At 37.9% G+C, this 144,179-nt stretch overlaps 1 long non-coding RNA gene across 1 annotated transcript; it reads left to right on the top strand.

Moving 5' to 3' along the window:
- The first annotated feature begins 44,021 nt into the window (after window positions 1-44,021).
- On the top strand, window positions 44,022-89,810 carry LOC123284563 (uncharacterized). Its single transcript, XR_011502431.1, has 3 exons — window positions 44,022-44,236; window positions 88,176-88,372; window positions 88,497-89,810. It is a non-coding gene; the product is annotated as an uncharacterized lncRNA (long non-coding RNA).
- Window positions 89,811-144,179: the final 54,369 nt, after the last annotated feature.

Genomic DNA, 144,179 nt, shown 5'->3' with positions numbered 1-144,179 from the left:
TTGAGTGGAAATTTAGATTTTTCACTTGAATAGCATTCTGATAGTAGGTTCACTGATTCAAGAAATATTTGCTGAACACTGTCCATGTCTGGGGTGTACCAGGTGAGACAGACACTGTGCTAAGTGATATGGACACAAAGATGAATCAGAGGTGCCTGTTATCTGTTACTTGACTGGCCTGGAGACAAGGCAAGTATAAAAGTAAGTCCTGTAAATGTATTAAGGGGGCTATGACAAATGTGCGTACGGTAGAGTGTAGGCATGGGAGGAAGAATTGTGTATTCTAACAGAGTAAGAGGAGAAATGTGGGAGTTAGAAAAAAGCTGCAGAAAACCCAGCGGAGTCTTCAAATTAAATAGAATGTTTACCAAGTGGCTAGGAGTGGGGGATGCACGCAATGAAGAGGGGTCACTTGACATTAAATAGCATAATGAGTTTGGGGAGATGAAAGTGCCCACATAGATTTGGGACATAAAGTGTACTTGCTGGAAGGAGCGTGTGGCAAGAAATGAGGCTGGAGACCACGGGCTTTCATGGTGCTTGAATCCTGGGACCTGTTCTAGCATCATCTCTTGCTCTCTCACGCTGTTCTTTTAGTCCCTTCTCCTCGTACCTAACAATGGTCTGGATGCCTTTTTTATATTAGCTGTAGAAGTTGATGAAATTCTCTTTTATAATATTGCATACCAAAAGTGTCATTCTTCAAATTTATTTTTAATGTTAGAGTTAACGGGTAACGTATGATAGATAATCTGAAAGTGATTGTCAATGTCATTATAATACCTACAGCTACTTAAATTATTAATCTATGGATTTTTGAATTAGTTTCAAAATTAGCAGGCAGTGAAAATTGCCTCTGCTTTTACATTAATTTTTATGCCATCCAACTTTTCTATTTTCTTGACTATTATTATTAAGGCTTTTGGTAGATGAATTATTTCACAATCACTGATTTTAATTGTTGGCTAGGTTTAATTTCACTGCTACAGATGTCCCAGGTTATTTGGGTAATGTTATGAGAAATCTTTAAAGTAACATCTATTGTTTTTCATCTATGAGTGATCATTATATCACCTTAGATTAGAAAATTGGTTTAGGTTATTTAAAGGTAGTGTTATTTTTATAAATTTTAGTGAAATATAAAACACATACAGGAAAATACTTACATTTTAAGTTTACACATCATTGAATTTTCAAGAGAAGAACACATTGGTGGAACCAGCTCTCAGATCAAGAAAAAGAACGTAATCAGCACCCCTGAAATTTCCCTCACACCCTTCCAGACACTGTCCCCCGCCCCATGGGTAGCCATCATCCTAACTTCTAATATAAATTAGTTCTGTCTATATCTGAACTTTATATAAATGGAACTGTTACAATATATATTCTTTCGGGTCTGGCTTCTTTGCTCAGCATTTTGTTTGTGAAATTCATCCATATTGTGGAATATACATGTAGCTTGTTTGTTTTCATTACTTTATAGTTTTCCATTGCATAAATCTGCTATTTATTCATGCATTCTACCATAGATGGACAGTGCAATATTTTCATTTTTTTTGTCAATTAAAAATGGTACCAAACTATTTGTAGTTTGATTTTAACAGTAGTCCACCTTCAAGGATGTGCTGTCTTTCATGCGAAAGCATGAATTACGATGTCCTTTGTCATAACATCAAATGAGAGGAAGTGGGGGTTTCTATTACCTGATAGTATCCTTGGTGGGAAAGCAGCAAGGATTAGATATCTTGCAAAATTCTCCCTTCCCGCACCTCAAATCTCATTCCTACTTTAAGCACTGACAACCCTAACTATATGAAGATAGAGAGATGACCAAATCATGGGGATTACTCCCATTCTGTAGATTAGGGACAGACTGATTGCCTTGTCTGTGTAGTGAAATTTGACCATCTAAATCTGGAATCTCCACTTGGACCACCTTGAAAGCCACCACAAAATAATTAGGCGGCCATAGGGATAGTCGGCTTACAATGGCTAAACAGAAACACCTCCTGAGACAAATGGATGCTGGGGGAGGAGAGATATGTGATAGTGTGAATACAAAGTGTTGTGGCATGCATGGTTTGCTCAATGAAGAAATCCATTTTCAGCATAGGTTATGAACCTCCAGACCCTTGCTAAAAGGAGTTTAAAGCCAGTCGCCTTTTCACAGTGACAGGGATTATGCAGGGGGGAATTTAGTTGGGAGGGAGAGTGCAGATGCAGGACAGGTTTGGGAAAGATTCTGACAGCAGCAATAATGTGGGGTGCAGGAAGGGTCTATTTTTCAGGACGTGTTGGATGAAAGGTAGGCCTGTCTGTTTTGCTCACTGCCTAGAACAGGCATATAGTAGGTAATAAATACCTTTGAATATGGAATGAATGGAAGCAAAGCCTTCTGCAGAAAATCAATGGATAAGTGCTGGCTACCCAAATACTTTGCATATGGGTATAAGCAAAGAAAGAGATGCCGTGAAGCAAGAAATAGATGCCCTCGTGCAGAGAGCAGAGTCCACAGAATGAGGCTTAGTGTTCACCTAATTATGCTGATTAAGTATCATTACCAGTTCAGAGTGAAGAGAAACTGCACCTTCACATGTGTCTCTTTTCTAGTTCACTACTCTTCACTGCTGGCGAGGCCTGGAGTCAGCACATCCAGCAGGACCACAGCTGTGTCCGGAATTAAAGGCAAGCACTGTCTTACATTTTTTTTTTTTTTTAAAGATTTTATTTTTTTCCTTTTTCTCCCCAAAGCCCCCCAGTACATAGTTGTATATTCTTCGCTGTGGGTCCTTCTAGTTGTGGCATGTGGGACGCTGCCTCAGCGTGGTTTGATGAGCAGTGCCATGTCCGCGCCCAGGATTCGAACCAACGAAACACTGGGCCGCCTGCAGCGGAGCGCGCAAACTTAACGATTCGGCCACGGGGCCAGCCCCTACACTGTCTTACATTTTTGCTTGTGCTTGAGGTGACTAGGCTTTCTAAGGCTGTGATGGTCCCGGAAATGTCTGTGATCATAAATAAGTGACACAGTATTTGAAATATATAATCTGGCGTTTTCTGATAATTAAACCATGGAGAGAGAATATTTCTCTGATACTCTCAGGCATGTAGGGACAATGACAGTAGAAAATGAGGAGAGTTTTAAACATAGATATCTGTAAATTGGCCCAGCGTGAAAGGTAAAATAACCAAGAACTTAATTAGTTGTGTGTTGGGGGACTTGTTTTTGTGTTGCTGGGCAAAGTGATGGAATTAAGGGCCCCTGGTTCTTGCATCTATGAGTGGGGCAGATTGTGGGGGAGCCAGGCTTCAAGAGATGCACATGATAACTCCAGAGAAGGAGAGGAGGAAGCTGAAAACAGCGTTTCTTCGCATGTGATTTCACAAATATGTTGCTCATAATACTGCAGGCCTAGGAGATAGAATGTCAGAACAATCTGCAAAAGTGAATCCTGAACTTGTTTTCCTTCCCTTAAGAAAGTTCTACTTCACTTGAATCAGGAGGATTTTAATGAAATAGCAGAGTGTAAGCACTCAGAGTCAAATCTGGCCTGGACACTGTGGAAAATGTGCTGAAGTCTCACTGGTATGCCAAAACACTTTGTATACAGAAGACCGAGAATAAATATTTTCTCTTGGGATGAATTTTGGGGGACTATTATCCCTTTGAAGATACTCCATAATGAGCAATGATTTTAGGTTGGTAAAGTATAATTCAGAGGCCACAGAAATGATTGATACAACAGTGTTCCAAAGTATAGGAAACTAATTTCATTTCAGAAGAAGCAAGCATTTGGAGGCTCAGAATAAATATCTGCTGAAATTTCAGTAGCAGGACAAATAGATCATTAGAAATGATTTCTCAACCAACTTTCACGGGACAGAATTATCCTAATTTCAAAAATCCATCTTCTGGTGCCTTTCAGTAACTCCTTTTCTCCCCGTCTTCCCTGGTTTTTGATGCAGTGCAGTCAGAGTGGCCGACAGTGAGCATGAGCTAATTATCTGTGTGGGGCCATACTCCTGCGCATGCATTCCCGGTTGAGATTCATGTGCAGACCGAAAAGCTGAGTTTTTTTCCCTTCAGTCCTCTAATATTGGATTGGGACAAGGTGAGTTTTTAAAGAATTAATTTTGGGAATAAGGGTATAATTTGTGAATTTCTCAAGCCTATTTTTTTCATCCATTATTTATTTCTCCCTTTGGGCCTTCGCCTCTCATTTTTAAAACTTCTCCAAGAGGCGGGCTGGGGAAGGGAAAGAGTGTAAAATTTGGTTCAGTTTTGTTATCTGCCCAAATTGAGTATTTGGGGATGAGATCAGGTCGGGAGAAGGCAGCTTGTTTATTATTTAAATGATTTTATATTTTATAAATGATAGTACATTTTGATTATTTATAGTCTGTGGTTATTCATAATATCTTTGTTCATATGATATTATACAAGAACAAATTCACTGATTTGTTTGTTATCCCATCACAATCAGGGAAAGACCTGGATTGGCGCTGTAATGATTTGGCTTTGAGACTCTGTTTTCCATTATTATTAATTATTATTTTTACTTTGATGGATGCTCAGCATATGTTCTAGTTTTAAAAAAAATTAATAGGCTTTATTTCTTAGAGCAACTTAAGGTTTACAGAAAAATTGAACAGAAAGTATGGAGAGTTTTCATATTGTTTCCCCTGCTATTAACATCTTGCACTGGTGTGGGGCATTTGTTAGAATTGATGAACCAAGATTAATACATTGTTATTAACTGAAGCCCAGAGTTTAGATCAGGATTCACTGTTTTGTTGTACAGTTCAATGAGTTTGGATAAATGTATAATGTCATGTACCCATCATTACCATGTCATCCAGAAGAGTTTCACTGTCCCAAAAATCCTCTGTGCTTTACCTAATTCATCTCTCCAACTCACACCCTCCTCCCGCTGAGCCACTGACCACTGATCTTTTTACTCTTTATAGTCTTGCTTTTTCCAGAATGTCATAGGGTTGGAATCATATGGTACTGACTTCTTTCACTTAGAAATACGCACTTAGGTTTCTCCATGTCTTTTCGTGGCTTGGTCGCTCATTTCTTTTTACTGCTGAATAACGTTCCATTGCAAGGATGTACCACAGTTTATCCGTTTTCCTGGTGAAGGACATCTTGACTGCTTTCAACTTTTGGCTATTCTATTCTCGTGATGCCAGCATCTAGACTCTTTCCCCACCTGCAGTAGGCTAAAAAATGTTCCCCAAGAGATACCCTGGTCCTATCACTGGATCCAGTGAATATTACCTTATGGGGCAAAAAAGGACTTTTCAGATGGGAGTAAATTAAGGATTTTGAGATGGCAGATTATCCTAAATGCCAGCACAGGTGACCTTACAAGAGAAAGTGAGTACGAGATTTGACCGTGGAGGCAGAGGTTGGAGTGCTGTGAGTACAAGGTAATGGCTGCTGGCAGCCACCAGGGGCAGGGACCCACTCTCTCCTAGAGCCTCCAGAGGGAGTGTGGCTCTTCCTGGACCTGATCTCAGCCCAGGGAACTATGTTGGACTCCTGGCCTCCAGAACTGTGAGAGAATAAATGTACACTGTTTTAAGCTGACCAGTTTGTGGTGATTTGTTCCACCAGCTGCAGGAAACAAATATACTGCCCACACCCTGTTGGAATCAGTCTGGTGAATGTTACTCAAAGTACTCAGCTGGAGCAGTTGGATGTTCCCAACCACCAACCTCTAGCCGGAACATGATTGTGAGCAGAGGAGAAAAGCTCTGTGGAGAACTGGAGTTATGCTAGCAGGGGCTCTCAGCTCTTTCCTGCACTGTGATTCTCTCCAGCTGCCTAGTTCCTGTTTTTTCTGAGACTGGTTCTTCAACATTTGCCTCAATCCTATGAGTATTTCCCTATCCTTATAATAAATTCATTTATTACTTAATATAGGCAGAGTTGTTCTCTGTTTTTTGTACCCAAGGAATTCTATATAGTTACCTAGAAGTATTGCTCTTTATTTCCTTATTTGCATGAGTTACTGTCTAACGTTACTTTTGGTTCAATTTTCAAAATGAGGGTTTAGCTATTGTTGCTGAGTTGCTTTTATAAGGCAGATGAGAAGCCCTGGAACAATGCTATCACATGTGAATATGTTAGGGCCTCTAGAATGAAAGATCTTGGTAAAATGACTTCTTTCTTTGTGATATAAGAAATATCAGTAGGATTTTTCTCTTGGACAATAATAGATGATTAATTTAAAAAATAGCTGGGAATACGAAATGATGAAAGGTAGAATAAGTATTACAAAATTCTAGAATTCATTTTTATTTATCAATTTTAGTATAGACCATAAGAATATCTCTGTGGGGAAGCAAGAATAGTGCACAAAACTAAGCCGGTATTATTTTTTCTAAAGTTCATTTTAATATCGGGCCATGTCAGTTGCCTAAGCATTGAAGGAATAGAGACTCAGGACGTGCCCCTAGCATAGAGCATGACACATGGCAGATACTCACTTATGATCGATTGAATGAACAAACATGAATCTAATGAGTAGGTGAAGCACGACGATGAAAGTCTACTTGTTTAGAATGAGGTCATTCCTAAGATATCCCCTGATGAAAACTCTTGTAGGAAAGCTGGGAGCCATCATCATCCTATTTTATTAATCCGAAAATTGGTCGAAAAGATCAGGGAGAGAAAATAAGTAGAAAATTATTTCCAGCCTTATCTCAAAAAAGGCAAAGCAGTGGGATGAAGATTTCCCCCTTTGTAGCACCATAAAGCAATGATGACCTGCTTATGGAATTTACAAAGGGAATGTTTATTTGTGTAGCTCCTTAGCTATGCCTTTAATGCTAAGAAGGGCACAAAATACAGCGCATTATAAGAAAAATCTCACTATTAAGTAATCAGGCACAGCCAAGAGAAGCAGGGAGTGGTGCAAGATGGTTCTTGGTTTCTTTCCTACGGTTGCACAGCATCCCCAGCACGCCAACCACAGGAAGGTTGTGCTCCCTCTTCTCTGCCTCCAATGCCCGCCCTGGTGTTTCCATCCCCCTGCCCGACCCCTGCCCTGTGTACACACATTCATACAGTCCTGCCTCTTTATCCTCTCAGGCTTTGGTTTGAGCCGTCAGTTGCTCAGTTCATTTTGGTGTTTTCTCTGGAAGCACCTGGGAGTGAGGTGTTTCAGATGTGGCAGGTAGAAGGGCAAACAAAGAAAGAGACAGCTTCCTGGCCCGAGTGCAGGTGACAGACAAGGGAAACAAGCCGTTTCCCTTCTAAGACAAACTGTCTTTTAGAGCACAACCTCAGTGCCTATGTTGACAGTCTTTGTCTTCCTTCTTTGATTTACCAAGGTCTGCTAAGATTGCTCAATTCTTAGCATAATACATTACAATAATAAAAAATCCTGTCAGTGTTGCATCCTTGAGATATGCTAAAAAGAGCCTCTGTTGCTTCCCTCTGCCTTCTGTCTATCATCCTAGCAGACAGGTTTTTGAAGAAGAGAGAGTAGACAGCTATACACGTGATGTGATTTGGGACATGGCACAAGGCCCACCTACTCACAATATTTCTTGGTTCCTACGCTTTCTGTTATTTTTCTATTAGTCTTTTCCCTGAGTGTTGTTTTAAAGGAGACGTGCCTGTGGGCGATCAGGAACTGACTTACGTGATTACCCCCTGTCAGAGAGAAGAGTCTCGTAAGTTTGAGACACAGAGGGGTTGGTTTTAATAGGGAAGAGTGAGAATATGGAGGGCGGGTTCAAGAGCCCGGAGAGAAGTGTCCAGGAAAGCCACGTCCAGGAGGGGTGCCACAGTTCGTTCTGTGCCATCCAGGGGACCGCCTGAGGGGACGCAGAAGGCAAGGAGGACCAGTCCTGCTTATAATTAGAGAGACTGACAAGTTCTGGGGGGCTGACAATTCCTTGCAAACAATGCCCTTCATTACTAAAGTTGACTATTATTTTTAACTTTTTATTTAGAAATAATTTCAAAATTACAAATTGATAGTATTTTAAGAAAGCATGTATTTTGGTAAAATTAGTGAAGGACTTAGGGAATAGGGGGTTGTGGAGGCATTAGGATGAATTCCTGTGCCTTGTGCTGTGGGTGGTGGGTACAGAGCTGGGAGCAGCCCCTGGGTTACAGGGAACCTACCCTCTGCTTCCCTCTGCCTCTTTGCTTCCTGTGACCCGCTCCTCTTTTTCCCTTTCCTGCCTTCCCTCATCTCTTGCTTTTTCCTACCTTCACTCCTTTTGTGCTGCCCTTACTCTGCTATTTTAAGATCCTAGTGAAAATTTGCTTAACCATACAAGCCTGTTTCCTCAACTATAAAATTTTCCCTGAACACTGAGGAAGGTTGGCACGTGTACGATGAGATAACGTGTATAGTTCCTAGTACAATGCCTAGAATGGAATCAGGGCCCAATAATTTTTATTTCCCTTTCCTCTCAGATTCTCATCCTTTTTATTCATCAAATGCTGATTAATCATAATTATCTCTTTGTGTTGTGGTTATATACTTAATGGAAACACATGAGATATTACAAATAAAAACTGTGGCATAATACAAACAACGAGTAGTTAGAAATGAAAAGGATATAAACTATCACTTAAAATAGCAACAAAAATATACGCGCTGTCTAGCAATAACTCCAACAGAAAATGTGCATGGATTCCATAGAGAAATTGTGAACCTTTATTGACAGGTGGTAAAGAGGATTCTAGAAGACTCAAATAAGTGGAGAGACATGCACATTTATATCTAAGAAGACTCAATATTTCACAATTTCAGGATTGCGTATTTCCTTAATCTTTTTTAAAGACTATTTTAAAAAGCAATATGGTAAGTTTTCCCATCAAAAATATTCAACTATAGTACAAAAGGAAAAAACAAAAGCCCTCAGTATCCCAAAGTTACATGAACAAGTGCTTCTGGATTGTATAACGTTTCTGGAGATATCCTACAGAAACACAAAGAAAATGCTGTCCTTGAAATAACTGAGAAGGAACTAAACACGAAACTGGAAATAAAAATGGAAACTATGTTTCAAGATGACTTGAAAATGTTCTGGTGATGATAAAGACGGTGACGTCAAGATCAAATTGATCTTTAAAGTCAATACAGTTCTAATCCTAATCCTAAAAGGAATTCCAAAATTTATGCAGAATAGCCAAGGTCCAAGATCAGCAAGACAACTCTACAGAACCAAGGCAGGGTTACTTTCTCTACCAGGTACCATGCCTCAAGGAAAGTTTGACTGTGAAGATAGTGTGGTACAGACAGAAGGATAGACAAATAAACCAGTGAATGGGGGGAGCGGAGAGGAGGGCAGGGTGTTTAGAGAGGCCAGAGGCAGACCTGTGCATATATGGAAACTTGATATTTGTAGAACACTGGGAAAATTATCCATAATTTTTGGAAAATTAGATATCTCTATGGAAAGTTTTGATTGATTCTCTACATCTCACAATATACAATAATGACTTCCAGGTGGAGCAAAATTAAAGTATGAAAGGCAGAACAGTACAACTTTTGGAAGGAAATACAAGGAGAATATCTTTAGGACTTCAGGATAAGAATAAATTTCTTAACAAAGCATACAGAAGTGCAGACTAAAAAGGAAACTGATAAATTTAGCTGCATTAAAATTAGGAATATCTCTTTATTAAAATTTACCATAGACAGAATATAAAACAATTCATACAATGTATACAATGGGAAAAGATGTGTAATGCATAAATCATCAAAAGGTATTCAGAATATGTATTTGCAAAATACACTTGCAAGAGACTTGTACAGACATTTCATAGAGGAGGAAACACAAATGAATAATAATCATATGAAAAGATGTTTAATTTTGTTAATAACTAAAGATATGCAAAGTAATGAAATTAATGTACCATTTCATCCTTATCAAATTGGCTAAGAGTCTAACAATTCTAAGTATGGGAGACATAAATCAGAGTGTCCATAGTAGCATCGTATATAATAGTGAAAAACTGGAAACAACCCATGTGGTCATCATAGCAACATAGATGAATCTCAAAGATGATATTGATTGAAGTAGACAAAAAAAATTATACAGTATTTTGTTTATCAATAGATAGACATGTAGTATATACAGAAAAGCAAGGATATGATTAACACACGACTGCACCTAACTGTTATCTCTGGCAGAGAGGGATGGAGAGGGATGTATGGGAGGTTTCTGGGATGTTTATAATGTCATCATTCTTATTTAGGTAGTGCGTCCATGAGTGTCGTTTAATTATTGTTCTTTACTTGTATATATACTTTGTATGCTGATATATACATATACAAATGCATGAATATGCACATATATTTCATATATACAGAGCGTGAAACAGGGCTTAGTACAGAAAAGTTACTGAATATGCATTAATTTTCCTTTTCTCTCCATCTATCTTCTGTCACATGACTCTGGCTGGATTAAATCCTTTGAGATTAGGCAGGTGATGGTAAAATAACCAGACTAGAACACTATCAGTTATGCATTAGACTGTTCTAAGGAGGCAACATCTCAATGCCAGTAGTCAGACAAATACAACAGGCAGAGCCAGTCTCACTGAGTCCAGGATTGCTGATGAAAGACAGAACTTGGTAAAGTCATGGTGAGGATAGCTAGAGCCAGCTACCTTGTGCCAATTTCTGGCTACTGAGCCAAGAATAGGAGCAGATCCTTCTGTGAAACGACTGCCAAGCATGTGTGTACAGATTATTTTATCTGAATGTATTGCAGTTGCAAAGCAATTAACAAATTTAAAATTTGGATCTAGATACATGTTCCATATTTTATAGCACCATTGATATTATCATTTAATGGTATTTTGATTGGTGAACCTACTTTTCTTGACTTTCTGAATCCCTTCTCTTTGTCTTAGAGACGATCTCTAATTTGTTAATTATTTGTCTAATTTGTTAACAATTCTTGAAAATTTAGCAAGCAAGCCACTGTAACACATCCTCTTTGAAAACAGAAGTGTTCCCATTACTTAATCAAACAAATCTTGCTCTTTAATATTTTTTCCAAAAATGGATTACTCAAATAATCATATTTGCCTTTTACCTTTGTATGCTAAACGTTGCTGCCTTCCTCTCTCCTTGGATAGCTCTGCCTTTGTGAGTCATTAAAGAGGTTGCTGTTTTGTCTTGAGCAGGTAGCCACCACCACATGTCAAGGTAGTACTTAGTGGTTTTTCTCAACTTTAAATATAGTACATATAGTAATATATAATAATATTCTGTTATTCTCCCACTTATCTCAGAAGTGAACAGAGATAGGGCAGAGGAAAGAATTATGGGCTTGGCTGCTGTAACATTGACTGTAAACTATAGCAGCTTAAACAATCCAGAAGTTTATTTCTTGGTCTGAGTTAATAAGGCTGCCCAGCTTTTGAAGCAGTGAAGATCCCTTCTCCTTCCATCTTGTTGCTCCCACTATCTCTAGGGAATGGTTCAAGATGATTCATCACCACGTCTCCATTTCCACCAAAGGGAAGAGGAAAAAGAAAAGGGAGACAAGAGCACACTCCTTTATTTTAAGGGCATACCATGGAAGTTGGTATTTCTTCTCACACACCATTGGCCAAAACTTAAGTCATGTGGCCACATCTAGGCAAAGGTTCCTGGGATATGCGGCCATGTGTCTAGCTAAACAACAGAATTCTATGACTGTTGGAGGACGACAAAATGGCCACTGAAGGTAGCTTAATCTCTCTGCCAGGAGTAAGTGCCAGGATTTAAAATTTAAAAGTGCCATTTTAGTCCCCGAAAATCACTGTATCTCCTTTAATATTTTCCTGTCTTAGAGGAAGCTCCAGTAGAGCAATCTTTTATGCTTTCCACCTGCAAAGTCCCAAGTCCTGAGCAACTCAGGATCGTGAAGTCTTCACTCCTATTCCCTCAACCTTCCTGTCCAAGATAGTCGGGGATTAGATTAACCGGGAATATCAATTTAATTTTTAGTGATTTCTTTGACATTTATCAGATGTTTCAATTTATGTTTTTGTTTTTTGGTAATGTCCCCTACCTGTAAGAGCAATAGCTAAGACATTAAAAAAAATTTGGTTCATCCTTTGCAAGTATTTTAAACAAAAGTTTTAATAAACTCCTTCTTAGAAAATATCTTAGCTTGACATTTTCTGTACTACAGTACTCAGAATTGAACAATTTTCAGAAGTGATTTTTCAGACTTAAAATAATGTTATAGGTGCAAGAGGTTAAATGTTTTTCACCGTTTTGTAAAATAACCACCTTCTTTCAATGTCATCTGAATATTAATGATATTGTGTAGGATGATACATCAGTTGGAGTCAGAATCTAGAGATTGTCTGTCCTGGTTTCTATTCCCTACTATCCTCCTTAAAAAGTTACTTCAAGTTTTCTGGATTCAGATTTCTCATTTTAACTGGAGATTTAATCAGCCAGTAGTTAACCAACATATATTTATCAATACAAAGGCATCATGGTGATTCCTGCCAGGTAGAGAAAAAATGTGGGTTGACCATTGACCTTGTAATTATTTTTGTTTGTATAATGTTTTTTAGTTTACGAAATATTTTTTACCTGCTTTATCTTTATGAGTCCTTATTAAAAGGTATTTAAGGAGTACCTTAGTGATTAGCAGAATGCCTTAGACACTACCTTTTTAAAAAAAGACTAAATGCTATATTTTGTATTTTAAAGGTGAGGAAATTGAGAATCAAAGAGGTTAAATGACTTGCTCAAAGGCATTTGGACAAGGGGTAGGTCAAGGCTTACTGCCCTGTGCTTCCAACTCTAGGTCTGGTGTTCTTGCCGTTCATCTTGCTGCAGTTCAAAATGTGAGAGATTAGGGTATAGACAATCAGACAGATTACAGAGTCAGCAGGTTTTCAGGGTTGGTATGTTCAAAGATCGAGACTGAATTTGTTGAACCAAATAACTTAAGGTCACTATGGTGCTGGGATCCAATCAGAACCCTCACTCTTGATCCCAGCCCTACCACCTGCTGGGCGGCCTTGGAAAAGCCTCTTACACTATTTGGAGTTCAGTTTTTCTCATCTATGAAATAGATGATATTGAATAGTTAACTTATATGATCCCTTTTGGATGACAGCTGGGCTTCATCAATCCCCTGTTGATGTATTTTTTCCCCCAGTGCACATGTTTTGTGATTTAGATTTTGAGTGCAGCAAAAACGTGCTCATGGTTTCCCTTCTTTTGCAGATCTCAGGGAAAACTGGGCTGCTGGGTCAGGAAACTTACCTTTCCTGTGTGCTTTCTTCACATTCATGCATCTATGTTTATTTTCCCCTGCTAAATTTACACACACACGCACACAAACATGTTTGTGCTTATTTTTTTAACCATATATTTCAAACAAGATGTTATTTAGTTTGACTTGTTCTTGAAATTTTAAAAAGTAGAATTATGTGTCATTAGGGAATTACAAATTAAAGCAACAATGTGATACCTCTACCTACTTATTAGAATGACAAAAATCCCAAACACTGACAGCACCAAGTGCTGGCAACGGTGTGGAGCAAGAGGAAGTCTCATTCACTGCTGGTGAGAATGCCAATAGTACAGCCACTTTGGAAGACAGTTTGGCAGTTTCCTACAAAACTAAACTTATTCTTACCATGCAATTCAGCAATCATGCTCCTTGGTTTTACCCAAAGGAGTTGAAACCTCATGTCCACACAAAAATCTGAATGTGGATGTTTCTAGCAGCTTTAGTCATAACTGCCAAACCTTAGAAGCAATCAAGATGTCCTTTGGTAGGTGAGTGGATAAATAGACTGTGGTTCATCCAGACAATAGAATATTATTCAGTGCTAAAAAGAAATGAGCTTTCAAGACATGGAGAAATTTTAAACGCATAATATTAACTGAAAGAAGCCAATCTGAAAAGGCTACATACTGTATGATTTCAACTATATGACATTCTGGAAAAGGCAAAACTATGGAGACAGTAAAAAGATTGGTGGTTGTCAGAAGTTAGGTAGGAGGGAGGGATGAATAGGCAGAGGACAGAAGATTTTTAGGGCAATGAAATTATTCTGTATGATACTATAATGGTGGATGTATTTCATTATACAGTTGTCAAAACCCATAGAATATACATCGAGTGAACTCTAATGTAAAGTTCGGACTTTGGGTAATAATGATGTGTCAGTGTAGGTTTATTGATTGTAACAAAGGCACCACTGTGGTGCAGAATGTTGACAGTGAGGAAGGCTGTGCACATTTGGGGACGGGGGCATATCGGTAATCTATACTTTCTGCTCAGTTTTGCTGTGAAGAACCTAACAATGCTCTAAAAAATAAAATCTGTTTAAGAAGAAAAGTAGAATTTATATTCTGTGATTTGCTTTTTTACTCAACATATTTTGAAGATTTACCTGTGTTAATGCTTATAAATTTAGTTTATTTATATTTATTCCTATATAATATTCAATTGTGTGATATGCCATGATTTATTTGTTCGCTAATGAATGTTTTTTGCTAATACATGCAATGGTACTGCAAACATTCTTGGATAAGTTTCCTTATGCGCACCTACAAGGGTTTTCCTAGAGTATCTATCTAAGAATTGTCATTAGGGTCAGTAGGCTAAGTACCCCTTCAACTTAAAGATAATGCTAAATAGTTTTCCAAATTGTTATACCAATTCTACACTCACCATCTGCTTATGAGAATTACTATTGCTTCATCTTGTAGCTAATACTTCATTTCTGCTAACCTGGTCTGCTAACCTTGGTGCTTTCCTGATTGCTAATGAAGGTGAGTGTGTTTTCATATGTTCATGGGCCGTTTGTGTTTCCTCTTCTGTGAAATACTTGTTCATTTATTTCATCCATTTTTATTAGGTTTCCTGATAATACTCTTTTGTAGATAATACATGCTTCAAAAGCTGTCTCTTTGTGGCTTATTTTTAATATCCTTTTATGTTGTCTTTTGATAAAAAATTGATTTTAATATCGCAATTGCTGCCACCCTTAACTTAGACTTATTCTTTGAGAGTGTCTTATCTAGTCCTGACATTTTGTATCTCAGTATAAATTTTGTAATCAATTTATGTCTCATGAAAAACTCTTGTGCAATTTTGATTGAAATTTTTAAAAATTTATGTCAGTTTATGGAGAACTAACATTTTTACAATACTGAGTCTCCTATCAATAAACATGATATTTCTTTCCAATTGTTTAGGCCTTTTTTAATGTCTTTCACTAAAGATTTATAATTTTCTCATACATTTCTTGCATATGTTTTAAAATGTATTATTTCATTCTTATTCTAAACCATATTTCTTTGTAAATTACATGGCCTCTGTCTTTGTTATTGGTATATAGAATGCAGTTAATTTTTGAAATTGATCTCATTGCTAAGCTCTTTTATTTATTCTAAAAACTTATCTGTATATTTTTAAATTCCAGGTGGTTAAATTAATTATATCTCTCAATCTGTGACACTTCATTCTTCTCTGGCTGTATTATTTATTCATTACTTTCAGTCTCCATATGCTACTCTCATTCTTCAATTCCTCTCAATTGACGACAGTTTGATGTCTGCATGAATTTTCTGTGTAGACAATCATATCTTTACAAATAATCACAGTTTAGTTTACTCTTTTTAAATCCTTATACCTTTTATTTCTTTTTCTTGTCATATTCTGCTGGCTAGGACTTCTATAGTAATATTGAATAGAAGAGGTGATGGAGTGCCTCTTACACTTCTTCCTTAGTTTTAGATGATAATTCTAATGTTCATCACTGAGTGTGAGGTTTGTCATTGGTTTTCGTTAGATATACTCATCAAGTTGAAGAAATTCTCTTCTCTAATGCTAAGATGCTTCTTAGTGTCTTCTCTTAGATGCTAAGAGTTTTTATCAGGAATAAAATGTTGAATTCATTGAATTCTTTTTTGTGCCTGCAGAAATGATTATATGATTTATCTCCTTAATTTTGCTAATATGGTGAATAACACTAACAGATGTTCTGATGTTAAACTTCTATTGCAATCCTAAGGTATTCTTGACTTGATCATATTTTGTAGGCTATTGATTTGATTTGGTTTTCCAATGTTTTGTTTAGGATTTCTACACCTATGTTCATGAATTTGATGAGTTTTCATATATTCTATTGTCCTTGTCTTGCTTTTGGTATAAGGTTTAGACTAACCTGATAGAAATCAAGAGTTTATATCAGATTAGAATTATCTGTTTATAGATTGTCTATAAAATCCTCTGGGTCTATTTATTTTCTTTGTGGGAAGATTTAAAATTACTGTTTCAATTCCTTTGATGGCTCTATGCTATTCATATGTTTTATTTATTTTAAAGTTGATTTTGGTAAATTATATTTTTCTAGGAATTGTTAATTTCATCTAAGTTTTCAGATTTAATGATGACATTGCACAAGTTTTCTTATTAAGAATCAAAATACTAAGACAGATGGTTATGATATTAAATAGACTGTAAATTTCTCTAAGACTACAATTTAAAGTGTGACATCTTGCTAAAATTAAATTAAGTGCAATATATTAAAAATATTGAAAAATTCTTTTTCCTTCCATTTGGAGGCTTGCGAAATTATTTCTCAGGAAAAGAAATACTGAGTCATAGCCTTTACCAGGATAAATAGTTTTTTTTCTCATTTCTTTTCTCTTAAGCCATAATAAATGGAGCCTCAAAAAATAATATGTTATAAGACTATAATTTAATTCTTTCAAAATTACTTATTCACTTTCTAGCATAGGCCAGATACTGTCTTACACCAAGAAACATATTAATCGTGATAATGTCTTACATTTCCTTTCTTATACATTATCTCATTTGATCATTTAGCAGCTGTATTTTGCTCTTCTGTTTAAAATTCGCAAAGGTTAGTTGTGAAATATAAACTTATTTTGAGAAAGAACTTTGGAGAATCTCCTGAGATTAGTCTGCTGAAAAATACATGAGTGCATTCTTAGCAGAATCAAACTCTAAGTCCCTGTCTGACTTTTCAGGTCTAATTCTTTAGACTCTGGAATGGCTTGTGCCAAGGCCTTCTGATGCTTGACTGTGTCCGTGGTCCAGGGTCATTCAAGGAGAAGGGTGGTGATGAAACATTTGTGTGCCCTGCTCAGATTTTATTTGTGTGATCTTGAGAAAATAACTCTATGCTCCTTTATTCCTCTTCTGTAAAACAAAGAGATTAAACAACATTACTGATTTTTAAGACTTCCTCCGTCTGTTTTTATGACAGCGCTGTCATCTCTAACTCTCTATTCCTAAGCACATGTTTGGATACTCCCTTCCCTAGCCCTGTGTCCACATGATATTCTTATTCAACTTCACTCATTCATTCATTCTCCATTTATTTTTTAAAATCTCATTGTATGTTAGGCATTGCGGAAAGTACTCGGGTTATAAAGGTAGATGGAGTGTAATCCTTGCCTCAGTTATAGTGTCATGTGGAAGTCTGGAAAATAGGGCACTGATGGTTCTGTGAAATGAGTGCTATAAATCAATATGTATAGGTTCCCTACCTTGAAGATGGATGTGAACAGCATTCTATGAGATGTTTTTTTAAAAACCTTCTTTGCAGTTTGAGAGATGGTTACTTATTACCACACAAATAACACTTGTTATTTTTTGAGACATTTTATGTCAGAAGGACTATTTATAATAGGTGTAATTCACACACTAGGATTTGAAAGAGTATTTCGTATAGTGGTAGATTTCTTTGTTTTATAGTAAGGAAATAAAAGCAATTAATTATATAAGCAATTTTCCTACTGTCTCTCTTTTAGGATTCTTAGCTGTCAAAAAGGACCTCCTTTAACTCATTTAAACCAAATATAAATTTACTAACAGGAATTGTGTGGCCATAGATGTCTCTGGCAGATTTGAAGGCTGAACAGCCAGGAGCACTGCTCAGATCCTGCCCTGCTGCTGGTGGGCTCAGGTGTGGCAGCTCATGTCACCCAAGAGTGGCTTCCGATGCTCCTCTAGGGCCCTCGGAAAATAGATGAATGTCTGTCTTTTGACATTTCCCTTAAATGAATGTATTTCATCCAGCTCCTCCCTCTTTCTGTTAGTCTTGCCCTGAGCAGTTGATTGGCAGGACCCTTAGTCACTTCCTGAGTCCTGCTTGCAAGGGTGGCAATTTGCTGGCTTTTACCTAGGGGACGTGGGGCAGTACATCAGGAAATTCCCATACACTGCAAGGATGTGCACAGATTATGCAGCCTCAACACATGACAAACATCTGCTGTACTGTATCCTCTGACAGAGCAAGCAGTCAGTTACAGACAAGGGAATATATTCTCTCTGAATCTCTGGTCTAATTTCATTTGGTCCTCTCCTACTTAAAGCATTTTTTTTAAATTGAAGTATAGTTGACATTCAATATTATGTTAGTTTCAGGTGTACAACATAGTGACTTGACATTTATATAAATTGTGAAATTATCCCCACAATATCTAGTAACCATCTGTCACATACAACATCATCCAACACATATCCATACAACATCATTACAGTATTATGACTATATTCCCTCTGTTGTATATAACATCCCTGGGACTTATTTATTTTATAACTGGAAGTTTGTACCTCTTGATACTCTTCACGTATTTTGCCCAACCTCACACCCCCCTCCCTCTAAAGCATTTTTAAAGCAGCTCAGGAGTGAGAAACTATTGTAATAGTGGCAATGGCCCCTGGGTGTTGTGATACCAATTGATTTTATCTTCTTGATTATGAATTTGTATGTCAAGTATAGATGTGTCTAAATGTGCAATAGTCAAGATATGGAATAGTTGGTAAAACAATGGAATGTTGAAGGACGTTCTTAAAAAATTATTTCCAGATACTAATATGTTTGTAAATCTCACTTTTTACAAAACCTCAAGGGAGTCTAGTAAATAAAGGCTGACTGTTACTCTTTAAATTGATTTCCTAAAGAGAATGAGGGACCCTAAAGGGAAAGGATCAATTAAATAGACCTGGCATATGTGGAATCTGTCTGGGAGTGATGGAAATCAATTATCCCAGAGAAGTTTTAGGTGATGTGGTATGATGCGAATGACTGGAATTTACTTCCTTCAGAGATGTAGATTTAAGAATAGGTAATGTTAGTTTTCTTCAGGTTTCACCTGGAGAGAAAAAAGTAAAAAGGTAGTGGGAGGGAGATTAGTGTTCCTATTTGCAAACTACAGAAGCCAAATCTGGATAGCTTTGAGAGAAAAGATATTTATTAGAAACATGTTGGCTAGCTTACGGAAGAATCAGGCCTGGAAAATAGTCACGAGTCAAGGCAGTCTACGTATCTGAGAACATGGTCAAATTCACATCTTAGAAGGTCTGATAGAATGCCACTGGTGCTGCCACTGGGCTACGCTTGCCACCATCCATGGACACTCACCTCTGTAGTCACTCTTATGAATAATTGGATGCCTCTGCACCTTACATCACCCCCTCAGGATTCCAATTCTTGTGTGGAAGCTCTTACTGGAAGAGTTGAGGCTATATGCCCATAGCTGCCAAGGATGTATTTAGCTTTCATGGTGGCAGGTGAAACCTTGTCTCCTACCCAGATCTGCAAAGGGAGAGTCCTCCCTCAGATAGGAAGGATAATCAGACACCACGTAATTAAAACTAATAGCATCATCTTTGACAAATATTCACCACTTGGGGATCAACAGCCCTCTGTTGTGGGGAAAAATATCATGTATTTAGGCTGCCCACAATCTGCATGGATTTAGCTTGGCCTGGGGTGGAGAAGGGATTTCCGTATTAGGACCTATCTAGTGGGGAGAGGCATCCTGTCAGAGCAATGTGGGTGGCCAAAGGACCTGGAGAAGACAGTCAGAATTACAGCTGTTGGGGAGGTGACTGGGAGAAGTGTAATGATGTTAGCAATAGAGGAAGAGTAGCCGAGAGGTGGGTGTTGATCCTAGGCATGGACTCATGGTGCAGAGACTCCCCTGAGATGAGCTGCAGAGCATCTCAGTGGTATCCTCAGCCATTAACTGCAGTGCTGCTGGTGAAAAGAGAGGGACAAAAAAGATGCAGGGATTTCAGAATGATGTTGGCTATAGGTTTGGTTGCCAATACCGAATTACCCAAACCCTATTGATTATCCTTCCCGGGGCCAGTGGTCAGGCATGTTACTTGTGGGGGATCAGAATTGGCCACCCCAAAATGTGTCTCTTTAGCTTGATTATTTTTAAGAACAAAAGACTCTGAAAGAAACTTTGACATCCCCCCCCCCCACCACCAGTTACCTAAAAGAATTTAAAATGGAAAGGCCTGTTCCAGGAAGGAGCTAATACCATACGATAACTGTAATGTAATGTAAAATGTGTCTCTCACATGACATTGTCTGTAGTTGGCCCATTTACATTTCCATATCCAGGTAAATTTCCTTCTACCCCATGGAAGTCCCAAACCACTACCCCCAACATCCTCCTTTTTCTTTAGCTGAAGATGGTATTTAAGATGAGAGCCTCCACCATTTTGTTGAGTAGCTCAGTTTTCCTGAGCATCTCCCATATATACATGTTATAAAGCTTTGTTTGATTTTCTCCTGTTCTTCTCTCTCATGTGAATTTAATTCATAGTCCAGCCAGGAGGACCCAGAGAGTAGAGGATGTGTCTTCATCCCCTACATACCAATATAGCTTTATTTATTCATTTTTCTTAAAGACTAATGGCTCTATGATTTTTGATAAAATGATGTATTCCATTATAAAAAACTCAAACAATATAGAAAACTCCACAACAAAAGTAAGCTATCCTCTCAATTCCACCCTCTGGAAAAAAACATAAACATTTGGTGAATATTTTGTGAACATTACCTAGACATCTCTTTATAGAAATATAAATATAAACATATTTTTATATATATATAGCTGAAACAATAGCTATATAAATCAAAATAATTTTGGGAAAATGGGATCATACTAAACGTGATCTAAAAATAAAAAATTTAACTTTACTTGAATAAAACCAAAGAAATAATAACTGAAAGAATTATTGAACTTCAGATATATCTTTCTTCACTCACAAAAATTTAGGGGTAAATTCTTTTGACATATCAAATAACATAGTAAAATGATAAACTTTTACAAATAAAACTTTTTTATTGACAGTAGATATAGTAAAGCTTGATGCATTTTTATTAATGAATACACCCATATAACTACAACTCAGATCAAAATTTAGAACATTCCCAGCCTCCCAGTCAGTATTCTCCCAAAGGTAACTACTATTCTAATTTCTATTACCAGGGATTAGTTTTACTTGTTTTTGAATTTCATAAAGACGAAATTATACAATGTATATTCTTTTGTGTCTGACTTCTTTTGCGTACTGTTGGGCACATAAGTAAAAGTGGAATTGCTGGACCATGCATAGTTTCAGCTTTAGCAGATACTGCCGAACAGTTTTACAAAGAGGCTGTACCACTTTACATTCCTATTAGCAGTAGTTCCAATTGCTCTATATCTTTGCCAATACTTGGTAATTTAAAAAAAGTCATCCTAGTGGGTTGTAGTATTTATCACATTGCAGTTTCAATTTGCGTTCCTTATGACCAAAGGTGAGCATCTTTTCATATGCTTATGAGATATTTGAATGTCCTTTTTTTAATGCAGTGCCTTTTCAAATCTTTTGTCTACTGTTAAAAAATTGGATTGTTTCTCCTTTTTATTGCTTTTTAGTAGAGTTAAGTATTCTGAATATGTCTTTTGACAGATAATTGAATTCAAATGTCTTTTTCATGTAACTTTTTAAAATGTCATCTTCATAGAATTTTACAGGACACTGGAATTTAGCTATTTTATCTTATAGTTAAAAAAATAAATGTAAGTTTAAATGATTTGCTCTAGGTACCAGAATCGGCTAGAGGTGAGAGTTGAGATTATTTTGTTTCGTGATTTGTTTTTACTCTCACGCTCTGCCTGCCCTGAAAACCAAAAGTGAGTAATTCCATCACAACACAGTCTGAAGTGTACACGTATTTTGTTCTGTTTGCTTTTCACTCATTAGTCCAAATCTTGAGGCAGTCATCAAACTTACTTTTAATTTTCTTGAAGAGAAAGCAAGAGAGATCGTATGTTTTCTCAGGGAAGAAAAATACCATTCAAGAAATAGTTCTTGGATCTCATTTACTTGATAAGCTGCATGAAGCAAAGGTTTTCTTCAATGGGAAAATTCGCTTTACGTAGTGACTTTGTAGTTTGTGGTCGTCCTTGATAGTGCTTTATATATTTACATAACCTTTGAGGAGAAAAGTGGTTTGGAAACTAGACCTGTGCCCTGACAGATCCTTGCAAGAAAATGTTTTCAGGTCAAAAAAAAAAAAAATAGACTGACGCTCACCTTCTTTGTTAGTATTGGGATTACGGGATTACACAAGTGTGTGCAACTGGATCTTTAGTAGGGCTCACCAAGAAATGAAGATCTAAAAACCTAGAAAAATAATCGTCAATGAAGGTGAACTCACGTAGAGACAACCAAATTCAGAGAAGGCCAAATGTGAATTGCCTGCTCCTTCCTAAAGGCACAGCCAGAGGCTCTGGAGGCATGAAACCAGCTTTGAACAACTAATGTCTGAGAAGAGAATCTAACCATCTTCTGCAGATCTGCCAATCCAAGGTCTAGGCACAGCCCTGGTTATTCTGGCACCCGGAGCACAATCACAGGGCTGTCATATAAGTGGATGGACAGTGTCATGTTGTGTTGGTGGTTGGTGGTCATGTCGGTTAATGGTTTTATTGGTGTGTAAGGGTCATCACTTTTGCAATACCATCTCTTCAGGGGGTTGAATTTCATTTTGGAGCTTTGTCATTGCATGGTTAAGGCACAGATGCACTACTCTGCAGCCAAAGAATATAGGGCTGCCCTGACGCTGAGTGTCAGCGTTCTGCATGGCACTAGTGTCACTCCTTCCTTCTCAGTGCCCAGCTGGAGACTGAGTTATTTGACATATATTCCCAAAAATGAGGTGAGGTCACTTACAGATTGGATTAAAAAGGAGGCAATGAGATTCACGGATTTAGTAATTTTTCCTGGGGATCTAATCTCACAATTTCAAGGTTGGATGTTGTCTAAAATAAGCCTTTCAAAGATCACTTTAAAAAAGCAATACAGTAAAATTTTCCGTTAAAAATACTCAAGTACAGTACAAATTTTAAAAATAAAACAAAAACAAAAGCTGTCCAAAAACTTATGGGAATGACTAATTCAGTTTTGTACAAAATTTCTGGAGATAGCATCCTACAGAGATTCAAAGAAAATTTGGTACCTCAAGTAATTTAGAAGTAAATGGAGATGATATGCTCTAGAAACTGTGTTCAGTGGTTCTGGTGATGAAGAAGACAATGATATCAAGATTGCATGTGAGGAACTTGAAGAAATAGTTTCCTGCTATGTAAGGGTGAGGGGAAAAAATCAATATTTAAAATTGTCATGTTAATTTTCATTTTATGTGATTTTTACATAATATACCATACACAATTTTAAATATGTATGCAATGAACAAATTCTGTATTTATGAAGTGGTTTAACTATTCCACCTACCTCCTTAAAAGACTGTATAACCAAGGTGGCCAAAACTTTTTATTTGGAAGATCTTCTCATTGGGAAAATGGAGATCATTTTATATTTAGTATAATTTTCTGCTTGGGTATATTTGCTTCTTTCATCCCTTTTGAGCTTCTAAGAGCCCAGAAAAGAGTATTCTACCACTGACACTGTTTCAAATTGCCACCCCAGGTGCAGGCAATCAGGTAATGTGTTGTTTTGAATTGAAAAACAGTAATAAAACTGACCAAAATATAGTCTTGTTTCTATCATTACCACATGCTGACAATTCTAAACTATATCAGTGGTAAGTAGTTCTTCTCCAGGGCTGATCCTGCTCACCAATCCCCCCCCCCCCCCCCCCCACTGCTCGCTTGCCTCCATGTCACTGATCCCTTTTTAGTTTTTGAGGGAACAGCATAAGAAATTTCTGGAAGAAAAAGGAGAAGAAGATGGCAAAAACCATAGTTTTCATACAATCAAGTTTTGTCAAACTGGAACCCAGAGTAAGTATTTAATTGCAGAAAAAACACTGGCATGGGAGTGAGGAGACCTGAGAAGCCTGTTTCTGTCACTAATCAGGGCTCGGGGAAGCCATGTCACCTTTTGTACCTTACTGGTTTCTATATTTTTTTTATTATTATTTTTTAATTTTTATTTTTTATTTTCGGGTGTACATCGTATTTTGAATTCTATGTACGTTACATCATGCTCACTGCCAGAAAACTAATTGCAGTCCATCCCCTCACATGTGAGCCTAATCACCCCTTTCTCCCTCCCCGCTCCCCCATGGTAACCACCAATCCAATCTCCAATGCTATGTGGTTGTGTTTTTTTTGTCATTGTTTTTATCTTCTGCTTACAATTGAGATCATATGGTATCTGACTTTCTCCCTCTGACTTATTTCACTCGGCATAATACCCTCAAGGTCCATCCATGTTGTCACAAATGGCCGGATTTTGTCATTTCTTATGGCTGAGTAGTATTCCATCGTGTATAAAGACCACATCTTCATTATCCATTCGTCCCTTCATGGGCACCTAGGTTGCTTCCAAGTCTTGGCTATTGTGAATAATGCCGCAATGAACATAGGGGTGCAAGTATCTTTATGCCTTTGTGTTTTCAAGTTCTTTGGATAAATACCCAGCAGTGGAATTGCCGGATCATTTTTTTAAAGAGAAAAGAGAATGAAGAGTGTTGAACTTGATGATTGCTCAAATTACTTCCGGTTCCTAGCTCCTGCACTCTGATGCAGGATTCATAGTAGACAAAACGCTGGACTTAGTATAAGAAGACTGAGCTTATAGTCCTGCTCTGTCTCTAACTGATGTGAGCTTAGAGAAGTCACTGAACTGGCCTTCATTTTGTAAGTTATTATTGTGCAGGCTGTTCAGCAGACCTTAGAAGATACTCTTTCCGTTTCATCTCTCATGCCACATGTTTTGTACTTGACCCTCCAGTACAATCTAATTTTAAAAATAGTTTCTGCAACTGTACTCCTTTCTTTTAGCTCTGGCCACTTGCATTCTTTTGGATAAAAAGAGAAAATCAACCGACTTTGTGCAGAGAATTTTAGAATATTTTTTTGAAGTTAGGACATTTGCTGATGCCACTGAAGTGGGTACATTTGAATGAATGGTTATATAATTTTTTAAAAACAGCCCTTGCCACATTTTATGATTTTGCAGTTTCCTCAAAATTGCCTCCTTTCATCACTATAACAACCCACAATCCCTGACAAATATCAGATCATTATCGGGAACAATAGGGCAAGCCTGCCAGTCCTTGCATATATTTTGTAGTTATTTTTTTATTTAGATCATCTTTATTTGGATCATATTTGGTTAGATCACTTGGATATGTTACATATAGAATCTTCTCATGAACCCTTAAAATTTCCAATTAGGGCCAGAAGTTTTTGATATATTGGCACAAAGGATATCTCGGCACAAAGGATGTCTCTTCGGTCTTTTTCCATATTCACATCATGTGACGAAACAAATACCAAAATTACGCAAATCCTACAAGAGTGAAGGTGAAGGCAAAATATTTTAAGCCAAAATGGAGGTGATAGAGTATAATGAATAAGAGGACTGACTCCCAACTAGAGAGCTTGGGTTCACGTCTGTCCGTTAGCTGTGTCTTGGGCAAATTACTAAACCTCTCTGGGCCTCAGTCTTCTCTACTATAAAGAGAGGATGATAATAATTTCTATCTCACAGGGTTGTCCTAAAAATTAATTAAGTTTAAAAGAAGAAAAGCACTTAGAGCTGTGCTTGGCACATGGTACATACTCAACATCTGTTAGCTATTGTTATTATTACAGATTCTCTGTGGATAGCCTTGTATAATAGATATAAACGTGTGATTATAGAGGGGTATGGATGTCCTTCATCAGAGAACAACAGGACAAGATACATTAGCTGTGGCAGATTTGATTACAAATTCTGGCCTGTTAGGCAGGATTCCTATATAGCTCACCTATTCTGATGGAAGTCCTTGTCACACACGATGCTAAATTATCCTCTCTCTATACCAATCATTTGCCTACCTAATTAGTACCCCTCCTTCAAGACTCAGATCAGAGATTAGATCCTCTGGGAAACTTCCAACGACTCCTCAAGACTACTTCCCTACCTCCATCATATGGGTCTGTGAGCTTCTCCCATGTGCTCTGATAGCCTCAAGGGCACACCTCCATCATTGCCATCTTCATCTTACATTGAAATGCGTTTGTCTTTGGGTCTACCTGAATAGACTACAAAATCCTTGGAAGGCAGGCAGGCACCAAATCACTGCCATATTTGCATTTTCAGTGCCTATTATAGTGCCAGGTTTATGGTTTGCACAGATGTGAGCGATAGGAAAAAGAGAACCATTACCCACTATTGCCTGGGTAAATGGCGATAGCAGGAGTGGAGGAAGGGAATACAGGGGACCAGTAGACTTGGATAGGGGGAGATAATAACTTTAGGTGTGGGGAATTTCAATCGAAGGATTCTGCAGAACATCTGTGGAAATAATGACTTGAAATTAAGGAAAAGTTAGGCTCAGAGAGGCTAAATTTGATAGCCATCTGAATATACGTGAGATTTGAAATCTTGGGAATGATGATTGTGTGGTCAGAGAATGTGGATAAGAAAAAAAGCCAAGAAAAGAATCCCATGGGATGTCCACATTTAATGCATAGGAATCAGATAAGGAAAATGAGAAGAACCAGAAATAGAGAAAGGAAGAAAAAACCCAGAGATATATGATGTCCCAGAAGGCAGGAGAGTGGTGAAATCAAAGGAGCGATTAATAGTGTCAAATAGTTATTTATTAATTGAACAAATATTAACTGAGCATTGAATGTGTACTAGGTATTTATGAAGTGCTAGGATAAAATGGTCTCAAGGTCTCTGTCATCATGAGAGTCAAAGAGAATGAAGAGTGGGACGAGGAGTAGAATGAAGAGACACAATAGATTTGTGGGAGCTGGCTACAATAAGGAGGAGGAAACTGAAGGTGAGAAGTGGTCAAGAGCAAAGGGAGACGCTGTATTAAGCAGTCTGGCAATTACAGGAAAAGAGAAAATGAAGGCTTGAAGAAAAAATAATATCTGAGGAAAGGTTTCTTTTTGTACTTATTGAATTGTTTACTTTTTTTTTTACAATGGAGAGTCTTGAGCATATTTCTAGGCTGAGGGAAAGAGTCAGGGGTAAGGCAGGGAAGGAAGAGAGACAGAAGAAGTGGGGAGGATGAGATAAGAACCAACAAGAGTCATCAGCATTGAACCAGAGGGATGCTTCTGAGGCAGAAAGGAGAGAGGACACTGGGAGAGTGTGAAATTTTAAGATGAAGGAAAGAGAAATTGAGAGTTTGTATTGGATGAATGGAAAGCAGAGAGTTGGGTTGTTTGCTGAGAGTGTGAGGACCAGGTGTGGGTTTGAAGAGAAGTAACAAGCATTGCAGTATCAACCTTTGGTTGGGACCCTTCACTAGGGATGGTCACGGAGCAATGCTGAGATGGGAGAGGTCAGATTGTAAAGTGGACCAAGTGGGCACTGTTAGTCACAGAAATTCTAGTTTGAAAGTTAAAAAATAAAAGAGGGGGTAAGAAACCAAAAGTGTATTAAGAAATGTGCATTTCATAGATACATTTGACATAGTTTTAGTCTAGATTCCAAACAGTGAGAAAATGCAGATCTGCCTGTTTACTTATGGAAATAGAAATGCCATTCCCGAAACTAATGAGCAAAATCAAAACAAGATTAGATGGTGGGATGTGGCTGTAGGCAGTGACCACAGAGTGCTGGCTCCAGATGGCAAATTACTTCTTTGAAGGCTGGGTTATAATGAAGTGGGAAGTGAACCATGGTGGGATCCAGCCCCAGGATAAACAGGGTTCCCTTGGTGGGGAGCCTTTCTGGGAGGGACCCCTTCCAGCATGGATGGTTCCAATTCTGATCTGCAGGAAGGGAATTCCTTCTGCTCCTTTTCTTGCTGGGTAGCCTCAAGCAGTTCAAACTTGGCTATCTCATTTCCATGTTAAAATGATGCTGAGCCCTGGAAGAGGTGCATAAATGTTTGGGGGGGTGCTCTGCTATGCCCTCTTCGCATGCTTTCTCAGTTCTGCTCACCTCCTCCCAGCAAGGTGATGGGATTGTTCCTCGGGCCACACTTTGTAACTGGTGGGGTCACTGTGCACAGTACGTCCTTATTTGAGGTAGGCCCAAATTTTCTCTTCTCCCTCTTCTGTCTCTGAAAATGACAGGGGCAATAGGCTAGGGTTCATTTTTCAGAACATCATCTTCGACTGGAGGAGAGAAAGCAGAAAACCTTACTAAGGTCTCCAGGACTAAGCTGTAACCCCCAATTCAGGTTTTTCTAGAGGGCTTTATCTTAGTTTATTGTGGGGAGAGGGACACTGGCATTCCCCGCTCTCCCCATTTGCCTATTGTTTCCTGCATCTACCCCCCTTAGTTGGGAATTGTGTAGAAAGGAGTGGAGTAAGGATGTTTGTTCTTTGGTCTGAGGAGAACATGGAGAAGTGGCTCTGTCCTTTTGGGGTCAGGAGTTGTAAGAAAAGCACATTTCAGAGAGGGACATTAACACAGAGGGAAGCAGAACGAGGGATAGAAAGAGAGAAAGATCTTTAAGGATACTGTTTTGAACATCTCCTCCTATTGTACCTGAATGTTTACCAACTCCTGGAGTTTTCATTACATACGACAACATTTTGCTATTTTTTTTCTTGCAGTGATTTGAGTTGGCTTTCTATCACTTGCCTTGAAAGAGTTTTGAATAAGACAAGAGGTGATTGACAAGGACGTGTTCAGGACTCCTACTGTAATATCACTATCTAAAATCATTGGAACCCGTCTCCTATGAACACACAAAACTTTTTTCTTTACATAAATGTAGACATTAATTTCAAAATAAAATAGTGCTTTCTGAAAAGGATGGCTATAGTGCATGGGGATGGTTGCCTGAAGAAATGGATGGAATCTTTTCCCCTGGGGAGCCCTGAGAATAGACACAGGCACTCTGGGGGTGGTTTAAATGCTATCCTATCCAGAAGCAGGAGGGAGAATGGAGGCGATGATTTTGTCCCAGAAGTGCCAGCCATCTCACATTGCTTTGTTACAAACAAGGAGAGCTAGCTTAGATCATGTTGAGAGGAATTTGCTACTGACCACCTCCTATGCTCCCATCATTTTTTTTGTTTTTCCTGGCTATTTGATCAGGAATTTAGGCACTCCACTCAAGTGGTTTATAACACTTCAGATAATGCATCTAACATTGTTCTCTCACTTAAATTCAGATAAAATAATAACCCAAGCCAAAACATTTATTGTTTTCTTACTACATGCCAGATACTATACATGCATCATTTCACTCAATCCTCCTCATCTCCATTTAAATAGGAAGGAACAGAGGCTTCCAGATGTTCAGTAATTTGTTCAAGGTCACTTGGCACAGTTTAGATTTGAACTTACATCTATCTCCACATCTATTGTTCTTAATTGTTAAGCCTGCCTATGTTTTCAATACCCATTGTGTGCCAAGGCACAGGAAACACCAAGGTAGTCCTGAGTATTATTAAGTTTTCCCATCTTTCCAGGATTAGCCTTTGCTTCAAAGTTCAAATAAAGTAACTTAGCCTGTATCCCACACTCTGCAGTGAACCAAGTGTTTCTGACAACTTTTGCGGAATGTTGACATTTGTTTGATTGTCACTTCTTACCTTGAAAAACAGTTTGCTTACCTCTTGCCTTCTCTTCTCAGTGACAATGCTTCAGGAGAAAACTTGGGGCCCATCTCCATTCCCCAAAGCACAAATGACTATGGATTTCAAAATTTAGAATTCTGTAAAGATGTCAGAGTGGAAGTACAATCCAGGACAGGAAGTTTTAAGCTCAGTGTCAGACACTGCTGTACTTAAGACCCATGGCCAGTCCTGTCCCTGGGACCTACACTGAGTGACTCTCTGAACCCTGACCACCCCTGGGGCTCTCTTCTTCCCACCTGCCCTCATCATGGTGTCTGCTCTAAACCACGTCTCCAGATTTGTCAGAGAAAACCAGAAATCCCTTAAATTGATTGGAGTGGTGTCACATTCTCCCCATGGGGCAGCCCTTTCCATTATTAATGTTTTAGCCTAGATTATCTGCATTTGAATTGCTCCACAAAATCCAAAGTTACATCAAGGAGAAGGAAGAGAGACTGCAGTTGGCTTACCTCTCTAGCCAGAGTTCACCAAACCAATCCTCATTCTACTCAAAACAAAGAGTCTGCCTTTCAGATAAATTTTTAGTGCAATATTCAGAGCATAGGAAACCTAACTTAAAAGTTTTGAATCACCATTTTGTTCTCGCTTCTGGCCAGCAGGTATTCCAAAGTACTGTGGTTCCGTCTCTGATGGTCCTGCCCTCAGAGAGCGTACAGTTCTGGTGGATATCTTATATTGGAATCTTGTGATATTTTCCAGCCATCAAGTTTGATTTTTGTTTTTTGACTTGATTCTGTCTCTATTGTGGTCTTGGCTCTGTCCTTCCCTGGAAGGTAAGCTGTCTCTCGAACTTCCCTTAGTCTTAACGATTGCCCTGGAAAAGGCAGCTCCTCTTGGAAGATTCCTTCTCAATTCTGAGCCCCCCGGTCTATGGGGCTTTACAACACTCTCCTGGCCCCTGCTTTCCCAGTGCAGTAGTTCCTAACCAGGGAAGCACATCAGAAAAACCTGTTTAGTTTTTATAAGATCTAGATGCTCTGGTTCTCTTCCCCTGAAAGATCTGACACAGTACGTCTGGGGTAGAACCCAGCATCTGCTTGTACCCAAAGAGCCTCAGGGGGGTAAGCAGGTTGGTCCTGGGGTACTAGAAGCACGTTTTCTGGGCCAACAGAGATGTTGCCACATATTTAGAATTAGAGTGGATTTGAGAGTTTCTCTGTCAATGTTCTTCATTTATAGTTGAGAAATCCAAAGTTCGGAAGAGCTAATGGACTAGCCCAAGGAGGTCTAGTTAGTAAATAGCAAAGCCAGGATTCGCACCCGGGCTTTCTGACCCCAAATTCACAGACTTTTACATAAGGATATGTTCTCTTTCAAAGAACTGTTTTAAGACATTAGATCCTTTCAGATTTCATTTGGTTATTGATGGTGGTGTATAAAATATAAAGTAAAATGGCAGTGTTTTGCTCTTTCCATGACCAGGTCTGAGAGCCCTTGCCAATGTAGCTTTTTACAATTAAGTCTGGTACCCAAAACATAGAAAAACTCAAACACAAATATTGCTTAAGCATGCCTCATCAGAAATGCGCATCCTGAAATTTTGATTAGAAAAAGCGAGACATGTTTTAAAAATTAAATCACATTTTTGATTTGCTCTGAAGCAAAGTCTTACGTATATATCCTCTTTAATAATGCCACATAATAAAACAGCGTATGTGTCCCTTTGTAGTGATATAACTTTCTTTTTTTCCATAAGAGAACCTTATTAAGACATGAAATAGAAGGATATAAGGGGAAATTCAGTATTCAAACATCTTAAGATGCAGCCAGATAACTTAGCTACCTAAGATAAAGCAAGGGGATCTTTATAATCAAGTGAAACTCCTGAGACTCTTTTTAAAATTATTATGTGCCTGTGTAAATTAGATTTCTCTGACCCTCAAAACATGAGAACTGCTGAACTGCACTGTGGCAGTTTGCATCTGGAAAATGAGAGGGGAGACACCAGGTAGTATTGATACCGGCCCTGATATTAGTTCCCCTACGTTAAACCCAGCATACACAGGGTTAAAACCAAAAGCATGTTCCCTGCTTACTCCCTGGCTTCCTGGCACCAGATTCCACTAGCCCTCCAGAGGCAGACATCCAAGGACAGCCACCTGGAGCTCCCCTCCTCCTGCCTGCAAGCAGCCTCCCAAGGCCAAACGCAGGCTGGTGGGAAACATCTGACCAGCGAGGCCACAGTCTCTCCACCCTCCCCCGCCACAAGCAGACACATTCCTTGCAACCTTTTAAAACCCCTTGCCTCCCATCTTTCAGGGAGATGGGAGGAGACGAATTGAAGGGCTCACTCTTGTCTCCCAGGTGACATCACCCAAAATAAAAACACTTTCCCTGCCATAAGCCTGGCATTCTAGTTTTTATTTGACTCCTCTTGTGTGGTGGGTAAAGAGCCTATGATTGTAGCCAGTAACAGTATCTTCTGTTTAGATATCATCTGGTGTGCCCCTTTCATTTTTCAGATGGATAGCTTTGAAGTCAAGAGGTGTTGTTCCTTTCTCAAAGTCACAATAGCTGTTCAGTGGCAGAGCCATGAGCTGTGACTCTGAGGTCCTTTGACTCCCAGCCGTATCTTCTAGCCACTTCTCAGGACCCCATGCTAGCGTTTTGTTCTCAAGCAGTGACTAAGTGACTTCCGTTCTTCTTCTCCTTGATTTTTGCTCTTCAAATTCTTCAAACACATGAAACAATCCCCTGACGCAGATTCTGGTCTTCTGTGAAAGGTTGTGTACTTATTTGTCAATACTGTACTTATCCTATGAATAATTATTCCTGACTACCACGTTCCAGGCCCTGAGCTAGCTATTGTCCACACCATGGTGAATAAGTCATACTTAGTTCTGCTGTCCTGTGGTTTATAATTTAGTGGGGCCCACAGATGTTAAGCAAATAAATATTTGATTATAAATCGTGGTATGTTCTATGACGTGTAAAGATAAGATGTTTTGAGAGAGAGATAGGGAAACATAAATCAGTTGGGGAATGAAGGAAAAGTCTTTGAGGAAATAGCATTTAAGGTGAGATCTGAAAGCTGTGTAGGAGCCAGCTAAAGGAACAAATAGGGCAAAGAGTTGCCATCAGAGGGAGCAACATGGGCGAGAAGCTCATGAGGTGGGGAAGAGCGTGGAGTATTGAAAAATAGTAGGGTGGCCATGTCCTTGAGCTTCACTTGGGGCTATGAAAAATGTTTGAAGTGGGATAAAAAAGATTGGTGGAATTCAGAAGAGTCGGTGTTTTTTTGGTTTAGTTTTTTAGAGATGAATCATTTGCCAACCAACTTCTTTGATTAGGTTTATTCTTTTATTCAAACCCTACTAGATATAAGGTTCCTTCTTTGTTAGGACATCAAAGTCTTCATTGTATTTTTAATCTTTCTGTGGTGATTGTTGCATGAAAGAGAGATATGACTGTTTTATTGACTTTTTGCCATGTGGTCTATGCATTGGTCTAGTCTGACTTCTGAGTTTTCTTCTAGTTGGTTTATTTTACTTCATTTTGTCTTCAACTCAAATTCTACTCAATTGCTATGAAGTTTTGGATTTATATGAAAGTCACAATATGGAAAATGAGGTCAGACAGCCATAGAAATTGAGGTGAAAGAACAAGAAATTATTATTTGATTTGTGGGCCTCTTTCTTCAAAATTCTCTAAGAAACTTATTTTCAATTCAGTCTGATGTTAAATAATAAATTTCTACCTATTGTTATAGCTTTAACTTATCTTTCCTGGGTTGTGCTTTCCATTTCTTGGACTATTACGTACCTAACAAGGCTTATGTACTCCTGTCCTAGGATCTGGGTCAGATGTGCAGCCCAGGAGTCCATTTGTCTTCTCTGAGCACAGAATCTCCAGTGATAGACCTACTGGTTGGAGAGGGTTTAGTTGGAAATCGAGGCAGAAGCATAGGCTTCTTTCTTAAATTGTATTGGATTCAGGCAGAATGAAAATGGCTGGAGAAAACTAAATTAACAGGTCTCTTTTTAATCCCTAATCTTGAGTGGCTCTAGGGGGTTCAGAAATCCCACCGCATTTCCATCACTAATTCACTCTCCCTCTCTCCAAGACAAATATTTCACACAGTTTCTTCTTTCCTTAAGGCTTTACTATTTCTATTCCCTCTTTATTCTCATATAAAGACGTGGCTTTTTATTCCACTGCGAAAATAATAGCAATCAGGAGAGAACTTGTTTTTCTACCACCAACCTACCAGTCCCCGCGCCTATGTAGTCTACTTTGCGGTTAAAATGGATGAACTGTTTGTGCTTCTGTCTAAAACCAACCCTCCACTTATGTACTGGATTCCATCCCCTTTTGCCTTTGCAAGGATGTTATAGTTGTAAATACCTCCTCCTTCTCTAACACCCATTTATTCCTCTCTTCAAGATCATTCTCATCATCACACAAACAGGCTGTAATTTTTCCCACTTTAAAAATGTCCTCCCTTGACCATAAATGTCTCCTTTAACTACCACCCATGTTCTTTGCAATTTCTCAGAGCAGTAAGGCAGTCCTTGCTTTGCACAGTTCCCATGGGCACAGATTTCAGTTACCACAGTTCAGTTAAATAATACCAGTCCCTCAATAACACAGTTCAAGTTCCAGTTACCATGATATATTAAGTGACTAACTGCATAAAGTACAAATTTGGCTGCTAGCTCTTCAGTTCACGAATCACTATGCAAATAACAGATGTGCATCGTGATCAGTGACCAATCACTTCACTTATTTGAAAATCTGTTTGTGATTGGTCACTGTGCATCTGTTATTCAGTTCACACACAGATGGCAAGTGTGTAGTTGTGTTGCCTTCCAGTAATAAACTCATATGGCATTTTACAACAATGGATAATCTAAAGTGGAAATTCTACAATGAAGATGAAATTGCATCAAGGAAAGAAAAATGATAATGCTGAAATGTCTCTAAGGAGAAGTTGACATTCCTCCTGTTTGAAAAGCTTTCTCCACTTGACTTCAGAAGCCTCAGTTTCTTTCCACTATCTCTCACCTTATTTGCTCTTGGTCAATCTTCTGCTGGTTCCTTTTGATTTCTCATCTGCTTAACATTCGTGTGTCCCAAGGCTCAATCCTTGGATTTATTTTCTCTTTATCCTTATTACTTTGATGGTCTTATCTACTCTCACAGGTTATCTATCTGCTTCACAGTATTATCTATCTGCTGACGACTCCGAAATTTATAGTTCTAATTTGTAGTTGACCTCTCCTGGGAACAATGGACTCATCAACCTAATTGTCTATTTTATATCTTCAGTTGGATATTTGGGATAAAAAATATTAATAGTGCTCCATTAGCAATCTTACCTCTATCTTCAACTGTGACTTAAAAAAGTCACTTTCACTGCTACCACCTTAGTCCAAGCCAACATTTCTCACTTCATTATTGCAATAACCTCTTAACTGTTTCTACTCTTGCCCTCTTGAAGTCTATTTCAACATGGTAGACAAAGTGGCACTTCGAAAATTCTGAATTGGAACCTGCAGCAGCTTCCTCACCTCAGTTATTTGTTTTTAAAGTCCAAGTCTTTCCCATGGTTTCTAAAAGAGGCTTACATATCTGTCTTTGAAGACCTCTCTGACATCATCTCCCACATTTTCGCCTTGAATAACTGAACTACAGCTACTCTGACTTGCTTATTGTATGAATATGTTAAGTATCTGCAGCCTTAAGGTCTGTATAGAGGGTGTGTTAGCAAACAGCTCCAAAATGGCAGTGTCAATGGCATTTAAACGCAAATTTGAATGCAGTTGATAGTCTAATGTGGTTTGGTGACGGTGAGGAGCAGGGAGCATTGGCTTTGTTCCACACTGCCATTTGGGACAGAGTCTCCTTCCATCCTGTTGCTTTCTCTCCACAGCCACCCCCAGATCCTTAGCATCTTCCCCTCAGCTGATGGATGGAGAAAGAAAAAGAGCATAGAAGATTGTGACTGAGGTTTATGGAGACATTCTATAGGTTAAAACTTGGTTTCATGGTCCCACCTAACTGCAGGGGAGGCTAGAAATGTAAATCAAATTTGTGCCAGGAGAAAAGTGTCAATTTCAATCACTACTGTATCCTTAGTGCTTAGAATAGTGCTGAGCACATAGTAGACACCAAATAAATATTGACTGAGGAGATGAATGAATGAATTTGGGAACCGTGGCAAGAGTGAACATTTAGTTAGAAACTGAATAAGCGCTTATGCTAGGAGTCAATTGAATTGGAGGCCAGTATTAGGAACATTTTGTCTTGCCTTCAACTTTGTTCTACCTTAATATGTTTAAGAAGAGGACATTGTTTCTTTCTTTATATTACCTGTTAGATGAAATTGATGTTTTTAATCTAAAGGATCTTCTGTTTTCACAGAATAAAAATCTCCTATTACAAAGTATTTTTCACTCTTACATCTCTGCAGTGAGTGGACTCACTCTGTAGTTGAGAAGCTGACTTTGAAGAAAGGCAGAGGACCTCATATTTCTTCTCCACCCCAATCTTTCTACCTATCCTGTTCCTTCTTATGTTTTGTTTGCATTAGATAGAAAAAAAAAGAATGTAATTTTTATTGATGCAAAACTTTAGAGGGAAACATGGTAAAAAGCATCATTGGACACATTTATGAATCACAACGTTTTACATGTATATATCATGATATACTAATACACACATATCATCTCACACACACCGACTTCAGAACTACTGTAATCCATTTGGAACAATTAGCTCTGTTCATAGAGAAAATGTGGTGAAAGTAAACAGGGAATACACTCATGTATTTTTCAAGGCTACTTAAATAAATTCCAAGATGTTTTCACAAGTTTCTCTGCTTACTTATTCCTGAATAACCCATTTAAGTAATTGGCTTCCTGCCGGTGCCATGGTGTTTTGTGTTGGTGGGACTACTCTTAGTGGGCCTCACACATTCTTTCTTAAAAATTTGATTTAAAAATTTGGTTTCTCAGCAATCTTGTAAATCTTTGTTCCTTTCATGCTCTTTCTCATCCTCTCCTCTCCATCCCTGCCATCACTGCCTTGGCTTAGGGCCTTATCTTCTCTCTCTTGGATTTCTTCAATAGCCTTGTAACTTGCTGGTCTACATGCCTCCAGTCTGTTCTACTTCCAATTCATTTTCCTTCCAGCTACTAGAGTTATTTTTCAAAAGTGCAAGTAAAGGTTGAATGGAGTCCAAGACCTAAAATATTGATGGCATAAACAGAAATAGAGATGCTAGATAAGAAATGCAGAGAAACAAGAAATAGAAATGCTAGATAAGAAATCCAGAGACACAAGCATATCCATTTTATCTTCTGTCCCTAGTAACAGAACCCTAAGTTTTGGTTGGACACTTTTTCTGTCCAAAATGAACACATATCTCCTCCTCTTTTGTAGCTAGGGATGGTTACTGACCAGGTTTGGACCCAAAAATTGTAAATGGAGAAATTCTATGGTACTTCAGGAAAGCCTGCTTCAGAGGAGTTCACTCAGCTGAGGGATGTTTTGTTTGTTCTCTCCTTTCTCCTGCTCTTGCTGATCTGGAATGTGTGCAGCTGTCTTGGGCCTTAATGTGACTTTAAGGATGGAAGTTAAGGCTAAGGATGGCAGAACAGAAAACTAGGAGCCTGGTTGCCTGATGTCACTGTAAAATCACCATGCCAGCTCTGGACTTCTTATATATGATAGAGAAGTAACATTTTTTTTTTATAGTTTTAGGGTGTTTTTTTTCCTGCTATATGCGGACAAACAATATTAACAAATTAATCCTGAGGTGAATAACATGAGCTTTCCCTTGTTTGGGTTTCATTTAGGAAGTTAGGGAGGAGTCTTATACGGTCATCAACCACCTCCTGATGTAAATGCATTTGGACATTTTAAAGTTTCCATCTTACTTGACTTCTCAGCAGCCTTTAAGGTAGTTGATGGGGGAAGAATGTGTTCTCCGAAGTTGGCTGTAATAATATCTCCCCTGCCACATGCTCTGCCGTGACCTTGCATTCCCCTGTGAAGTGGTAGAGTCTACTTCCACTCCCCTTGAATCTGAGTGTGCTTGGGAGTTGCCTGTAAGCAATAGAATGTAGCTGAAATGATGCTGCCTGACTTTCCAGCTACGTCACAAAAGGCAATGCAGCTTCTACCTTAGTTGGGACATCTGGTGTAGTGTTCTAAGCTTCCATTAAGAAGATGGTCTAATTGAGCCCGTCAGGCTGGGAGAAAGCCGTGCCCCCGGATGCCTACATGGATGCTCCTGTCATCAGGTCTTATCTTTGAGTCCTCTCAGTCCAGGCACTAGACACGTGAGTGAAGAGCTTCAGATGATTCCAACTGACCAAACACTCAGCCATCGAGTTACTCCAGCCTTCAAGTCTTTCTAGCTGAAGTGCAGACAATATGAAGATACAGGCCGTCTTGCTGCGCTCTTTCTGAATTCCTGCCCTACAGAATCCATGAGCATAATAAAAAAGCTCTTGTTTAAGGCTACTAGGTTTGCAGTGATGTGTGATATAGTAACTGGAATAGCAGATTATTCTTGACTTTTCTTCTATCTTATTAGTACCTCCCTTTTGGTCATCTTTGCTGACCCCTCCTCCTTTTCAAATTCTCTCAAAACCTCAGTCCTCAATGCTCTTCCCTATCGCACTTACTCCTCAGGAGGACTTTTCCATTCTCTTTGCTATGAATCCTCTTCATATGCTGAGAAACCCCAAATGCATATCTTCAGGCCAGACCTATACTTTTAGCTCCAGGCTATTTTTTAAAGTTACGATTGTTTACTTGATATTCTGGTATATCTTGGATATCTTATGTGTATCTCAAACATGATGTGTCCAAAACTGACACACTGAATTTTTGTCTCAAAATTACCCTAATTTCCCCCATCTTAGTAAATGGTACTTTTACCTCCACTTGTTCAATCCAGAAACAAAATCCTTCTAGAGTCTTCCTTCTTTTTATTCCTTATATTTAATCCAATTCAAATTCTATCGATTATATCCCCAAATTATTCTCAAATCTGTCCACTGTTCTCCAGTGATACTGTCACCACCCTGGTTTAAGCCACCGAAGTTTCACTGGTTTGATAGTATTCCTTTTGTTCTTTAATTTTATTCCTGAGCTCACTGAATTATCTTTCTGGGTTTTCTTGTAGTTCATTGAGTTTCTTCATGACAGTTATTTTGAATTCTCCAGAAGTTAGATTACAAATTCTCATGACTTCAAGTTTGGTTTCTGGGGAATTATTGTTTTCCTTTTGTGATACCATGTTACTATAGCTTTTCAAGGTACTTGAATTTTTCCTCTGCCGGTGCGTAAGAAAGCAAGCACCTTTCTTATTTGTGTAAGGCTTTGTTTGCTTTGATTCTGAGCTGCTTCTGGTTGTATTTGAGAGCCTTCACTTTCTACCCTCCACTGCCACCACCAGGGATATCATCAGTGCCCTTGTTGTGCTGCTTGTGCCTCCAAGATTGCTGGTCCCTTGCTGCTTGTGGTGTCACTGCAGTCACAGGCGTCACCACTGGGGTCATTGGGCTGGTGAGCACCTCTGCTGCTTGTGAAGTAATCTAGGTCACAGGTTCCCCCACTGTGGTGGAGGGGGTGGGTCAGGAGCCGGGGTCATAGGCACCTCCATCACGTCTAGGTTTGTTGTGCCTGTAAGTGATGCTGCCATGGGTGGGGGCGCTGGGGTTGTGGGCACTGCTGCAGCTGGGGAGATTGGGATTGTCGGCTCCATTGTCAGTGTTACTGGGTTCTCCACTGCCTCTAGCACTGCTGCTGTATGCACCCCCTGTTCTGCTGCTCCTGGGTTTTCTGAGGGTGCTGGCTGCTGGGAACACTGTGTTCATGGGTGTCACCATTGCTGTCAGGTGGGCTGGGTTGTGGGTGCCACCACCACTGCTTGGGGAAGCAACAGGGCTGAGTTGCAGGTACCACTGTGGTTCCTGGAGCCTCTGGTCTCAGGCGCTGGTGCGATTCCTGGAACCTCAGGTCATGGGCATACCACTGCTGCCAGGGGTACTGAGGTTTTGGATGCAGCCCCTGTGGCTGGGAGGGCCAACGGTAAAAGCATTGCTGCCTGGGGAAGAGGAGGGGGCTGGGTGATAGGTACCACCATGGTTCCTGGAGCCTCCAGTTGTGGGTTGCCACGGTGGCTCCTGGAGTTTCTGGAAGCATGGGCTCCCTTGGATACTGGGGCCTCTGTTCCTGGGAATTACCTCAGTTCCTGGAGCCTCTGGTAGCAGGCATGGCCACAGCTCCTGAAGCCTCTGGTCTTGGGAGCTCTTGTCACTGCTCCCCTGGTTCCACTGCCTCTGTGAAGCCCAGTCCACCCACCTTCAGATGTATATGTGTATGGATCTCTCAGGTGTTTTGGTGTGCTGTTCAGAAAATTCTTTGTTGGTCTATGGTTGTCCTACTGACTGTAACTTAGAGGGCCGAGAAAAAGGGAGTAACTCCCTCCACCATGCTGCTGACATTACTCCTGCGTGCAACTTTTTAAAGTGGTCTATGAGGTGGACTCCAGTTTATTTTATAAAAGCGCAGAACACTCAAGCTAGAAGGCCTTGTGATCATTTCAACTCTTTTACTGAAGTAAATACCTTACTAACAGAGTTAATTTTGCTTCCCAGGCATAGCTTGTTGGAGAACCCAAGTCTCTTCAGTTTAATGTGACACTATTTCAACCAGTTCACTGGAATGATAAGAACATTCTGTTTCTCCTGCAATATTTCAGCGTGTATTATGGTTTCCAGTTCAAGGCCATCTTCAAGATGGGGGTTGCTCTTTCAATACGCTGAAACCATGACTGTACTTGCTTTAATTGCTCCCAATATCAGTGGAATACTGGTTTATAAAAACTCTTAAGCCATAGCCTGGCCACTGGATATCTTTACGTTTCAACTACTGGTGAATTGTTTACACTCATGTTGGGAATAGGATGATGGCACCCTCACAGGGAAGATTACTTCTAGTACATTTTGGCCTGGGCCACCCCCATGAGTCCAACTTAGTGTTGGAGTGAGGGAAGTGTGTGTCCTTTCGGTCATCCTTAGAAATGGCCCAGGGAAAATATACGAGCAGCGGCTTGGGTGGAATTAAGTCATATGGCATGCCTTTGCTCGCCCAGGTCCACAGCTGGAGGCATAAGTTCCAGTATAATTTGGGCTGCTAACTAAGCATCCAGCATGTGTGTAATTACCATTTCCCTCTTATCCACCAGCTCTCTCTTCATTGTGGTGATTAACAATCAACCTCTGGAAAATGCGTTGCCCTGGGCAGTGGGCTTCCTACCTGGGCTATTCATGCTGCAGACACACCTGGTGTGCTAAGCCAGAGCAACTCCAAAGTGGGGCTGTTACGCTGGGGACCACGTTGCCTCTTGCCACATTGCACGCTGCTGCCTGTTTGATTTCTCGGACACTCATCTGTAACTTCAATGGTGGTCATGGGTGTGGAATGGCTAAAAGAGTACTAGAAATTATGGATTTTTTTCATGACAGAAAAAGCAGTGTGATTAGTTTGTGTTTTCCAGAATGACTTTTTAACAGTGGTTCCCTAACTTGATCAATACACAGAATTGTAAGAGGAGTTTAAATACAAGATTCAGATTCGGTGCTTCTTGGCCGGGCCCTGTGAATCTTTGAGCAGCCTATCTGGGGAACCACTGTTTTACGGAGATGGACATAGTTTAGTGTAAATAAAATGACTTGCGGAAGAGGGAGCAGGGTTTTGGACATGGTGATGGTAGGTCTCTCCCAGAGATAGTATACATAGTCTCTGCTTTATTACATATCTTTAAAAATAGTGAGATATTTACACAATCCTGGAATAGACATAGCACTCCTTATGTCTCACAGTTTTCATGGCTCATTTTATGTAACTTTGACAGTTCCAGATGGCTCTAACACTTCAAACTTCCCTTTAAGACCTCAGCAAATTATTTGGAACATTGTGTGTATGTGTGGGAGGCGGGTGCATCTTCCTCCTGAGATTCTGCCATCACTAAGCTTGGGGGGGCATGGATGGGGGATGAGCAAGACTAAAGCATACAGCTGAGATCCAGGCAAGACAAATGAGTGGTAAGAGACTGAGAAGAGAGATTAAAGAAAGCGAGGTAGCAGGGCTGGTGGAGAAAGAGCAAAGAAATGGATATGATTTGGAAGAAAAGGGGAATAGGCAGAAGAGAGACAAGTTTCTCTCTCCGCTGTTGTTACCGCATGATATCCATTTCTTATCAACACGATTACCATAAAGAAACTCGTGAGCACACGAAAGGAATGTCATGCTTGAGGGGTTTGAAGGAACATCTTCGTGTCCTGGTGGGAATGTAATAGAAAAGTTGACAAAGTGGCAGCAGTGGCTGCTGCTGTGGGATCAGTCTCTGGCCTTTCAGGGAAGATGCCGTTTCTTGCTTTCTGCCTCTGAGAAGCCTGTATAACAGGAACAACCATCTTGGCTGAAGGTGGCTCCTGCAGGGGCCTTCCTAACCCCTATCCTGGCTTGGGTCCTCTCCTTATTTTATGCTCCTGCAGCTACACTTCTAATCACAGCATTTGTCAGTTTGCTGTAATTTTTTGAATACTGGGATAATATTTTAAGGTTTAATTCATTTTTTTCTCCATTACTCTATCTTTTTATTTCTTGTGTTCAAAGTCCAGCTGGCCCTGTGCTTAGGCTAGGGGAGGGTCGTGCGAGGGAGAAAAGCAAGGGTAGGGCAGAAGTTTCCGTGAACGTTCCCTGAAGCTTAAAGCCCAGTGTGGGGGAAGAATCTCAGGCACGGACAAAATCTCTTGTCCAGAAACACGCGAGGAAGATTTCCCAGAGTTTGGAAACCACTCCCTTCCAGCAGGGATGTGGAAGATGAGCGGAACAGTAGGACCTGTGGGTCTGGAGTGGAGAGAACGTGTGCCCTGCTCCCATGGAAGAGCCCGGGAGGGGAAAGACCTGGAGGAGGAATGACCGATTGTGAGTCCAGGGGCTGATGGATGAAAGGAGCTTTGGAGTAAAGAATTCAGAGCTGGTACCAGCCTTCTAAGAAAGCAAAGGAGCCCTCTGCAGCTGGTATGAAGGCTCCTCTCATAACCCAAGGAGACTTTAAAGATTCATTGGCAAGACCAGGCTAACAAACAGGTCAGACTGAGGTCGGACTGTGCTGCCTCCAAGAAAGAATGAACATTCTCTTTGGCAGGTATATTAGTTTGCGTGGCTGCTGCAGCAAAGAAGCACAGACCGGATGGCTTAAACAACAGAAGTTTATTGTCTCACAGCTCTGGAGGCTCAAAGTCTGAGATCAAAGAATCACCAGGGTTGGTTCCTTCTGAGAGGAGCAAGGAAATCTGTTCTGTGCCTCTCCCTCAGCTTCTGGTGGTTTGCTGGTAATTTTTGACATTCCTTGTCTTGTAGATACATCACCTTGATTGCTGTCTCCATCTTCACATGGTGTTCTCCCTGTGTACGTGTCTCTGTGTCCCGATTTCCCCTTTTTACAAACACAGCAGTCAAATTGGATTAGGGACACCTTCATGACTCCATCTTAAGTTGATTACTTCTGTGAAGACCCTATCTCCAAATATGGTCTAAATAATTCTCCAAATAATTCAACCCATAGCAGCAGGGGAACTGGTAGCGAGGAAATCAGCTGGTTCTTGCAGTTGAAGAACCATTTTCACCTTCAGCTAAGGGGACAGGTCATCAAGAGAAACAGGGGAACTGCGCTAGCATCTGACCACCTGAGAGAATGATGTATTCAAGGTCCAGGGAGGAAGCTAAGTAAACAGTGAGAACGGAACTTTTTCTGCCTGTGGTGAGGTGAGGGTTTCCCCAGGATAGAAAGAAAGGATTGGTCAAAGGACTTGAAAAAGCAGGCTGTGTGGAAAGGAGAGGAAATTAAAGAGAGGAAGTGAGAGAGGTTGGAGACAGAGGGAACAGCTACATGGATACCTCCTCCGACTCGGTGCAGGCTATAAAGGAAATAATAAGTTAGGTTCAATTTCTAGCCTCTCTTCACCCTAGCCCTGTAGGGTTTTGTTTCTCTGAGATGCACTGGTCCTTTGGGAAGGACTTTCTGTGCCTCCTTCGGTCTTGTTTGCTGCTCTGGGGAAGACTAAGGCTGGAGGACTGCAGGGAATTCTTCAGTCATCTTGCAGGGACTCCCTAGGATGCAGGCTTCCTCCCCGACTTCCTGTTCCTAGATGGAATCCCAGCGCTGTCGGCAGAGTGGAGGGAGCCACAGGCCACAAGCGCAAAGCAAAAACAATAAGTCTGAGCCTCCCGTGGAAATCACAGACCACCTTTCAAGACAGAAAAGGAGGCGTCCTGCTCAGTGTGATGTCTTGAGAACTATTCAGAGGTGAATGTTCAAACGTTCTGTCAATTCCACTGAGGAACGAAGAATAACTTTCCACAAGGTAAGAGAACTTCTGAACCTTGATTTTTTGACTTCAAATGAAATTTGAACCTTTTGAAGTTTGTCATTCCTTCTCTTGGGAAACAAAATGAGGTGAAGTTTTTAAAACATTTATAACAAAAAAATTCTAGACATCAAAAAGCTTTCATAGAACAATATTTTGATGACTGAAATGTAAGTGAATTGCAAGCTTTTGGTTTGGAAACATTCAATTTTAAAAACTAAATAGAAGAGAAAATTCGGAATGTGAGAGAGAAGATAATACAGGTCAGAGGAGATGGAAAATGGTTTAGAAATACTTTGAATTTGTATATTTGGTATTTTTCCCCATAGCGTCAATATATTTTTCAGGACTCACTATTTGTTTTACTCATTTTTTTCTTCAATTTAAAATACAAACGCTGTGCGTGGTGTGTGTAATACATGTGTGTATGTGTTTATATAATTATATACTGTATGTGTTTGTATATTTTTAACCTGGAACTCATCAACAACTTTAAAAATAGTCATTTACTTTCTGCATTTCACCACCGTGTGGATATTACAGAGTAAGTTTATGATCAGCACCTTTACTTTCAAGATTCAAAATATCTACAATTTGCAAAACACACAGAAACAGTACTACATAAAAAATAAAGCAAAAAAAGGAAATTTTATACATGTTCCATCCCCTTCTCTGGCCTGTAGGTCAAAGACTACTCAGCAGAGAAGACTTTCTTGAGGGCAGGGGCAAGGTTACTCATTTTTGCATCTCTGGTGCCTAGGACAGTCCTGAGAATGAGAAGGACCCTAGAAGATATTGGTTGAATGAGTCAAAACCCTTGGTAGCCTCTCCCAAGCTGGGTATCAAAGAGAGTTTGTGTTTAGCTGCTCTTCTCCCTGATCAGAGCTTGAGCTGGGACACCTAGCTCCGTTAATGGTGGCTTCAGAGCCTGGAATGAAGAGTAAAGAAAAGTCTCCTCCCTCTTTTCCTTTGGAGACAGTCTTTCCTTTGAACAGAGCAGGAGAAATGAGCACATTCATATTAAGAAGAAGAAGTGCAACCCCCAGGCAAGGTACCATGGTAATGAGTGAGTAACGCGAGAAGAGAGCCTTCAACAGGAGTAGTAGAAGAGGAGACTTTTGTACCTTTGTAACATTAACTACTATTTAATAATAGTGGCAGACACTCCTCGTAGTGGCAGACAAATGAATTTAATAAGTATGAACTAATTTTATTAATCAAACACTTCACACCATATAATCTTTGCTACTCCGTCTTATGATAATATAACTCCTTCTGTATTTTAAAAATTTTGCATCTTAGCAGGATTCATGGAGACGCCATCTTTTATCTCTGTTTTAAAAAGTGTTATGATGTGCTATAGAAATACTGTTTTAAAATAAACTTGAATGAATTAAACCTGCAAATTCTTACACTAAGGCAGAATAGGGGAGTGATTAAGATTAAGAGCTTCAGAGACAGATCTGGGTCTCAGTTCTATTGTTAACTAGCTGTGTGACCTTGAGCAAATTACTTTACCTCTCTGATCATCAGTTTTCTCACTTATTAAATGGAAATGATAATAATAGCACTTCACAAGATTACAGATTAAGAGTTTATGCATGTGCAAACACTTATCACTTCCATGGCATAGTAAATGATCAATAAATTGCTATTCCTATTATTATGAAGACAAATTGAGTAATGAAAAAGTTGAAAGATTAGTACTACATTTAAATTTTTAACTATTGAACAAAAATAAGTGAGGTTGAGTGAGTAAAATCAAGAGCTTAGCCCAAAATCATTGTACTGTGTTAGGTGCTATGAGGGATAAAAAAACATAAAAGAAGCATAAGGAATGGTCTCGGATAATAACTCTGATGATTATGAATATAACCTACGGAGGGTCTCTGTTTGAAATGGCCAAGAAAACAGAATGAATATGTACTAAATAATTTGAGATAAAAAATATGTTCACTTTGTGATTTAATGAGAATTGGAATTAGTGAAAGCCCACGTGGGCTATGGTAACTTTGGAGTTTCAAGGAGGAAATGGCCTTGAGAGTAATGAGTCTTTTGAGTTAAAACAAAAAAAATGGAAAGAGAATCCAGGCAGTTGGCGGCTATCAGTGGCCATCAGGGAAGGGTTAAAAAAGCAAAGCCATGGAGATTGGAGTATGAGGGATCAGTAATTCAAAAAGTAGGATGAATTCTTTAATATTTTTTTTAAAGAAACATTTGTTGAGAAAGTCTTGATGAAAGTTGCTTTATTTAATCTTCACAGAACCCTGTAAGGCAGGTATTATTTGCGTATTTTACAGACCACAGAAGGCCTCAAGGAGGGTTTGAGATCGATGTTGGGGAAAATAGGGACATAGCACTTGTCTTGAGCAAGAGGGCAACAGGTTTAAAGTGGTGTTTTAAGAAGGAAGAAAGGAGCTTTTTAGTTTGATATAGTCCTACTTGATTTTTGCTTTTGTTGTTTGAACTTTTGGTGTCATATCCAAAAAATCATTACCAAGACCCATGTCAAAAAGCTTCTTCCCTATGTTTTCTTCTAAGAATTTTATGGTATCAAGTCTTATGTTTAAGTCTTTAATCTATTTTAGGTTAACTTTTGTGAATGGTGTAAGATAGGGGTCCAATTTCATTTTTCTGTAGGGGGTTATCCAGTTTTCCCAACACCATTTATGGAAGAGACCATTTTCTCCCCATTGAGTGTTCTTGGCTCCCCTGTCAAGTATTACTTGACTTTGTGTGTGGGGATTCATTTCTGGGCCCTCAATTCTGTTCCATTGGTCTATGTGTCTATATTTATGCCAGTATCATACTGTTTTAATTACTTTGTACTATAGTTTGAAATCAGGAAGCATAATGCCTCTGGCTTTGTTCTTCTTTCTTAGGATTGCTTTGGTTATTAAGGGTCTTTTGTGGTTTAATACAAATTTTAGGGTTGTTTTTTCCATTTCTATGAAAAATGTCTTTGGAATTTTGATAAGGATTCTTTAAATTTATACATGACTTTGAGTGGTATGGACATTTTAACAATATTAATTCTTTCAATCCGTGAACATGGGCTATCTTTCCATTTGTTTGTATTTTCTTCAATTTCTTTCATCAAAGCTTTGTAGTTTTCATTTTACAGATCTTTCACTTCCTTGGTTAAATTTATTCCTAAATATTTTATTGTTTTTGATACTATTGTGAATGGGATTGTTTATTTCTTTTTCAGATATTTTATTGTTAGTATATAGAAAAGCAACTGATTTCTGTATGTTGATTGTATATCCTACAACTTTACTGATTTGTTGATTAGTTCCAACACCTTTTGGTTGAGTCTTTAGGATTTTCTCTATGTAAGATCTTATTATCTGCAAAAAATGGCAATTTTACTTTTTCCCTTCTGATTTGGATGCCTCTGTTTCTTTGTCTTGTCTGATTGCTCTGGCTACTACTTCCAGTACTGTGTTGAATAGGAGTGGTGAGAGTGGGCATCCTTGTCTTGTTCCTGATTTTAGAGGAAAACTTTCAATCTTTCATTAAGTATAATGTTAGCTGTGGGTTTGTTGTGCAAGGTTTTTATTATGTTGAGGTATGTTCCTTCTATACCCAATTTGTTGAGGGTTTTTATCATGATATGGAGTTGTATTTTGTCAAATGCTTTTTCTGCATCTATTGAGAATATTATGTGATTTTTATCTTTTGTTCTCTTAATGTGGTGTCTCATTATTGATTTGCATATATTGAAGCATCTTTGCATCCCAGGGATAATCAACTTAGTTATGGTGTATGATCATTTTAACGTGCTGTTGAATTTGGTTTGCTAATATTTTGTTGACTAAAAAGCTTCACAGCAAAGGAAACAATCAACATAATGAAAAGGCAACGTACAGAATGGGAGAAAATATTTGCAAACCATTTCAGATAAGAAGTTAATATCCAAAATATATAAAGAACTCATACAATTCCAACAATCTGATTAAAAAATGGGTAGAAGATCTGAATAGCCATTTTCCCAAAGAAGACATACAGATGGCTGATAGGTACATGTAAAGGTGCTCAACATCACTAATCATCAGGGAAATGCAAATCTAAAACCACAATGAGATATCATCTCACACCTGTTAGAATGGCTATCATCAAAAAGTCAAGAAATAACAAGTGATAGCAAGGATATGGAGAAAAGGGAGCCTTTGTTTACTCTTAGTGGGAGTGTAACTTGGTGAAGCCACTATGGAAAGCAGTATGGAGATTCCTCAAAAAATTAAAAAAAGACTACTATGTGATCCAGCAATCTTATTTCTGGATATATATTCGAAGGAAATAAAAACAGGATATCAAAAAGATATCTGCATTCCCATGGTTATTTCAGCATTGTTTACAATGGCCAAGACATGGAAATAACCTAAGTGTCCATCAGTGGATGAATGAATAAAGAAAATGTGTATATATACACAATGGAAAAGAGAAAGAAGGAAATGGATTTTGAGGGCATTATGCCAAGAGAAATAAGTCAGACAGAGAAAGACAAATACTGTACAATATCACTTACATGTGGAATCTAAAAAGGCTGAACTTGTAAAAATAGAGAGTAGAATGGAGGTTACCAGGGGCTGGGGGCAATGGAGGAATTGGGGAGGTGCTGTTTAAGGGCACAAACTTGCAACTAGTAGATAAATAAGTTCCAGAGAGCTAATGCACAGCATAGTGATTATAGTCAATCATACGATATTATAAACTTCAAAGTTGCTAAGAGACCAGATCTTAATTGTTCTCACCACAAAAAAGAAATGGTAATTATGTAACCTGAAAGAGGTGTTACCTAACACTATGGTTGTAATCATATTGCAGTATGTAAATATATCAAATCAATACATTGTACACCTTAAACTTACACAATGTTATATGTCAATTATATTTCAATAAAATAAGTAAATTAAGCTTTTTTTCTAAAAAAAAAAGGAAGGAAGAGGAGGAGGAGGAAAGACAGACAGCCCAGGCTGTGCAGTGAAGGCTTCACTGGGCTGGTAACTTGAGAGGATAAAGGAAGTGAGGAATCTGAGAGCCATGCTCAAAGAATAAGAGCCAGGCCTTGCGTAAGGCTGGTCATAATAGATGACGAAGAATGAGTAATTTAAGATAATACTAATGTTTCTATTCTTGGATAAAAAAAGAACAATGTTGCCAATAATAAAAATACCAAAGACAGTTGTAAAAGTAAGTCCATATTGAATGTTTTGAGTTTGAGAAACTGGGGGGACATCCACCCACCAATAGCTTTAAGAATTTGGAAGTATAATTCTACGGCATGGGGGGAGATTAGAGCTAGAGGTAAGGACTTAGAAAATATTCACCATAGGAATAGAGGGACTCACAACAGTGAGGCTAGAATGGGCTTAAGATTTATTCAGTTAAGGGATAAGAGGATAAAGCAAAGCAAGAAAGAAGAGAAAAACAGATCAGACAGAAAGTTCAGAGTCACCAAAATACAGAGGGAGAATTTCAATGAGTTAGGCCTGTTGTAGGAAGTACAGCTATTGAAGACAAGGGAATTTTCATTATCGTAGACAGTAAAGTAGTCTATGTAGAAAACCCAAGAGATGCACCTGAAAAATCTCATAGAACTAATAAAGGCATCAGTGAAATAATTATACATAAAGTGAATATATAAAAATCAACTGTTTTCATTGAAACTTGCTAAAACCAATTAGAAGGCAAAATGAAAAACTGATCCTACTCAAAAAACAATATGAAATATAAATGCTAAGAAATAACTTCAGTAAGAATTTTGAAAAAAGCAGCAACACTTCAATGAAAGACATTAAATAAGATTTGAATTAAAGGAAAGATAGTGTGAACATGTCAATTTTCCCTGAGTTAACTGGTAAGTTGAATACTATTCCAAACAAAATCCCAGTAGAATTTTTTGGGAAACTTAACTCAAATTCCCATTTCTAATGGGAGAGTGATCTTTAAAAGTCTTATGAAGGAGTCACTCTCTAGCTTTCATTTATTCTAAATGTCATTAAAAAGATAAATGAGAATGTGTAAGACATTTAAGAAATAGAAGTGTAATGAGGGAAGACTATTAATAATAGGATGTCCCATAAGACTGCCATAACCAAATAGCTTGGTGCTGGCATTAATATTGACAGATGAATCAATCTGTTTATATAAAATTTGCCCTGATGTTGAATTCTTTGAGCACATCCATCTTCTCATCACAGGGACCCTGAAAATCAAGTCAAGGCCAACAACTTGTCAAAATCACAGGTCCTGCAAATTGTCAAGCAAGTCTTGCAGTTTCTTGAAGTCAGTGTTATTTTCAGAGTTTTCCTGCTGTTAAGCCCACAGGGCCTCTGGCCACTGCTCTTGGCATTTTGTTTTTTGTTTTTTCTTCTTTCCAGTCTCTACTTACCCCACCTGCTCCCTCTGGTGACTAGCTGATCTTTACTGCCTAATCTTAGCCATGTGTCTGACACCCCCTCTCCTCAGCAAACCAGGTCTTTTAGAACAACCCTTGTGCCGGGCCCTGCCTAACCCTCCTGACTCTTGGATCACAGAGCAAACCTCTCACACACACCCCGGGCCCCGGGCATACTCCTCTGACCCACTCCCAGGCTGTGATCCAGTTCCATCCAGGCCAGTTGCAAAGGGGACATAATTCGGACTAATCCATGGAATAAATTCTTCGAGAATAAGAAATTACTCTATCCGTTTTCCACCTATCTCCTCCAGACAAAACAGTTTGGCTGATAAGAATTGTCATAGAGATAGTGAAAAATACATTATTATTTATACAAACTGAAGAGAACCAGAAGCACGTGTTTCTGTACACAACCACCTGTGGCCTGTTTTCTGAGGGCATCCACCGGGACTCTAGGCAGCTTTAATTGCTCTCTCTTCATGTAATGGTTTTATATTTTGAATTTCAATTATTCTTTTGCCACAGGAAGCTTTTAAATAATTTGGGTTGATCTTTTCTTTACTTTTTGTTTTTTTTTCTTTATAAATTGAAAGGCAATTCTAGTTTTGACCTTTATTAAGCATTTCAGTTTGGGGAACTTGATAAACAGAGAGTGTTTTTAGTGAAATGTCATTTCTAATGGAAGAGTGACCTTGAAAAGTCTTATAAAGGCAGTCACTTCCTGGCCTTTATTTAGTCCGTCAACAGACCGCTGAAAGTAATAGTTGGGAAGGCCTAGAGTTGGTAAATTAGGAAGGACTTAGGTCAAGAATGGCACATAAAAATGAGCCTTTCTCAAAACATCTGAGAAGCTGGCTTTGAAAATCCATATTCGCTCCTTCTTATGATTCACTCGTTACCTTATCACTGTGCTCTTCTCTGAAGAAATGCAAATTTCAAAGATGCCCACAAAGCAATATAAACAATTCAGTGCAAATAAGTTGAGATTCCTGGGCTCACGTCCCAGTGAAAGTCATTTCTAATGAACTCAGTTGTGAAACCCTCTAGCAGCCACACTTGTTATGAAAGGATTTTGAGATCCTGATTCCCGATTCCCAAGGTTGTTCTCTCAGGAACAGATTAGTCACAGGACAATTTGCAAGGGACCTTTTCTTCCACAAAACTTTATTTAAAAAACAGTAAGTGAAGAGGAAAATCCATTCATTGATGGTGCACATTTGTGGAGAGCAGTGTTACAACACAGAGAATCTGAAATTGGCAAAACCAATTCTCTTCAGTTCCAGAAAAAATCATATGCCTTTCTGGAACTAAAACTGGAGGTGTTAATTTTTATATCTGAAGATTTCTCTTTCTCTTAATTTTTGGCCTGAGCCTTTTGTTCTGTGCTTCCACTTTCTCCAGGGGAAAATGAAATGATGAGGAAAAGGATGAATCAAGTAAAGTGCATGTAAATCGTAAGCGAGACTTTTCCTGTGGGTGTCTGTGAGCTAATGCTATGACGTGAAGGGCATTTCAGAGTTACCCATATTTCTTATTGAACTTATTTTCAAAACGATGCAATAAATACCACAAGGGCATTTAGGTTATGAAAACGGCAAAGGTACTGTCTGTGCCCTTTCTTTTGCCTCAAGGTGTTGAATAGTTGCTACAAGAAGTGAGAGATGAAGGCTAAAGGTCACATCCTCTGGGATTATAGATGGGCCCTCAGACAGTTTCATTAATGAAAATCCCAATGAATCTCCTGGACAACAACACTAAGAATTTATTTATCTTAATGCACACACTCAGGCTTGCATTTTCTTCATAAGTATTATTTGAAAATATGAATAATAGTTTGGAATAAAAACTTCTTTAAAAATATTTGGGACACATTTACCATCTTCATTTCTATGGCAGTTTGTGGGCTGGAGACCTCAGGCAGATAATATAAATAAGCAAAATAATCTAGAGAAAGAGGTAACAGCGTGCTGGGGCCCATGGTGAATAGGAGAGAACAAGTGTTACTCGAGGGAGTGTCACTGCTAGGAGGCTGGCAGCTGTGGACACATAGAAATGAGGGCCCATTTCTTTGCAATTATTTTACTGAGATCATAACGGGTTATAACATTGTGTAATTTCAGGTGTACATTATTATTTACTTATTTCGGTATAGACTGCATTGTGTTCACCACCAGTAGTCTAATTTTTGTCCGTCACCATACATATGTGCCCCTTTACCCCTTTTGCCCACGCCCAGCCCCCTTCCCTTCAGCTAACCACTAATATGTTCTCTTTATCCATGTATTTTTTTAATCTTCCACGTATGAGTGAAATCATGCAGTATTTGTCTTTCTCTGTCTGGCTTATTTCACTTAACATCATACCCTCAAGAACCATCCATGTTGTTGCAGCTGTGACAATTTTGTCTCTTTTTACAGCTGAGTAGTATTCCATTCTATAGACCACATCTTCTTTATCCACTCATGCGTAGAAGGCCACTTGGGTTGCTTCCACATCTTGGCTATTGTGAATAATCCTGCAGTGAACATAGGTCTGCATACATCTCTTTGTAGTTTGATTTGAAGTTCTTTGGGTAAATACCCAGTAATGGGATAGCTGGATCGTATGGTATTTCTATTTTTAATTTTTTTTTGAGCATAATTTGCCCTGAGCTAACATCTGCCGCCAATTCTCCTCTTTTTGCTGAGGAAGATTGTCCCTGAGCTAACAACCAAGCCCATATTCCTCTACTTTATATGTGGGACACCTGCAACAGCATGGCTTGATATGCAGTGTGTAGGTCCGCACCCAGGATCCAAACCATCAGACCCCAGGCCACCAACGCGGAATGTGTGAACATAACTGCTGTGCCACGGGGCTGGCCCCATATTTTTAATTTTTTGAGAAATCTCCATACTGTTTTCCATAGTGGCTGCACCAGTTTGCATTCCCACCAGGAGTGAATGAGAGTTCCCTTTTTTCCACATGCTCTTTATCATTTGTTATTTTTTGTCTTGGTAATTACAGCCATTCTGACCAGTATAAGGTGATAGCTCATTGTAGTTTTCATTTGTGTTCCCCTAATAAGTAGCGATGTTGAACATCTTTTCATGTGTCTGTTGGCCATCTGTACATCTTCTTTGGAAAAATGTCTGTTCATATCCTCTGGCCATTTTTTGATCAGGTTCTTTGTTTTTTTGTTGTTGAGTTGTATGAGTTCTTTATATATTATGGAAATTAACCTGTTGTCAGATATATGATTTGCAAATATTTTCTCCTAGTTGGTAGATTGACTTTTCATTTTGTTTATGGTTTCCTTTGCCTTGCAAAAGCTTTTTAAAGCCATCCCTCTGAAAACAGGAACAAGGCAAGGGTGCCCACTCTCACTGATGAGGATTTTAGGATGGTTAATTTTAAAACTGCAGATGAGAAGCAGGCTCCGAGGAGTGGAATTTGCTTGCCCTTTGATCAGAGACAGTTGCATTTGTGAAGGAAATCTCCATGCCTCCCTCTCTGCACCAGGAGGAAGGGGGGATGGCCTTATCTCTGGAAACTCTTAATGGGGAAGGCAAGAACTTAAGTTGTTTACTGTCTGGCAACCTCATGTAACTGACCCCCCACCCCAAAATCCTCCTTTGTCTTTAGCTGAAGATAATATTTGAGCGGTGACTTCTGCCATTTACTCAATCCGGTTTGATTCTTATCTAAAAGTTGTGGGACCGCCCAATGGCCGGACCCTACTGGCACTGGTACCATTTTAACTTTTTTTTTTGTCTTGTAAAGAGATAACTCACATACCTATGCCTTAAATTTAGCCTTACTCTCCACCCAACTTTGCTGCAGAAGCAGCAGCAGCAGCGGCTCCTCCTGTCCATGGGCCCTGTCCCCACGCAGCAGCCTGACTGCCCATGGGTCCTGTCCCCATGCTGTTCCACACTATTCTCTAAATAAAAGAGCACTACTGCCAGATCTTAAGCGTCTAAGAAATCTTTCTTTCGACTCCTCGGCTCACCGACCCCGCATCATCACCACTCCTATTCGGCATAGTACTGGAGATTTTAGCCAAAGCAGTTAGGCAAGAGAAAGAAATAAAATGGATCCAAACTGGAAAGGAAGAAGTGAAACACTCTCTGTTTGCAGATGACATGATTCCATGTATAGAAAACCCCAAATAATCCATTAAAAAACTATTAGAAATAATCAATAACTACAGCAAAGTTGCAGGGTACAAAATCAACTTACAAAAATCTGTTGCATATCTATACACTAACAACAAACTAGCAGAAAGTGAAGTCAAGAATACAATCCCAATTACAACTGCAACAAAAAGAATAAAATATCTAGGAGTAAATGTAACCAAAGAGGTGAAAGACCTATATGCTGAAAACTATAAGACATTATTGAAAGAAATTGAAGAAGACATAAAGAAATGGAAAGATGTTCCATGCTCATGGATTGGAAGAATAAACATAGTTAAAATGTCCATATAACCTAAAGCAATCTACAGATTCAATGCAATCCCAATCAGAATTCCAATGACATTCTTCACGGAAATAGAACAAAGAATCCTAAAATTTATTTGGAACAAAAAAAGGCCTCAAATAGCCAAAGCAATCCTGAGAAAGAAGAACAAAGCAGGGCCGGCCCCGTGGCCGAGTGGTTAAGTTCGCGCGCTCCACTATGGCACCCCAGGGTTTTGCTGGTTCGGATCCTGGGCGGGACATGGCACCGATCTTCAGGCCACATTGAGGCGGTGTCCCATGTGTCACAACTAGAAGGATCCACAAGTAGAATACACAACAATGTACTGGGGGACTTTGGGGAGAAAAAGCAGAAGAAAACAAACAAACAAAAAGAAGATTGGCAACAGTTGTTAGCTCAGGTGCCAGTCTTTTAAAAAAAAAAAAGAACAAAGCTGGATGCATCAGAATCCCTGACTTCAAAATAGTCTACAAAGCTATAGTAATCAAGACAGCATGGTACTGGCACAAAAACAGGCACACAGAACAATGGAACAGAACTGAAAGTCCAGAAATAAAACCATGTATCTATGGACAGTTAATCTTTGACAAAGGAGCCAAGAATATATGATGGAGAAAGCAAAGTCTCTTCAATAAATGGTGTGGGGAAAACTGGACAGCCTCATGCAAAAGAATGAAAGCAGACCATTATCTTGCACCACACACAAAAATGAACTCAAAATGGATTAAAGACTTCAATGTAAGACCTGAAACCATAAAACTCCTAGAAGAACATATAGGCAGTACGCTCTTTGACATAGGTCTTAGTAGCGTCTTTTCAGATACCATGTCTACTCAGGCATGGGAAACAAAAGAAAAAATTAACAAAAGAGGGGCCATTTTTTGCTAGTTATCTTTTGTTAGAGAGACCCCTACTTTTGATTTTATGTATGATTTTAAAGGCTAGCAACGATTGAAAATTTTTTTAAACATTTGGTATGACAAATACTCATCATCAATATAGACAAACCATACATATCCTCAGCAAGCAGAGGCCTTAAAATTGGAAGATTTCCTGAGAAAAACATATAATGACAATATCAGAAAGCATTTAACGGAATGTTAGGATATGCCAGTTTCTTCAATGCATAAGAATGATATTGTCTGTCAGCCTCCCTTCCAACCTCCCTCTTTTTTCTTTTATTCTGTATTTTTGGGTACCTTCCAGTTGCCAGGAACTGTGCACTGTGAGCTGGAAGGAGAAGGGTTGGGAACAGGGGTGAGGTACCAAGACAAACGAAGTACCAGCCTTGCTGTGCAGGACTTTGCTGTCTAGTGGGAGAGACAGGTATAAAGCGGAGAAGTGTGACATAGTGTGAAGAGGACTAAGGTTGGTCAAGTGTTAGTTTCCTAGGGCTGCTGTAACAAAGTACCACAAATTAGTGGCTTAAAACAACAGAAATTTATTTTCTCATAGTTCTGGAGGCCAGAAGTGCAAATCAAGGCATTGGCTGAGTTAGTTCCTTCTGGACGGTTTGAGAGAGATTCTGTTTCATGCCTTTCTCCTAGCTTCTGGTTGTTGCCAGCAATCTTTTGTGTTCCTTGGGTTAGGGTTTCATCCCTTCAATCTACGTCTCCGTCTTCACACAATGTTCACCCCTGCATGTGTCTGTCTGTGTCCAAATTTCCCTTTTCTCGTTAAGACATTAGTAATTGGATTAGGACTCATCCTAATCAGTATGACCTCATCTCCACTTGATTACATCTGAAAAGACCCTAGTTCCAAACAGGGTCACAGTCACCGGTACTAGGGGTTTAGGACTGGAACATATATTTTTTGGGGACACAATTCAGCCCACAAGAGGCAGGTAGAGGGCATGATGGTGGTACAGAGAAAGTAGCAACTAGTAGCCTGGGGGAGGAGGGAAGATTTTTCTGGGAAAGTGATGCAGGAGCCAGATCTTGAAAGATAAGTAGGTATTTGCCACATGAAGAACAAGAGAAGATGGTTTGAGACACATATCACAGTGGACACTAAAACATAGGCATATGAGGGGAATAACAGGTTTTGGGCAGTGAAGCATAAGGCATGTAGTGTCAGAGCTCTGGGGAAAGAGACTGGAAATGCAGGTTGATACCAGCTTGTAAGTGGCTCTACAGACTTCCCCAGGAGTTGGACTTCATCCTGAGCAAAATGGGAATCTGCCACGGCTTCGCTGCAGGGGAGGGGTGCATTCAGATTTGTGTTTTAGGAAGATGTTTTGTGCAGCTGTGAGAAGCGATGGCAGGAGCAGAAAGCAGCTTAGGCAGCTCACTTGGTTTCATGGCCTTAGTAAGAGTCCAGGTGAGAAGGAATGAGGGCACAGGCTAAAGATGTGAACAAGCAGAAAAGAGGGAGACTTCGGAGGCCGAGCTGATGGGGCTTAATGAGGAAGGAATGATTTGCTGAACCTTCTAGATTAGGAATCTGGGTAGACAGTGAGGTCACTATCTATGACAGAGGCAGAGAAAGTAAGGAGTTTAGTGAGAAGATAGATGATGGATCAATTTTGTTCGTGTTGAATTTGAGGTGCTGATGGACATCCAGGTGGAGATACTCTGGTATGAAGTTGTTCAAAGGGTTTGGAGCTCTTAGTCTGGAAATGATTGTGGATTGTCCCGAGGGCATTAAATTGGTGATGAAGGCCTTGGGCCTGTCTGCTAGAGTCTAGAGGAATTGCACGATGTTTATAGGATTCCTTCTGGCTCTCGAGTCTGATCTCTTGCATAGGTGCAAATTGTCCTAGTGGGTGAGAAGGTGATACATAGTCAGTTTGCAGGACTGACACGTGTTTCTCAAGAATCCTCTGTGGAGCCAAATGCAGCTTTAAAATGTGGGTCACCAACAGCCCTAGATCACTAAGTGGAGGATCTTACTTTGGCCTCTGTGGCTCATGAAGAACGTCTTGTCAAAAAAAAGAACCCCAAAACAAAAAAACAGCAGAAATAAAACATGGGCCTGTGTTACACTCCCTGGAATACAAAAATGCAATTTTATGTGTGTGGTCCTTTAGGGAACTGCCCTGTAGTGCTGTGGGAGTGATGAGGCAAGCGGCCTGCATAAATTTTTTCCTACATAACATACAATAGTACAACAAGATTTTTCATGAGAGAGTCGATCACACACTTTTCTAAAAGTATCATCACAATGAATATTCAATACATAACAAAGCTTCATAACTCTGGCACTTAAAGGATTGTTCTCTACTCTTGAAGTCACACGTGTGAGGGGGCCTTGAGAGCTCAGCTAGGTCCCAGGTTTGCAAACTGTGCTCTGCAGAGGCTAAAATTCCACAGGGGAGTGTGTGATGGGTAAGCCTGAGATTTAGAAAATCTACTTGACTTCTCTTCTACCATGAGTTATTTAGTGATCCTCTCTTCTTTCTCTAAGTGATTTCCCCTAGTCACAGGAAACTCTTTAAATGCATGGCTCCATAGCCTTGTTTACTCCCTCCCTCCCATCCCATGGGTGTCCTGCAGCCTTTCTTGCCTCTAGCTTGCAGCTCTGCAACTGCCTGCAGTTTGCCCTGGGCCTAAGGCATAGTGTTCTCACTAAAATAGATTATTAAATGCTAACGATAGCTGTTAAAGGCAATTAACAGATGCCTGACGCTTTCCTTCTAATGTAATGAGAGCAATTTAAGCAGAGCTGTGACGTGTCAGCACAGAATCTTTAAAGGTTGGTTTTTAGGCTGTGCCTTAAAACATCCAAAAACTGCTTCTGTTTGTACCCAAAGATTGTATTAGTGCTACATTCTCGAAAGGAAATGTTCATTTCTCGATGGAACTCAAGGACCTTCCTTTCCTCTACTCTTACAATTTTCACAAAAAGTCAGAAGCAAAGAAAGGAAAGAAGCTTTATTTCACAAGTAGGAGAGGACTTACTCAAGTTCAGAAACTCTGATGAGGCCACGTTTTCTAAGATAGAGACTTCGAAGGGGCTGGAAGTCATGCGTGCTTATGATGCCTCTCTCTTCCTGCCTTTCAGTCTGGAAAAAGAAGGGACAAAGGGGAGGACGTTTCTTCTCTCCGCTTAAATTGCTCTGCTTAAATTGCTCAACCTCTTACTTTGGCCTGAGAAGGCCTGGAGCAGGTGGGTTATGAACTTATCAATTACCTTCTCTTTTAGTCTTGGTTCCCATAGGCTATTTTCTGGTATGAGAGTAGAATTTCCACATGACACCACATCATGTGTAAGATCACAGGCTTAGTTGGAGTCAGCACGGGAAACTGACAAAGCATGCTTTACATTCTGTTAATTTTCATTCGTGTCAGCCCTCCTTGCTTGGGTAACAAAGGTCTCCATGTGGTCCAGTCTAGTTTATTGGACTTGTGCACAGGGCTTTGGGACCAAAGCCCCTAGCTGTGTAATTGTGACTTTCTTTGCTTCATTTGTACATCTTTCTACCATAGGACTTTGTAAGTTGGTCATATCCTTCTCCTCCAACAATCTCTGCTTATGTAGTTTACCATGCTTTCCCAGCAATAGGTTGGCAATAATCAGCTGCAGTCTCTTTTTACTTATCCTTATTTATTGCCTGAAGCTCATATTTACTAGATTTGAAGTGAATTCTGTAGAACAGAATGGAGCTAATACACCCATGTGAGGCTGGAAGCCAGAACTGGGACTGCATTAATATCATTTTCTGAGTGAGTTAACTAGCTATAGATGATCTAGACGCATTTAACCATATGTAAGGTGGGTGTCCTGGGGGGAGAGAGAATCAATGAGCCATCAACTTGTCATATCAGGTTATTTTGGCTGTTAAGAAAACTAAAATGGTTTTCATTCAAGGTCCTTATGAGAACACAATACCATAGGTCAGCCTATCCTCTGAAGGTACACTGTCACGTCTGCTAAACCTTTACCTAACTCATATGCACACACAGATTCTCAGGCCTTTAGGTTTGGCTGGTAAAGTGTCCTCACTGTTTGAGAAAATTCACCTGGGCTGGGTCCCTGCTCTCTGCCTGCCTGTCTCTGGAGTGCATTTGTAACAGCCTTTCTCCAAATGTCTGCTCTCCCAATTGACAAACAGCTACCTTCACCAAAAAGAAATCCTCAGTTCCTTAAATCCCTGTATAAAATTTTAGCGATATGTAATGCAGTATGTTGAGCGTATCTGGCTACCTTAAGACTCAGAAACATGAAAACGTGACCTCAAATCCCTTAGACATAAGACTTGTGCTTTGAGAGATATGGAGATATGGAAGGCTAGTGCCGCAGACTGTCTGAAGGAGAGAGAATAAATCTACTTCCCCTTTAACACAATAGCCCTGCCAATGCTGTCCCCTGGTCCAGCTATTCTCTTCTCTAGGGATCAATACTCATTTAATGCCTCTTTTGTGGACCCACCAAATCCAAGTTGTATTCCTCTAAAGCAGTAGTTTGCAACCTGGCACACAAATGTAATCACCTAGAGAGCTTTATGAAATCCTGATACTCAGGCTGCAGAACCACTAAATCATCATCTCCAGTGGTAGGAAGCTGACATTATTATTTTTTAAAGCTCCTGGATGATCCCAATGTGCAGTCAAGGTTGGGAAACACTGCTCTAAAGACCCCCATAGCTTGACAATATCCTCTTTAAACTTTGTCACCTGACGTGACAGCATAGATGCTGACCAGTACATAAAGCAGAAAAGCTTTTATTTTATTTTCTCTTATTTAAACCACATGCTCCTTTTAATGCGACCTAAGCTTGCATAATCTTTAAAAATTATAGCATGTAACTATATGACACATAAATATGGAATGTAACATGTTTTGAAGCATAATAATAAAATGAACACCCACAGCCAACCTGACAACTAGACTATTACCAGTTCCATTGAAGCTAAATATGTGTCTTCTTAATTCTAATCTCTTTCTTCCTTCATGAATTTGATGGTTATCATTCCTTTGCTTTTTCAAGTATAGTTGTACCACATATGTGTTTATCCTTAAACAATATACTTTGTTATCCTGAGTTTTATGAAGATTGTATTATACTGTACATGGTAGTTTTGACTTGCTTTACTCTCTCAATATTATGTTGCTAGAAATAATTCATATTTGCATGTAGCTATAATTTACTCATTTTCTACTGTATGAGTTCCCAACCTTTTCCTGTCTGTGTACATAACTGGACATAGACCTAGACACAATTTTCCATTTGCCTCCAAATTTTTTGATATTACAAACAATAATGCTATGAACATTTTTGGACATATATCCTAGTGCCATTTGCTCCCCTAAAGTATTGGGGCAGATATGATGAATTGGTTTGCTTAACTTCATTCCATCCTCCTTTTAGGGTGTCTTCTTATTTGGCAGAGATTGAAAAGCAAACAATTATATTCCTTAGATTTCCTCATAGTCAAGAGTTCTTGGATGGGTTTCTCAATCAGATGTACTCACAGGAGACTTCAATTCAGAACTAAGGTCAGGAGAGAGATCTGTTTTACAGCTTTTACTCTGAGTAAATTGGGAAAAGGCTTTTAGCAGAGCCTGCACAGTTTGGGAGGTGGCAACTTTTCAATTTGGCATGTAGTTTTCTTGCAGTACAGAGGTGGCATGGTTCTTGAGCTGGTGGCTCTCGTGGAAGCCTCCTGATGTGCTTGAGAAGTGGCTTCCTGCTGTAGTTCAGTTTCGTGTTATAATTTTCCATTCCTGGAAGCTGAGCCTACAGTCTGTTTCTTAATAAATTATGTTAGCCATTTATTAGCCGTGTGAATGTAGAACTGGTTTTCTGACATGATTGTTTGAAGGCAGTAAAGATACCACTAGAACCAGAAGGTGGGACACCCTATAGAAACTATAGGATACATGGTAAAACATGTGAACCCCTGGAATGAAGTGTCTATGGAAAAAAAATTGGCTTTGTCAGACTAAATGATTTCTGAGATGAATCACTATGACAAGAAGGAGGAATACAAGACCGTAGGTGGGCTGCATATTTCTAACTGTACTAGAGAAGTTAAAAAAATGACACGGCTAAGGTTTACCATTCAACGCATGGTCTCCAGGACTAGAGCCTCCACTGTTGACTGAGAGGATCTCTTATCCCTTTTGGCTCCAGAGCCAACATATCCATAAGTCAAATGCAGAATCTAATCTTGCAGTTTGCTGAACTCATGTGTAGGTTGAATTCATAATTTTCCAGGTCTCTTATATGAAAGTTAAGACATCAATTGGGAAAGAGTGAGATTCCAAGAACTGAAAGATGGACATTTTGGAAATTCAGATGAACCTGAGTTCCCCAAACTTCTCAGCCCCACCAAGTCTCCCTTACGAGCACAGGCAAATTGTCCTACCTGTTGGCTAAGTTGTTCTATTTCCTGAAGAACTTCAAGAACCTCCCCTGAGGTAGCTGCCACAATGAGATGCAGTTCCATGTCATAGCCCACCTCTGCCACTCATCATTGTCAACTGACCGCAACTGGAGTACAAATCTAGTATGCCTCATAGGACAGTACAGAGCATACCCCATGAGTGCAGGCAGAAACCTAGAGGGAACGCATGAGACTGTATTTTAAAAGCACTAAACCCACTTTGGTGAGGAGAAGTCAGCTTGAGTCACCAGTATATACAAGTCACGGCCCCTCACTGAGTGATTCACTACCCAAGGATCCTTGAATAAAGGGAAAGTGGCATAAAGAGGTCGTGTGATAATACCTCAAGTATATGAGGTAAATCTCCCTGACCTGAGGTCACTGACTGATGTAACTATACCCTGGGGGAAGGAAAACAACTACAACCTTTTGGGGATTTTTGGGGACCCAGAATACCACTGTGGTCCATCAGTGGTGGGAATTTGTGTGGATTGGGTAAATAAAATGTTTTGACTTGATTATTTTTCATAAAGGAATGAATAGATCTGTCATGCTGTCATTATTTCCCAATTTCCAGGATGCATGGCTGGGTTAGATATATGCAGCAACCACAGAATTCCTGTCGTTTTCATCCTGACCCATGGAGTAAGGGTTATTTTGATAGCGAGAACGCAGTGAAAGCCTCTGAAATGACCCTTACCTACCAGAATAGTAAATCAAAACAAGTTAGAAATATTTACAGTAATTTGATAGAGAAGTTGTATATCTGCTGAATCTAATAGTAAAAATTTTGGTCTTATATGTCTTTATATTTTCTTTCTCTAGAAATTCATTTCTCTTGTATTTTACGAAGATAACAGTCTGTGACAGGAAAAAAAGTTGATCCTTACCATGAATAGTTTGAGAAGTGCTAAAGTGTAGATAATGTTGTCAGCAAATTGTGAGTTTTGTTCTTTCTTTTCTTAGTCAGTTTCGGCTGCTGTAATAAAGTAGACTGGGTGGCTTATAAACAAAAGACACATTTCTCACAGTTCTGGAGGCTAGAAGTCTGAGATCAGGGGTCAGCATAGTCAGATTCTGGTGAGAACCCTTTACTGGGTTGAAGACTGCCAACTTCTTGTTACATTCTCATGTGGTGGAAAGAGCTAACTAACTCTCAATCCCATCCATAAGGGCCCACCCTCATTACCTGATTACCTCCCAAAGATTCTACCTCCAAATACCGTCACATTGGGATTGAGGTTTAAAACGTATGAACTTTTAGGGGACACAAATATTCAGTTCACTGTACATGGATTGTGAACATATTGTAAATATATGTATTATTTATATATTGTTATATATTATATATAATATATATTACAGTGTAACAAAGAAAATTCTCTTAGAAAATGGGTTTATGTATGTGTATATATATATATGTGTGTGTGTGTGTCTCTCCTAGTTTTCTAAGAGGATCCTTTTTTTGGTGTATTATTGCTTGTTGAATTTGACCCAATGCTTGTCTATTTCTATTTAGACAATCATATAATTTCTTTTTTTTTTTTCTGTTAGTGTGGTGACTTGTTTTTCTAAGGATAAAGCTCCCTGACATAGCAAGAATAAACCCAAGTTTTACACAGTACCAATTTTTTTTTTAACTGAAGTTTTGTTTAGAATTATGGTTTTTTTTTTCAGGAGAGGGGTTGGTCTGAAATTTTATTTTCAATGCTTTCTTTTTTATACGTTCGTCAATAATTATTGAGCACCTCTCCATACTGGGCAATTTTCTACTTGCTATGGATACAGCAAAGAACAAAACAGAAAGCTCATGAAATCCCTGCCTTCATGGGGCATAAAGTCTAGTGGTAGGAGACAAACAATAAACAGGATAATATAATGATAGAGCCTAGTAAGTGTTGAGAGGAAAAGTAAAGCAGTGAAATACGATATGGAATATGGGGATGAGTCTGTAAGTTTAAATAAGGATGTCCTCACTGAGAAGAGAATTAAGTAAAAATCTAAAAAGAGTGAAATAAAGGAGTCAGATATATCTAGTGGATTGGTCAGCAAATTTAAAGACTTGAGGCAAGGTGTATTGGAGGAAGAGTAGGTTGGTAGAGGGTAATGTGTGAGGCGTAAAGTAGTTTAAGGCAAGCTAGTTCAGAGTGATAATGGGAGAAGTGGAGGTGGTGTTGGGGGCAGATATGCTGTGCCTGGTAAGCCATAGTAATGACTATAGCTTTTACTCTGAGTAAATTGGGAAAATACTGGGGACTTTTGGGCACAGAACCAAATGTCTCATATATTTTAATAGGATAATTCTACCTGCTCTGTTTAGAATAGAAGGAAGGAGTCAAGGTTGGAAGTAGAGAGAAAATTAGGAGACTACTGCAATAATCCAGGTAAAATATTATGGTTTCTTAGCCCAGGGTCGTAACAGTGGTGGTGGTGACAAATCAGATTCTGTTGTACTTTGAAGGTAGATCTGATAACATTTTCTGAAGGGCTGTTGGTGAGAATTGACTGTTGGTGACTCAAGGTTTTCACAGCCTGAGCAACTGGAAAGTGAAGACGTCATATATTAAGACAGGAAAGAGTTTGGGGTAGGTGTTGAGGACATTAGAAGTTTAGTTCTTTTTGGTTTAGGTATGGGTTAGATGTATCTCATAGAATAAATTGAGGAGTATTGCCCAATTTATTTATGCCTTGCAGAAGTTTGTATTTGAGTCAAATGATCAATTCCTTTTGAACATTGTAAGAGCCTGCCTGCAAAACCCACTACTTGTGGTGTGTATATGGAGAAATGTCTAACTGGTCATTCAGTGTCTTTAATTGTAATAGAATTATTTGAGTCTGGGCAAAATGGGTTAGAAGTGGCAACAAACAACCTTCAAATCTTTAGGGCATGAAACAACAGAGGTCTGTTTCTCATTCCTGTTACAAGTCAAACACAGGGTGGCAGGGGTTTTTGCTCATCATAGTCACTCGGGGTCCTATATGTGCTTCCACAATTGCTATGGCACTAGATGAGAAAAATGGAAGCTGAACACTGTCAATTAATGCTTCAGTCTGAAAGTGACATGTCACTTCTGCTTACATCTTATTGGGTAATACTAGTCACATGGTCACGCCTGTCTTCCAAGAGTGCAAGTTGTATTTCTCTCTGCAGAAGTAGAGAAACGGGTGTTGGTGAACTCTGGTAATGCCACCAAAATAAGATGTCTTTCTGAGACCTTTCCAAGTTTACTTAAGCTGTCAATACAATGGCATGAAGTTATTTATGCATTTTCTTATTACTATTTTAATTTCTGCCATATACGTAGTTAAGCTCCTTTTATAATTTCCAATACTTTTTATTTATGCCTTCCTTATTTTTGTCAAGATAAAAAATTTGCAAGAAGACAGGTTTGGTTATCTTAGATGTTAAAAAAACTAACATCACCTGATGATTGTAAAATAATTCAAAAAGAGAAAATCTGTATGAATAGAAATTAGAATTAAGTTCAAATATATATTTTTTTTTTTTTAAAGATTTTATTATTTCCTTTTTCTCCCCAAAGCCCCCCGGTATATAGTTGTATATTCTTCGTTGTGGGTTCTTCTAGTTGTGGTATGTGGGACGCTGCCTCAGCGTGGTCTGATGAGCAGTGCCATGTCCGCGCCCAGGATTCGAACCAACGAAACACTGGGCCGCCTGCAGCGGAGCGCGCGAACTTAACCACTCGGCCACGGGGCCAGCCCCCAAATATATTGTTAATTGCATTTCTTTGCCTCCCATCCAGACTACCATTAATTTTTAAAGATTTTGTTTTAAATATTCTAATGTGGAGCCAAAAACAATTGTACTTTGGTTCTTCTAAATCTCATCTAACTAGAAATAACATTGATAATCATAAAGAGGCCTGATAGTTATGTAGAGGTCTAATATCAAAATGGAATTGGAGATTAGCTTAGAAAACATATTTTTATTTAACCAGGAAACTTCAAGCAAGATTGCAATTACTCATATATCTGCATAATGACTTTTCTATGAAATTGCATTTCCAGCTAATCGTGTTGGAATTTCTCTGTTGAGTTTTGCTTGGAGTCATATGCAGTCACCTGCAAGTAGAGGTAGAGGTGAGAAAATTGGAGAATGTTTGCTTGCCGTAATGACTATGGTCAATATTTAGACTGGCTTTCTCAACCTCCATTTCACCCTTCTTCTACCCGGAGATGGTGGGAGAGTAAAATTTACGTTTCCGATTCTCACTTGCAATTAGATGCACACTACTAAGATACAGAATATGGAAATGAGGTGAAGGCCATATTACTAATATATGCTTGCAAGAAGTCCAGCTAGATTATGAATGTTTGAAGGGCCAGGGTCAGTTTAGCCCTGTGGAATAAGAACTGGTTATGGAAGTAGCAGTGGTGGCAGAAGAAGCAGTAGCTTTCTGACCACTAGATTGCAGTTCATAGTGGTGTGTTCTTGAAATCAATAGTCCAATGGCGCCCCCAGCTTCTGTTCTTCCAGTCTTTCATGTAAATAAATAATCCCTAAGTAAATTTTTCTGCTTGAAAAATCTCCAGCTATTTGTTTACTGAGGTGACCGCTGACTGATTTGGTGCCAGAAGTGACTGCAAGAAACATAACCTCAATGATAGGTATCTTGATTGCTTATCTGCTCTGATTGGATTTGAAAGCAGCGATGACCCTACGGTATTGGAAATAGGATACCAGTAATCAAGACATGCAAGGCCATACATTTACTTAAATTAATGTGTGTAGTCACCTGGAATGCAAGACTTGGGCAAACCAACAGGCTGCTGTATTTTAGTAGGAATAAAGAATATGCAATTGTGGAATGGGCTGAATATTTCTGACAGATTTTAAGAGACTCAAGGATCTAGAATCTTTAAACTCCATGGAGCCAGCATGGAGAGTGTAGCCAGTTGGGAGTCATAGTCTTTTGTAACCTTATCATGGAAGTGACATCCCATCACTATTGTGGTATTCTGTTGTTAAGAAGCAAGTCACTAGGTCCGGCCCACTTTCAAGAGGAAGGGATTTCACAAGGGTATGAATATTAAGAGGTGGGGATCATTGGGACCCATGTCAGAAGTTACCCACCACAAGAGTATATACAAAATTTCACACAAAATTTTATAAATTTTATGAAAAATTTAAAAGCCAAAAAAGTAAACTATGTATTATTAAATCATATTTATTCATTTGGTGAAACGATGAAGGGAAGCACAAAATTCAGGATAGTCATTGTTTCTGAGGAGGAAGGAAGGGCAATGCCATCATAAAGGGTAAAAAGGGACTCCAACTCTGACTGTATTCGTTACCATCTATTTCTTTACCTGCAAGGTAGATACATGAGTAATTTATTATATTATTCTTTATACTTTTATGTATATATGAGATATTTCATAAGAAAAAAAATTTAAAGAGAAATAAAATTCTCTCTTTCTTTGCCCCTCATGGTCAAGTGGGGGCCACTCAGCACAGAGGCCAAAGATCTGTTGAAATCTAAGGTATCCAGGCTCTCCTGATAATTGTCCCTCCTTTTGTAACCGAAAGTTCGGTCTCTGAACCCGATGCCAATCCAAATAACGAGAACAGAGTCTTGAGTGGAAGAGGAAAGGTTTTTACTATGCCAGGCATGGGGAGCAAAGCAAGGGCTCATGCCTCAAAAATTGCTAGCTCCCCGATGAGGAATGGGTAGGGATTTTTATTTGGGGTTTTGGGTAGAGGAGGGGGCGTGTGTAGCTGTGCAGCCTGGCGTTTTCCCACCAGCCTGCATTTGGCCTTGAGAGACCGCTTGCAGCAAGGCGGGGGCGGGGCGGGGAGGGTGAGATAGGAGGATGGCAGGTGGGCGTCCTTCGCCATTGTCTCTTGTCTTGTCTTCCTGTTTGAGGGGTGTTAGAGCTCCAGGAGTCAGAAGTTGAGGTCTGGGAAGCCTCTGCCCCTTGATATTCTTGAGACAGCGGCTTTCCTGGCAAACTCAAGGACACATGATTAGCTAAACTTTAGTGCGCCTCCAACTCCAGGCCACCTGGGCTTTTAACAATTTGTAACTCCCATTTAGTTGTAAAGCTCAAAGAGTCCAAGTTTAAAGAAACAGTTATTTACATATGAGTGAAGCTAGAGAAGCAGGAAAGTGGGTGGTGGGTTTTAGTTTTAACCCCATATACGCTGGGTTCATTGTGGGGAACTGATATCAGGGCTGATGTTAAGAGCCTGTAACACTTTCTTCCCCTCTCTTGTGCATTCCTGCTATTAATCCATGTGGATGTTGCTGGAGGAAATTAGCAAAATTCACTTTATAGAATCTGTGAGAATTTTTGTCTTTCTGAGTTGGGCTTGAGAATTTGGGCCAGGAACTCTCTTAATGTTATGGGCACCATGTCATCAACAGAATCTCCTAAAATCTGCCAGCCAACTAATAGTTCATGCCTTATGCATATCTCCTAGGAAAACTAGTACAAACTGGAGATGCCTCCTGGAAGTCATAACACCATTATTAAACTGGTTATCCATGTGCTGAAGAACAAAGAATGTAGATTTTGAGTCAAAGAGGTATGGGCTTGAAATTCTGTTGTATCACTCACTTCGTGATCTTGGCATTTTGCTTGGTCTCTCAAAACTTTTGCTTCTTTATACGTGAAATGAGGACAATAGTAACAATTTTATAGGTTTGATGTGAGGATTAAATTAAATTATGTATGTAAAGCACCTAGTAGGTGATAGACGCCCAATAATTGTTAGATATATGTTACATTATTTGATTGCCTAGTTTTTTTAGATCAACATGAAATACAAAAATTATTGTAGAAATTAGCTTATGATTCTCCATACAGAAATAATTTCTACAGCTCCATAGGTTACATGCTAAGTAAGTTGCTTACATTCAGATAATCTTTGTGTTTTAAGGAATTTTTTTCCTGGGGGAAGCATTTTAAGCAATTTAAACTGCTTTTAATTCTCTAATTATTGAAGGAAATTTAGTTAATTCTCCTATAAACTCTATTAACATATTAAAGAATTTAATTTTTGAGTTGACTTTTGCTATTCTTTCCAAATGTTTGTATAGGGGGACGGGTGCAGACAGATAGAAAGTGGTAGAATAGAAAATGAAAGAACATGTTTCTATTTTCATAATGGCTTACATGGTTATTCCATTCATTTCTGATGTTCTGACATGGAGGTTTCTTCATAAAATTTATTTATGAATAAAATATATTCTTACTGTGTATGTCTTTGTTTATATCTCATGTATCAACAAAACAAGATTTAAGAAGACTTATCAAAGACATGAAAGGCTACAAGGAAAAAAATGAGGAATGAAATGGGGGTGCGGGCTGAAAGGAAGAGGGAGCCAAGGGTGAGCTGAGTTCACACGGCACGTGCCACATTACTAACCGAGGTGTTCAACCTGCACGTTCTTGCTTTTTTTTTTTTTGAGAGAGAAATGTGAGCTATATAATTTATGACATCTATAAAATAATAGTATTAATGACTATTGCCCCCATAAAAGGATGGCTGTTCTAAGTATGGAATAATTTCCTAACAGATCAAGAAGTTATTTCTATAGGGATCCATCTGATAAAAATATCTTTTAAGTTTTACACTTGTCCTACCCCTTAAAAGATCCACATTGTTTTCTGGATTTTTGGATACCATATTTCATCAGTTTTAATATGAAATTTTAAAAATATATTTCAGCATCCCTGAAGTTGGAATGTATGCCACAATCAGTCCATCTTAGATTCAATGAAGTATGCTACTTCATTTGGATTGAGTTTCACTCAGAAACCCAGGAGGTGTTTTATGATGTACAAACCTAGCATTTCATTATGTGCCAGCCTCAGTGTTTTCAAATGTTTAATTAAGACAAAGAAATCATCTGACATACATTCTGCACAGGCATATCAGGGTCAATTTAAGTTTCACACAGTTCCCTATAATTTCTATTTGGTTTTTCAATGCATATTATGCATTTAGCTGTACTCATTGTTTGCTTAGGGTAATGTTGAATTTAGTTGGCATTTCTAAGGCCACAGAGAAGAGAACTATATGCGACAGTACCGGGCAGCAGCCTTGTTTGGAATTCGAAAGAATACATGCAGGTAATTGAGAGTAGTTATGAAGAGAGAAACAAAATTTCAGTTATTGTGCCAGAGTGTTTAGTTTCCCTCTCTAAAGACGGGTAAACAGTCATTTTTCAAACCTATTGAACTGCCCTATTATATAATTTATTTGAAGAAATTTGTTAGTATGTTTACCAAGAGATTTTTCTGAAACAGTGGAAGAAGAAACTAAATTTATAAATAAGGGTAGGGTAGGAGTGGGGCCAGAATGTTCTGCTCTTATTAACTTTCTAGTGCTGCTTTCAAAAATCCCTTTTGATTGAAAAATGGTGCCGGCTAGGAGAAGAGTACCCTGTTTTGACCATGATCTGAACTTTTATTGGAGAGGGCTGACTTTTCTGCTCTGTGTTATCAGCGCTATTTATAAAAAGCAAAGTAACTACACGTCACATTCCTGCAGCACAGAATTGCTAAAAAAATAAAGTGAAGCTATTTCAAAATGAATTGTATCACATGTTAAACTATTGCCTGAGGGTTTGGAAAAAGGAATTTAGAGATATTAATGTTTTCTTTAGTTCATTTGCTTTTTGCAACAGGGTTTGGAGGCCCTGTAATTATACATATATGTGTATCCATGTATACATATACAGAATGTCTTAATTTAAGAATACATTTATTAAATTAATCAGAAGTTTAAAAGTTAGATTATATAAAATAATAAGCCTCATGAATTTATTATAATAATGGACATTAACTAGATTGATTTTTCAGGTAGAGAGCTGGGCACAAGAGCTGAAAAGCCTCAATAGGAGAAATTCTGAATAAAAGTCTATATTGTTGTAGGCTATAAATACTTTGGCACCATTCTCTATTTCTACACTTTAGGTTGTTTTAACCAAAATCTGGCTCTGAATCTAGACAGGTAGCTTGAATTCTGGTTTTAATGGTTATTACCTGTGTGCTTTTGGGCAAGTTTCTTAACCTATCTACGCTTCTGTTTCTTCATCTATAAGGCGGGAATAATGATAATTCCTTGTTAAGGTTTTTATGGTAATCCAATGGTTAATGCATATAAAGTATTTAGCTAGAACAGCATTTGACACATAAGTACTCGAGACATGTGAGCTACTGCTGCTTTGAGACGTCAATCGATATATGTTGATGTTAAGATAGAAATTAGCGTTCATAAACAAATATGTAGGAGTAGAGAAAAATAAGCAAATCATTTTGGGCTTTCCAAGAAACAGAATCATGTGATACTTAAGCTAAAAGGAAGCTAAAGGTCATCTTGTTGATCCCCTTATTTTACAGATGAAGAAATAGATGCTTGTGGGAGAAAAATATTTGTCCCATTTCATACAAAAATTATCGGCACAGTAAATTCTAAAACATTGGACCATCAATAACCAAATTTAACACTCTTTCCAAAGCTCTAAGTCACATCAGAGGGGCCACTGTGGAATATTTCAAATGAAGACGGTGAAAAGGTGTGGCCACCACTCAAAATCAGAAATAAAAACCAAAACTAAATTTATTGCTTACTTAAGTAAAGAGCTAGACCGAGCAGGCAAAGGCTCATTAAGCAAAGCAAATTGCTGATTTTACATGGAGTTTTGGGGAAGAGTTTGTTTACGGTGTGTTGGTTTCAGGGGCAGGAGTGGGTTGTTGTCGGTCCCAGAGGCATGATTATATTGCTTACACAGGAGAATATGTCGACAGTGTATTGACGTCAGCCTTAAAAGCATGTTTCCTGGAGTAAGTCGGCTGCTGACTGGCTGACTTTAAAGTGTGCGAGTGTCACTGGTTGTCTTTCAGAGGCATGTTCACTGAAGCAAGTTGTCATTGATCGATTAGGTGGGTTCAACGGGCTTATCACCACAGCTGTAGAACAATCAATCTTTGCCTAGCAGTGTGGGGACTGCTCTTTCTGCTTGAAACAATCCTCTAGTGAAAAATGTTCAGGATGGTAATTAAGTTATTATGTAGATGATTTCAATTTGTTTTATATCATATCAAAGCATCCTGCTAGGAAACAAACCAAGATAAATATACAGAAACAAAGAGAGAAAACCAGAGGAAGGAAGAAACAATGTTATTTTTAAAAGACCCAGAGCTTAGCAGCGGCCACTTTTCTCTCCCTTATAGGGGTCCATTGAGCAGGAGGGAGCAAAGGGGACATCTTTTCTTCCCAGCAGGAGAACTTGAAAACCATAATTACTCCATGAAGGAGACTTTCTGACGTTGGTGTTGAGGGCACCTTCCTCTCCTGGCATCTATTACCATGTCTCCTCCAGAGTTGGGGATCCTATCTTCACTTCGAGGGCTCCATCACTGTCCCCAGGTCCTTCTCGTTATGGCAGGAGCCTGAGCTGTAATATGTGCTTGATTAATCAAACCACATCCCATGAGCGGAGGACACACAGATGTACCTATCTACTCCTGCTTTTTTCCTCCCATCCTGACCCACTTAACACATTTCATAAGATGTTAATCTAGGTGTATCATCACCATTAAAAATAAAAACAATAGAGGGGAAGGGATTTCTGCTCCTCTTTCTTCCACAACTATATAATCTGAAGGGTAAATCCAAAAAATGAGTGACTTCTTGAATTGAGAAAGAGCCTATGGATGCTCCTCGACCAGTGCCTTAATCTGTTACTAAACTCTGTTGTGATGCTGTGTGCTGTTGTGCACCATGTCTCCTCTTCATAACAAGAGCCTTAAATTGGACTCAGGGCAGCTCTCACCTGAATGAATGCCTCCTGTTTCTCCCTGGCCTGCCTGCCTCATCTGGGAAGCTACAAATAAAGCTGCCTTATTGCTGGAGCTTTGATCTGGTCACTCCTCTGTACAGGGATTTATATAAAGATCATAAGTTTTAATCTACAGTTTAAAGGCTGTTACCAAAGTATTCCAAGCTTCCAGTAGGCAGGGGACCCTCCTCCCTATGTTGAGGCACAGACCAAGGGGCAAGACATGGGCCAAACACATTAGTGATTGCAGGTACGTGGTAGATGATCAGGCATCTCAGAATTACCATCTCAATCTCTTTTTTTGGTTTCCTTAGGAAAAGAAGGGCTGCAAGGCAAATACAACAGGGTCAAGAACTCTCTCCAGTTGACATTTACCAAGAGGTCCACCGAGAATGTCTAAAAGCAAGCAACTCTCTCATCATACAAAAATGAAACATTGGAAGTCCTTTCTAAGGAAGGGCTGAGTTAAACCACACAATAACCGTTGTAGTTAGTGTTTACCAGCCAAAACTGTGAGAACACCACATCTAAAACATGAGAGATTGGAATGAAACTAACATTTATTGAGCACTTATGATGTGCAGGATTCTTTACATATACTAAATTTAATTGCATAAAATCTCACAAGACAGGTATTATTATTCTGTTAGCCAGAAGAGGATACTGAGGCTCAGAGAAGTTGTTACTTGCTTTGGGTCGTTCAGAAAGGAAGAGCTGGCTTGCACACTCCAGCTGAATGGTCTCTAACGTCCACGGCCTTTCTACACCATGTGGATTCGTCAAAAAAATTTACATTTTAAATGACTTGAGTAAGATTTATTTGCTCTGTGGTAGATGATATGAAACAAAAATGTAAAAGGTAGTATATCAAAAATAAAAAGTTTATTTCAAGAGAGAGCCTGTGTGGAGGAAATAACAAGACAAATGTTTGAGTGGCTGACGAGGAGCCTAAGAGAAGCTCTCTGTTGGGGTGAAGGTCAGGGTTGGAAGTGAGAACAAATAGGATCATGGGTCAAGCACTGCAGGAATGTCACCTGGGAATGGACAACACAGAAGATGTGAAGGCTTGTTCTGATGGTTTCCAACACTACTTACTTTTCTATCCCTCAGGATCTATCATAGAGTAGATTCTTGGTAAATGCTTTTTGAATTAATGAATTAATTGCGACAAGATTAGCGATTGGCTCCTTTATTAGAGCCTTGCACCCCAAGCTTTTGAGGAAGACTTGGGAGAAATTCTGACTTGCCTACTCTTTGTGTCAGGAGTATATGAACAGCCTGGTCATTCGGCTCTAAAAGATATCAGCTGTGTCTGATCTAGCTGTTGCAGAGATGTGGTGAAATGAGAGCAGAGCACTCTGGAGTACAGGTACCCCAGAGGCATATCATGGCTGCTTCCAGGGCTCTCTAGAATGGCAGCCACACATATATGACCAAAGGTAGAGCCCTTTTCTGAAGACATTGTTAGTCCAGGGTGTTATAAGTACATTTATTATCTCAATTATTTGGATTTTTAGGTTATATATATGTCTTATAGTGATATGTAGCACATTGGTTTGTCAAGGTTATGGATAAAGAAGAGGGGGCTGGCCCAGTGGCATAGTGGTTAAGTTTGTGTACTCTGCTTCGGCAGCCTGGGGTTTGTGGGTTCAGATCCCGGGTGTGGACCTACACACTGCTCATCAAGCTATCATGTGGTGGCATCCCACATACTAAATAGAGGAAGATTGGCACAGATGTTAGCTGAGGGCCAATCTTCCCCACCAAAAAAAGAAAAAAAAGAGAGACAGAAGAGAATGAAATATTGTTCTATGGTTAGGAATCCACATTTTATCTTAAGCAATGTGTTCAGCCTTTCTTTGCAGACAAAAGTTTAAAATCTTTAGATTATCGTCCCTCTAGGGATTAACAATGATCAGAGATTTGAAAAGAAAGTGGAAGAGTATAATTGTCATTTTGGATTCCCAGCCTCTTTTGAAAATCTCTACCCTAGAGAGAACCAGCTGTTTCTTCTAACAGGTTTTTGCTAGGTAACATTTTCAGTGGAGAGGGGCATATAGCATCGAGGGGATGAGAGAGGCGTTTGTAGGATCCTCTTGTGTGCTGAATGGGCAGCATTGTGCTTCTTTAAATATATGATCCATTGACTGTATAGATAATTATTGAAGTTGGTACTTGTCAGAAAAAATTCTCTTGCAGAATCAATGATTTTTTAATGAACAATTGTTAGTCAGAAAATCTGGTATGTAATCAGTCACAATTCAGCCAATAGCTTACTGTGTGTCTCTAGTTTCCTAATCTGTAAATTGAGGGGGTTAACCCGAATGTGTGGTACTTTCCCACTTTATGATTCCATGACATGACTAGAGGTTAGGAGGGTTTAAAAACAAAACAAAGTAAAGTAATAGAACAAAAAAAAAATGTCAAACTTGCTTGAATTAATGGCTCCCTGGCTTCCTCCAGCTCCTGCAGCATTTCTCTGCTCCCCTGAATGGCAATGCTTCTGAAAACTGGTCTGTAGGGCATCCTCCACTCCACTGAAGGTGCTCATGGTTTCCAGTGACCGCCATGTTGACACACCCAGTAGTTACTTGGCTGCCTCCTAGGAGCATTTGATCATGCTCATCTTGAAACATTCTCTTCTCTTGGCTTCCATGGAACCATATTCTCCTTCCTGAATTTTCTGGTACCTCACTAGATGATTCCTCTTGGTCTTTCTTGTTCTTTTTGGTTCTTCCTTTTCTGCTTGACCTTCAAAAGTTAGAGTATGCCAGGGTTCTGCTCTTCACTATTTATACTCTATGCTTAAGTGGATCTTATCTATTCCTATGGCTTTAAATGCTATTTATATGTTGATGGCTTTCAAAATTATACCCACTGTTGACTTGTCCACTTAACTCCAAATGCATGGCTAGCAGACATTTCCAAGTTCAACATGGCCAAAACAGAACTTGTGATTTTCCACCTCTAAACCCTTCCTCCCTCAGTATTCCTCAACTCAGTAAGTGGCACTATTTTTTTACCAATTGTTGAAGCTAAGCATTTAAGTCCTATCCAAAGTTCCTCTAAGTCTCTCACACTCCAGATATCATCTGTTTCTGCTACCTACTGCTGCGTAACAAACTACGCCAAATGTAGTGGCTTAAAAAACAGCAATTTATATTTCTCACAATTCTATGGGCTAGCTGGGGGGTTTTCCTGCTAGTTTCATCTGGGCTCACTTATGTGGCTGTTCAGCTGACAAGTTAGCCTGACTGGAAAGACCAAGAAGGCTTTATTCACATGACTGGCGGTTGATGCCGGCTGTCAGTTGGAATGCTTTGCTCTTTTCCACATGACTCCTCATCCAACAGTAAGCTAAGTAGGCTTTCTCATATGGTGGTCAGATGGCAACATTTCAAGAGAGCAAAACTGGAAGCTGCAATATCTCTTAAGGCCTAGCCTGGAGATTTGCATGAAGTCACTTCCTCTCCATCTTACTGGTCAAAGTAAGTCATAAGCCACCTCTGATTCAAGGAAGTGGATAGATTCCATCTCTGGATGGAGGAGAAGAAATTTACCTTACAAGAGGCCGTGTATACTGGGATGGAAGAAAGTCATGGCAACCAATTTATCACATAATCCATCTACATATCCAATGAGTTCTAATTCCAAAATATATCGTAAATACAGTTACTTCTTTCCGTCTTCTGCACTCAGCCTGTCCATGACAGTATTATCTGGTCTGCTGCAATAGCTCTTAACATCTCACCCTGCTCCACTCTTACTAGCTACCCCTTCCCTACCCATCCACAATCCTACACACACACACGCACACTCTCTCTCTCTCTCTCTCTCTCTCTCTTTCTCTCTCACACACACAGAGCAGCCAGAGTGATCTTTTAAAATGCAAATCAGACCATGTAGCTCCTCCTGTGGAAAAACTTTTAATAACTTTTCACTGGTATTAGAACAAGGTCTAAAGTCTGTATAACAGCCTAGGAGGCCCTTCACAATTCAGTTACCATGTATCATTCTGACTTTATCTCGGGTCACTCTCCTTGATCAAAATGATGGTAGATAGTTCAGCTGATATTCAGTGAAAAAGACGTACTGGATTTCTTCTGTTTTCTGAATCTTCAAACATGTTGAGATCTTTTTTATCATTGGTTCCTTGCCTTGAATGTTCTTTTCCCAGGCATTCGCTTGGCCGACTTCTCTCATTCAGGTCTCAGCTCAAACAGCTCTGCAGAGAGCCCTTTCTTTGACTTTCTTAAATGCATCTAACAATTATTTTCTTTAGCCAGGCACTCTTTTTTAAAATTTTATTTTATTGTGATAAGAACACTTAAAACTTTGCTAAGAGGGTAGATCTCACAGTAAGTGTACAGTACATTATTGCTGCCTATAGGTACAATGCTGTACAGCAGATCTCTAGAGCTTACTCATCTTGTTTAACGAAAATTTCATGCCCCTTGACCTCCCTCTCTCCACTAGCCCTTGGAAGCCACCCTTTTATGCTTTGATTCTATAAATTTGACTATTTTAGATACCTTATATAAGTTGAATCATATAGTAGTTGTCTTTATGTGATTAACTTATTTTACTTAGTATAATGTCCTCAAGATCACCCATGTTTTCACATATGACAGAATTTCCTTCTTTTTTTAAGGCTGAGTTGTATTCTGTTGTAAGTATATACCACAATTTCTTTATCTATTCATCTGTCAGTGGACGTTTAGGTTGTTTCCACATTTTGGCTATTGTGAATAGTGCTGCAGTGAACATGGAGTGGTCCTATCTCGTCAAGATCCTGATTTCAATTCTTTCAGCTAAATATTCAGAAGGGGGATTGTTGGATCATATAGTAGCTCTAGTTTTAATTTTTTTAGGGAAACTCCATACTGTTTTCCATAATGGCTACACTGTTTTGCATTCCCACCAACAGTGTGCAAGTGTTCCAATTTCTTCACATCCTTGCCAACACTTGTCTTTTGTTTTTTTGTCAACAGCCATTCTGACAGGTATGAGGTGATATCTCACTGTGGTTTTGATTTCGTTTCCCTGATGATTAGTGATGTTGAACATCTTTTAATATATCTGTTGCCCATTTGTATGTCATCTTTGGAGAATTGTCTATTCAAGTTCTTACCCCATTTTTCATTTGGGTTATTGATTTTTTTCTTTTCTGAGTTGTAGGAGTTCCTTGTATATTTTGGAGATGAATCCATTGTTGGGTGTATGTTTTCAAATATTTTCTCCCATTCTGTAGGTTACCTTTCCCATCTACTGGTTGTTTTCTTTGATGTACAGAAGCTTTTTAGTTTGACATAGGCCAACTTGTTTATTTTTGTTTTTATTGTCTGTGCTTTTGGTGCCATATCCAAGAAATCATTGCTGATACCAATGTCATGAAGTTTTTCTACATTTTCTTCTAGGAATTTTACAGTTTCAGGTCTTATATTTAAGTCTTTAATCCATTTTTAGTTGATTTTTGTGTGTAATAGAAGATAAGGGTCCAGTTTCATTCTTTTGCCCATGGATATCCAGTTTTCCCAACACCATTTGTTGAAGAGACTATCTTTGTTCACTGTATATTCTTACCACTTTGTTGAAGATCAGTTGACTGAATATGTGCACATTTATTTCTGGGCTCTCTATTCTGTTCCATTGGTCTGTACGACTGTCTTATGTGAGTACTACACTGTTTTGATTACTGCAGCTTTGTAATAGATTTGAAACCAAGAAGTGTGATGCCTCCAGCTTTGCTCTTCTTTCTCAGGATTGATTTGGCTGTTAGTGGTCTTTCATGGTTCCATACAAATTTTAGAATTGCTCTTTCTATTTCTGTAAGAAATGCTGGGATTTTGATAGAGATTGCATTAAATCTGTAGATTGTTTTGGGAGTATGGACATTTAAAAAATACTGTCTTCCAGTCCATGAACACTGGATGTCATTCCGTTTGCTCGTGTTGTCTTTAATTTTTTTCATCAATGTTTTGTAGTTTTTCAGTGTACAATTCTTTCACCTCCTTAGTCAAGTTTATTCCTAAGTATTTTATTTTTTTTGGAGCCATTGTAAATGGGATTGTTTTCCTAATTTCTTTTTTTGGATAGTCTGTTGCTAGTATATAGAAAAACAACTGGTTTTTGTTTGTTGATTTTGTATCCTGCAGCTTCACTGATTTATTAGTCTAACAGGTTTTTTTGGTGGGGTCTTTAGGTATTCTACACATGAGATCATTTCATCTGCAAAGAGAGACAATTTTACATCTTCCTTTCTGATTTGGGTGCCGTTTACTGCTTTTTCTTGCTTAATTGCTCTGGCTATGACTTTCAGTACTATGTTGAATAGAAGTGGTGAGGGTGGGCGTCCTTGCCTTGTTTCTAATCTTAGAGGAAAAGCTTTCAATTTCACTATTGAATATGATGTTACCTGTGAGATTTTCATATATGTCCTTCATTTTATGGAGGTACTTTCCTTCTATTTCTAGTTTGTTAGAGTTTTTATTATGAAAGGGCATTGAGTTTTTTCAAATGCTTTTTCTGCATCTATTGAGATGACTGTGTGATTTTAATCCGTTGTTATGTTAATATGGTGTATCACAAATTGATTTTCATATGTTGAACCATCCTTGCATCCCAGAGATAAATCCCACTTGGTCATGGTGTATAATCGTTTTAATGTACTGTTGGATTTGGTTTCCTAGTATTTTATTAAGGGTTTTTACATCTATTTCATCAGGGATATTGGGATGTATACTTCTTTTCTTGTGGTGTTTGTCTTGCTTTGTTATTGGGGTAATGCTGGCCTCATAAAATGATTTTGGAAGTATATAGTCCTCTTCAATTTTGAAGAAGATTTTGAAAAGAATTGGCATTAATTCTTCTTTAAATGTTTGGTGAAAATCACCAGTCAAGTCATCTGATCCTGGGTTTTTGTTTGTTTGGAAGTTTTTGATTACCAATCTAATCTCTATATTACTAATAAGTCTGTTTACAGTTTCTATTTCTTCATGATTTTGTGTTGACAGGTTATATGTTTCTAGTAATTTACCCCTTTCTTCTAGGTTATACAGTTTGTTGGCATGTAATTTGTTGCATCACATAAGTTTTTGTATATTATATTTTCCCTTTCATTTGTCTTCAGGTATTTTCTAATTTCCTTTTTGATTTATTCTCTGAATTTATGGTTATTTAAGAGTGGGTTGTTTAATTTTCACATATTTGTGAATTTTCCAGTTTTCCTTCTGTTATTGATTTCTAGTTTCTTTCCATCTTGGTCAGAAGGGATAATTTCAGTCTTCTTTAAATTTGTTAAGATGTATTTTGGACATAAGTTGTGATCTATCCTACAGAAAGATCTGTATATACTTGAAAAATAATGTGTATTCTGCTACTGTTGGGTAGAATGTTCTGTATATATCTGTTAGGTCCTTTTCGTCTGTAGTATCGTTGAAGTCCTCTGTTTGCTTGTTGATCTTCTGTCTGGATGTTCTATCCATTATTGAAAGTGGGATGATGAAGTCTCTTACTATTGTTGCGTTGTTGTCTATTTCTCCCTTCAGTTCTGTCAATGTTTGCTTTATATATTTAGGTGCTCTGATGTTGGGTGCACATGTATTTATAACTGTTACATCTTGCTGGTAGATGGACCCTTTTATTATTATATAATGTCCTCCTTTGTTTCTTGTGACAGTTTTTGACAGTCTGAACTTAAGTTCAGACTTATTTTGTCTGATGTAAGCATCACTATTGCTGTCTTTTGGTTACTATTTGCATGGAATATCTTTTTTCCATCCCTTCCCTTTCACCCTATGTGTGTCTTTAAATCTGAAGTGAGTTTCTTGTTGATGACACATAGTCATTTTTTTCCATCCATTTAGCCACTCTACCCCTTTTGATTGGGAATTTTAATTTATTTACATTTAAAGTAATTATTGATAGAAAGGATTTACTAGTGACATTTTGTTGTTTTCTGTTAGTTTTGTATTTCTTTTTTATGTCTTTTCCTCTCTTTCTGCCTTTCTCTATGTTTTATTGATATTTTTGTATTTTTATGCTTTGATTTCTTTTTCTTTTTCTTTTGTGTAACTTCTATAGGTATTGTTCTTCATTATCTTGAGGCTTACATAAAATATTTTATAGTTATAGCATTTTATTTGAGCTGGTAACAAGTTCAATTACATTAAAAAACTAAACTTTAACTCCCTCCTCACACTTTATGTTATTATCATAGTTTGCATCTTTTCATGTTGTAATCTTTGAACATTTTTAGTGATAGTGATTTTGATACTGTCTTCTAACTTTTATACTAGAATTAAAAATGATTTACCTACTACCATTACAGTAATACAGTCTTCTGTATTTGTCTATATATTTTATCTTTACAAACAAGTTTTATACTTCCTTTTGCTTTCATATTTTTGTTTAGCATCATTTATTTCAACTTGAAAAAACTCCTTCAGCATCCCTAGTAAAGTAGGTCTAGTGGTAATGAACTCCCTCAGCTTTTGTTTTTCTGGACTTCTCACAAAGGAATTGCCCATGATTTGTTGCTGACTTGGTGTGTTTGAGGGTGGAGAAGGAAGGCCCAGGGCTTCCTACTCTGCCATCTTCCTGACATTACTCCTTCGCCAGCCGCTGTTTAGTACATCACCATGTTTTATTGTCTTCATAGCTCTTTTCATCATCTGAAATTAACCTGTTCATGCATGAATATACTTGGTTATTTCTGTTCCTTTTCACTAAAAAATTGTAGGCTCTAGAAGATCAGGGACCTACGTTGATCTTTATGTCCCAAATGTCTTAAACTGTGCTTGGCCCATAGTAAAACTTCAATGAATACTTATCTGGTTAATTAATTAATTAATCAGTATTAGGTTACAATTGTATCTCTGCATTTCAAAATAATTTTCCATACCCTCAGTGGAGACAGCACAGCCTAATATATGGAGTAATGGTGGAGACCAGGTTCTGCCAATGATCTTTCAAGTATATTCAAAGCCGTTTAGCCTCTCTGTGTGTTGTGATCTGTCTTATATGAGATTAAATTTAAAGTCATCCCTTCCCTATTTCAAAGGAATTATGTCAGGGTAAAATAAAATCATTTTTTAAAAATCTCTTGGACAAAACTCACCATAAAACAGACACTACGTAAGTACTTTCCATCTGCTTCAGTCATGATTCGTTGGAAAAATGTTTTATAGCCTGATAGATTGTCTTTGGGAGCGTGGATTACAATTACTGTGTTACTCTGGGTGACATAAATATCATAAATAACAATATCTTAAGTCAAGTGTCTAATATTTCTTCCAAACTTCCTTAGATTATTACCAAACGTTCTAGGCAAGATAGCCCCTTTATGACATAGTTGGGAAGTTTGCAATGAAAAATAGGACACTGTGGTTAGATATTACCTGAAACTTATTCTATATTTAAAAAGCCTCATCTTCATTAAAAAAAAAAAAGACATACTGTTTCTGTTCATTATTGAACTAGGAACATAACACTAGGTTTACGTGCCATACACTAGGTTTACGTGCCATGTACTAGGTTTACGTGCCATACACTAGGTTTACGTGCCATGTACTAGGTTTACGTGCCATACACTAGGTTTACGTGCCATGTACTAGGTTTACGTGCCATACACTAGGTTTACGTGCCATGTACTAGGTTTACGTGCCATACACTAGGTTTACGTGCCATGTACTAGGTTTACGTGCCATGTACTAGGTTCACGTGCCATCTACTAGGTTTACGTGCCATGTACTAGGTTTACGTGCCATACACTAGGTTTACGTGCCATGTACTAGGTTTACGTGCCATACACTAGGTTTACGTGCCATGTACTAGGTTTACGTGCCATACACTAGGTTTACGTGCCATGTACTAGGTTTACGTGCCATACACTAGGTTTACGTGCCATGTACTAGGTTTACGTGCCATACACTAGGTTTACGTGCCATGTACTAGGTTTACGTGCCATGTACTAGGTTCACGTGCCATCTACTAGGTTTACGTGCCATGTACTAGGTTTACGTGCCATACACTAGGTTTACGTGCCATGTACTAGGTTTACGTGCCATACACTAGGTTTACGTGCCATACACTAGGTTTATGTGCCATGTACTAGGTTTACGTGCCATACACTAGGTTTACGTGCCATGTACTAGGTTCACGTGCCATGTACTAGGTTCACGTGCCATGTACTAGGTTTACGTGCCATGTACTAGGTTCACGTGCCATGTACTAGGTTTACGTGCCATGTACTAGGTTCACGTGCCATACACTAGGTTTACGTGCCATACACTAGGTTTACGTGCCATGTACTAGGTTTACGTGCCATACACTAGGTTTACGTGCCATGTACTAGGTTTACGTGCCATACACTAGGTTTACGTGCCATGTACTAGGTTTACGTGCCATACACTAGGTTTACGTGCCATGTACTAGGTTTACGTGCCATACACTAGGTTTACCTGCCATACACTAGGTTTACGTGCCATATACTAGGTTTACATGCTGTATACTAGGTTTACGTGCCATATACTAGGTTTATGTGCCACTGTGTTAAATATTTTATACTTTATCTTATTTTTATCCTGAATAACTCGGTGAAGTAGGTGCTATCGTTGTTCCCATTTTACATAAGAGACAACTGAGGTTTAGACGGGTAAATTAATTTGCCCAGGGTCACACAGTGCACAGCAGTATTAGGGTTTAAACCCAGGTTGGTCTGACTTATTAGACCAAAGGACACAAGGCCTAATGGCTGCAGTGTTTAGGCAGAGAATATAAACACATGAGGCCTCTGTGTATGATATAAAGGGAACAACAAGTACTGTGGCCAAACAAGGGGTCAAAAGTCCTTCCAATGTAAAGCAAACAACAAACACCAGGCTAGAACACAGCACAACAGAACATAGGCCACCAGTTGGAAACCTGGCAGACTCACCCTTGTACTGAGCAGGCACACTGCAGGTGCTCAATAACTGTGGTTGAATGAATCACTTCAGAGCCTGCCTTACTGAGCACCACACTCTATTGCTTATTGACCTTCAAGATAAGTTAAATATGCTATTGCTTCAGTCTATGAGAAATACTTTTGCTACTGATTTGGGAGATAAATTGCCAATCATGTCTTTCTGTGAATTCTACCTATTTGTAAGAGAGCGAAAATAATCCTGAAAACTAATTTTAACTAACCAATAAAGTCAGTACTTGACTGTACTTTAATTTAACAGTAGTTATAGAAATAAGATACCCTTCAGGCAGAGATGGAAGCATGTATTTGTTGTCAGGGGAACATTTTGGTATTTTTTCTTTTCATTCTTTTTTAAAAGCAACATCACTAAAATACAGGTAATCTCTTGATTTATACAAAGAAAGAAAATATTGATTATTGAGAGTAAATTCAATTTAAATGATTTATGTCACTTGCCAAAAAGATCCAATTTAATAAATTTTAACAAAAAAGGTGTGATTGGTCTTTACTGTAGCAGAATTGAATATTATTTACAACTTACTACTATGTGCTTCATTTTTAGAAGGTACATAATCTAAAAGCAGTGTTTGTTTATATTTTTCAAATACATTTTGCTGCTATTGCAATGAGTTATATACTGAGCACCTACAATATGACTATCAGCCTATGCAGGTCAACGTGTAAAATCTAAAATGTACAGTTAAGAAGCTAATGTAATTTTTGTTCTAGTTTCATATTCACTAGTAGATTCAGAAAAAAAGACAAATTTTATCAATTTTAATTTCATGATTAAATTTCAGGTTCAAATGAATAACTCCAAAGTGAGAAAACTTTCTACAAAAGCAAAAGAATAGATTGTGAAAGCTGTATTATTGTTTTAGTTGACGTTAATGAGTTCAGGTACTTTAGGTGATTTCTACTAGGATATTTTAAAACTGAATCATTAAATTCATCAATCTTGAATGACTCACCCTTAACCCTGAAATGTATTCTAAGTGATGTTATAATAGGATGATCATGTCAAGGTTGATCATTTTCTATTTAGCCTAAAAAACTTACTTTACTCTGGCATTGAGTGCTAAGAGTATCAGCTAGAAAAAATGAGTTGGAAACAGAGGTTCATATGAACATTTTAAAGTGTATGTGACTAAATTACTTCTAGTATCATACAATTACATATTCCAATATCTTTTTAATAGCACTTTCTTAGAATTTACGTCTCAAATTTAAAAATATATGACTTTTAATTCAAAATACTTGAAGTTACAATTGCAATTTAAAGTTTTAATATCTGATTGTGGTTCCAGCTGGCAGTTTAAGCTTAATTAACTCAACCCCCTTCCCCCTACTCTACGAATCCTCATTTGAAGGACACCAGGAAAGAACAAGAGAGGCTTCTGATTAAGATGGCAGATTGAACACATGCATTTAGTCTTAATTTCACCCTTCCTGAACCTCCATTAAAGCTATGGAGAGTAATTTTTTAAGTGACATAAACTGATAAGAAAGGAGGTAACAGGAAAGGAGAAAATTACAATAAATTTTGGGATGTTAAAAAGCAGATAAACAAATAAGTGATTTAGCAGACCCAAGAAACCCAATAGCATATTAGCCATGGGGATAACTGAGAACCAGTCCAAGGTACACTGCAGAATCCTCAAAAAGCACTGGAAAGTAATAGCACATACCTCTGAAACAGAGATAGGTTTGGGGTCTGAAATAAAGAGGCCTCAGTGAAAGCTGTTTAAGAGGCTTGGTATGGATATACTTTATCCACTTTGCCATACTTTTCACAGAGCCTTTCACTTTGGCAGCTCATATGTTTCAATTCTGGAAGGATTCTTCTCGAATTATTTTGTTAATAATTTCACTCATTGTTTTTCTGTTCTCTTTCTCTGGAACCTCTGGATTCCTGCACCTACTACACACTGCCAGACAACTGCCCTTGACCCACCCTGGCAGAAGTCTGGAAGTTTGTTCTTGGGAAAAAGTGAAAAAGAAGGTCTCTAAATGGAGGGAATGGGTAGCATTCACAAAAAAGAAGTGTTCATTGACCTTATGCATAATCAATGCTGAACACAGAGATAGTGCTCTATCCTGAAAGTTGGGAGCCAGATTCTTACCCTCTGGGAAGGAGATGGAAGGCTCTTCTCTTGGGCATTTGACCAGCCCAAGAAGAAAAGATTTAATAGTATTAACATTGGAGTTTTCCTCCCAAAGTCCTCCTCATCAAATTACTTTACAATAACACTCCATATCTACAAAGCCCACCTATATGCTCAGAGATTCCAAGCGGCATTTAATCTTTCACTCTTCATCGTAAGCAGGTTGCCAAGGAACACCAGATACCTGAGGAAGGCTTTTAACATGGAAGATAACAACCAAAACACAAAGACAAAAACAAAAACAAAAGCAGCTACTTAGAAGAAACAATTCAATAAGAAGAAAAAAACTAACAAATAGTCAGATAAGAGAAGACATTGCATGTATGAAACAAGAACAGAATGGAATAAAAAAGAAAAATTCAGAGAACAAAACGTGTTTGTGGAAATTAAACACGGGAGAAATGAAAAACTAAATAAAGGGTTGGAAGATTATGTTGAAGTTATTTTTAAGACAAGAGAAGAAAAAGACCAACAAATAGGAAATTGAACATGCAAGATAAGAAAAGTAGAAAGCCAATCTAGAAAGTCTAAAATATGAATAATAGAGACTCTAGAAGGAGAGAATGGAAAAATAATGGGTGAAATCATTAACAAAATAATTTGAGAAGAATCCTTCCAGAACTGAAACACATGAGTTGCCAGAGTGGAAGGCTCCAGTGAAAGTCCAAAAAGGTTGATCAAAATATATCCATACCCAGCCTCATGGTTGTGAAATATCAGAACACTAAGGATAAAAAGAAGATTTCACAAACTTCCAGATTAAAAAAACAAGTCATATACAAAAGATCAGGAATCAAAATGATTTGGATATATCTCAACAAAAACACTGGAAACAAGCAGGCAAAACTCTGAAAAGATAATATTTCCAACATAGAATTGTATAACCAAGTAAACTACCATATTAATATGAGAATAAAATAAAGACATTTTCATAGATGCAAGTCCTCAAAATACGTACCTTTCACATACCCTTTATTAAGAAGCTAGAGGGGGATGTGCTCTAAATAAGTGAACAAACCAAAAAAGGAATACAGGAAAGAGGCAAAAGGAATCTCAGAGAGGATCCTGAGATCCCACGTGTACAGCTGTGTGCCAGACAGAGAGACCAACCAGTCCACACTGCAGCAGCATGATCCAAGAGATGGATGTGCTCATTCCTTTATTTGCCAGCCATACACTGAGCCCCTACCAGGTCCTGGACACTCTGCTAGGCGCTTGGCTACCTCAGTGAACAAAGCGGACAAAGATATGTGTGTCCCTCCTGGGGCTTATGTTCTATTGTGGGGGAGAGGAAAACAAACAATAAACAGTAATCAAATAAATCATATAATGTGTTAGAAGGTGTTGGTGCTCTGGAAAAATTAAAAAATAGCAGGCCCATGTAAGCGGATTGAGTGTGTCAGGGGTAAGAGGTAGGGACAGGTTGTAATATTAAGTAGGATAGTCTGGGTTGGCCTCATTGAGAAGGCAGGATTTGAGTGACAACTCAAAGGAGGTAAGGATTTGGCCAAGTAGATATTTGGGGTAAAATCATATTGGCTCAAGAAATAGCTAGAGCAATGCCTTAAGGTGGGAGCTTGTCTAGAATGCTGGTATTTTCAAGGAACTGCAAAAAGGCCACTGTGATTAGCATGAGGTGAGCTGTATTTTGAAGATGTCAGAGCAGCAAAGGGGGAGACTTTGTGAGCCACTGTAAAGACTTTGGCTTTTACCCTATGTGAAATGAGAAACCTTTGGAAGCTTCTGGGTAAAGAAGTCACATGATCTGACAATTTTTTTTTTTTTTTTTGCAGAGAAAGATTTGCCCTGCACTAACATCTGTTGCCAATCTCGCCTCTACTTTTTTCCTCCCCAAAGAACCAGTGCATGACTGTACATCCTAGTTGCAAGTCCTTCTAGTTCTTCTATGTGAACCACTGCCACAGCATGGCAACTCACAGACAGGTGGGGTGGTTCCTCAACTGAGAAGCGAACCCAGGTTGCTGAAGTGGTGAGAGCACTGAATTTTAACCACTATGCCATCACGGCTAACTCCTGACTCAAATTTTAAAAGGACCACAAGTGATATAATTTACTTGCTTACTCTTTGTTTGTTTTCCTCTCCCTCCCAATAGAACATAAGCCACATGAGGACAGATATCTTTCTCTGTTTTGTTCACTGATGAAGCCAAGTGCCTAGTAGAGTCTCTGGTACATAGTCGGGACTCGGTACATAGTTGCTGAATAAAGGAATGAACACATCCATCTCTTGGATAACCCTGCTCCAATGTGGACTGTTGAGAATAGGCTGCAGGACACAAGGGTAAACCCAGGGAGAATGATTTGGAGGCTGCTGCAGCAATCCAGGTAAGAGGCAATGTGTCTTAGACCAGGATAGTCGCAATGAAGGTGGTACAATTTGTAGGATTCTGGTCATATTTTGAGGGTAAAGCCAACAGGATTTCCTGGTGAGTTGGATATGGCATGTAAGAGAAGGGAGTTAAGAACAAGTTCAAAGTTTTGGCAGGAGCACCTGGAAGGATAGGGTTACTATCAACTGAAATGGAGAAGGCTGCATTTGGAGAATATTTTGGGGAATGGGGAATGGGGAGGTGTGGTTAGAAATTAATCTTTGACATTTGAGTTTCAGATATTCATTAGAAATCTACGTGGAGATGCCAAGAAATCTATGAGTCAGGAGTTTATGAGAGAAGTCTGACCTGGAGATGAATTTATTGAATGCTGTCATCAGTAATGTCCCCACTGCCCTTGTATTGTCTTTTTAAGCTGAAGACAAAAGGTCAGATGATCCTGACCCCACTTTTAATCTGTACTAAGCATGTCCTGACCAGTGCTGATGTCATTTCTATTGTCCCTTTCATGTCTTACTGCCTAGATCAGTTGATAAGAAGACACTCATTTCACCTGACAGAAGTGTTCTATCCTGAACTTCTCCGGGGAGCTGGTGGTGGGCACAGTGAGCCTGGAAGAAGAAAAATAGAGCAATCTACTTTTTTGACCATCTTTATGCCAGATGTATAATCTCTAATTCACATTCTAGTCCTGCCAGATAACCCAAGTGCAGAAGCCTAGTGATTCCCAGGAGTTACTCATGTCTTGCCCATTGCATTCCTCAGAAAGGGGAGAAAACTCTCAGTAAATCTGAAATTTTTTAAAAAATAAAGTATAATTGACGTACAACATTATATTAGTTTCAGGTATATGATATAATGATTCGTTATTTGTATATATTACAAAATGATCACCACAATAAGTCTAGCTAACATGCATCACCATACGTAGTTACAGAATTTGTTTTCTTGTAATGAGAACTTTAAAGGTCTACTCTCCTAGCATCTTTCAAACATGTAAACTTTCAGTAAAGCTGAAATTGGACTATGACCCAGAGACTGTTCAGCTTATCTATCTCCTGGGAGCTTTGATCTGATGGTGGCAATATTGCCCTTTCCATACACAGCTGCGTTTATGCTTTGTATTCATTTTTTAAAAAACTAAACGATATATTGCTTAAAAACTCTAATATTTCTAATAAAACCACAAACAAAAGCAAGAAAATGATTAAGATAAAATCATGTTAGTGGTTATTTCTTGGAGGTGGGAGGAGTATCCATTTAAGAGGCATATAGGGAGATTTTAAGGTATTAGTCATCTTCTATTTCTTTACTTGGATGATAGATTCATGGGCTTTAATTTTACTTAACTGTCCATAAATATCTTTACCCTTTTCTCTATGCATGATATATTTCCCAATAACAATTTTAAAATTGCAAAAAAAAAAAAAAGAATACAAAAGGGAATCAATTCCTAACAGAGGAAGGATAGAGGGGAATCTCCACTGAGAATTTGCACAGCCTAGCCTGCCGTGGATGTGGGAACTAGACTTCCCAATGGAGTTGTTGTAAAGAGCATTAACATGCTGTCCGGAGATAGAAGGAGCAGGAGTGAGAAGTGGGGCAAAAAAAAATGTGGTGGTAAATTGACAAAACCCACCCCTGCTCCTCCCTGGAGTGTCCAGGGTGACTGGCAGTGTGGGAAGAAAGCCGACTTCTAAAGAAATGGAAAGCTTTGTCTTTTGGGGTTTAGGGATCTTGGCATAGACATTAGCATCCCAGAATAATAACATTCTCTTTATTCCGGCATTTGGGTGTAGGCGAGAAGAGTCTATCAGTCAGATATTGTTGTATAACTATCCAACAATAAGCAGTCCAAAAGAGAGAGACCAAGATGAATGATCAAATACCTGATCCCAGCACCAAAAGAAAGAAATCAAGGGACAAAATAAATAATTTAAATTAGCACTTTTAGAGAGAGATTTATTGGCTAGCTTTTAAAAATTAAGTAATATACATGTATAGTGAAAAATCCAAATTCTACAGTAGTCCTCCTATGCCCAGGCCCGAGCTCTCCTTCCAAGAGACAATTACCATTACCTGTGTCTTCTTTATCCTTCCAGAACTATGCCTCAGAGATATTTGAGAAATAAAATAGTAACAGCCTACTATGAGTAAAGATCAGAGAATAAGAATGTATTTTTAAAAATTAAAACGTATGTAATCCAAATTAAAATATATTAGCTCTAGATGTCAAAAGATATAGATAGGTATAGACACAGTAGGGTTTGGAACAAAATTGGAAAAAGTCTCCTTTAGTATGGAGCAAAAGACTAAAGGATGGAAAATATGAGAAAATTGCTGAGAGACAGAGATGATCAATCCAGGAATTCTAACATTGTGAATAAATTTTATAAATTTGGTTTAGTTCCTTATTAGAGGAGCTAATAAAAGAAATAATAGAAAATCATGTAAGTAAAAATCACTTCAAGTTTCCTATTGAAAAGGCCCACCAAAGGCTGCGCAGGATGAATAAAAAGACTACTATTCCTAGACACACCTGTATAAATTTCAAAAACATAAAGAAAAACAATAAGATTGTGAATGTTTCTGGGGCGGAGAAAGCAACAGAGTTTTTGTTTTGTTTTTTGTATAAAATTTTATATCAGCAACCCAGAAAACTAAAATAATGAACAAATGCCTTTGAAGTACTGAGGAAAAATAATTTTGAATCTATAATTCTATATTAACTCTCAAGATTCCACCTGAGGGCATTGGCTAATGAACAGTGTGGGAGAAGAGAGTCCTAAGAGAAAGCTTCAGTCTCCCCAGGTGAGAAGGAAGGAAAAGGTTGGAGTTGGAACTGTCAAAGTGCCTAGGACTTGAGAAGCGAAATCCCAAAGTGGGTACAACTACAGGGAAGACAGCCTCACAACATCTGTGCAATCTGCTCTCAAGGCATTCTCCAGCTTCTAAGTTGTGCAAGTGAAGGGCAAGACATTGAGAAACTGGAACAGAAAGCAGTAACTGGGAGGCTGAATCTGTGGCAAAGATTTCAACAGCCACATGCTGCTGGGGAAAGTGAAGCTCAGGCAGAGTGGCCTTCCTAAACACCTCAGGCTTTGATTTGATCCAAAGAAGGCCACCTCCTATGAGTTAGGGCATGTATTAGTTTCCTAGAGCTGTCTTAGCGAATTATCACAAACTGAGTGTCTTGAAAAAATAGAAATGTATTCTTCCACAGTTCTGGAGGCCAGAAGCCTGAAATCAAGGTTTCAGCAGGGCCATGCTCTCTCTGAAGGCTCTGGAGAAGGAGGATCCTTCTTCGCTTCTTCTAGCTTCTGGTGACTGCTGACAATCCTTGGTGTTCCTTGGTTTGTAGACCCGTCACTCCAATCTCTGCCTCTGTTCTCCAGTGGTATTCTCCCTGTGTGTCCTTATAGACTTCTTGTAAGGACACAACTAGTTGGATTTAGAACTCATCCTAATCCGATACGACCTCATCTTAATTAATTACATCTGCAAAGACCCTATTTCTAAATAAAGTCACATTCTGAGCTTTTGGGTAGAACTTAATTTGGTAGGGGTGGGCACTATTCCACGAGGTATAGGCACAACTGAAATACGCCAGCCCTAACGAAACAAAAACCAGCCCTCAACAGGATGGGGGGGATCTGCTTATATTCTCTCTACCTGAAAGTAGAAACTTAATCCAATTAATGCAATTTTTAATATACTGTGTCTGCCATCCATTCAAAAATTGCAATGTAAACTTGAAAAGGAATAGAGCCAAAAACTGATAACCTAGAAACCACAACATAAATGATTCAGATATTGCAGCAATCACATAGGGACTTCAAAATAACTATGATTCAGATGTTCAAGAAAATAGAGGGAGAAAAATGGAGAATTTCAACAGAGACCTGTAATCTGTAAAAAAATAGTAAATGGAAATACTAGAACTAAAACTTCGACAACTGAAATTCATAATTCAATACATAGCTTTAAGAAGAGACTACATATAGCAAAAGAGGTTTAGTGAACTTGAAGAGAGGTCAATAGAAGGAATACAGATGCAAGCACAGAGGATAAAAAATAACAGAAAATTTAGAAAAGAGCATAAGAGATGATGGAAGACAGTACAGTGGCCAACATGTGTCTAAGCAGAGCTGCTTAATAAAAGGAGGGAGGAAACAGGGCAGAGTAACATCTGAGAGAACCTGGCCTAGAATTTTCCAGATAAATGAAATATCAAACCACAGATGCAAGCAGCTCTACAAATCCCAAGCAGGATAAATTCTTGTAGGTAGGTACATCACAGTCTAACTTTGAAAAACAAAAGACAAAGAGAAAAATCTCTGAAGCCAAAGGGGGAAAAAAAGATGCATTACCTTCAAAGAAGAAGCAATAAGATGCCAGCTGAATTTTCAACAGAGACAATGAAGCCACAATACAATGATTTGGCATCTTTAACGTGCTGAAAATGTCCGCCAACTTAGAATTCTATTCCTGTGAAAACACCTGTCAAAACTGAAGTATAAAGAAAAAAATATATTGTTTCCAGCAGACATGCCCTACAAAGCAGTTCCTCAGGTGGAAGAAAAATTATACCAAGTGGAAACACAGAAATCAGAAAGGAAGGAAGAGCCTCCGAAAGGGTAAATATTTTTGTAAACACAAATGTCTGTGAATGGCTTAAAACGACAGTAATAATGTCTCATAGAGTTTAACATATGTGCAGAAGTAAAATATATAACAGTAGCACAAAATGTAGAGAGATTTGTAAATGAAGTTAACTGTTTTGAGGTTCTTACACTGTTTAGGAAATGACAAAAGTACTTACTGACTTAAGGTTGAGTAAAACAAGATAGGGATGCACGTTGTAAACACTAAGATAATGACGAAAAAATATTCAAAAGACTGCATAGCCAATAAGATAATCGAATTTTTCAGTGAGCTAATACTTCGCTTTTCATTGGAGGAAATCAATTGATGTGGTTTAAAGTTGACATATCAATAGATGGATATATCAGAACATTTTTAGAGTTACTGCGAATCTGCCAGGAAAACTAAAGACAGAAACAGTTTAAAGTGGTGACTTCTGGAAATGAGGACTAGTATATAGGAGGTAACCCAACAGACTTTGGTTTTATGGTCTTGTCTGCTGCTTGCATTTTTACTATGTACATGAAATATGTTGATAACATTTTTAAACAAAAGTTTAATACTGAAAAAATTACATATTTTATCCACTCATTTGAAAATACTTTTAACCCGAATAAGTGCAAAGTTAGACATAAGTTTTCATCTCCATTGTTCTGATGAATTTCTGATACTTCTTTAAGAGTAGCTCAAACATTGCCACGAAGCCATCTTCGCTCTTCCGCTCATACTGCGTTGTTTCACTCTCTGAGTTGCTCTGGTGCTTTGCACAGAGTATCCATCTCTTAAAGTGGTTGCCGTATGTCTTTCCTACTCCCAGTCTGCAAGCACAGATTATTTCGTCAGCTTGTTTCCCCAGCACCTAGCAAAACTCTGACACCTTCAGGTGATTCATCACTGAAGGTTGACACGAGGTCTTTCTATTCCAAGGGCTCATTTATTCCAGGCACTTCAGACACCCAGTTCAGTGCTTAGTACGTGTCTATGCTACATTTAGCAGTGTGTGTGGTCCTAAGTGGTTGTCATTCTCATCCTTTTTTCATATTAGCATTCTCTGTTTAACCGCTTGTTTGGCACTAGTTTAAGCTGGTTCATACATCTAGAAAACTGACAGAAAGTCAATTATACCAAGTTCCACTGCTGATTTATGACTGTTGGTGTTTTTGTGACTTTCAGTATGGAAATTTCCAAACGTATACTGAAAAGAGAATAGTATAATGAACTGATGTCCCCGTCGTCTGGCTTTAGCAGTTACCATTAAATGGACAATCTTGTTTTAGCTGTACCCTTGTCCACAACCCTCGAAATTGTTTTGAAGCAAATTTTAGACAAGATACAATTTCATCTATAAAAAATTTTGGTTTTTAAAAACTTGAATATTAATTTCTTAGTAGTATCAAATAGCCAGTGTGTGTTCATATTTCTCCAGTTGTCACATAAACATATGTATGTGTGTGCGTGTATATGTTTGAATTGGGATTAGGTCCATATACAGTGATTTGTTGATGTATATCTTAAGTCTCTTTTAATCTATGTTTTCCCTGCATCTCATTTTCTTTTCTTGCAATGTTTTTGTTGTTGTTGAAGAAACTAAGTTTTTGTTCTGAGAAGTTTCTCATAGTCTGGAATTTGTTGATTGCATCCACTTGGCGTAGTTGAACATATTCCTTTGTCCCTTGAATTTCCGTAAACTGATCAGATTCAGATTTGATTTCTTGTTCTGTCTTGCACGGCTATATTTTAGGTGGTGTTCTGTGTTTCCTTTGGACAGTATACAATGTTCAATCACTCTTTTTGCGATATCAGCCATTAATAGTCATATTCATTGGAGGTTCGAGTGGTGATATTTAAATTTTGTTACTTACTAATCTTTATCAATTGGAAGAGAAACTTTTATTAACTTTTTGTTTACTCTGATATATGGACTGTATATAAAAGATAAATATTTCATTCTTTCCCTGTAAACACCTGTTTTCAAAGCAATGAGGTGATTTTCTAGTATATATTTAAAATTTTTATATTAATTCCAAAAAATACCTGATATGTTTCAGTGCATTGCAGTTTTTACTCTTCTTTTATGCTTAAATTGTCTATCTTAATCCAGTGGAAACTTTTTCAGGTTGACTCCTGAGTCTGATATGAGCCTACTCGTTTTGGCAGTTTTCTCCATGTTCCAGGCTCATCTTGTACCTCTCCCCTTCCTAGACTTGGAATCAGCCATTTCTTCAAGAAGCTTTGGTTTCTTTCAGTGGGGATGGGATTTAGACACCAGAATCGAGGTGTTGAGGGAAGGCAGCCCCTTTTAGTAAATCAGTATGATCTAGTGGAAAAGAAGAGGGCTTCAGATAGACTCAGATTCAAATTCTGACTCTGGCCCAGACACACACGTAAATTTAGCCAAATTACTTAACCCCCATGACCCTCATTTTCCTTTTTTTAAAAATAGATTGTTTGCAGGGTGACCATATAATTTATGGTCCAATTCATGATACCTTTGAGAGTGAAGAGGGTATTATTATAAATTCCGCTGAGACACTAGGTGTAACTGGGACTATCCTGGGAAAACTGGGACATATAGTTATCTTAGTTCTAGTGGGTTATAATGATTAGAGACAGTGCACATAAAGACCCAAGCATAGCTTTACCCAAGTAGGCACTGAGTAATTGTAGGTAGTATTGTTAGTGCTCATTTCTCTTTATCCTGCTTCCTGCCCCAAAATTAGACTCTGACATTTAATGTCACTGAATCCAATGACACTAATGTTGGGAAATAAAATACTTCTCAATATGATTCCTCCTGACTTCTTCTGTTGACAAACACAATGCACTGCCATGAGGAGTAGATGCTGTCAAGACACTGACCATATTCCTTAGGCCCTATCATTTCAATGTGTTCTAGACAACTTCCATTTGCCAATGTCTATATCGCTGTGCCCATACGTGAAATAAACTAAAAGTGCCAGGAAATTAACACCCTTACCCCAGCAGCTCTCAGTCACTGACTGATAGAAATCAGCCCCTGTGTGTCTCTAATGGGATTCTGTAGTGTGTTTTGCCACTATTTCCAAGAGTTTCCCTCTGACATACAGCTTTAGTCACCCTCTGCAGTAATTGGCTTAAGTATGCATCACTTGTTGGCCACTGTCTTTTCCCCATGGCACTTCTCCACTGTCCTGTCCTTGTTCCATGCACCTCTCAAGTTCACCAGAATTTTTGTTGCAGGGTCTGCTTTTGGGAGAACCAAAATAAAGACACTAAGATATGTATTATTTTTTTTCTTCCAGGTTCTTTTTTATCTGAGATATAATTGACCTATAAAATTGTATTAGTTTTAGGTGTACAACATAATGATTTGATATATGTATATATTGTGAAATGATTACCACAATAAGTTTAGTTAACATCCATCACTACATACAGTTACAAATTTTTTTCTTATGATGAGAACTTTTAAGCTATATTCTCTTAGCAACTTTCAAATATACAATACAGTATCGTTAACTATAGTCACTGTGCAGTACATTACATCCCCAGGACTTATTTATCCTATAACTGGAAGTCTCTACCTTTTGACCATCTTCACCCATTTCACCCACCCCACCCCCACCTCCCGCCTCTGGCAACTACTAATATGTTCTCTGTATCTATGAGTTCATTTTTTTTTTAAAGATTTCACATATAAGTGAGATCATATGACATTTGTTTTTCTCTGCCTTATTTCTCTTAGCATAATGCCTTCCAGGTTCATCCATATTGTCACAAATGGCAGATTTCCTTCTCTTTGTGGCTGAATAATATTCCATTGTATAAATATACACCATATTTTCTTTATCCATTCATCCATCGGTGGACACCCAGGTTGCATCCATGTCTTGGTTGTTGTAAAATAATGCTTCAATGAACATGGGGGTGCAGATATTTTTTCAAGACAGTGTTTTTGTTTTCTTTGAATAAACACCCAGAAGTGGAATTGCTGGATCATATGGCAGTTCTATTTTGAATTTTTTGAGAAATGTCTGTGCTGTTTTCCACAGCAGCTATGTCAATTTTACACTCCCACAACAGTGCACAGGCGTTCCCTTTTCTCCACATCCTTCTAGTCTTTTTGATGATAGCCATTCTAACAGCTGGAGGTGATATCTCGTTGTGGTTTTGATTTGCATTTCCCTGATGATTAGTGATGTTGAGCACATTTTCATGTACCTGTTGGCTATCTGTGACTTCTTTGGAAAAATGTCTCTTTAGATCCTCTGCTCATTTTTTAATCATATTTTTTAAATTATTGTTATTGAGTTCTGTGTTCTCTATATATTTGAGATATTAACCCCATATCAGATATATGGTTTTGCAAATATTTCTCCCATTCAGTAGGTTGCCTTTTTATTTCCTTGATGGTTTCCTTTGCTGTGCAGAAATGTTTTAGTCTGATGTAGTCTCATTTGTTTATTTTTGCTTTGTTGCCATTGCTTTTGGTGTCACAAAGACCAATGTTAAGGAGCTTACTGCCTCCGTTTTCTTCCAGGAGTTTTATGGTTTCAGGTCTTACATTCAAGTCTTTGAGATATGTTATTATTGTGAGATGTCATGAGTAAACAAGGGATTGTGGTTTTGGTCATTTCAATACTACCTCACTGAAGACTAAAGAAAGGGAGGTGCTGAACAATTTGGAGTGCTCTGTCAAAGGACCTCAAATGCTTTCTTCTTATATACATATTGATGTTTTAGATTTCTTATCAAAGCAATTAAACTAAAGCACATGATATTTTCCATAGTTAGTGTTGTTATCAATGATGGGTGAAGAGCAAGCATCATGACCAGAGAGAGTAGGAATGAGTAAAGACAACGTTATTGATTGAACATCTCTCTGCTTCATTATTCCTGCAGGGAAAGTGCTAACTTTTTTAACTATCTGGAATTAATGGTTTGTAGACTCCAAAGTTACTGTGCATTTTGTTTTTTGAGTACAAAACATAGCAAAAAAGAAAATCAATAAATGAAAAAATGAGTTTTTGCTGCGGCTGTGATACACAGACCCACACAATGCCTCAAAATAACAACAACAGCAAAAATTCTATACTCCAAGTGAGATTCTGGCAGAAAGAGCTGATGTGGACAAACTTTTCTGAGGTGCAAGGAGAAAGGATTTGGTATTTGAATTCCTTTGGTAGTAATGCTTTCTATACGAGACCATCAAGACTGACCTCGTCAGGTTTTACAGCCTTATCACAGTCACTACCACACATCCAAGGCTTTTGGGTCACCTGTCATCACCTGGCCCTTGTCCCATTTTGATCAATATATCCTCTGATGTGCCCCACTCCTTTCACTGTGGCCCCGCCAATGCTTCCATTGAGTTCAGTGGAATTTAAATAATCTATGCTACACAAAGTGCCACATTTTCTCAACTATTTCTCTGACTGCTTCTTTTCCCTTTGTGGTTAAATCCTTGCTTTCATCTGAGGAGCCAAACTTCCCCTGCAATCTTTGTAAGTGGAGCTGTTTTGTTTATAGCTTTAATGAGGTATAGTTGATATATAACAAATTTCACATTTAAAATGTCCAATTTTATAAGTTTATGTTTGTACACATCCATGAAACTATCACCATAACATAATGAGCAAATCCGTCACCTCAAAAAATTTCCTCACACCCATTTATAGTCCTACCTTCCACTTTAGAGATTATGTATATTCACAATCCATATTTATCTGAGGTGGAGTGTCCTGCTTAAAGCTTCTAAGCCATTGATCTCTCTTCTTCTTTCAAAAACCCATCTCCTTTAAACTTATACATACTCTGAGACTATGCTTCTAGCTTTCCTTCCTATTTTCTGTTACGTGTCAACCTTCTTCCCACTCCTCATATTCACCAGAGGCTTTATAAAACCAGGCTCATTCTCTTTTTCTCCCTCTCTACATTCATTATTCATGATGACATCACCAACATCTTTTGGATGACTCATCTAACACTACAGTCTGAATTCCTTGGCCTCCTTGCCTCCAATGATCTCCTCTACCCATCACATTTTATGGTCAGACTTTATTGACACTTTTTTGTGTGTGAGGAAGATTGGCCCTGAGCTAACATTTGTTGACAATCTTCCTCTTTTTTTCTTGAGGAAGATTGTCACTGAGCTAACATCTGTGCCAATCTTTCTCTATTTTATGTGGGATGTCACTGCAGCGTGGCTTGATGAGTGGTGCTAGGTCTGCACTTGAGATCCGAACCTGTCAACCCCAAGCTGCCAAACCGGAGTGTGCGAACTTAATCACTATGCCACCAGGCCAGGCCCCCATCAGCACTTTTAATTGCACCTCCTCCAAAGACTTGATTTCAGACATCCTCTCTGAAAACTACCTCCTCTTCTTAAAACTCACTTATCCTAGGACCCCACTCCAACACTTCTTCCGCCTCATCGAGTCCTCCAGTCCATTGGCCTACCAATTGCTTACTCATTTTATTGATTAAAACCATCATGTCTTCACTTACTTACTTACCCAGCTTAAAATTCTATTGTTCATCAATGTAATTAGTCTTATGCAAATATGTTTAATTATTTTCTCCCTCTATCATACTTATCTAGAAAAAATTCAACCCTAGTTCAACCAGAGTTATCTGCCTTCTTTGGCCTGAGCAGCTGAAAATTTGAGAAAATCGTACAATTCTTTTGATTCCTCTTATTTTCAATAATACCCACAAATCTAAGAGGACATTTAACACATTTTGTCAGTCTTACTACACTTCCCTGGTTCATGTGCCTTCTTATTTTCTGAGATGACTATTTCATACCTTCTCCTCTATCCTCACATCTACAAGTAACCTCTACTCTCCCATTTCTCACAGATGATGACTCTTCCTCTATTTCTTTGATCACAATAGAAGTACTCAGATAGGAGCTCCCAAATTGTCCCATAACTAAATCTGTACATTTCCATAAATCTTGACTTATTTTGTGTTTTTTTCTCTTTGAAAATGAAAATAACCATCCTTCCTTCTTTTACAGTCTGTCTTTCCATTTCTGCTTTGGATTTTGTCCCCTTTTCCTTCTTGTGGACTTCTCTCCTGAAATTATCTTCCTTATTCCTTCATTATAAGTTTCTCCCTCCTTATTAAATATTTACATTCGGTCATAAGCTTGTTCTAGTATCTATCATTAAAATTTATCTCTTGACCTCAAATACCCTCATTCCTACTGTTCCACTTATCCTCTTCCATTATGGCAAAACTTCTTTAAAAAATTGTTCTCTATTTACTATCTCACCTCCTGTATCTCCTGTTTCTAAGTAGGACACAGAACACACAAAGAACTAAACAGAGAAGATTTAATGTAAAGGATTATTAAACCATGATAAGATCTAAGAAAAGTTCATAGGTATCCTAGGGCCCAAGGAGAGTATCCAAAGAAGGAAAAACTTAGAAGGGCAGAGCTGACCACCAAGGCTGAGGTTCAAACCTGTAGTTGCTGCGCACTGGATGGCAGAGAAGTGTGCTGCTGTTCCCAGAGGCTGGGCTCACAGACGTGTAGAAGGAGTAGGGGGTGCTGGTGCAGGCAGGAGGCCAGGACCACAAAAAGATTATTATCAAGCCCCTGGGGCTGCAAGTCACCAAGGGACTGTATGTTCAGGGTATGTCACTTGGCAGAGTACCACTGGGATGTCTTCATACCTACATCATTGATTGAAGGTGCATCAGGAGAAACTTACTCATACAACATCCCTCCAGTGCCCTTCACTAAGAAAGCTTAACATCATCCTCACTGTAAAGAAGTGTTTAAAGGAATTCCATCCATTATTGCAGAACATGTTGAAAGGTAAATTTGGAGTTGAGAAGCAATAAATTGACAATTGGGACATACCTTATTTCCGATCAGGACTTGGTGTGCTCTTAAAATCTGAGAACTGATATCTTTTTTCAATTCTGGAAAATTCTCATTCCTTATATCTTTAAATATTATGTCTTCCCCATTATCTTTATTCTCTTTCTATCTCTCCGTATTTTCCATTTCATTTTCTCTCCGGGCTACACTGCACAGCATAGTGTAGGGTTAAGAGCATAGACTCTGGACACGGATTTACCTGAACTCAAATTCTGGTTCCATCACTGCATCATTCGCACAGGGTCAGGTTCTTAAAAAGACTCACAAGGGTATACTCAAATAAACTTTCAAAGGTAGGGCACACGGCAAATGAGAGGAGAAAAGTGCAGGTAATCAGAGAGTGTATTATTTTACATCCTGACCAGTGGTAGATGAGAGTTTTAGTTGTTTCACATTCTTGTCAACATGGAGTACAACATCAGGGGAACAAGAGTGGGGGAAAGGGAAGTGAGGTGGGAAAGAGGGAGAACAAACACAGGGTGTGTTACTGAGCTGGCCATTGCTTGATATCAAGTACAGCTGAATGCTTGATCTCAAGGGACTATCTTCCAAGAGAATATACATATATATACTATTTCCTAATACTTCATCTCAGGACAGTTTGTCGAAGGGGAGGAAGGGAGGAAAATTTAGGGGTACCTCCCATGTCCCATGGGTCAGTTTGCCAAGTGGGAATTAACCCCCATTCAGCATTGTTTGTGCTCCCGTGGAAGCTGAGTGCTTCCTCCTTCAGCAAGAACAGGGAAATGCTGAGGTGGAAAGCATGGGACTCATGGCACAGACATGAGGTGAGTGCTATATGGCTGTGCTGCAGTGAGGTTGCTGTGGAGGTGGCTGGGCAGAAACAAGTGGCCCACACCCCAGAGAGAGTTGATGCATAAGAGATGTCTCATGCTATGATTTAATGCTGGTAATTTTGTTATTTCTGAGTTTCTAAAGTTGATAAATTGATCCTCCAAACATACCAGACTTTCTAGAAGGCATAATTATACCCTCTACACAAGATTCTCCTGTTAATAACTTATTCACTGTTCAGTCATTCATTCAACAAATATTTATTCAGTAACTAGCATGTGCCAGGCACTGTTCTGGATTCTTAGGACCAAATGGACAAGGGTCCTGCTGTCATGGGCTTCCTCTACAGTGGAAGAGAGACAATAAACAGAAAAAAATAGGTTAATATGATAAAATGATGAGAAAATACAGAAAAGGGAAGAGGTAGAGAGTGTTTAGAGGGCGTGAAAAACGTGTTACTTGAGAAGATAGTCATATTTGAGCAAATAATTTAAGGATAAGAAAAAACTATCAAGTGTTGATTTGGGAAGAGAAATCTAGGCAGAGGGAATGGCAAATGCCAAGGCCCTGGGGATCATGCCCTCTTCATCAGTGTGGCTGGATATAAGATGAATTCGAAGAAGTGAGCAGGTCCCAGAACATGCACAAATTTACAGGCCATTGTAATGCGTTTGGACATTATTCTAAGTACAATGGAAAATCACTGGAGACGCTAAGCAGAAAATGATGATGTGATTTGTGTGTTTTTACTCTTGTGTTTTATTTTTAATCACTCTGGCTGCTCTTTAAAGAATAAAAAGCAGGGGCTTAGGAATAGAAAAAAAGACTAGCCCCTAACTTATGTTTGTTGGATTCTGAGTCAGTCAGGTGAACTGGAATGGAGAGGGTGTAGGAGAAAATGTTGGGCAGCTGGATCCACCAGGAGCATCTTAGCATGGATTCATGTGAGTGAGGGATGTGGGACAGAAGGAGAGCCACCGGGAAGACGGAATGTACTAGAGAAAAAGCACATGGGAAAGATAGCACAGAGTTGTACTCAGAGACTGGGCTCCAGACACAAATTTTCAAATTTTGTCTGAACCCAGGACCCAGGGAGGGACAGGGGCTTTAGGAACATTCTATGAAACACAAACATCATTGTTCAATGCTCAGGGAACAAAGTGAGACATTGGAAAGTGAGTATTCTTTCTGCTTCCTCAGTGAATGCAGCTTGAGTTCAATGCTTTGAAAATCAGAGTCAACTTGGAAGCAACCCCAAGCAAAGGTTGAGCAATACCCTGGGGAGCACAGTGCACTTAAATGTCGGAGGTGGAATAGATGGAAATCTTAGGGGATGCTAGACACATGACTGAACTTATTTCTGAGCATGAGTCATTCTTGGGTCTATGCAAAATAACTGGTGAGACATAGAGGGGCTTTGGAGGAGCTGTGTTAGAAAATGAGAGTAGAGATCTACATGATCATCAGTGATGGCAAAACTGGGGAAGGCCTCCAATGACTCCTTGTTGCACTGGGAATAAAGAGCAGTTCTCAACTTTGCATAATTGAGACCAGCTTACCTCTCCCCCATCTCTTCTGCCTCCCTCAAACATATGATCCAGCCACATGAAGTCTCTTCCAGTCCTTTGAATGCACCTGGATCTCTGTTATCAGCTGGCCTTTGAAAATTCTGGGTACTCTTCCCTTTTCTCTCTTGACTTAGTTAATTTCTACTCATTTTAAAGTCTCACCTTTGAGGCTGCTTGCCCCAGAATGAGTTTCCTATCATCGTCCTCTGGGTTATGCACTCCTCATCTATGCTTCCATGGCACCCCCAAATACTATCTTCCCACAGCACTTACTACATGGGAACTGTTTACTTATTTAGTTTAGCCCCTACCAGAATGAAAACTTCATGACAGCAGGGATTGGATCTGTGCCTTGTTCAACTTTGTATCTCTATCCTAGCATAGCTCTTGGAACTGAACAGATGCTCAAAAATATTTATTGAAGGAAAAGCAGGTAGAAAGTTAAAAAGGAAGAGAGGGGAAGAGACAAGTTCCAGGTAAGGAGTGAGTACCCTTATCCTCTATCATTCCCTTTGCTTCAGCTCTCAGTAGAGTGACTTTTCTGCAGAAGTTAGTACAAGGTATTGTGGTATCCACCCTTTGAGAGAAAACTGATATTAAGGTTTTATTATTCATTCTTCCAGGTAATATTTCTTGAGCACTTAGATTGTGGAGGCTGCTCTATGTAATAGAAGAATAAATAAAACAGCTTCTACCTTCAAGAAGCTAAGACTTTAGTTGGGGAGAGAAATATATCAACAAGTAATTTCAAATGATTAGATTTGTTTGAGGACTGAAAGTAACATACAAACTATGTCTTGAAGGAAGAGAAATTATTCTTTAGGTCAAAAAGGAGCTTCTCTTCATCCTCACAAATGGGCAATTCATCTTAGGCTCTTCCTTTCTGGATTAGAATTAGGAGCCATTGTGTGCATCTCCCTTAGAGCTCATCACACTTTTTGCTGGTGCCTTTTTTTTTTCTGTGCTCTCACTCTCCATCATCCTAGGCAACTAAACACTGATAAAGGGTGCTCCAATTCCTCTTCCAAGCCTCTCCTCTCAAAGGCTGGTGCATAGAACTCTTTGTTTGAACAATATTTGAATTGAACTATCTGGGAGATTTGACTTATATGCCACTCCTCTCCCACCTTCCTCTACAACACCAAAGTTTGGAGAGGACCTGGGTTCATTAAATTACAGTCACAGAAACCACAACCATGGCAAAAATATAAAAAGACAGACAATAGCAAGTGCTGTTCAGGATTTGGAGAAATGGGATCCATCACGGTTTGCTGGTGGGACTACAAATTGATGCAGCCCCTTGGAAAACAGTTTAGCCGTGCCCCAAAATGTTAAATGTAGGGTTACTATAAAACCCAGAAACTCTACTCCTAGATATATACCCAAGATAATTGAAAACATATGTCCACACAAAAGCCTGTACATAAATGTTGATGGTGGCATTAGTGATAATAGCTATGCTATACACTGTGTCCCCCAAAATTCATACATTGAAACCTAATGCCCAAAGTGATGGTATTTGGAGGTGGGGTCTTTGGGAGGTGATTAGGTCATGAATGGCATTAGCGTCCTTGGAAAAGAGACTCCAGAGAGCTCCCTTGCCCCTTTTATGAACCAGGAAATAAACCCTCCTCACGAGACACCAAATCTGCTGGTGATCTTGTATTTCCAGCTTCCAGGACTGTGAAAAATAAATTTATGTTGTTTATAAGTTACTCAGTCTACGGCATTTTTGTTATAAAAGCCCAAATGGACTAAGATAAGCCAAAAAAAGGGAAACGACCCAATTGATAAGTGGATGAACAAAATGTGCTGACTCATATGGTGAAATATTATTTAGAAATAGAAAGGAATGAACTAGTGATATATCCTATAACATGATAAACCTCAAAAACATTGAGCTAAATTAAGGTAGTCACAAAGGCCACGTATTGTATGATTCCATTTATAAGAAATGTCGAGAATAGGCAAATCCATAGAGACAGAAAGTGGATTAGTGTTTGCCGGGCACGGGGGAGGGAGATATGGGAAGTGACTGCTTATAGGTATGAGCTTCTTTTTAGAGTGATGGAAATATTCTGAAATCAGATAGTAGTGATGGTTATATAATTGTGAATATACTAAAAGCCACTGAATTATACAATTTATGGAATGTGAATTATATCACAAGATAGCTTTATTTAAAAAACATGGATATCAAGACTTGGAATACTGTAGTAACTGTGGTTTGGCAGACTTGACTTGAATAAGCCTCCTTTCCTTCCCCAACCAAACATCTATGGCTTCCGACTCTATGAAAGGAAGATTCTGGAACACCAGATAAGTCCTACTGACTCTCTTTAGAAAGTCAATGCTATGTTATTGCATATAAAATAATTCCATTCTAGTGAAATGAGGGAACCAGATAAAAGGAAAAATAACCACACCACTTAATCTTCAGAAAGTTTAAAATGAAGTTTGTAATTCAATATTAAAAAAACAATTATAACAGTCATAGCTACTTCACAGTTTCCCAAGGTAAATTCTAATAGTGACCCTAGATTATATTAATTTATAAAGAAAATGCAACAACACTTTCAAAAATAGACTCTCTATTTTGGAAAGTCCATGCATTTGGAAAAGTGTGTGTGATATCTGCCAAAACAACATGGGAAATGTGGTGATCTACACCCAGGCTCAAAGAATACAAACAGAAGATGATTGAATACTTATAAAAAGCCACACAATATGGAAAGTTTTGCTCATTACAAGGCAGGATAGCTGAGGGGAGGAAGCAGCAGCTGTTGCTGCTTATTCTACAAATGCGTTCTACAGGTTTAGTGCAATGGATTTGATAACAAACTTTGGTTTATTGAACCTCATCAGGAGCAAAGGCAACTTAATGATACACCGTGATTCCAGAGAAGAAAACATGGGGCTGGTTTTCTTAGGGGCTTCTGATTGTTTCTCCTGCAATTACTCTTGTATCATGCCCTCAGTGCCAATCTTCACAGATGGTCTCCTACATAAGAGTATTAACTCTCCCATTGAGGTAAACATTTTAATAAGCAGTAGAGCTAAGCAGGTGAGGAAAATCAGGGAAGATGGAGTTCAAGGAAAGAGTAAATGCAAGGTAGGGAACCGCAAAGTTAAAATGCTACTTTGCATATTATGATTATTAACACAAATAACTTAAGGAAAATATATTTGCCTAACACTACATTGAGAATTTCTTTAAGTTATAGGCACAATTAGGTGACTTTGGAGATGAGGAGGAGTCAGGCATAATTATGTTTGGCAGGAATAAAAAGCATGGTCCTTGTCACTGCTACTGACCTCACAAATGTGTCATTTTCTGAGGTTGCTCCTTGAGCAGTCTGAGATTGCTAAGCTGTGTTTACTGCTAGTTCTCAAGATCCTTTGAGGCCCCACTTAACTCCTCAGCTTTCCCTAAAAGAGCAACTGAAGTGTGGGTTCCACAGCAACTAGGCTGACTGTCTTGGAAATGTCAAGTGATAACTCAGCACCTGTTCTCATGAGCTTCCAGCATGGCTTCGTTTACTGCAGAAGCTAGAACGCTAGAATCCACAGTTTATAGACTCTTTAAAAGCCAGAGTTTGTGATGCAAATTGGGTTTTCACTGATTACATGCACTTAAGTGTGATTTGGGAGGCAGAAGCCAGCTTCTTGCTGCTTTTTATTCAGCTGTTCTCTGCTGGCAAGCACAGTAATAGGACGTGGGATTTTCCTGCTGCAGTTAAAGTTGCCTATACAGCAGCTTCGTGGTTGTCAAGAAACGGTTGCCATTGGAGCACCCATGGCTTCCTACTTCTGCTTTATCACTGGATCACAGCTTGGTGTTGCATTTTTGAACTCAACTGTTCCACTGGCAGCCTCCTAATTGTTTACCTTCCTTTTAGCGGCAGAGTTAATGGGCCATTTCTGTAGCATTTGGGAAGCCATTCTCGGAAGCTTGGAGGCACTGCTTATTCTTTCAAAGATTCTTGTAAGCACCTAATCCCCATTATTAAATCTCTTTCTGCTTAAAATACCTAGAGGGGCTTCTAGTTGCCGCACTAAGCACTGACACACCGACCAAGAGAAGTCATTAATTCTACAGGTGAAGCACTGCCAGTAACTGCCCAATGTCACCTCGCTTGTAACTTTTAGGGAGAACAGCTTTTCTGTCTCCAAGCCTCATTCACATGGTCTATTAATAATATAGGAACTCAACATAATTTCAAACCTCTTTGAAATGTGAATTAATTTTTCCCAATGCTCAGTGAAACAGATGATTATTGTTTAAATGAGGTGTTTTTATCTTTTTTAGAAAACTAGAAAATTCAAATTCAGCAAGGCAGAAAACATGTGTAAAAAGGCATTTACAGCCAGAGAAAATAAGATGGATTTTGTATGACTTAACGTAAACATAATACCTCTTAATTTGCATGCAAATCTCTCAAACATGTCGAATTAATTTGAAAGTTTCTAAACATTGTGCTAGTTTTCCTCAGTCTTGATAAAGATTTGAATGCTGAGATGGATGATTCTGCTAAATATAATCTCATAGTCTTTGGGTAAAATACTTTAGAATTCATGTAGGTTGATATGAAAAGGCTAGGAAACAAGTCATATTTCTTCTAATTTTCAGAAAGAGCAAAGAAGGATGTTATAGATCAATCAGCTTAATGTAAATCATATTAAATTCTAGGACTGATTATTAAACAGATACTTGGGGCTTTTAGAAACAAATGAATAAAACATTTTCCTTATTAAGAAAATGTAATGACAAATGAACCCTTAATAACCTTTCTTAGAGTTGCTAGATTGGTAAATAAGGGCAAAACCATAGGCATATGTGAAGATAGGTGAATTATGAATAGCCTTTAGGAAATAGTGAGAAAATTGCAAAGATTCAGTTTATGATAAAATTGCCTTCAGAATACAAACATTACTACAAATATAGATAATACAATGCTTGGGGAATTATAGAGTCATAAAAGACAGTTGTAACCTCTACCATTGAATATATTGAATACCCATGTATATACCTTGAATACATACACATACATGTATAAGTAGTTTGAAGTATTATTTATTGTAGCACTATTAAAAGTAAGTGCTTAAAAATGAAGACAAATTTTTACCCACAAAATTAGAAGTTTAAAATAACTCATTTATTTTCAATCCTGTGGTTAATTTCACCTATAATTAAGATTTTAATGTAACAAGCTTAACACACCTTCCTCGCTACTTCTGCTCCTCGTCTCACATTTATTCCTCTCTCCATTACAAATTGGCCCTCTGACCTCCCTTCTGTAGACATTTTTCTCACCCACATCATCGTGACCTTCTTCTTACTAAATCTGGGGAATACCTTTAAATTATTATCTTACTTCTTGATAGGATTTTATACTTCTGAAAATTCCATTCTTCTCTTACCTGCTGCGGCTCTTCCTCCTCCTTTTTAGAATCATGACTCTATTATTTTATAAAAATTATTTTACAAATGAACAATACAGAAAAAAGTAGGTTACAAACAGGCAATACAGAAAATTATGGAGATGAAAGTAAAATAATAATTCCCAAAACTAACCAACTTAATATACCCATTAGTAACATTCAGTGACCAGGATGATAGACATCCATGAGGGGACTTAGTTAATTTAAGAAAAACTTATAATTCATATTATAAGTTATTTTCAGTGTAAAGTATTTTATTTAACTTGCATGTAATAAAGAAAATAAAACTCAAGGAATGAATACATTTTAGATAATAACTACAGTAGTCCCCCTTATCCACAGGGGATATACTCCAAGACCCCCAGTGACACCCGAAACTGGATAGTACTCAACTTTATTATATATACCACGTTTTTCCTGTTCGTACAAACCTATGATAAAGTTTAATTTATAAATTAGACATAGTAAGAGATTAAAAACAACTAATAACAAAATAGAACAATTATAACAATATACTGTAATAAAAGTTACCATAGATCTTAGCAACCTCAGTATATGATTTTTTTTCTTCCTTATTAAGAACTTTCACCTTTTTCCTTAAAGGAAGCACTTTAAACCTTCTCTTTGGCATACCAGAACTGCCAGCATCACTTTTCTTGCACTCTGGGGTCATTAAGATAAGGGTTACTTGAACACAAGCACTGTGATACCCCAACAGTCAACCTGGTAACCGAGATGACTGCTGGGTGACTAAGGGACAGGTAGTGCATACAGCATGGATATGCTGGACAAAGGGATGATTCACATCCTTGGTGGGTCAGAGAAGTAGGGCACCAGATCACTATACTCAGAACTATGAGAAATTTAAAACCTATGAATTGTTTATTTCTGGAATTTTCCATTAAATATTTTCAGACCACAGTTGACCATGGGTGACTGAAACCACAGAAAGCAAAACCATGGATAAGGGGAAACTACTGTAAAATCACTATGATCAGAAACTAAGATATTTTTCTTGTTAAGGAAAAATGATTAGAAAACTTAGAGGCTTGAATAATTTGTTTTTTTTTTTAACTATACTATTCAACTTTAGTTTAGTTTGCGTCTTTGTTTAAAAACAAAACTTTAGTTTGTGTCTATTGATCCTGTTATAAAAGTTGAAGAATTAGTACATTTATACTTCTAATTCCTATCTCATCTGTCTGATTTGTATTACATTATTGTATTTACACTATCAAAGTTTATAACATTTACATTCTATCCTGTCTCCATAATTGTCATATTTGTGTAATCTAAGTTTTATATTTGAATCAGTCAAATGCTCACCATCAGTCCTTTACTGTAATTTCTTAATTTCTTATCTCTTTACTTGTCTTTTGGCTGGCTAGATTTTGTCTACAATTCTTGATTGCTTGAGAATATCAATGGCATTTGAACTTGAAGAACAACTTGACTGGGTTAAATTACACCGTCCACATTCTTTTCCTTAAAACTCTGTAACTATTGCACTGCCATCCTCTGCTGTGGAAAAAAGTGAGGCAAATTTGATTCCCACCCAACCCACACTTGACTTCTCTTTTTGTCTAGATGACCATAAAAGTCTTTCTTTACCCTTCAAATTTAATTATGTCACCAGAAATGTCTTGATGGTAATTGTATTATTTAAAATGTAACATTTATATTTTGTCTTGGAATATTTTTTTCTCGCTCATTCATTGAGGATCACCCAACTTCTGAAAGCATTAAGGAACCATCTAGGGGTTTTAAGAGGTCATGTTTAAATTTAGAAGTATCACTTTGGATACTGTAGGAGAAGGTATTGGAAGCAGCAAAACTAGTGATGGATGACAGTGGAGGATATGTTTCTAAAGTAGAAATCTGATATATTTCTTTTCTGTTATTTATGATCTACCTTGCTAGATAGAGAATGTTGAAGTGAAGAAGACAGAGAAGAGATAGTAATGGAAAGTAACACAAATCCTGTGATCTAAAGGCTTTGCCATGAACTGCAGGGATACTGAAACTGCAAACTGGGGGAACATGTGGCTCTAGAGCAAGTGAATAATCAATTTGTTGAGATGGAGTTTAAGACAACAAACTTGAATTGTGGCTGCCAACTAATAGTGCTATTGCTGCCCATACAAGGTCTTCGGCACGTGGTCAGTTGCTCTCAAATATCAGTGAGATACATTAAACAAAATAGGACCTAGGCATGGACGCTGAAAAAATAATTTGGGAGGAAAGAACATAAGCAAAATGCAGATAAAGAATATATGTACACAGGAATTACGCAAGTAATGATCCAAAGAAGCACAAGAAGTGTTCAAATACTTTCCTCAGTATTTCTAGTACTTTTTGACTTAATTTCTCAATAAAATTAAGGAAAGCATAATCTCATGGTAAATAATAGTTCAAGGAAGACTTATAAGGTTACAAAATGCAGATTATATACACCAGAAAAAAATGAAAGATGACCTGCTCAAAGTCAGAGAAAGAAAAACAGAAAAAAAACTATAAAAGTGAATGCCTTATTAAAGGTAACATGAAAGTCAGATTCATGAAAGACAGGCTTGAGGAAATCCTTCAAATTGAAACGTGGAAATGATATAAAATTATTATGAAGAAGAATTTAGATATGGAAGATAGACGTATTCATTCTAAATGATCTAAAACAGGGGCAGGCAAGCTTTTTCTAAAAGTTTGAGACAGAGGCAGAGAGTAAATATTTTAAGCTTAGTGGGTCATATGGTCTCTGCTGGACCTACTTGATCTTGCCATTGTAGATTGAAAGCACCCATAGATACTACATAAACAAATGAGCCTGGCTGTGTTCTCATAAATCTTTATTTAATAAAAACAGGTGGTCGGCTGGATATGCCTCATGGGCCATAGTTTGCTGATCCCTGAGCCAAAAGATTAAAAAATAAAAAGTAATTGTATTCAAAGTGTACAAAATAAAAACTAAATTAAAAGAAAAGGAAAAATTAAGAAATTGTAATTATTTTTGGTTTTTCAAAAGAATTGTCTTCTAAAATATTCAAAATTAAGACAAAAATGCAAATACCTTAAATTAAAATTATAAGAAAATAAAATGAAATTTTTAGTTTAAGCATGAAAAATTAACCATTTAATCATCTTAATGAATATTTTTTATAATAATAAAATTATTCAATTTTAGCTTCCAGTGTCAATTTAGGTGTAAAAACTGATGATATCACATTTTACACCATAATAAATCTAAATCTACATAGATAAAAACTCAAGATTAAAATGATTTGCTTAATATTGTATATTCTTCAGTTACTGTATGTATACACTGTGAATACTGTGTTAATATAGTAGTACCTCCAAAACTATGAATTGAGTCACAAAGAGAAGCAAGAAAATGGTGAGTTGGCACTACTTCCATACTACATTATGGGAGAATTCATTGTATTCAAGCTCTCAGAAAGTAAAAGCTTGACAAAGTAATTGCTGTCTTTCTCTTACCCAAGAACTTGAACTGCTCAAATCCTTCCTACACTTCAAAGAAGTGTCAATCTCTTATGCCAGCTACAACACAACCTGTAAATCCTCTCAATCTTTGGCCATAGCTGCCTTTTATTTTGAGGGCATGATGCAAGAGAAGTGAAGAAGCATTTCCCTGGGGCATGACCAGGGTTAGTCATGAAAGTCTATGTTTAGGTTGCATTGTGCCTGCCCTAAGCACTGAATCCTGAGTGGCAGAGGGGAGCCATGTTTTCTTGAATAAATTGATTTATGTGCGTGTCTGATACATGGGGACATTTAAGTCACAGTTTAGAAGATATAGTGGGTATAGTAGCCCCTCCTGACTGAGTCTAAGGGTAGAGATGGTTTCCAAGAAAGATTTGCTCTCCAAATTCTCTTATAACCCCTCCACTTCTCTCATCAGAGAACTTAAAAAAAAACATTTTTATTGTTGATTTGTGTCTGTATGCCTTATACCAACCAAAATTTCCTGAAGTCTGTCTACTGGTTCATTGCTGTGGCCCTGGTGACTAGTATATTCCCTGGCATATAGAGGGGCTCAATGCATAGCCTTAAATGTGTGAATAAAAATGTCCTCCAGGAGTCTCATCATCATGGTGGGCTGAACTGTTCCCTTACGCTCTCCCCCTAAGATACAATGAAAAAGACATTCATTAACCAAAAGAGGACATCCACACAACACGATACACATCTGAGAGATCCACGCAACCATATGCCTGAAGGTGGGACCACTGGATCCCCTGGGAAGAAGTGGAAGAGGGTAAGTGGATCTCCTCACCCTCCTCACTGGCAGTGATCTAGACTGTGGGATCTCACACAGTGGCTGGCACATGACTCTGAGAGGAGATGAGGAAAAAGGCAGCCCTCTGCAGGAATGCTTTCACTCTTGGAGTTGCTTCCTAGCCCACAGGAATGCTCCATACCAAGGCAGCTAAGTCACTGAGAAGGTGACCTCACAAAGCCAAGCAGCCCAGGTGGGCTGCCAGTGATTGCAGAGCAGAAGCATGGGCAGGAAAGAAAGCACCCCCTCCCCACACCATCCCACCTGGTATACCAGCTCAGCCAGTCAGTCAAGGCAGGTGATCCCCACTAGAGCACCTGCACCTGCATGTGTGAAGCAGCAGTGGCAAGATGCAAAAAGCCCTATCCACACAAGTCCCAATGGACAGCCACAGCTAGCAGGGGATGCGATGAGCTCAGAAAACACAGCTCCTGCCCACCCTCAGTAGTGGCAAGTGGAATCTGCAACCAAATATTACCACTGTGTGCAGGCAAACATCCACCCCATCAAAGAGCATGAAGAAATACAATAACATCCCAGAACAGAAAGAAAATGACAAATGTCCAGAAGCCAATCTGGAAGTCACAGAAATTAACAATCTAAATGGCAGATAATTCAAAATAATTATCATAAAGAAACTCAATGAGTTACAAGAAAACTCAGAAAGACAGTTCAATGAAATCAGGAATAAAATTAATGAGCAGAGGGAATTCTTCACAAAAGAGATTGAAACCTTAAAAAAACCCACCAAACAGAAATGCTGGAGATGAAGAACACAATAAATGAGATTAAAAAAAAATCTAGAATCATTAAAAAACAGAGCTGACATTATGGAAGACAGAATTAGTAATTTAGAGGACAGAAATGTAGAAATGCTTCAGGGAAGGAGGAGAGAGAACTAAGACTAAAAATAAATGAAGAAATTCTCTGAGAAATATCCAACTCAATTGGGAAATGCAACATAAGGGTTATAGGTATTCCAGAGAGAGAAGATAAAGACAACGGAGCAAAGAGCTTGTTCAAAGAAATAACTTAGAACCTTCAAAACGTGGGGAAGGAGCTGGAATTACATGTAAGTGAAGCTAGTAGAACCCCTAATTACATCAATGTAAAAAGTCTTTTTCCAAGGCAAAAACCAATGACAAAGAAAGAATACTAAGGGCAGCAAGGCAGAAGAAAATAATCTACAAAGGAATCCCTATCAGGCTTTAAGCAGATTTCCCAGCAGAAAACCTACCAGCTAGTAGAGAGTGGAATGATATATTCAAAATACTAAAAGACAAAAACTTTCAGCCAAAAATACTGTATCCAGTGAAACTATCCATCAGATATGATAGAGAAATAAAAACTTTCCCAGATAAACAAAAGCTGAGGGAGTTCATTGCCACAAGAACCCTCAACAAGAAATGATCAAGAAGGCCCTCACACCTGAAAAAAAGAGAAAGGGTTTACACTGCCTTGAGCAAGGAGATAAATAGACAAAGTCAGAAAATTGCAGCTCTCTATGCTAACAGATTAGCAAACACAATTAAAACATTAATGAAAAAGAGAAGGAAAGCATCAAAAGTAACTATAATCACTTTGTTTCGATCAAAAACTCACAACACAAAATGGAATAAGTTCTGACAATAATAACTTAGATGTGGAAGACAAAAGGAATGGAAACTGTTTAGGCTAAGGAGATAAGAGGCTATCAGAAAATGGACTATCTCATCTACAAGATCTTTTATACAAACCTTATGGTAACCACTAAACAAAAAATCAGAGCAGAGACACAGATGATAAATAAAGAGAAAACTGAGAAGACCATCATAGAAAATCACCCAACTGAAATGGCAGATGGAAATACATGGAACAAGAAACAAGGGAAATACAGAATAACTGGAAACAAGAGATAAAATGGCAGTAGTAAGCCCTTACATATCAATAATCACTCTAAATGTAAGTGGATTGAATTCTCCAATCAAAAGACATAGAGTGGCTGGATGGATTAAAAAGCTAGACCCAACAATATGCTGCCTCGAGGAAACACATCTCAGTTCTTAAGACAAACACAAGCTGAGAGTGAAGGGATGGAAGATGAAACTCCAAGGAAATGGCAAACACAAGAAAGGAGGTGTGGCCATACGTATATACTTAAATCAACTACGAGAAAAAAGCTGGGAAATTGACAAATATGTGGAGACTTAACAAAATGCTACTGAACAAACAGTGGATCAGTGAAGAAACTAGAGAAGAAATCCGAAAATATCTAGAGACAAATGCAAACGAAAACACATCATACCAACTCATATGGCAAGCAGCAAAGTGATCCAAACAGGGAAATTCATAGCAATATAGGCTCACCTTAACAAACAAGAAAATTCTCAAATAAGCAATCTTAAACTACACCTAACAGAACTAGAAAAAGAAGAACAAGAAAAGTTCAAAGTCAGCAGAAGAATGGAAATAATAAAAATTAGAGGAGAAATAAGTGAAATGGAAACCAAAAAAAGAGTAGAAAGGATCAATGAAACTAAGAGTTGGTTCTTTGAGAATATAAACAAAACTGACAAACCTTGAGCCAGAATCACTAAGGAAAAAAAGAGAGAAAGATCAAATAAATAAAACTAGAAATGAAAGAGGAGAAATTACAACAGCTACCACAGAAATAAAAAGGATTATAGGGGAATATTATGAAAAACTATATGTGGACAAATTGGACAATCTAGAAGAAATGGATAAATTCTTAGACTCATACAACCTCCCAACAGTGAATCAAGAAGAAATAAAAAATCTGAATAGACCAGTCACAAGTAAAGAGATTGAAACAGTAATAAAAAACTTCCAAAAAAATAAAGGTCCAGGACCAGATGGCTTCTCTGGAGAGTTCTATGAAACAATCAAAGAAGACTTAGTATCTATTCTTCTCAAACTATTCTAAAAAATTGAAGAACACAGAACACTTCCTAGTTTATTCCATGAGGCCAACATAATTTGGATTCCAAAGCCAGACAAGGACAACACAAAGAAGGAAAATTGGAGGCCAATATCACTGATGAACACAAATGCAAAAACTCTCAACAAAATACTGAAAAACCAAATACAGCAATAGATTTAAAGGATCATACACTGTGATCAAGGGAGATTTGTACCAGGGAGTCAAGAATGGTTCAACATCTGCAAATCAATCAGTGTGATACACCACATTAACAAAATGAGGAATAAAAATCACATGATCATCTCAATAGGTGCTGAGAAAGCATTTGACAAGATCCAACATCCATTTATGACAAAAACTCTCAAAAAATGCATATAGAAGGAAATATAATAAAGGTAATCAACATAATAAAGGCCATATATGACAAATCAACAGCCAACATCATACTCAATGAGGAAAAACTGAAAGCCATCCATCTGAGAACAGGAGCAAGACAAGGGTGCCCACTCTCACCACTCTTATTCAACGTAGTACTGGAGGTTTTGGCCAGAGTAATTAGTCAAGAAAAAAGAAGGTATCCAAATTGGAGAGGAAAAAATGAAACCCTTGCTCTTTGCAGAGGACATGATTCTATATATAGAAAACTCTAAAGACTCCATCAGAAAACTATTAGAAGTAATGAACAACTAGAGCACAGTTGCAGGGTGCAAAATCAACTTACAAAAAGAAGTTGTATTTCTACACTCTAATAATGAACTAACAGAAAGAGAACTAGAGAATACAATCCCATTTACAATCTCAACAAAAAGATCAAAAATCTAGGAATAACTTACCAAAGGAGGTGAAATACCTACACAATGTAAACTATAAGACATTATTGAAAGAAATTGATGATGATATAAAGAAATGGAAAAACATTCCATGCACATGGATTGGAAGAATAACCATGGTTAAAACGTCCATACTACTTAAAGCAATCTACAGATTCAATCCAAGCCAATAAGAATCCCAATGACATTCTTCACGGAAGTAGAACAAAGAATCCTAAAATTTATGTGTGGCAATAAAAGACCCAGAATAGCTAAAGCAATTCTGAGAAAAAAGAACAAAGCTAGAGGCATCACAATCCCTGACTTCAAAATATACTGCAAAGCTATAGTAAGAAAAACAGCATTGTAGTGATACAAAATAGACACACAGATCAGTGGGAGAGAATAGAAAGCCCAGAAATAAAACCACACATCTACAGAAAGCTAATCTTTGATGAAGGAGCCAAGAACATACAATGAAGAAGGGAAAGTCTCTTCAATAAATGGTGTTGAGAAAACTGGACAGCCACATGCAAAAGAATGAAAGTAGACCATTATCTTGCACCATACTAAAACATTAACTCAAAATGGATTAAAGACTTGGAGGTAAGACATGAAACCATAAAAATCCTAGAAGAAAATATATGCAGTACACTCTTTGACTTCAGTCTTAGCAGCATATTTTTGAATACCATGTCTACTCAGGTATGGGAAAACAAAGAAAAAATAAGCAAATGGGACTACATCATACTAAAAAGCTTCTGCAAGGCAAAGGAAACCAGGAACAAAAAGAAAAGACCCACCAACTGGGATAAAATATTTGCAAATCATAAATCCAACAAGGGGTTAACCTCCAAAATATATAAAGAACTCATACAACACAACAACAAAAAACTAAACAACTCAATGAAAAAATGGGCAGAGGATATGAACAGATATTTTTCCAAAGAAGATATGCAGATGGTCAATAGGCACATGAAAAAATGTTCAACATCAGTAATCATTAGGGAACTGCAATCAAAACTATGAGATATCATTTTACACTGATCAGAATGGCTATAATTATCAAGACAAAAAACAACAAATGTTGGAGAGGATGTGGAGAAAAGGGAACCCTGATACACTGCTGGTGAGAATGCAAACTGGTGCAGCCACTGTGAAGAACAGTATGGAGATTTCTCAAAAAATTAAAAATTAAATACTATACAACTCAATTATTCCACTACTGGGTATTTATTCAAAGAACTTGAAATCAACAATTAAAAGAGGCTTATGCAACCCTATGTTTATTGCAGGATCATTTACAATGGCAAAGACATGGAAGCAATGCAAGTGCCTATCAACTGATGAATTCATAAAGAAGATATGGTATATATATTTACGATGGAATACTACTGAGCCATTAAAAAAGACAAAATCATCCCATTTTCAACAACATGGATGGACCTTGAGGGTATTATGTTGAGCAAAATAAGCCAGACAGGGAAAGACAAACACTGCATGATTTCACTCATATGTAGAAGATAAACAAGCACATGGACAAAGAGAACAGATTAGTGGTTACCTGAGGTCAAGGAGGTTGAGGGAGTGGATATAAGGGTTAAGGGGCACATATATATGGTGACCAACAAATAACAATGTACACTGAAATTTCACAATGTTATAAACTATTATGACCTCAATAAAATAATAATAAAAAAGAAAAGTCCTCCAGATTCCATTTATTCAACATCTTAGTGTCATTTAAAATGAAAGCCATAAGGAAGTCATAGTTTGAGAGTCACTAATTTTAATTGAAAGCTTAGATATTGCTATTGACAAAACCTCATGTGTTTTATTAAAAACCCTCTTGTATTTAGTAGAATGCCAAACGACATCTGGGAGTTATCCTGAGTCTATGAGAAGAGAGGAGGTGGATGACTGTGGAATGTGAGCAGTTACTGAAGTTGGCCAATAACATTTCAAACCCCAGAGGCATCCTTCAGACTGGAAATTTGATTCACAGTGAAATTAGGCTTTTCATTACAACTATAAAGTTTCAATCAAAGCAACTGTAAGGTCCTGAATGTGAGTATAAAGTCAGGAACCCAAGACAAAAATAATACAGCAAAGATTATAATAGCTAACACTTATTGAGTGCTTATTTGTGCTGGGTACTGTTTTATGCACTTGTGTATAAATTTAATGAGGAAAGTATTATTTTCCTCTTTGTTTTATTTATAAGGAAATTGAACAACAGAGATGTGACACTATTTCCTCAAAGCTATGCTTATTAAGTGCTGGAAGCAGAATCTGAATATAGGCCATGTGACTCAGGAGTGTCTGCACTTTATTATTAAAAATACTAAGATCCTAGCAGCAAAAGACCTACATAACAAACATGATATGTAAAAGAACAACACACAGTCAGACAATAAGTCTATAGCATGCTATAAATTCTAATGTTATACAACCCTCATATTGACCTAGGAGAGTCAACCATCTCTAGTCTATGGTAACTACAATAAGTAACAATATGATCTAAAAATAATTGTGTAGAAATGTTTATGAAATGTGAGAGTTTTACTATTTAAATTGATATATCATGTTTACTCACAAATGATTTAAAACTTCTTTTCCACAGACTCACATAACAAAAGACTGAATTTTGTTTTTCTTATTATAAATAAATTTTGTTTTATTAATGCACAATAAATATATACTTGATGGAAAATTAGAAAATATATAGAACTAAAAAGAAGAAAATTAAAATTACCTATACTGACTTAACAAAGAAAAAAAACCTAAAGTCAAGCAAAATGTTAATTTTTGCAAACATAAAAATTGTTATACCATACCTGTAATAGAATACACAAATCTCAGTGATGGACCTTGAAGAATTTTTGCAAATGAATATAACTACTACTCAGACCAAGATGGAGAGCATTACCCTGAAAGCTTCCTTTAAACTACATGCTACGTGGGTCAAAGAAGAAATCAAAAGACAAAAAAACACCTGGACAGAAATGAAAATGGACATACAACATACCAAAAATTTACAGGATGTAGCAAAAGCAGTTCTAAGAGGGAAGTTCATAGTGACAATTGCCTACATCAAGAAACAAGAAAGATCTCAAAGAACCTAACTTCACAACTCAAGGAACTAGAAAAAGAAAAACAAATGAACTCCAAAGTTTGTAAAATGAAGGAAAGAAAGATCAGAGTGAAAATACATGAAACAGAGACTAACAAGACAACAGAAAAGATCAATGAAACTTAAGAGCTGGCTTTTTAAAAAGATAAACAAAATAGACAAACCATTAGCTAGACTAACCAAGTAAAAGTGGACTCAAATAAATAAAATGAGAAATGAAAGAGGAGATGTTACAACAGATACCAGAGAAATACCAGGATCATAAGAGACTACTATGAAAAATTACATACTCCAAATTAGACAACCTGAAAGAAATAGAGAAATTCATAGAAACAGACAACTTACCAAGATTGAATCATGAAGAAATAGAAAATCTGAACAGACCAATTACTAGTAAGGAGATTGAATCAGTAATCAAAAACCTCCCAACAAACAAAAGTCCATGATGAGAGAGCTTCACTGGTGAATTCCAACAAATATTTAAAGAAAAAATTAAAACCAATCCTTCTCAAACTCTTCCAAAAAATGAAAGAGGAGGGAACACTTCTGAACTCGTTTTTATGAGGGCAATATTACCCTGGTATCAAAATCAGACGAGGATCCACAAGAAAATTACAGGCCAATATTCATGATGAATATAGATGCAAAAATCCTCAACAAAATATTAGCAAACTAAATTCAACATTACATTAAAAAGATCATATACCATGATCAAGTGGAACTTACCAGAGATGCAAGGATGGTTCAACATTTGCAAATCAAATAATGTAACACCACATTAGAAAAAATTGAAGGATAAAAATCATATGATCATCTCAATAGATGAAAAAGGGCATTCAACAAAATTCAACATCTGTTCATGATAAAATCTCTTAACAAATTAGCTGTGGAAGGAACATACCTCAACATAATAAAAGCCATATATGATAAGCCCACAGCTAGCATCACACTCAATGATGAAAAATTGAAAGCTTTTCCTCTGTGATCAGGAATAAGACAAGGTGCTCACTCTTACCATTTCTAGTACTGGAAGTCCTAGCCAGAGAAATCATGCAAGAAAAAGAAATAAAAGGCATCAGAATTAGAAGAAAGAGGTAAAATTGTCTCTATTTGCAGATGACTTTATTTTATATAAGGAAAATCCTAAAGAGTCCACAAAAAATCCATTAGATCTAGTGGCCAGCCTGGTGGCATTAAGCTCACACACTCTGCTTTGGTGGCTTAGGGTTTGTGGGTTCGGATCCTGGACGTGGACCTACACACTGCTCATCAAGCCATGCTGTGGTGGTGTCCCATATACAAAATAGAGGAAGATTGACACGGATGTTAGCTCAGGGCCAATCTTCCTCACCAAAAAACCCCAAAACAAACAAACAAAAAACCTGTTAGATCTAATCAATATATTCAGTAAAGTTACAGTATACAAAAATAATATACTCAAATCAGCAGCATTTTTATACAACAATGAGTTATTTGAAAAAGAAATAAAGAAAATGATCCCATTTACAATAGCATCAAAAACAATAAAATCCTTAGGAAGAAATTTAACCAAGGAAGTGAATGATCTCTACACTAAAAACTATAAGACATTCATGGTAGAAATTGAAGAATATACAAATAAATGAAAAGGTATCCCATGTTCATGGATTGGAAGAATTACTATTATCAAAATGTCCATACTATCTAAGCCATGTACAGATTTAAAGCAATCCCTATCAAAATTTCAATGGCATGTTTACAAAAGTAGAAACAACAAGCCTAAAATTTATATGGAACCACAAAAGACCCTGAATAGCCAAAACAATCCTGAGAAAGAAGAACAAAATGGGAGGCATCACATTCCTTATTTTCAAACTATATTATAAAGATATAATAATCAAAACAATATGGTATTGTGTATATGTAACAATATGGTATTTGTATAAAAACAGAGACAAAGATTGTTGGAATAGAGAGCCCAGAAATAAACCCATGCATATATATCATTAATTTATGACAAAGGTGCCAAGAATATACAATGGGAAAGAACATTCTCTTCAATAAGTGGTCAATAAAACTGGACAGCCACATGTAAAAGAATGAAACTAGATCCTTATCTCACATCACTCACAAAAATTGACTCAAAATGGATTAAAGACTTAAATGTAAGACCAAAACTCATTAAAATCCTAGAAGCAAACATAGGAAAAAGGCTCCCAGTCTCAAGTTTTGGTAGGGATTTTTTAGCGATGACATCTAAAGCACAAGCAACAAAATTAGAAACAAACAAGTGGAATCACATCAAACTAAAAAGCTTTTGCACAGCAAAAAAAAAAAAAAAAAAAAAAAAAATCAACAAAATAAAAAGACAACCTATGGAATGGGACATATATTTCCAAACCATGCATTTGATAAGGGGTTAATATCTAAAATATATAAATAATTCAATACAAAAACCCCCTAATGATCCAATCAAAAATAGGCAAAGGATGTGAAAAGACATTTTACCAAAGAAGATATATGAATGGCCAACAGATACATGATAAGATGCTCAACATCACTAATAATTAGGAAAAATACAAATCAAAACTACAATGAGATATTGCCTCATGTCTGTTAGAATGGCTCTCATCAAAAAGGTAAGCAATAACAAATGCTGGCAAGGATGTGGAGAAAAGGGAATCCTCATACACTGTTGGTGGGAATGTAAATTGGTGCAGCCACTGTGGAAAACAGTATGGAGGTTCCTCAAAAAATTAAAAATAGAATTACCATATGATCCTGCACTTCTACTTCTGGGAATATTTCTGAAGGAAACAAAAACACTATGTGGAAGAGATCTCTGCACTCCCATGTTCATTGCAGCATTATTCACAATAGCTAAGACACAAAAACAACCTAGTATATTGATGGATGAATGGGTGAAGAAAATGTGGCACATATACACAATGGAATATTATTCAGGCATAACAAAGAAGGAAATCTTGATGTAAGTGACAACATGGATGGACCTTTATGGCATTATGCTAAGTGAAGTGAATTAAACAAGGAGAGATGAATGCTGTATGATCCCACTTATATGTGGAATTTAAAACAAAACAAAACAAAAACAAATTCATAAAAGAGGAGGATTGGCAGTAGTTAGCTCAGGGCTAATCTTTCTTAAAAAAAAAGAGATCAGATCTGTGGTTACCAGAGGCAGGGGGTGGGGGTAGGGACAATTGGATGAAGCTAGTCAAAAGGTACAAACTTCTAGTTATAAGATAAATATGTACTAGGCATATCATATACAACATGATGACTATAGTTAACTTTCAAATATATCAAACAACAGTGTTAAGAGAGTAAATCCTAAGTGTTCTCATCACTAGGGAAACATTTTTTTCTCTTTTTTTTTGTATCTATATGAGATGATGGATATTAAACTCATTGTGGTAATTATTTCACAATAATGTAAGTCGATTCTTATATGCTTATACAGCATGTAAGGCTTTAAAACTTATACAGTGCCATGTGTCTATTACATCTCAAGAAAACTGGAAAAAATTTTAAATCATACTTTTTTCATCATCATAGAATTATAAGACTTGAAAGTGCAATAGTGTAAGCCCTCTAGATTTGATCTTCAAGATTATCTTCATTATTCTGTGTCCTTTCATTTTCACATAAATTTTAGAATCAGTTTGCTGACTTTCACACATACACACCCACACATGCACACACACATGCAAACTGGGATTGTTTCGAAATCACAAATCCTTAGAGGAGAATTGACAGATTTAAATATGGTCTTTCAACCCACAAACACATTAGCTTATAAACAACACAAATTTATTTCTCACAGTTCTAGAGGCTGGGAAGTCCTAGATCAAGCCTCTTGCAGATTCAGTGTTTGGTGAAAGCCTGTTTGCTGGTTCATAGGTGGCCATCTTCTTGCTGTGTTTTCATGTGGTGGGAGGGGCAATGGACTACTCTGGGGTCTCATTCACAAGGGCACTAATCCTATTCGTGAGGGCTCTGCCCTTGTGACCTAATCACCTCCCAAAGGGCCCACATCCAAATACTATCACATTGGGGATTAGATGTCAACATACGCATTTTGAGGGGACACAAACATTTACTCTATAGCACATGTTATATATATTCATTTGTCTAGGTTTTCCTTAATTTTATCAGTAATAGAGAATAGTTTTCTGTGTAGAGGTTATGTACAACTTTTGTGAGTTTTTTCCCTAGGTCCTTGATGCGTTTTGATGGTGTTGTAAATGATATATTTTTAAGAATTGATATTTGTTTGTTGCATACACACACACAATTGATTCCTGTAAACTGACATATATCTAGTGATCTTACTAAATTCACTTATTTATTCTAATAGCTGATATGGAGATTGTTTTGATTTTCTATGTACACAATTACATCATCTGCAATAACAACACGTAGTCCCCCCTTATCTGCAGAGGAAACATTCCAAGACCCCTAGAGGATCCCTGAAACCAAGGGTAGTACTGAACCCTATATATACTATGTTCTTTTCCCATGCATACACATCTATGATAAAGTTTAATTTATAAATTAGATACAGTAAGAGATTAACAACTAATAATACAATTGAACAATTATAACAATATACCATACAATAACAAAAGCTACCATAGATCTTAGCAACCTCAGCACACGATTTTTTTTCTCTCCTTATTAAGTCAAGAACTTTCACCTTTTCACTTAAAGGAAGCTCTGTAAGTCTTCTCTTTGGCATATCAGAATTGCCAGCATCACTATTCTTGCGCTTTGGGGCCATTATTAAGTAAAATGAGGGATATTTGAACACAAGCACTGCGATACCAAGACAGTTGATCTGACAACTGAGAAGACTACTAAGTGCCTTATGGAGAGTACCATATGCAGCGTGAATCTACTGGACAAAGGGAAGATTCACATCCTGGGCAGGATGGAGTGGGATGGCGTGAGATTTCATCACAGTACTCAGAATGATGTACAATTTAAAATTTTTAAATTATTTATTTCTGGAATTTTCCATTTAATATTTTTGGATCATAGTTGACTGTGGGTAACTGAAAACACAGAAAGTAAAACCATGGATGAGGGAGACTATTGTAGCTTTATTTCATCTTTTTGAACCATTTTACTTGGCGCATACAAACTTAAGATTGTAATATTTTCCTGTTGAACTGACCATTTACCTTTAAGTGCTCCTCTTTATGTCTCTTAATATTTCTTACACTAAACTCTACCGTCTGGTCTTAGTACAGTGATAACATCTGTCTTGCTAATGTTTTTATCATATATGTTTTCCATTGTTTTATTTCAACTTTAGGTGTATAAGCAACATATACTTATTTTTAACCCAGTTTGACAAACTTTGTCTTGGAGTTTTATTTCATTCACATGTAATATAATTACTGATATATTTGTATATATCTTTAATTTTGCTTTTTGTTTTTGTTTTTTTTTTTTTTGCTGGGAAAGATTCATTCTGAGCTAACATCTGTTGCCAATTTTCCTTTTTTTTTTCCCTCTCCAAAGCCCCAGTACATAGTTGTCTATTCTAGTTGTAAGTTCTTCTGGTTCTTCTGCATGAGCCACTGCCACAGCATGGCTACTCACAGACAAGTCAGGTGGTTCTGCACCTGGGAACTGAACCTGGGCTGCTGAAGTGGAGTGTGCCAGACTTGAACCACCAGGCCATCAGGGCTGGCTCTGATATTAATTTTAATTATTTATTAATTTTAGTTATCAAAAATTAATACTTACTGTTTATTTTAATATGTAGCATATACCAACTTGAACAATGAATTTTACAAAATTTTCTTTGAACAATCACACTTGTGAACCAAAAGCAAAATATGGATTTTGCTCGCTAGTTAAAGAATTACATACGGTAACTATTGTTCAAACGAGCTTTCAAGTAAAGGGTCATATAGTCAACATTTTCTCCGTTGATATGCTCACATGGTGTGTGGTATGATGTGAAGCTTGATGGAAGAGCTTCTTCTAAGTGATTTTGTCCTGAAATAGATGCATGTGCCCATAAAAGGGGCCCTTTACATTTCTCTTTGTACTGGGTAGCACCAGGTACATTGTAATTGTTTTCAAGCTTCTTTAAAACTCTTTCTCCACTACTTCAAGCTATCTCATCATAATAATCAAGCCAGGCAGGTATGCTGCCTGAGAGATCGCCATGGTTGTCAGCCTGCAGGCTTTATCATGTGCTTGGAGTTCGCCCGACACTGCTGTTGCCAGTCCTTGCAGATATGATTGACTCATCTTTCCACTGGATGGTAGTGATCACCTATTACAGGATTACCCCTAAATTCCTCTGAAGAGTTTCCTAGCATTGGCCTACCTGGAAAAAGAGCTAGACTTTGAGCAACTGTGACATGATCTATATTTGATGTGTGTGTGTATTGATTGATGGATTAATTTACCTAACTATATAGATATATTAGATATAATATTATATACCATATATATTAGGTATGTCTATATTGTATATTAGATATATATCTATATCAATCAATTGATGAATGGATATAGCTAGTATAGGTCACATATAGATATATCTATATATATAAATAGATTGATCAATTGATAGATATAGATATGGATTTATATATATATATATATATATATAAACCAGACAGATATTTATATCAGCCTATAAGATAACACTACATAGTGTTATAATCCTAAATTTCTTGAATGTAGGTGAGAAAGACTAGCTTAAAAGTTCACATAACTCAGCTTTCTATATCTCAATATAATAGTTACTTTTTGGGTAAAACATCTATTATCTTTGAACTACTCCTAACCTACAGAAATGATCCCCAGCTATCATTACGTACTGTGGAACCCTGTTTCCCTGCCCATAAATGATTGGACCAAAGATAAGCACCTGATGCTAGTTGCTCTATCTGATTCTATCTCTAGTGAATAGGAAAATGAAAGTGAGACACACTAGGTATCTCAGACATTTAAGAGCCAGAGTCATCCTCCAGCACATGCAAGGAAATAACAGAGAACTTCAGCACACAAACGAAAAACAGATTGAGGGAGGTAGGGGGAGGCGGACAGAGAGAGACAAAGAGAAATTTGAAACCCTGTGCCCAAGAGAGGTACTGAGAGGATAGGTTCCTTGGTTCTAAATGGATTTTGAGTTGTTGGTTCCAGGAGTAGATCTTGAGGCTATTTGTCCCCCTGCCCTTTGTTTTAATGAAATTTTCATGTATACCTAGAATAATTCCTTTTTAATGCTTAAGCCAGGAAGGGTCACTGTCATAGCAAAATATTCTTTCTCTTGGAAGGCATGTGGATTATGAATATGAGTTGTTAATGTTTCCTCCTGGAAGGTGTTTGTGCCATGATTCCCTTGTGGGAGGGCAGAAAGTATGCAGTTGTGACTCAAGGCATCATCAGAATAGAATGGATGTGGAGCCAACCACAGCAGACTGATCCTGTGAACAGGCCTCAGATATTTGATAGAATTTCCCGTGTGAACACATGCCAGCAATCCAGCACTGAGGACCAGCTGTTCCTGCTTCCTCTTCCTCAGGCCTTTACGTTGGAAGTGAGGGGCTTAGCTCTCCTTTGGTTGTTTTTTCCTCAGAGCTGGTCATGGGAATGGGAATTTAATTATTAATTAATATATTAAATAATTGAAATATTTAACTATTGCCTTACTTTTATTGTCCTTAGTGAGGTAAGTCAAATAAATTAGAACATTTAATGTGCTAGATATATTTGAGTCAAAATGTATTGATTTTTCTGAACCCTGACGTATTTTCAAAAGGAAAGAAACAATAGCATGTTTTGTAGAAATAGGTAAAAAAGGTAAAACAAATGAGGAGACAGCTAGTCAGAGTCCAGAGGCACCAATTTCAGATGGTACTTTAATATACTGTTTTGGAAAGCTCCTTCAGAAAATTGATATATTTGACATTCTTTTAGGCTTTGGATGAATTAATTTATTCAATATGTACTCCTTGTCTATTTCCACATGGATGTGAAGCAGAGTTAAAGAACTAAGTTGCCTCATAATATCTATGAACCTTTTATTGTTTTTTCCCATATACATTCCATATTTTTCTGCTAAAAGGAAAGGCCATTGATATGCCTAATTAAAATGCTCAAAAACTGAATTCAGAGTATACTTATTTATAGTTATTTCCTCCTTATTGAGAAGATTTGGGCAACCTTACAATAAAACTCATTATCAAAAGACAGTTAAGGAGAACCTCAGAGATATTAAAAACCATATCAGAGAGATTAGAAAATAGCCGTTTGTAATAGGTAGTCCTAGATTGTAATTCTTTTTCTGCTTCCTATTACTGCTGAATTTAGAGAAATGAATTAGCTGCCACTGTCTTTAATTTTCTCAAATCGTCTGTTGGAGTCCTCTTTTGAGTAATTGAGCTATTAGTTTTTTCCCTCACTTATCTTCCCTGAGTTCTCTTCTGGAGAGTCTTTGAAGTTCTCCAAACAAGGGTAATCTCTAAGGAAAGAGAAGAGCTATCATTAGATTCTTCCTCCTCCCATGTTAAGACCCCAGAGACCGAAGGAATGATTTAGAAATACAACTTTCAGCTCCTCTTAGGACCTAAAGCCTCACATTCCCTTTGAGATGATTTTAATCAAGGTTTTTTGAATTTTTCTCTTTTTGTTTTTAATTTTTATCATTTGTTTGTTTTGCAGATTCCCTGTTCCTCAACTTATTCGCATCTATTTAAATACAAATTCTAGGCTAGATAGTTGTGAGGGTTTGTCACAAGGTACTAGTTTGTTCTTTTTGTTAGCGACTGTAAGGAACTGACCTGGGCCTTTCATAAAACTGACGTAGGCTCTTACCAGTTTCTTATCGAGTCCAAGTTAGACTGAAGATTTCTTTAGCTCAGAAAACAAGAAATGAGTTTTCATTTGTTATTTTCAGTCTAAGTTTCTGAAATATTTTAGACTACATATTATCATGCTCAGTTTTTATACTGGTATGAAAAATGCTGCTGAATTATTCGCTCTGGGAAAGAAAACGAACCCATCTTAATTAAATGCTTTAATGTAGAAAATTTTTAACCTTCTTAGGTTGGAACTATTGGTTTGCCTAAAATATATTTACCTAAACAAAGTCTTCAAAAGACTGTGCGTCAAAAATGCCACATAACAGAATGAATGTTCTTTTTTTTTTTTCTGCTTTATTTCCCAAAGCCCCCAGGTACATAGTTGTATATCTTAGCTGCAGGTCCTTCTAGTTGTGGGATGTGGGACGCCGCCTCAACATGGCCTGACGAGCGGTGCCATGTCCGCGCCCAGGATCTGAACCCTGGGCCACTGCAGTGGAGTGCGCGAACTTAACCGCTTGGCCACAGGGCTGGCCCCCAGAATGAATATTCTAACAGGTGGAGAAAGTGGAAATGTTAATAAAATTGAGCTATGGTGAAACCCCATTTAGTTTTTCTTCTCAAAGCAAAACATGTGAGCCTACGCTTTCAAAATTATTCGTGAAGGGCTTTATCCTGGACTGGAGAGAGAGAAAGAAATCATTATGAGGCTTTCAGTGATTTTTAAAATTTACTGAGGAATAGAGGGTTTTAAAGCTGGTTTGTTTAGTGATTAGGATGCTTAATTTATCATTTTGGAAAGGACAGGTTATTTGAAAGGCTCTCAGTCGTATTAATATAAGATAATGTTAAACTTCAAAGCCTTAGAAGGTGTTAAAAATAGAAACAACATGCCCCAAATTAATTCACTTGCACTAAGCCCCGTGTTAGCCATCAAGACTTAACGTGTAACCTGATCGCAGTGCCAGCCTCTCCCAGGAATGGAAACCAGCCAATCTAGAATTACCTGGTCAGCACTAGCGACATCATCTGCCTGCCAGACATCCACACTCCCCCAAAGAAAGGTAATCTTGCCAATCCACTCTTAGCTAGAAACTTCCTTTTTCTGCCCCTTTCTACCTGTAAAAGATTTCCATTTTGTACAGCTCCTCAGAGCTCCTTTCTATCTCCTAAGATGGGATGCTGCCCCATTCATGAATCATTAAATAAACCCAATTAGATCTTCAAGTTTACTTAGTTGAATTTTGTTCAACAAAGGTATGACATTTTTTTCTTCCAAACAATTTTTGTTTGAGGAAGATTAGCCCTGAGCCAGCACCTGTGCCAATCTTCCTCCACTTTATATGTGGGTCACTGCCTCAGCCTGGCTGATGAGTGGTGTAGGTCCATGCCTGGGATCCAAACAGGGAACCTGGGTTGCCAGAAGTGCATGCCAAACTTAACCACTATGCCATGGGACCAGCCCTCAAACAATTTTTATTGAACATGTTGTAGGTTAATATAATTGAGCCATTATTTTAAACGTCAGCATTCCATGAAAGAATAATATCATCAAGTTAGACAGACTTGGTGTGAAGACAAATTGCAAAAATGGGATATAAAATAGCTCAAATAAGTTAAAGAGACTGTCTTAGACTTTTTGTGTGTGTGCTGGAATGACAACTGTTTGCTGGACTTGTCACTACCATGTGCCATAAGACAAAACTAAACAAAAGAGAAAACGATTAACCTAAGGTTCATTTTGTTAGTCCAAGAAATCTGGTCTTGTGTGCTTTCTTCTCAATTACATACTGTAAGTAGATATTAATTTCACCTTCCATCCTCTGTCAATGTATAATCAACCCTTTTGTTTACATTTATTGAAACACTAACACATGTAGGGCCCTGTAAGTTGGCTCAGGCCTCAACAAACAGCATAGAATGCATTATTTATACCAAGGACGTCTTTAGATCAATGTCTTCTGAGCTCCTAGATATTGCAATAAATGTGCATAAGTTGGGTTATTTTTATCATAGAGCATTTTGGGGGGAAGGTCTATTCATTTCTTTACTGTTTTAGGGCCATCTAGGGTATTCCAAGAAGTAATGCAACAGTGTTGTGTAAATCACTGGGGGCACATGGCTGACTGCTCTGCTTCTCAGTTCCCTGATCTACAAAATGGAAATAAATGTTGAGTAGACAGTAATACATCCTAAGTGCTTGAAAGAGTGTCCAGCATAAAAGAAGCATTCAATTTATGTTAGATATTATTATTGTCACCTAATTATTGTTATTTTCTAACTGCTTTTGATGCGGTGAGTACTTTCTCCTATCCTAATTGCAGTGTTAGGGGATAGTAACCAAGGCACAGAAAGTTTAGCTATTTGCACACTGTTAGAACCAAGAGTCTAGCTCAGGCTGCCCTGAGTTCAGAGCGCACAATATTTTCATTATCCACGTTGCCTCCTTGCCCAATATAACAACCATCATCTTTGATGTTAATAGTATAATGAAGGCAGAACGGGTATACAAACAGCTAAGCAATTGTTTTGGGAGAGAAGATTTCAAAGTCATATGACATGAAATGAGCATCAGATCCAACAAAGACTTTCCTAATGAAATATACAGAAATGTTCAGAAAATAATAGGTCCCTAAGATCTAGTTTTAAACAAATGTTAACATTTTGTCGTTGAGATTTCACATTTTTGAAAGAAAGAATTGATGTAGTTGAAGTTCTCTTTGAATCTTTTCCTGATCTCACTTCTCCTTTCCTCTCCAAAGGCAGCTACTCTCCTGAAGGTGGTGTACCCTTACATTCGTGTTTCTTACATTTTAATATATATATGTAGCAATACATGATATTCAGAACTGTTGTGTGTTTAAAACTTTATTATAAATGGTATCATACCTATCCTTTAGCAACTTTTTTTCCACACATTATGTTTTGGAGATTTACATTAATTTGATTAAACCCAATTTATTCATTTTAATTTTTGTATAGTATCCCATGTATAAATATGCTACAACATATGTACCCATTCCCTTATTGATGATTACATTCTTTATAATTTTTTAGCTCTTATAAACAAACTTCAACATCTCTTTGTGCTCATGTATGGGAGTTTCTCTAGGGTCCATAATTTCAAGTGGAATCAGTGAATCTTAAGATATGTACATCTTCAAATTTACTATTTTATTATTTTGCCAATATTATTATATTAGCAAATTGATTTCAGAACTGATTGTATTCGTCAACTCCGCCAGGTTATTCTGGGTTAACAACAACTCCAAAATCTCACCATCTTAAAACCCCAAATACTTACTCATGCTCCCGTTACGCGTAGACTGTAGGTTAACTGTGGCTCAGCTCACAGCTCAGGCTAAGCTATGGGGAGAAAGTGGGGTCTTCTCCATGTGTTTTCTCATTCTGGATCCAGGCTAAAGGAGAAGTTCCTGTGGAACTTTCCAACTTACAGCAGAGAGGAAGAGCCAGAAATGCCGGAGTGAACCATATAATTGCGTTTAAAGCCTCTGATCTCATTCTGTAGGCCAAAGTGTGGTCAAGATCAATATCGGCGAGGCAGGGCACTATATTCTACCCATGGGGATAAAGAGTAGAGTGTGAGTATTTGACAGCAATAATACAGTCTACCTCAGTGCATGCTTTTTGTCACAAATATTCATTCCCTTACTTCTGCAGGTAAAATATACTTAATTCCCGGTCCAAGGAAGACAACACAAAAGTCTTATCCAATCACAGAATTAAGGTCAAAGTCCACATATTGAGTCTGGGTACTTCCTTTGGATGCAAAGACCCACGAACCAAAAAGATTACAATCTGACCCCCATCTCCGGTGGTGGAATAGAAAGAAGACGATCACACCCATTTGGGAAGCAGAGGAATGAGAGGCACAGAGCAGGCCTGGTGCCATAGCACTTCTGAAATCCTGCTGGGGAAAGGTGGTGCTATAGACTGAATGTTTGTGTCCCTCCTGCAAAATGCATATGTTGAAACCTAATCCCTAATCTGATGGCATTTGGAGATGGGGCTTTTGGAAGTGATTAGGTCATGAAGGCAGAACCCTCATGAATGGGATTACTGCCTCCATAAAAGAGGCCCAGAGAGCTCTCTTTCCCCTTTCTCCATGTGAGGACACAGTGAGAACACGGTCCCCTATGAACCAAGAAGCAGGCTTTCACCAGACACTGAATCTACCAGAGCCTTGATCTTGGACTTCCCAGCCTCCAGAACTGCGAGAAATAAATTTCTTTTGTTTATAATCACCCAATCTATGTTGTTTTTGTTATAGCAGCGCAGACAGACTTAGACAGGTGGCAAGGATTATATTCCTTGATTAGGCCCCTGCTCCTTTCCCTGGGATTAGCTCCTCAGTCAAATGTTCTCCTTGCTATTGGCTCTGCCACTGGGGAGATCCTTTCTTCTTCCTTGTGGCCATAAGTGAAGAGGGCATTGGAAAATATGCTCTCTATGTGAGCTAAGCAGCCTTCTCAACCTTCTTTTTAAATCGAGGTTGGTTGGCACTTTTGGCAATAATATACTAAAAAATTTACCTACAAAAATTTTGGGATCTGGTGCTTTGGGTACTTTGAGTTTTGACACCTGAGTTAAAATATTTAAAAGTTTTGGGTTTTTAAATTTTTTTCATCTTGAATTTTCGTCAGTTTTATTTCTCTAGAAAATGAATCACTATTGAAAGTTTAAGTTTTCAATGTATTGGCATAAAGATGTTTATAGTATTATCTTACATTTAAAAAATGTATACTCTGTGTATTTAATTTTTTTACCCTGATAATTTATATTTGTTACTTTCTTGCTTGCACTCTCTCTCTCTCTCTCTTTATTGGTTGGCTTTGCCAGAGGACTTATTATTCTATTAATGTTTTCAAAGGAGTAGCTTGGGTTTGGCTTAGCCTCTCTATTATATATTTGTTTTCTATTTTATTAATATTTATTCTTTATTATTTAGTTCCATTAATTTGACTTTACTCTCTTGTACTTTTTTCTGAACTTCTGAGTTGATCACTTAGCTCATTAATTTTGTCTTTCTTCTTTTATAATAATGCAATTATGACTATATATTTCCCTAGAAATAACAATTTATTATTGCATTACACATTTTCTTGTATACTGTGAATTCCTTTGTTGGCATTCAATTCTAAATATTTTGTAATTTTCACTAGGTTTCATTAATGAACTTAAGCTCTATTCAAAAGTTTATTTAGTTTCTAACTAATAGGTGTTTGGTATTATTTATTTCTTTATAATTGTACTGAATTGTTTAGTCAGAGAATGTATTCTGTATGATATTGACTCTTTGGTGTTGATGTGATTGTGGCCTTGCATATAGTAAATTTTAATAAATAAACTAAAGTTCTGGTTCAAGATGGCAACATCAGAGGATCTTTAACTCATCTTGTCCCATGGACAGGTTCAATCTACAATTATGGAACAATTCCCTCTGAAAGATTTCCAAAAGGTAGTTGAGTGACTCCCACACATTGAGTGAATGAGAAAAATCCCACATTAAAATGAGTAGGAGCAGTTAAGACACAATTTCACCATAAACTCCACCCTGGTACAGTGACCCACAATCAGGAGGGAACTTGCAACTCACAGCTTCTCCTGAGGAGCAAAATGTTTGCACCCTACCTCTGGCACCCCAACTTTTAAGACCTGCACCTGAATAATGGGCCTCCAAAGCATCTAAATTTGAAAGCCAATGGGGCTTGTGTCCACAAGACCCACAAGGCTATAGAGAACTGAGAAATAGTTCTTAAAGGGCTCACAAAGACTCACTGTGGCTATACCCAGCAGGGCACAGCCAGAGGCAGCCAACTGAAATGTGCCAAGTCTTTCAGTGAAAGAGTCTATTTACTGTTCTTAAAGCTTTGGTCTGAGGGGCAGGCTTTTAATTTAACACACATCTAGAGGCCTACTGAAATACTTTCCAGAGACCAAGGCGGCTGGTATGCGCCATCTTTGTGCTCTCCCTCTACTTGCTCCAGGTTGCTAGTATCTCTCAGAAAGTAGCTTGTGTACATGTCTGGTGCCCCCGTCTTTGCAGCTGCTTCCTAGGAGATGCTCCTTGACTGCATGGCTTTAGTGGCCAGTGGGACCTACAGTCCTGTGGGATCCACAAATGTAACACAGAGAAAGAGTTCTTAACTGGCTACCCCCAGAGCACAGCCTAGAGGCACAAGACAGAAACATTCAGTCTTTTCATGAAAGAAACCAATTAGCTTATTTTCATAGCTGTGGCCTGAGGAGCAAGCTCCCAATTAAACATATATCTAGGAGCTGACTGTAATCTTCTCTGGAGACCAGTAGGTGTCATCTTTGTGTTCTCCCTCTGCATCTCTCCAGGTCACCAGTGTCTCCCAGAAATAAGCTCGTGCACACACCTAGCAATCCAGCTTTTGTGGCTATCACCCAGAGGCCACATCCCTTGAGAGTCTTGATCCCTTGATAGGTGGCCAGTGGGGCTTTGTTCATGGATTCAACAGGGCAGCACCGAAAAAACAGTTCTGAACTGGCTATTACCCCAGAGATCTTTGCAGACAGAAACTCACATCTTCCAGTCTTCTCCTAAAAGAGGCATATTTCCATGTTTCAAAAGCTGCTGCCTGAGGATCTAGCTTCCATTCAGCCTGAATCTAGGTGCTGACTGAGATCCTCCCCTTTGGGATACTGACAAGTCTTGACACACCCTCAACTACTTGGAACAACTAAGAACAAAGAAGGCTGCTTGGACAATGACAAAGGCTTAAGAGACAATCCAGAGCTAGGGCAGGGTTAAATAATAAGACTCATCTCCTACACAAGGCCACTCCTATAAGACTTGGAGAGGAGGCTGTTTTATGGATACAAACCAACACAGAGAGTCAACGAAAATGAAGGAACAAAGGAATACATTCCAAGTGAAAGAAAAGATAAAACATCAGAAAAATACCTTCAGGAAATGGAGCTAAGTGTTTACCTGATAAAGAGTTCAAAATAGTCGTCATAAAGATGCTCACCAAGGTCAGGAGAACAATGCATGAACACAGTGAGAATTTCATCAAAGAGATGAAAAATACAAGAAAGTACCAAACAGAAACCAGAAAACTGAAGAATACAAGAACTAAACTGAAAAATACAATAGAGGGGTCAACAACACATTTGGTGAAGTGGAAGGAAGGATCCGCAGACTTGAAGACAGGGCAGTGGAATCCATGCAATCAGAGCAGCAAAAAAAAAAAAGAAAAGAAAAGAGTGAAAATAGCTGAGGAACTTACGGGACAACATCAAGCAGACCAATATCCACATTATTAAGATCCCAAAAAAAGAGGGAAAGCAGCAGAAAACTTTTTTGAAGATAATGGCTGAAAAGTTCTCTAAGCTGGGGAAGGAACAGATGTCTAGATCCAGGATGCTCAAAGAATTCCAAAATGATGAACCCAAAGAGATCCACTCTAGGACATGTCATACAATTGGCCCTCTGTATCCACGTGTTCCACATCTGCAGATTCAGTCAATTATGAATTGTGCAGTATATTTACAATTCACAGTTGACTGAATCTGCAGATGTGGAACCCTCCGATGCTAAGGGCTACTAAGAGACTTGAATATTTGTGGATTTCAGTATCTTTGAGGGGGTCCTGGAACCAATCCCTCACAGATACTGAAGGACGGCTATAATTAAATTGTCAAATCTTAAAGACAAGGAAAGAATACTAAGCATTAATAGAAAAACAAGTCGTTATGTACAAAGGAACCCCCTCAAGACTATCACCAGATTTTCCAGCAGAAACTTCACAGGCCAGAAGGGAGAGGCATAATATATTCAAAGTGCTGAAAGGAAAAAAATGCCAACTAAGAAGTAATTACCTGGCGAAGTTGTCCTTCATAATTGAAGAAGAGAAAAAAGTTTTCTAGACAAGCGAAAAATGAAAGAATTCATCAGCACTAGACCATCCTTACAAAAAATGTTAACAGGAAGTCTTTAAGCTAAAATGACAAAGCACTAATTAGTAAAAGGAAAACAAATGAAAGTATAAATCTCACTGGTAAAGGTAAATACATCATAAAATTCAGAATAATCTAATGTTGTAAAGGTGGTGGGTCAATCACTTATCAATGTAGTATAAGGTTAAAAGACAAAAGTAGTAAAAATAACTAGCTATAATATAGGTATACCTTGGAGATATTGAGGATTTGGTTCCAAACCACCACAATGAAGTGATTATTGCCATAAAGTGTCACATGAACTTTGTGGTTTCCCAGTACATATAAAAATTACATTTACACTGTAGTCTATTAAGTGTGCGGTAGTAGTATATCTAAAAACTATGCACACTCCTTAGTTAATTCTTTATTGCTAAAAATTGATAACCATCATCTGAGCCTTCAGCAAGTTGTAATCTATTTGCTGGTGGAGAGTCTTGTAAGGAATACAATATCTGCAAAGTACAATAAAGTGAAGTGCTATAAAATAAGGTATGCCTGCAGTACATTAATGGATACACAATGTTTAAAAAGTTGTGACATCAAAAACATAAAATGTGGGAGGAGGGAGGAAAAATGTAGAGCTTTAGAATGCATTCAAATTTAAATTATCAACTTAAAATAGACTGTTATAAATATAATTTGCTTTATGTAAGCCTCATAGCAGCCACAAAGCAAAAACCCATTGTAGATACACAAAAGACAAAGAGAAAAGAATTCATGCATACGCTACAGAAAATCATCAAATCACAAAGGAAGAGAGCAAGAGAAGAAGAAATGAATAAAGGACTGACAAAATAGCCAGAAAACACATACAAAATGGCAATAAGTCCATATCTATAATAATTATTTTAAATATAAATGGACTAAATTCTCCAATCAAAAGATATAGAGTAGCTGAACGGATAAAAAAACACAACTGATTTTTATGCTGCCTACAAGAGACTCACTTCAGATGTAGACATAGACAGACTGAAAACGCTAACTCAAAAAGATATCTGCACTGCCATATGCATTGCAGTATTATTTACAATACATGGGAATTCAAGATATGAAACAACCTAAGTGTCCATCAATGGATGAATGGATAAAGAAAATATGTATATATACACACAATACACAAACACACACCGGCATATTATTCAACTATAAAAAAGAAGGAAATCCTGACATCTGTGACAACACAGATGGGCCTTATGTTAAGTGAAATAAGTTAGACAGAAAAAGACAAATATCTTGTGATCTCACTTACATGTGGAATCTAAAAAACAAAACACATCGATACAGAGAACAGGTTGGTGCTTGCCAGAGGCAGGGGGTCGGGGGAGGGAAAGCTTAGTGAAGGTGGTCAAAAGGCACAAACTTTCAGTTATAAAATAAATAAGTCTTGGGATGCAATGTACAGCATGGTGATTATAATTAGTAATACTGTATTGCGTGTTTGAAAGTTGCTAAGAAAGTAAATCTTAAAATTTTCAGAAGAAAAGTAAATAATCCACGTCTTTGAAAATACATGTTCTCTATTGGAGGTAGAATCTGTCTATATTCATAAATCAAACTTGTTACCAGTCTTAACTAATCTTTTCTTCTTTGCTATATACATTTCTAAGAGAAGTGTGTCAAAATTTTTCACTATATTTGTGGATTTATCAAGTTCTCATAGTAATTCTGTCAATCTTTGTCTCATATTTTTAGAGGTTCTTAAGTTCATTTTAGTTCAAGATTATTATATCTTCTAAAGGATTGCTTCTTTTATCATGAAGTAATGACCTAATTCAGATTTGTAATAGATTCCTATTATTGCATAACCAGTTTACATGACACACATTTTTATCCCACAGCTTCTGTGGATGAGGAGTTCAGGGATGGCTTAGTTCAGTCCTCTCCTTAGGATCTCATGAGGCTGCAGTCAGGGTGTTGACCAAGCTCATTCTCCTCTGGAGGCTTGACGGGGGAAAATATTCTTCCACGTCCACGCTGGTTGTTGGTAGAATCCATTTCGTTGTAGTTATAGGTCTGAGGACTCCGACTTCCTGCTGGCTGTAGGCCGTCAGAAGTTCCCGAAGGTGGCCCACAGTTCCTTGCCATGTGGGCTTTCCCAACATGGCTTCTTACTTCATCAAGCTGGCAGGGAGACTCTCTAGAGTGAATCTGCTAGTAAAAGGAAGACATATAATGATACATGATCATGAACATAATATCCCTTCACCCTTATCATATTCTATTCATTGGAAGCAAGTCACACATCCCATCCACATGGAGAGGGAGAGAATTACACACAGGTGTGGATATCAGGAGGCAGGGATCATGGAGAGGGGGGCATCTTGGAGTCTGTCCACTCCAAATTCAACAGTACTTTTTATCTTAAAGTCTATTTTAATATTAATGTACTAACTTATTTTGATTAGTAGTTGCCTGTTATAGCTTTTTCTTTCATTGCTTCTCTTGTTTTTTAGTTGAGGTAGGTCTCTTTTATATTAGCTTTATCTTAATCTTCTTTTTTCCTTTGCAAAGTTCTATTCTGTGCATTTTTTTCCCTTTCCTGTTTACTATTAGATAATCAAATTTTCCCCCACAATTATTTTTGAAGGTGTACACTCATTTTATTTTTAGGAGCTACTCAAATTCTTCAATGTGCCTACTTGTCTAAAGTTTAAAATCAATCAGTGTCTATGGTCCCCTCTTGAATAATTCAAGTACATTGGAAATATGTTACTCCAATTCCCTCTCCCATCTATGAGGCTGTTGCTGCATAGCATTTTAGTTCTACCTTGTTTTTAATGCTCAACCATGAGAGTCATTACAATTGCTATTATTTTCTAGGGGATGCTCTCTTAGGCATAATAGCATGTTTAACAATGTCTTTCATCATTGTTGCTTCCTGCATGTCACTTTCTCCTTGCTTCAATTCCTATTTACTACAAAATAACTTGTTCATTGATTGTGGTGAGGTTGGGTGAGCGGTGAATACTCTCAATTTTTGTCTGGAAATGTCTTTGCCGTAGTTCTCAGTTGATAGTTTATCCCGGCACACAATTGCAGGTTGATGGCTATTTTCTTTCAGCACTTTAAAGATATTATTACACTGTTTTTTGACATCTATTGTTGCTGCTTGCAAATTGGATGACAGTCTAATTGTTATTCTTTTGTTAGTAATCTGGCTTTTTCTGATGTTAGAGCTTTGCCTTTTCACTGCAATAAGTCCAAGAATAGATTGGTTATTATGTATCTTACTCTTGTTTTAGGATAGATTTTTCAATCGGAAGATTCACATCTTTCTTCAATTCTAGAAAATTCATGTGTGTATGTATATACACAAATGTTTATGTATACATATACACAAAGACACACGCACATCTATGTGCATTAAATAAATACATATACACATCTATGTATTTATATAGATGTGTATATATTATATATGATGTATATGTCTCTATAGAAATATATACTTGGTGTTATACAGAATGGATGGAGGAAAAAGAATGTTTGTTGTGAATTTTAACAATGTTTTATATTCCACATCTCTCTGTGCTGCATTCTTTGGGGCTGTTTTAGATCTATTTTCAATATCCAGATTCTTTCTCCAGTAGAGTCTAATCTAGTATTTAACCCAATCACTGAATTTCAAAATTTTAATGATTATATTTTTCATGTGTAAATATTTTATATCATTGTTTTTTCAAATGTATCTCTGGTATTAAAACTTGACCCCTTCTTCAAATTCCCATGCTCAAATCTCTATCAAGGTTCATTTCTAGCCTGATTTCCCAATTCCTTTCTTGCCCTGAGATGTGTCTTTTCTTCCTTTGGAGTTTTGCTGTTTCTTGATTTTTCTTTCAAAAATTTCTCTAATGTTTCTATATGTTTGTGGTTATTTGGAAGCCCTGCCTGCATCAGTTCTTGTAAATGTTGTTGGAAACAATGAGTAAGTTAGTGGTGTATTTCTTTCCCAGGGCTACCGTAACAAATATCACACACTGGCTGATTTAAAACAACAGAAATACACTGTCCCACAGTTCTGGAGGCTGCTCTGGGTGGTGCTCTCTCTGGAGTCTCTAGGGAAGGAAGCCTTCTTTGACTCTTCCAGCTTCTAGCCATTGCCAGCTGTCCTTGGTGTTGCTTGGCTTGTAGATGCATAACTCCAATCGCAGCCGCCATCATCACATGGTATTCTTCTTTGTGTGGCTCTGTGTCCAAGTTCTCTCTTCTTAAAAGAACACTAGTCATTGGATTAAGACACACCTGAATCCAGTGTATTAATCATCTTAACTTGATTACATCTGCAAAGACCCTATTTCCAAATAAGGTCACATTCACGGATCTTCTGGAAGTTAGGACTTCAACATATCTTTTTGGGAGACACAATTCAACCTTTAACGTTAGGTGTAGGTGTATCCTTTTCTATTCTTTGGACAACCAGAAACTGTTTTCAACATGCATCACTCATTTATCAGTGAAAAATGTAAAATCCACCAGTAGTTGAGGAAATTGTGATGTTCAGGACAAACCATCTTCTGTAACGTAGAAAAAGGTTCAGGTTCAGCAGAGAAAGAAATAATAAATAGGACTAGATGTAAAATAACTAATTAATAAAATTAGTAAGTCAATAAATAAATATTTGGACCTCTGCAAGTCTAATAAAACTAGAGTTAGTGTATTAAATTGTATTTGACTTAAGTGATATATGTTTATTTACCATCTTAGGTTTCTGCTATATTTTTGTTTCAAGCTTTGGTTAGCAAGAACCTGCTTATTCTGTTATTATCATTTTTTTCTCTTTATTCTCTTTTGATTTTTATCTCTTGACATAGACTTTTAATAAACTGAGAGTCATTTAATTGATGAAAGCTATACTCATAAAAATGTCTCTTTTATATAATTATGAACACTCTGATTTCTGAGAATTTATTTTGTTGGCATAAAATGAGAAGAAAAGACTAATGCACAAAGTAATTTCACCACAATTAACCTATTTTAGAGGCTAGAATGGTAACAGAAGAATAGCAAAGGGCTGCACAGCTTGTTCTCTGGAAGAACTATGAGCGTCAGGGAGCATGCGTAATAGCAGCGGACGATTAATAATGCAGTCATGTGTCACTTAATGACAGGGGTATGTTCTGAGAAATGTGTCATTAGGTGATTTCATCGTTGTGTGAACATCTTACAGTGTACTTACACAAACCTAGGTGGTATAGCCTATTACACACCTAGGCTATATGGTATAATCTTATGGGACCACCATCATATATGCAGTCCTTTGACTGAAAGATCATTATGCAACATATGCCTGTAATAAACTAAAGCAATACTGGAACAGCGCAAACATTAAGAAGAAACATAGGAAGAAGAAAGCTATCTTTCTTTCGTGGTTATACAGTAAAGGAATAATTAAGAATGAAGTAGGGAATTGCAAATAGAAACAAGAGAAGAGTTAATTGCAGGCTTTTGAGAACAGATTTGTGCCTTTCCGAATAAACAGAATGTTTCCCTTACTACGGCTCTGTAAGACAATTATACATGTTTAGAACATCTTTGCAAAAGCTTTCAGTAGAGAGATGAGTATTTTTATTGTTCTCTGTGGTATGTCTGGATTTCCTGTTTTACTATGTGAATGTTTCATCATTTTGTGTTACTCTAATTGTAGTTGTTGTGCAGTTTAATTTCCTGGTGGTCTGTCTCATTGTTCAAAAACATTTTCTGTCTGCTTTGAAATGACGTATTTGAAAATTTTAACGTATGTGACTCTTTAGTCTATTACTAGTGACTTTTTAATAAGGCACTCAAGCTAGTTTGATCTCTTTAAGGGCTTGTTATAAACATAACTTGATGCTCTTTGCTAGCTAACTTGAGGTCTTTGAGTAGGAAACAGGTGGCTGGGGAAATTAAAAGTCACCATTAAAATTTTCCAATGGCTAATTTGGAATTCTGCAAACACTAAGCCAACTGGGTACTGAAGGAAGTGACTTGTGTAAATATTTTCTGTTACTTGGCAGCACTTTTCTGTAAGAAAGATACTTTCAGCTCCATTTTAATGACTATCCCTGAGTTCAGAGAGGTTGGGTAAGTTGCCTCAGGTTCTCCAGCTCGCGCATGAGAGGAAGGGGTTTAAACTATACTACACTAAACACGCTTGGAAGGATGGGTTATAAGGCTTATTACTGTGGATGAAACTGCTAGAAGCAACTGTGGAGTAAAAGCACTTTAGTCCTCCCTTTTTATATGGGAATTAGAATTTCTTTTTCATTACTATTCTTTTCATTTTATCTAATTTGTTAATATCTTTAAACATGAACACACGTATGTAGAAGTTTGCACTCAGCAGGTGTGTGATCATTTTGAACATACCTTTAAATGCTGCCCCTACCTTTTCTGTCTGGCTTTCATCACTCTTTTCTGCTTCCTCTTCTTTCCTCCCTTAGGAAATTCTCCCATCCCCATAGTCAACATTGACAGCCCAATTTTTCTATATTTTCCTCTCCATATAAAGATGTAGTGGTTTTTCTTGTCATTGTTTTTAAAGGAGGAGATTACATTGCATATGGCTTCTTACATATTGCTTTTCTTACTCACCAGTAATTCCTGGGGAATCCTTCAAACTCATAGTTCTATGAATTCTATATACTTAATAGCTATATCATGTTTAAAAATATGAGTAATTTATTCAACTATTTATGGGCATTCATTTTGTTTCCCATTTTTTGTCACTATGAACAGTGCTGCAATAAACATCCTTGTGTGTGTATATATATATATATATATATATATATATGTCCTTTTCTACCAGGTGTTTGATTATCATAAGGTAGACTGCCTGAAATGGGATGGCTGGATCAAAATCAATATGTAGTCTAAATGTAATAGATATTGCTAAATGGCTCTTTGAAAAGAGTATTACAGCTCACAGTTTCCTCAGCAATTAAAGAGGGTACCTTTCTTCCAAATCCCTGCTAGTAGCTTTATTACATGTGTAAGTTTTTATCCATCTGATGGGTAAAAGTGATAGCTCACTGTTACTTTATTGTGTGCTTTCCTGACTCAGCATTTTTCACACACAATGTAGCTATTTGGACTTGCTGTTTCGTATCTTTTGCCTACTTTTCTCTATTACATTATTTGGGGGTTTTATATGTCAATTTGTAATAAGCATATTG

The sequence above is a fragment of the Equus asinus genome, chromosome 3 (assembly GCF_041296235.1).
Source record: "Equus asinus isolate D_3611 breed Donkey chromosome 3, EquAss-T2T_v2, whole genome shotgun sequence".
In the NCBI taxonomy this organism is placed as follows: domain Eukaryota; kingdom Metazoa; phylum Chordata; class Mammalia; order Perissodactyla; family Equidae; genus Equus; species Equus asinus.
Note: the sequence above shows the minus strand (reverse complement) of the source record. Positions and strands in the feature narration are given on the sequence as shown.